We start from the raw sequence: 144,179 nt of genomic DNA, 5'->3' as shown, positions 1-144,179 counted from the left end.
AACAAAACAATATTTATTAAGAATATTCAAATGAACAGAGCAGAACAAACAAAAATATAATAGTGGTTGCATATAATGAACAACTGAAATATATAAACCGATTAAAACAGAAATATCAACAAATACATACATATAAATATGTTACAGTCAATGGCAATGTCATGAAACAATAACTGACCTGAATGCCCATTCATTTACATGAATGACCACAGTAACATGACAATGAATGACCAAATGTTCACATCATTGTCAAACACATTAAACATTTACATCTTTCAGCAGCTATATTCTTTCTAAGCAAGTATTTCCAAACAATGGCAGCAGAATCAATAGTTGTTACTGAGCAAAGGTGTTTCAATTGGTAGCTGTTACATAAGAATATGGATCTGCTGAATGATAAGTGATGTTTACAATGAAACTAGCAAATGAAATACTAAAGTGAGATGAGAAATTACATCCTGATCCATGGATCAGGATGTAATTTCCCATCTCTCACTCATGCTAGATAAATACTCAACGGCTTTCAAAATTGTTGAGTCTGCTGAATGCAGCCAATGATTGAGCATTGACCTGAATGGTAGTCAATCATTGATCATTGTTGAATATCAGTATGGTAAACTATTTTTTGTGGTTCATTTTGTTCTAAAGCATTATACAACTATGTGATCAAGGACATTTATTTAGTTATATAACACAGACATACATACATAATTTTTGCAAACCTCCTGGGTCTCAATAATTAAAAGTGAATGAATGTAAGCCTAATTAAGGGAAAAACTTTTCTACTTTTCAAATAAGATGGTATAGGCTTATGTGATAAATAAATAAAGTCTACTATTTATTAAAAAATAATAACAAAAATTAAAATAAGGTCACAGTCCTTCCAACTTATTTGGCAATTGTCAAAACATACTAAACTGCTTTTCACTCAGGCAAAGAATAGACTTGTAAGAAAAAATAGGCAAAACAGAGAAAGGGGTATCAATAAACAGTTAATTATTTTTAGGTGTTCTGTAAGATAGAATTAATAAAAGCATAAAAGGTTTTTTAAATAAAAAGCCATTTTTTTAAAATAAAATATAAAATCATCAGAAAATATCTTCATTTTATTTCTAAAGTTTATACTTATAAAAAGATGTTAAAGATGAAAAAACTAATGTTAATTAATATTAATTTATTCCTAAATGCTAATAATATGTACAAAAATAATAGATAATTTCTTACTGTATGTATTAACAAAAAAATATTTAATATATAAAATACATTTAAATTATGATTTTAAAATCTCCAGTTGATTTGATTTCCATTATAATCCAATATCTTCATTCAGATAATAGTGAATGTAATTCAGATACAACTGAATCAAATTCATATATAACATGAAATATAAAACATGTATGAAATTTTTTTAAGAAACTGTTGTGCCATTTGTGCTTTTACTAATTCTACTTCACTAACAGCTGAAAATAATAGTTGAAAGGCCAATCAATGCATCACATTGAGTACAATGGCTGCCATGATAGTTCACATCATTACCGGGCAAAGTACCAAACAGTATTGGGAAATTATTGTTTTAACATATTGCCAATGTTGCATACTAGAATGGTGATCAACATACCTGCTCTGTCTATTCACATCACACACATAACACAGTATGCAAAAATGACTGGCTATTTACATGATTTAGTACACACACATCTTTGACTGTAACATATGTATGCATATCTAATTAAACTAAATTATATATAGAAAATTGATAAAATATATATTTATCAATTTTGTATATATAGTTTATAATTTATAATATATAATTTAATCTTGTATTTACTGACACCAGTAACAAAAGTCTGTCTGTTTATTCTAATAATGGTCATTTGTGATTCTTTACATTAATCTAATACAGTATAATGAAAAAATGTGAACATTTTACTCTATTTGATTTGAAAACATGCATTTAGTTCTGCTAGTTGGTTTTGTTTTTTATATAAAACATAAAAATTAAGAATATTTCATTACATAGAACTTGAAATTACAAAAAGAAAAACTGTGCAATAGTATATATTCTGTAAAATGGTTTAAATTAATATGAAATCCAAAGCATATGTTCCATTTATCCAGTTATTAGTGCTTGCTGGAATTTAAGTTCAATGAATTAATAATGTGTTATAATAATGCAATAACTTTCATCGGTAATATTGTATCAATCATTTAGTAATACAGTTGCAAATATAAAATCATTTTTAGTTGATTTGGATATATCTTTCTAAATAATTTTATGTCTTAATATATGTATGATAAAATTTATATTTCATATGTATCATAATTATTTATTTTATTATTCTGAAAGAGTAAAGTAAGTTTTCTATTCTTTGAAAATATATTAACTAATAGTAGTTTAAAAATATTAAAAAAATTGAAAATTTAATGTTGTGTTGCACTTTAGTAACTATTTGATTTGGTTAAATTAATGTTTAATTCAAACAATATTCTAATTCAAACAATAACTATAAAATAAGGAACAAAATGAGAGCATAATTAAATATATTTATTAAAAAATATATTAAATATAAAAATATGTATATAACAATCAAAATTTATGTACAGTATATTGTCATTGCTTTCACTTTAGAGAGATGTGTAAATTCAATAGTTTCATTAATAATCATTCAATTTTGTAAACTTTTGCTAAGAAAATTTTTATTTAGGCTATATTATTAAGCTGTTTATTTGCAATTGTTACATTTATCTTTTATATTTCTAATTTGCTAAATGCTATAACTATTGAATCTTTTTCTGATAAAGTTTCATTACAAATGTCAACTAATATTTTATGCTTGAAAATCTTTGCTAAACAGACATTTTTTTCCTTATGACATAAAAATAACTTAATTACAACACATACAGTATTTGTATTTGTGGCTAATTTTGTTTGGTTTCAAAATAAAAGTGAGTGGTTCAAATAGGCTGTCAATATTTCCCTTCTCTTCACCATCAACTTTAAGAGAATCATCTGTAAAACAGTCAAATACTATATTAATTATCTAAAAATAATTGTTATTTTAAAAGTAATATTACTATTATTAATAACTGCAATATTATAATAATGCTTTTCCATATTTTTCAATTATAGATTAACTATTTACACAAAATATTAAAATGTTTTCTGAACTTTATACACCAATGCCTAAAATTCTAAACAAGCATTTTACTAAACATAAAATTCAACATTAAGTGTTTACAACACTTAAAATCCATGAATTAAAAGTACAATAAAGTATTTAATTAAAATATTATTCAATCATTTTATTCTAATTATAATTATAAAATAAGAGCATAGATATACTATATACCAGGGGTGGCCAACAAGTCGATTGCGATCGACTGGTCGATCGCCAAGCCAATTTTGGTCGATCGCTCGCGATGTCTTGACTTAATGTATTACATATTTTGTAACCGAATGCAACAGTATGCATGCAGTTATGACTCGATTCATAAGCAGTGCACCTCATACTGAAACACAGCGTATAAACGTAGTATGTATTTCACACGTCCCCCCCCCACTTAGACTATGCCTATGACAACAAGTCGATCGCGACACATTTTTAAGATAAAACGTAGATCTTATGTACACAAAAGTTGGCCACCCCTGCTATATACTATATCAAAATGAAGGAAACCATTGATTTGTGCTTTCATTTCAATAGCTTGCTAAATATAAATACTAGTATTTATTTCAGTTTTTTAAGGTTGTATTATGTAACATAGATTTTATAAATTATTTCATTTATTTTAAATTACTGATTTTCATTTTTATTAATAGCCCAAAGTAAGTTAATAAATTATTTTGAACTAAAAACAAATTCATATAATTTATTAGCTAAATATAGCTCTCCATATTTTATACATACTATTATTATTATTTCATTAATAGAATAATAAATGTTTAATACTCAAAAATACAATCATTCACCGGAAAATTGATTAAGTAAAATATAGGAAAGCTTGTTTAAAAACATTTTATAACATATCAAAATGATAGGGACATATATCTTGTTCATATGTCTCTGAACTGTAAATTATAGCATTAAAAAATGTATCTGTAATTACATTTAAATAAACGTTTTTCACAAAAATAAAGAACAACACAAACTGAAAATAGTTCTATCCACAAGAAATAACCTTATTTATGATACTTTTCCAGCAAAAATGTTAATGCACAGACAAACGTTTCTGTCCCAATTTATTTTATAACCTACAAATTAGCTTTTGTGGCCAGAAATGTTTGTCTGTGTATTAAAATTTTTGCTGGAAAAGTAAATAAGTTTATTACTTGTGGATAAAATGTTTCTATTACAAAATAAAATAAAAATTAACAATCTTAAAATATACCTGAAATTTGAATATTCCAAATCTGGTCAACATCTTTATTAAGAGAAAATGTTTCTTTGAAATTAAATTCAATAGATAATTTCAGACATCCATTTACAGGTAACCTGTATTTTTGGATTTTGTCATGTGATTTAACATTCAGATGGTCAGTAGTATCATATTCTTTAAAATTCCACTTGATACTTAACTACAAATTACAAATATTTATTTTCTTTCAATACTTTTAACATAAAATTTATTTTATTCATTAAAACATACCTGTGACATAATTTTTTTCTTTAAATCAATTATCTTAATTGAATGATTATTTGTATCAGCTACAAATAATGTCTTATCATTATCAACAAAACACAGGCCGCTGGGTTCATAAAATTCAGCTTTTTCAGATTTATCACTTTCTGTATCTGACAACTTTAATGTATAACAATTCTTCGTGATGGGAGAGATTACTTTTATCTGTAATATTATTTCATAAATTTATGTATTAAAAATACACTATTTTAAACTCAAATTTGAAATAATGTAAATTGTTTTTAATAACTGAACATAATTTTGCAGACTTTTATAACAGAAAACTTCTTACTTTATTATTATAGGTATCAGCAACATATAACAGTTCTTCAGAATCAGAATAAGTTATACCCATTGGATGTTGTAATTTAGCATCTATTCCAATTCCATCTCTGTCTCCAAATGCGAATAAATTCTAATTAACAAACAATGTTTTTTTAATAAATATCATTAAATTTTATATCTAAGATATCATATGTAATTCTATTATAAGTACCAGAAAATAGATTGAATTTCAAAACATATGATATTCTTTAATACTTTAAATACAGTGGTGTGCCGTGGCATTTGATGATAGGGAAGCTGTGTTTCTGTAAGAAGTCGACTTCCAGGGGCAATCAATTAATTGTGCGTCAGGTCCCGTTCGTATTCGTTTGTTCGATAAGCCAGTAAAAATAGTATACTTCTTTAAATGTATTTTTAATAGATTATCTGACGTACTTAATAAATAACAGAGGTAATTATATTGAACTTTCTTATTAGATTCAATAAATTCCCTATGCCCTCTAAATGCCAATTCTTGCTTTGAGAAAAAAACATATATCTAAATTAATAGATGTTATATCTATTAATCGTAATTATCTTGTTATAATTTGCAATATTTATTTTATATTGTCTACCAATGTTAAATTCTATTCTATTTTGATTTCCAAATTGCTTCAATTTTACGAAAGAATCTTCATTCGTCATAAATCTTATCGTCAAATGTCGAAATTTTTTTGTTAAGGTATTTATATTTAATTTAGGCATTGGTCTTTCTCTTTTAATAATGTTTTCTTTTTCATTATATGGTCTTGAGCCAAAACTTTTTTAAAATAAATTTTTGAATCACTAGCCATGATATAAGGGCTAAAATTAAAATTATAAAAAAAACTTACTTGGTAAAACAAAATGTGTGATGAATACACATATCTAGTACAAAAAATTCTTCAATTGTATGAACATACTTTTAAAAAAACTTATAATTAAATATAACTTTGTGAAGAAACGTACAGTTTGGTCTAATGATGTGTTCACTTGTTTATAATCGATCAGCGCAAATCGCAACCGTCAATCTCGTAACGGTCAAATCGTAACGGTCAACTCTTTGATAACAGGTGCGTGTCTGGGAATTGTAACGGAATTGTAACGGAATTGTAACGGCTGCGCTGATCGATTATAAACAAGTGAACACATCATTAGACCAAACTGTACATAAAAATAAAAATAACAAAATATTCTTTACTTTTTAAATCTTAAAACAATCCGCTTAGTGAAATAGCTCCCTACGAGTGGCTAATGAATGGAATCAGAGACGTCCTGGTAGGTGTGCGGCACGTGCATGCACGCAGGCTGCCAAATCCCGAGGGTGCTGATACCGGTCAATGTCAAATGCCTCTTTTGTCGCATCACTAGTATATCTCAAAGGACGCAACAGGGCTGTTGTAAATTTTAAATGTTTCTCACCATAGCTGTAAAAATCTAAATATGTTAAACTTAATAATCATTTGTTTTCTAACTAATTCATTTTATTACCAGGTGTACACGGAAATCAGTTCCCCACTGTACTGAGCTAGTGATTGGTTCAGTTAAGCTTTTATTTAAATAAAATTCTGGCTCTTTCAGCAAGGTTTCATTTATGTCCCATTCCCTAATCTGTTAATTATTTAACTACTTCTTAGTAGAAATAAGTCGAAACCAGTTACTTTGTACCTGAATATCTGTAGTCTTGGGAAAAAAGTGGAAAGACAAATTTTTATGACAATAGATATATAAATCGTAAATTTAAGGAAAATAAATTCTAGAGCTTTTTTTGTACCTTGTATGACTCATCCATTAAATTTGGTTGTAAATGATGCTGCCAAAGTAACAGTTAATTTTTTAACACTGTACTAGAATTGTAGACGTTTTTTCTCCATCCCCTTACAGATGGGACATACTAAATCGTAATATCACCGGTTTAACATTGAAATCCATAAGTAATATAAGATGGAAAAGCGGAATAAACGCAGAATAAATATATCAAATATTTTAATGGATTTTTTTAAACTCCTGTCAACTATACAGAACTATCATAAAAACATGCCAGTAAATTCCTATCGGTTGGGTTTAGTTATAAATCTAGTTTAGGGTGGGCAACCTTTTTTATAACACGGGCCAGAATAAATTTTACGTTTTTTCCCCGGGCCGTAGTAGTTAATTGACGCCTTCTTGTGGTTTGTAATTTTGTTTTTTAGTCTGCAAATATGAAATAAATAAATAAAAAGTTAATTACTACATTTATTTCTCTTATTGTTTTCGAAAATTACAAAGAATTGGAAAAATAACTAATTAAATCTATTAAAGATCTCACGGGCCGGATAGAAACTTTTCGTGAGCCGTAGCTGGCACGCAGGCCGGGGGTTGCCCGCCATTGATCTAGTCTGCTCATGATTCACATAATCGGGCGAGGGTGGCCGAATATCTAGCAGGCGGCTAACAGCCCACAACCGCTCCGGGATATAAAATTGGATGCTTTACGCGTGTGTTGCTTCTACCAGCTAAACCATGACGTTGGTGCTCTATAAAGCGCATGCGCCAATGCCTATATAATCTGGCTGATTGGAAACTGACCCGGTTTCGAGATTCCTTCCGCCACCGAATTATTCGAATATACAATAGCAATCTTATCGTTTTTTTCACATGTAGTATAGAAATTTGTAAAAGATACATAATGCAGTTATAATAAAATATTAATTTTAATTAATTAAAAGTACGTTAAAATATGAAAATTTATATTTTATAAAATACAAGGGAAGGTCATTGGAAGGTGGAAGCAGCACTTCCATCGCTTCCAATGACGGCACGCCACTGTTTAAATAATAAATTAGCCTATATAATTAAAATATTTTTTATAGTTAATATTTCAAAATAAATCTTTACAATATATGAGAAAATATCTGTAATAAAAAATTTTAATGACATTTATAATACCTTTATTTATTTCTGAACACATTAATTAAAGTCAAGAATTCAATAAAAGCAAAAGAATTTCAATAAACTGAAATTCTGAAATAAAGAATCTGCTTTGTTTTCCTTTATTTATTCGACTATGAGCCTAAACTATGTTTCAGATGCTAAAACAAATATCTAAAATTATCCTAAATACTTTCAATTCCAAAATTTCAGATAAATACCTTCATACAAAATTACAGAACTTGCAAACAACAAGAACTTTATATCAAACAATATTAGTATATGTCAAATGACTTCATTGAAAGTTTTGATTTTAATATAAAAGAAGGAACATATACAGTAGACTTTCCTATATTTGAACTAAGTGGGTAGAAGTGAAAAAAACTTGGATAAGGGAGTGAGATACTTTTTAAATAAGACTATAACATATATGCCTACTCTATGTATAAAACACTTATTTCTGACAATTACAATTAATTTTGAAAGTATTGTGTTAAAGTTGTTTCTTTTGTTCCTCTCAATTCACTGATGAACTAACATGCCAATTCCCCATTATTATCATGGTATCCTGTCAACAGTGGTTGATGCATTGTGCCCTTGTACAAACTTCAATGCAACCTTAATAAAAAAAAAATTAAAAAATGTACACAATGCAGTATGGAAAAATAAGATTCAGGGTAGTATACAATATCTTTTAAAACTTTTGGTTGACTTTGACCAGTCGAGATGAGGGAAAGTCTAGATATGCGAGGGTCAGATACAAAAATCTACTGTACTTACAACTGCAAATAAAAATAAAATAAGATAAATTTAATATATTTAAAATAAATATTTTTCAAAATTTTTTAATATATTGCTGCATTTTATTTTCAACTGTCAAACGCCATGGCGTAGTGGTTATCATCTTGGTCTACGAATCGGAAGGTGTCTGGTTTGAACCTGCTCAATGGTGAATTGGTTTTGCTCTTTTATGTTCACTTTCTCAAAGTTTTGAGAAAGTTCTCGTATGCTAATAAACTGTTATTTGTTGATTTCAAGAATGCCCCCTCACACTATAAAAGTGTGAGCTATCAAACTAAGAGTTAGTTCTGGTACTGCGAGCTGCAAAGATAGTATGCTCTGGGATTAATAAAGAATCCTTTCATGTTTACAAACAACTCGTTACTGTTGTTCACCTCCCATCTATGCAACAATATAACAATCTTTTTCATACAGAAACAAACTATAGTCAAGTCATCATATAAAAACTGAAAAAAAGAACAAAAGGAAGGAATAAAAAAAAACTATTTGTTTTTCTTTATATATAATACTTTACTTTTGAAAATATATTTAAAACAGACACTAAGTCAGTAAGTTCTCAAAAGACTAAAGAATAATTGGTTACATAAAACAAACAAAAAAAGGCCATGTTTTTGTTTGTTTTATGTAACTAGAGTTGGATACTTAAATAAAAAAGAACGAGATACATTTGATATTATCAAATGTTATAGTATGTGGTTTTCATATATATAAGAGAGCATAATTTTGTGGTTAAAACCATCCTTGATCATATTAAAGGAGGATATTTTCATGTATTCTACAAAACTATATGCACAATATTATATACAAGTTTTACAGTAAGTGTAAGTTTTACAATAAGTAAAAAAGCACTCTCATCTTTTTCGTCAATGAAAGTTGTACCAAATGACATCAAGCAGCAGTCCTTATGTCATCATCTGTTTTTGTTTGTATAATAAATGCTTCTTTTGTGTATAAAGAATTTTTGTGCTGGCAATTTTTCAAATGTTGAGTGTGTAATTGAGCAAATAACTTATATTAAATTCTGTTTTTGCAACAAAATTGCTCCACAGAAACATTGGAAATGTGACAAAAGCCTTTAGTGACAATAGTCTATCAAAAGCAAGTTTTATAGTGGTACAAGATGTTCAAGGAAAGCAGAGAAAATGAGCAGAAAATACATTGAAGATGAACCATGCTCTGGTAGACTGTACACTTCGACTGGTGAACAACACCTTGCTCAAGTCAGAAATTGGTGATCAAAGTGTTGTTTAATTAACAAATAGGGACATTATTAAATGTGTTCCAGTATCATTTGGATCTGATCAAGTAATTTTAAATTCAAATCTTGCATTTTATTGAACCATTCCAGATGTTTTGATCAGAGGGGTATAATATTCTTATAAAAAACACTTTGAAATTAAAAATAAAAAACTGTTTACTTTCAATTATTTTTATTAATTAATTTAAATAAATAAAATGACATACTTTAAAATTGAACTTACAACAGGATCCATATCACCTCCAACAAATCTTGTTACAGAACCATCTGTAACTGATATGCAACGAATACTTGAACTTTCACTATCTGCAACATATAAAAATTGTTTCTTTTCAACTTGTATTCTAACAAGTCCTGATGGTTGAGCAAATCCAGCTTTCATTCTGTATTTATTATTACGATTTTCTTCATTTCCACTACCAGCAAAATTAACACATGTTCCTTTCTGAAAACTATTATAATAAAATTTAATTTAAACATAAATTGTTTGTTATCTTACAAGAATAAATATTTTTACCTCTCACCATATAGCATAGCATCTTCTAAAAATATCACCCATATCTGATGAGTTCCAGCCATTGTAATAAATAATAAATCATCCACTTTTTCTAAAAAGAGAAAACAATCAAATAATAATATCTACTATGAAAAACCTGTTAAAAAAAAAATAATAATAATAATAATTTACCAATTGAAGATGCTAAACATACATCCCAGGGAGAACTAATTTCTTGCTGAATTCCAATTTTACCACCAATTTTATCATATCCTTGCTTACCTGTCCCTGCAATAGTTTTCACTTTTCTACTCTCTAAATCTATCTAATCAAATTATTCACTAAAATTCTTTAATTGTTAAACAAATGTTAAAATTAAGGAAATAAATATGCCATTAACAAAACCTAACAACTGTTTACCTCTCTTATAGCATGATTTTCAGTATCAGCAACATAAAGTAATTTTGAATTTTTACATGCAATTCCTTGTGGTGAACAAAATCTTGACTCAGAAAAATTTCCATCAATAAATCCAGATTCCAAGCCTCCTATGATAGCCTTTATTTCAAAAATAGTTTGTAATTAACATTTAAAGAGCATAAGTATATACAACACTTGAGTGGCATCCAGAAAATACAGAATGTTTACACGTAACACTTGCCATTATTCAAGGTCAATTTATTCTCTGATATGTTAGCTTAGCACATGTAGAGTTTCAATAATGGCAGGCTTATTGTTACTGCTTTGTCAAGAGTTAAAATGTGTATAAAAATCAAAACTCTCATCAAATGTGTTATTAATTTTCTAAATGCAAAGAAAGTTTGTCCTATAAGAATCCATAAGCAAATAATGGAAGTGTATGATGATCACATTATGAATGAACTAAGTGTGAGAAAATGGTCTTTAACATTTAATCAAAAAAGATAATACGCAGCCATATGCTACTGCAACCACTCGAACTCTGCTTCAAAAATTTGGCAGGGATTTTTCGACCATACACCATACAGTCCTGACTTGGCCCCCAGAGATTTTCACTTTTTCCCAAGCTGAAAGTTATTGGGTGAATTTGGAATGTTTTAAAACAGATTGTGAGATGAAAGAAATTGTCACTAACTGGCTAAAAAAACTGGTGATAGTAGTCTGATAAAGAAATCCAAAAACTAGTGTTACACTACAGCAAGTGCTTTAATTGTAATGGTGACTATGTTGAAAAGTAACTGGTCTTGTACTAATTACTTAATGAAATTTATCTATCTTAGTGAAATTTTTTCCTATCATTACTGTTTTTTCCTTTTTTATAGCCAAATGCTCTTTATTTTCTGGATGCCCCTCATATAACTATTGGGTTTGGATATTTATACTTGTATACATTAATTAAACAACAATACCTTATTTAGTCTAATAAACAGAGTCCTCTAATAATAAGCATGATGTCTATTGGAGAAAGATAGACTTATTTTAAACTGAAAAATTGCAGTCTATTCAGTATTATCACCATGGCCCCCATCCTACAGAGGGACCCCTGGACTAGGATCATTGGTGAGCCCTCCTCCCCACTCGAACCCAAGACCTTAGTGGTGTGAGGCGAGGGACCTAATCACTTGTCCCCCGTGGCTGCTTTTGGATATGATAAGGCAGCTAAATGACAAAAAATATTATTTTCATTCACAAATTAAGCACGCATTTACAAAAACATAGATTACATTTATTAGAGACAATAGAGGAATTATACCAATAAATTTTACAATGATGAACACGACATTAAAAACAAAAACAACATAGGAACCAACAAAAGAACTGAATGACAGAAATTGAAAAACAAAGCACATCAACAAGATAAAACCCAAGAAACTATCGATTAAATTATTTGTAAATTTTCTGGCTTTTGCCGAAGCAAACTGCCATAATTGTAAATAGAAAAATTCTGACAAAAGTTTTTTCAGCTTTCCTCGTGACTTGGAAAGGTAACTTTTACACTTTTATGATTGTTATATTAAGTTAATAATAGTAGCTTAGAATATTAATTAAACTATGCCAAAAATTAAATATTCCAATTAAATTGAACTCAATATTCCACAAGAAAATCCAAGCAAAGCAAAAATTATAAGCTGGACATCTTCATACCAGGCCCACATGAACCTAAGCCACCTGAGTAGGGTCTGGACAGTCACTATCATGCAGGGGCCATGATTGTTACTCTCATATTGAAATAAATTGTGAGAGGTGTTGCATTTCTCAAATAATAATAAAGAAAAAAGTTACCAGATTTATTCCATTAATAGTCACCTCAAATAATAACCAATTCTCAAAGCATAATAGTCACCCTCTAACAGTAGGCACAGTTGCAAGCTGAAAAAGTTATAGACAGCAAACTGTTTATTAGAATAAATACAGTATCTTCATTGAGAGAACATAATCAAACTACATAAAGTTTGCAATTTACATTTTAATGACCCAGAGAGAATTGAATCTTAATATCTACAATGACATTAATAAGAATAAATTATCTCAAAAATATGAAGCATTACTACATTTTAAAAACAACATTACAAATAAATTTTTTAACAAACTTATAAGTTAAAATAAATTTATATAAAGTTTGCAAATTTTCAAAATAAAGAAAAATCCTTTTACCTTTTTGAATAACAATTTCTAAATAATATTAGGAATGATTAGCTTAGAAGTAAAATTATGCTTGATGATTAAAAAAAGTGAATCAAAATTTCAATTTCAACATTAAAACAGAGATTAGAATATTTTCAGAACCCAAAATTTTCCAAAAAATTATTTTACTATTTGCATTATTGCAAATTTCTTTAAGGCATTGATAGTCATACAATTGTTTTAAGAAAAATTATTTAAGAAATGTACCAGTGTTTTGCAAAAAGGTAATGACTTTTTAGAATCTTTCACTGACTTTTTCATTATTGTTGTTTATTTATTTATTTGAAAATGTGACTACTTTAATATATCATTATTTGAATGCAGAGTGTGGAGCTATAGCCAACAATGTAAATACAAGCTGTACAAATCCAAGGGAAAATCTCTCATAAATAAATCATGCAAGTGCGGACATTTAGCTTGAGCCAGAACTTATCTGAAGTGGATAAACATTGATTGGAAGAAAATACTATGGTTGGATAAATTAACATTTATGTAAACCATGAGAATATAGGCAAGAAAGTCATTCATACTAAAGATGAAGCTAATAATCCAGCATGTTATTCAAGACAAGTCCAGAAGCCATAGTCTGTAATGATTTGGAGATACAAAGCACAGAGGAAGTTGAATATTTGCATTTCTTCTCTGGTGCTGTGAACTCTGAAGCCTATATTCTAATCCTTTAGCAACATCTATGTAAATCAAAATGTAAACTTTTCAAAAGATAAGCCTGTATTTTCCAGAATAACAACACCCATCTGTACAATGCTAGGAAAATCAAAGCCTGGATGCACCCTAAATCCTAGCCAAAGTTCTAATTATATACATGTACAACCCTGGCCAGCATCCACCTCTAATAGAAAATGTATGAGGATTTTTAAAAAGAAAAGATGACATTCTATGCAGCTTTTTGAAAAGAAAAATCATCATCATCATCATCTTCGCACACTAGAACAATTACATATGTATTTAATCAAGAAACAAGAAAAAATTCACAATGCAATTGCTGCACAAGTTTATATTTTCCTTACCTCAATGCCTTGCAACTCTTATAAAGTGAAAAGGTGATGTTATTCCAAGGTGATTATAGAATTTTAACACATTGAATGAAGTTCAAAGAAATATATTGAAAAGGCTCTACAAATTATAAATTACATATTTTAATAGTAACATATTCTCCAAAAATATCAGCTTTTGATATATTTGTATGATCACTTATCTTCATAATAAATTACTTTTTGTTTTTTACAAAAATAAACATCTATGCGTTGTACAGTATGAATTATTTTAAGATTTTATTGGTGAATGAAATTCATTGCAAGCAGAGTTGTATAAAAAAATTTGCTTATTGTAATCAAAATTTAGTTAACATTATCTTTCAGAAAATAGATATTTTTAGCTGTTTTTTAAACACTACTTGTCTGAACATAATTATGGCCTGAAATCATTATCAGTCTTAAGCAGAACTTTTAAACATTACACTACCCAACAAAAAATTTTTTAATTCCTGGCATCTTTTTGAAATAGGTTATTCCTATAAAAAAAAAAAAATTGCCTGATTTCAAAAATCATCTTTAAATTTTCATATATACACATATCTTTGTATAATACAGGGACAAATCCTGACCAAAATTTTTGGGCATACTGAAAGTTATAATAAGAATAATAGGCCTATATCTACACATGAAATATATTATAATAAAAAAGTATTAAAAATTTATGATAATAATTCAATTTTTGTGGGCCCTTGACACGGGAGCCCAGAGCTTATGCCCTAGTAGTCTCTGTGTAGATCTGCCCCTGCACACAATCCATGTATGCTGACAAGCTTTCAGTACAATCTGGCATGTTAAATGCTTCGAATGACATCATGCGTGTGCACTTGTTTGCTGTGGCAAACCTCCACACGAGCAAGTGATCAAGTTCTTGTATCACACTGACTTAAAATGGCTTGCCACTAGCTGTCAATGTAAAAGCTAACACAAATGATAAAAGAGTTTATACGTTAGAATAAATTATTATTGGCACATTCGTTCTCATATAAAAAATATATTGACAGTCAAAACTTTCTCTTAAGCATGCAGTGCATGCTAAGCAAGCCCAGAGAATTCACCCCTGGTATAATGATATACATAAAGAATAGCACATGGATATAGCTCATGTACCGTGAAAATCATTTTGACATGGTTTTGTTTCTTTACTTACACCATTTCAAACATTGGCAGATATATCAGGATAGAAAGCTGCATTTTTATGTGTAATCCAAATCATGTTTCAATCCTGCAGGATATCAAAAGTTTTGTACAAAAAGCAGCTGTTCTACAAGCTGATTTGCATTAACTCTATACTATGACATGTACACTTCTCAGCATCTTAGACATTAAAGACATGCAAATGTTTTAAAAGTGTACATAAACTTATCTTTAAAAATGTGGTTTGGATATTGATTTTCTACTAACAAAAATTGAAAAAAAACCATTTCTTTATTTAAATCATTTTATGCTGTATTAATATTTATTTGTATATAAGTTTTATAACACATGGTAAAATGAAAATAGAATAAAATTAAAACAAATTAAAACATGCACCACTTTTCTTTTCAGCCATTAACAAATCAGTGAAGACAGATTTGTACATCAGCCAACTATACCAATTATACCTAATGTTTCAAATAGAGAAATTACTGCAGTCTGTCCAAGTACAGTTGTTATAGATTCTTATTAAATTCTGGAGGTAAATTTAATTTGTATAGTGTAAATGAAAGTTTATCTTATTTAAATGTCATTTGTCAGAGGATCTAAACAAACTGTTCCAAAACCTAGAAGTATAGCTCAATTTTAGTTTAAAGCACTTTAAATAATGCATTCAGCTTAGGAATGTGAGGTATCAGTTTCAAGTTTCAACTGCTTGTTTTACTTCGCTAAGTACTTCTTGTGGCATTAATTCCTAATATTAGTCGTGTAAGAGCATCTGCATTAAATTGGTAAATGCAGATACCTGATATAATGCCTTCAATATGTAAAAACAGTGACATGATGTGACTTTTTTTTATTGAGTTTTGATATGTAGGAATCGGAATTGATAAGAAACCACTTTTAATTTTTCAGAGGTAAAAATCATATTGGGTAGTGTTGTCATTTTAATCCTTTGCTTGCAATATTATAGTTTAAAATTCTGGCATTGTGCTAGCTGTTGTTGAAATGGTTACAGACAAACAATATTGAACAAATTATATTAATTAATAATAATTATAATTAAAAAAATCTTCAATTATTTTTTAAATTTGTTTTAACATGTCCTTTTAATGTTAGAGTCAATGAAACCAGAATTTCTTCTGACGATAACCATATTTACTTGCCCTTCTTAATATTACCAGCCAGTTAATATTACTAGTTTAGGCAAGTTTCAAAGTGGGATCTACTGTATTACAAAAACAATAGTAATTTATTTTAATACATATGTAGATTTAGATTTTATTCCATAAAAAGCAAACATCAAAACTACAAATTTTAACTTTTATTTTGTCTTAAAAAATTTGTTATTTAGATTAATAAACATTTCAATTTTCCTGTTTCAATATTGAAAATAGTTATTACAAGAGCTACGGTATCTAGGAACTAAAATTCATATAACTAGTTATAAATTATAACTTATATGATTTTTACTGTGTAGATGTCCTAGTTCTAATTATTACATATTTATTTTATGATAATGCTAATTTATATTCAATTATTTATAAAAAATATAAAGCTATTGTAATTTTAATTTAATTATAACAATTATTTTTTAACTTACATTTATTGTCCCATCTCTGTTGAGAATAAGCAAACGATGATGACCGCTGTCAGCAATTATGATTTTATCATCTGTCACACACACTTTTCCAGGAAATAATAAAGAATACTTTGAAGAAACATTATATTTTAATTTGTTAAGTGGAATTTCATTGTTGGAAATCAGATTTCTTTTTAAAAAGTAATCTAACGCAATCTTGCAATAAAATATTAATTCTTCTCTACGTCCTTCACCAATTAACGAGAATAACATAGTACCATCAGGACCTAAAATATTTACAAATTAAGAATTAAAACTGATAATTGATTATGAAGATTCAATTGATGATGATAAATTTGCACAAGAATTGAAAAATAATTCATATAAAAGAGAAGCACTTTAAAAGCAGTGGAAGTAGCATGGCCAGAATATCATTATAATATGTAAAATATATCTACATAGATAAATGCAGAACAGAAAGAAAATACATCTTAAAAATACTGATGTACTGGTACATCTATATTCACAACTGTAGATAATTACAGATAATAAATATATAATTAATAGATTTGATAGATAATTTGCAAATAACATATAATGGTAAAGTTAAAGTTTGTAGGTAGACAATTGTTTTATTTCTTTTTGGGATTTAAAAGCATAAAAATTCCATAAACAATGTTTTTTATTCTCTCTAGGATTATAAAGAAATAAAGATAGCTTCTAACTTATAAAGAAACTAGCGGGTGGGCCTGGCGTCGCTTGGGCAAAAGTAACGATACTGAAGATTAAGAATATTACCTTACCCGTTTTCACAGAATGCAAGAATTAGGTCCCTTTGTTTCCAGACTAATTAGAGAATTTTTAGATGGGTCTAAAAATATGTTCGATTTCTCACAAAAATGAAAAAAACTGCACCTGTGTCTTGCACATCGCTTTCTCTTAACAATTCCATTGTTACATAACACTTCCATTGTTGACACTTCCATTGTTACTTAACACTTCCATTGTTACATAACACTTCTATTGTTGATGGAAGTGTTAAGCCTTAATCCAGTCCCTCTCCCCCGTGGGGAGGAATTTCAAAAAATCCCTTCTTAGTGTGCATTCTCGTGACGTACCCTAACTGTGTACCAAATTTCAACTTACAACTCCTAACCATTTCGGCTCTGCGCTGATTTTTATTATTATCAACTCGTCTCGATTATATATATAGATTACATTTTGTGATTATATAGAAATTAGAGAAGTCTAATGTGTTGCTTATAGGAATACAAACAATTATTTATTGTGACACTGTCATAATGCCAGGCTGCAATTTTTAATCATATTTTTAATTTATTTAATTTAAATTATATGCTCTCCACCTTAAATTAGTAGTGTCTTGCACCTGTCATGCCCGTCATGTATCTAATTCCTTTCAAGTGAAAATTTTAAACTGAAATAATGTGACTAGTATGTATTGGAAGTTCATATACAGTTTATCAGGTCCGCCCCTAAGCTTTCCATATCTGGTCTTGGCTTTCACCTATCTAACTGTTCTCAAGGTTAAGGATAATACTCCAATAAAAATTTACATTTCTTACCTACGATAATCAGTGTTGGCCAGCAATAAATTTGCAATTTATTCCATAAAATTCCTTGAGGATCATTGACAACTGGATGATGAATTTGATATCGTTGAATAGCTTCCATTACATTTTTCAAATATCTTTCATTGTCAAATTTAGCTGAATGAACTCCAACGACAACTAAACCACTAGTAATTGGAATTTCTTTTTCTAAAGCAAAAAGATCAGGAAGAATATGCATGCAATTAATGCAACAATACGTAAAAAAGTCCAAAACTATAATTTTTCCTTTTAAATCTTCTTTCACAGATAATGGTTTCTCTGTATTAATCCATTCATGATCTATTTGTAATATATAAATATAAATATTATTACAATAAATTTGTTTTTAGTATTGTAAAAAAATAAACTAAAATAAAAATAAAATTATTGTTGAAAGTATCATATTCAAACATATCACTTAAATTTTCATAATTTAAAATATTCAAAACTATTTATTTATAGACATAGATGTAAATTAAACTACAATCATTTACATCTGGATTATATAAATTTGGTTTACACTAATAATAATAAAAACTACTGGAGTTTGATTGAAGGTTATGATTTATTTAAGATCATTATAGAAACAATGTTTTTGCTCATAAAATAAATTTCCTGTAATTTGTCTATAGAAATTTAATTTTTCTATAGGTATTTATTTTTAACTAACTTATTATTCGAGTTAGCATAGATTTTATTAAAATTATGCTAGAAGTTTACGTAGAATTTTTCCTAAAGGAGTACGGACAATTTAAACTTTTCAATAACAGATTATATTTGGTTACGTGATTCATGTGTTTTGACAAGAACAAAGATTATAGATATAGTTAGCATCACATTAGCATTTGTTTCATAAAAGGAAAAACTTTTATAAGTGGATATTTTCACAATTTGTTAAATCATCAACAAACACGAGCAATTTCTTACATCCTTTTGGAAAAAATTCCTACCAAAATTCTTAGCATAATTTTTAACAGATACATCAAGACAATCAGTGTCTTAAGTAAGATCATAAATGAATTACAGAAAATTTTCCTTATAAACAGGAATATTAAAAATAAGGAAACTAGGTCTAATTTTGGGTGTGTCTGGCAACAGAACTGACATCATCAAATCTTTGGAGATAAACATCTCATGAAGGGCCGGATCGGAAGAGAAAGGCCACAAGGCTAAATTAAACCTCCATGAAACAGTCCAAAGAGAGAGATAGAAGTAGAATCCCGCAAAAGGTCACGTGTAGAGTCACGATTCTCGATCGTATAGGAGTATCGAGGAATTCCCGGTTCTTCTTATCCAGAAAAAATTATGCACGGACGGAACAAGTAACAAATTTAAGCTTGTAACTTAGTAATTACTACTTTCTACTCAATTTAAAGCAGAGTAAAAACTTACCTAATCCAAAATCAGGAATTTTCAACGAGTCGTCGCTTGTTATCTTTTCTATATAATTAAATATACTTTCCTTTTTACTTTCTACATCATTGCAATCACACAGAGCTTCTTCTAGCTCCGACTGATAACATAAAAGTTTATTTAATCCGAAACTTTCAATTTCCGAATCATCCGCCATTATATTTGACTTCCTCTGGTGTAAAAATTATATATTAATATAAATAAAAAGTAAAGTTGTTTTATATTTCTAAAAATTATATTATAAATATTTTACGATATTTTTAAAGATTTTATGCAGAAATAAGGCATATCAATTCTGTTCCGTCAATTTTTCTGTCATCTTTAATTTACTTCAACCGTACAGTACATTACACGTAGGAGTTGTTTGACGGAATAAGGCAACGCAACACGTGAAAGACCTCCCAGAAGGAAGGACTTTTTTTTGGAAAATTGGCCTCTATTATGATGTTAATACCTATTAATTAATTTCTCATATCTCGTCTTGTGTTTATTTAATCATAAATTTAGAAATTTCTAATAATTTTACTCATTGCAACTTTGCTAGATCTGCTTCTATCGCAGTGCTAGGTAGCCTTTTCAAAGCGCATTGATTCTTCTTTTTGAAAAATCATATCAAATCATTTACGTTTTTATGTATTTTATCAATTTAAAGCAAATAAATTTGTATTGTTGATGTGCCCGTAATAGATAATTTTATTGCAATTTCATAAATAATCGTAGAATTAAAATTGAAAGCCTAAATTTCTCGCTGTTTTTTTTTTTTTTTTTTTTTTTAATTATTGCTAAGTACAACATAAATTTTTGCAACAAACATGTGTTAGTTCTCATTAAATATATCAAGTGTAAATTATGAACAATTTATTATCTTAGATGTATTCGAAAAATTCACAAGAAGTCTGTTTGTGTAACAATAATATCTATTGATACCTGTATTTACAATAAGAAAAAATATATGGCGATTCACATAATTTATCACAAATTATCAGCAAATGATAATGTAATATGATATTCTGTTTATGTGAAATCCGCAGGTAATGTCAAGGTATCTAAATTAGAAACATTTTTTAAATTCACATTGGATGACTGTTAGTAAACACAAAATATATCTTTAAATATAGAAAATATTAATAACTGAATTTAAAAAGAAGAAAAATGTTTAATGCAATAATATTATCACGTTTCGTCTTCATTTTAATACTGTTTTCTTGTGGAAATTGTAACGGTAAGTAAAAAGTTCATTTTTTACCAAAGTATCTATAATAAATTGTATAAATATATCTTAATAGAATTTGTTTCACATGAAATAAATATAATGTCTAAATAAAATGTTAAAATTTTATTTTTAATTTCAAGATATTTATACATATTATTTTTTGAATAAAATCTCAAAATTTCATTTCATTTCTTTTCTGGGCATATTCAATATATATGTTTAGAATGCATATGATTGATACTTTAGGAACTTCTAAATTAGGAACTTCTAATGGCATTAAATTTATGTGATTTTCTCTTTATTGCTAAATTATTGTAATAATTTATTTTGTGTATGTAAATTAATTTGTAAATTGGTAAATTGTTAAATTGTATGTAAATTAATTTATTTATTAATTTACATACAATTTCAATTTTTGAAGTAGTTACATATTAGAATGCATTAAAAAATTTACAAAAAATCAATTTTTAACTGCTTAATAATTAACTGAAATCAATTAATAATTAACAGATAATACATTTTTTCAACTGTTTTAATCGACTTGAAATTATTTTGTATTTTTTTTATACGCGTCACATGTATATTAGCATCCCAAACATCTTTAAATAAATGAAACATTTTAGGTTTTTACATTAATCGAAATACAATGAAATTATTTTAATTTCAATGTATTTCGAGTACTTATGAAGTATTTTCAAATATTTCTACATATGAAGTATTTTCAAATATTTCTACACAAAAGCAATTTAGTATTTGAATTTTTAATTATATTTATCTGGCACTTAGTGTTTTCAAATACCATAGTATACCATGAGTATTTGTATTTGTAAAAAAAAAAATATTTCTAATCGTTTCAAGCCAGCATTAAGTAAGGAATATTTTGCTCAACTCTGTAGCCTACGACATAAAACTTTCAAGCATTGGACGAAACGAGAATATAAATTGTATTACTATGTAAAAACTACATAAAATTTGAGGCTTTCCATACTTACGGGATATAAGATGTACCCCACTTTCCAAAGGCATGTTTCGAAAAAAGCATAGTACATTTCTAATCTACTTTATTAAAAAAACAAAATATAGTAATTTTCGTATTTTCTGTGCAATTCTACATAAAAATAAATTATATATATATAGCCTGTATATTTGATGGCGTATAAAACATTTTCAGACTATTTTTTGGTTAAAAGTGTCTTATACGCCAGTAAATACGGTATATTTCGTTTATTATGCTTAATATATCATTCCAACAATAGATAATAGTATAATTTTAAAAAATTTCTAAAATAAGTTTTATTTTCGTCTATTAGATGAAGTGGGAGGAAATTCCTGTGACGAATTTGTCGATAAAGTGATAGAATCTGCAATACTGGCTTATAAGCATAAAATAGATCCACTGTATCCGAAAAATTTAACATTTGAATTTGAGAAGAAGATTTTATTTATTACCTACCGAGGAGAAGCAAAACTATCAGATACTGTCGTCTACGGCCTTTCTACAATCCATCGTGAAGGAGACTGTGAACTCTTTGCAAAAGACGGTGTTCTCAAATTTGCTGTCACTTTAGGAATGGGAGTATTAGAATTTGAATCAAAAGCTAAAATAACATTTATGAAACTTGGCCCAAAAGTTACTTTGTCCGGAGAAATTGGATTTGCATTAGTTCACTTTGAGTTTAGCTTTGATAAAAATTCCGGAAAATTGCCTTCAGTTGATAAAGTAGAAATATATGATATTAAAGGTTCGAACGTAAAGGTTAAGGGATTAGGACCACTAAATCACGCTGCAGATAGGATCGCTGCATCTGCAATAAAGTTATTTAGAGGCCGAATCAGAAGCAAAATGGAGGAGAAATTGCGTGAAATATTAGATGATGAAATTAAAAATCATAAATTTCCGACAGAAGAGTAAGACTAATGTTGAAATATAGCAATAAATTTTGTTTTTAATTTTGTCAAATTAAAATTTGTCTCTTTTATTTAAATAATATTTTTCTAGTGAACTGAAATAGAAGTTAACTTTTTTTCCCAGAATTATTTAAAATTTCACAAATATTAATAGATCTTTTCCAAATACTAACGAATAGAGAAAGTTTAATTATAACCAACAGTAATATTTGTTAATATTAAATAAATTACTCGAAACTAGTATTAACCACATCTTGATACTGATTGAATGTAATTTGAAAAAGTTGAAATTATGGTCGACTTCAAGTGTATTTGTAGTGCTCTTGAGAGAAATGGAAAGAAATAGACAAATCTGATCATCATGAAGAGAGAGAAAAGTAATATAAGAAAAACCAAAATAAAATCTATTTACATTATTTTCTATGTAATTACTATCAAGTCTATAGTTGTAGCGAAAAAAAAGTGCTGATTTAATGAAATGTAATTTTTTAAATTACAGAATATGAAAAAAAAATTATTCAAAAAATAGTAGTAGACTTACGTAAAAAATTGATTTTATAAAACAAATTATTGCAGGCTTAATTGAATTTATAATTGTAGCAAAATAATAATTTATTATTAGTTTAATAAAGGATATTGCAAAAGAAAATTCAATGTTCAGTATTCTCTGTTTTAAATTATTTAAATTTCAGAAGCTAAAGTTTAAATTCTTAGATATCAAATTAATAATTTTTAATTTACATAAGAAAAACAACTAACATTAAGTCTTCATTTGCATTTAAAAGTAGTACAATAATTGTCTTTAGAAACCTGCCCAATGATCCGCTATTTTTAAGTTAAAATAATTTAAACTAAATAAAAACAATTATGGATACATTTTTTATTTAAAGAAAAGTTCATTTTAAATGAAATAACCCGGTGTTATGCACATATAATTTCGCTTATGAATATATATACAGTATATTTTTACTAAATTATATATACGTTTATTTATTATAACAATTTAAATTGATTATACGAATTTTTCAGAGGTTCTGATTTTGATATGTACACTGTTCTTTGGGCTACTTTCGAAAATAATTTATATAATAACTTTCAGCAATTTTTGCGGCACACCGGTTAAAAATTACTGCTCTATCTTCTTCATCTTCTCGACCTTTCACAAAATCAACCAAAACTGAATAGTATCAATGCCCCTTATATACGGTGGCTTGTATATAAGGGGCATTAAAGGCTATAATCTCCATGTGAAACCGTAAACAAAGAAGAAGGGGCATTAATGCTATTAAATTTTGATGGTTAAAGGTCGCTTGGGTAGGGAGATAGAGGGCGGTCATGTGTCATATCTCCAGAGGGGTAGACTGAATAAATATTTTGCTTGTTAGCATTTATAACTTTTTATAAAACTCATCCCTACTCTCAAAATTAAGCTTTTTGTCATATTATAATAATTAATAATATTTAAAAAATTTTATAACAAAATCTCATAACGGATGACGCCAAATACAATTTTATTTATTGTCATAAACGTTATTTTTTTTAAATAAAATCTCACAACGGCCAGGAAGGTTACGCAACTCGTTGATGGATATTTATATTGTGACATCGTCAATTCCAGGCTGCAATTTTTCGTCACACTGCTCTCGATTTTAGTAGTCTTGCTCCTGTACTATACATCATACTTTTCTTGTTAACAAAAGAATCATGCCAGTCCTCTGTCTAACTCCGTTCTGGAGAAAATTTTTGAATTGAAATAATGCGACTTCAGGTTCAAACCAGAAGTTCGTTTATAGTAAATCAGGGCCTCTTGCTCTAAGCTTTCCATATCTGGTCTCGACTTTCAACTGTCTAATCCATTCTCAAAATTAAGGAAGGACAGACTCAATAGACGGACGTCAGTGAGAATTTATAGGTCTGCAATTTTTGAAAATTGCAAACCAATTATATATATATATTATTGGTTTGCAATGTATATATATATACTTTTTATATATTATAATATTATGTGTTATGATATTATACATGTATACTGTACATTAATTTTTAAATATTAATGATATATTTTTTTATGTTAAGGTGTTTATTTATAAGTCAGTCAGTTCTGATAGCCTACATATTTCTGTACTATTAATTTTAGTAGCATATATCGATAAATATGTATTTTTATTGTTTTAGTAAGTGTTCTAAACCTTATAAATTTAAAATATTAAATATCATTAAGCAGTGTATTGCAGTAAATAAATAAATTTATTTATTTATTGATACTCTTCACTGTAGATTCATACACGGTTCATGATAGATTTACATAAAGAAAGTAATAAAGCCAAATAAGTATAGAGATTTATTATATTGTAGGTAAAATGAGGCCTATAATTGTAAATTGTTTTTACATTTTGATAAGAAATGGTTGAAAATAAGAGTTTTTCTTTTCTTTTTTTTTTCTTTGTATGCAGAAAGGAAATGCTATTTCATAAAATTTTCTGGAAATTTTTTCTTTAGTTTCGATTACAGCCTACTTTGATGAACAGATTCTATCAATATCTTTTACAAAACCATTCCCAGAATATTTTCAATATTTCCGATTCATAGTTAGAGAGTGTATCCGATTAGGACTCCAAAGATTGATCGTATGGCTTCTTATCGCTTAAGTATTTTTTAAATTTTTTCAATATTGAACATTCGTTGTATAGGATTCGAAGCAGTTCCATGACGTTTCCGTTTTCCATTAACTGCCGTACAGGAAAGTTTGAGGCGTTCAATTCTGTAGATAAACCATAAGTATTTGAACAAGGAGCCAAAGATTCCAAATCGCACGAAATGTGTTCCTTCAAAAACCATATTTCTGTCACCCATTCATTTTGAGACAAATATTTCTTCTTTTGTAATTTAATTTCGCAACAAATGATGAGTCTCTTTATAACTTGAGATTTTTCCAGAATTTTTAAATCACTGAGTAAACGATTCAATCCTTCCAGATCGATAATATCGGGATGAGAAGTCGACGAATATTTTTTGAATAGATTTAAACATTGTTTTTCGAATCCGGGACTATCTTTTGCTTTTTCTTCCAATTTCGTGATCAGAGATTTGATTAAATCTTTGTCCATTTTCAGCAAGATTCTCGAATATTTTACTTAATTGCTGCGTTCTTTGTAAAGAAAAATATTATTATATCATTCTTGATTTGTTAGTATTGCTAATAATGTCAATTTATGCATAAATTATTGAATCTGTTTAATGATCAGATCTGTTCGTATGAAAAAAAATTATCATCATCAAGAAAAATCTAAATTGCTTTCGATATTTTTCTTTAGTCCACCCTTTTCTATGTTCTTTCCTTTTGCAATGTATTAAAATATAGTAAACGAAAAACTTTTCTATAAAATGAGTTTTCTTATATTCTTATAAGTTGGAAAAATACGGGAGAAAAAATATATATATATATATATATTTGATATGGCGTTCTATCGAATAGGTTTTGATAAGATAGAAGTTTTGATGGCAGTAAATCAATTTTTCCCGTGATATTCTATTAACTGTTGCAATTATTAGTTCTCAAAAAGTCGGATTTTTTACTTTTCGGGCTGTTATATATAACAGAGGGAAAGTATGGCGATCGATCAAAACACGACCCCAAGATTTTTACATTTTCGGACTCAGGACACTTTGAAACGTCGAGAAATGCAAAGAATTGGAGGTTTATTCTGTATGTACGGATGTTAGTTTAGTGTGTGTGTGTGTTTTTTTTAACTCTTTCCGTCCTGTGGTCACTATGAGGGCCTCTTTTAGCAAGCCCATTATGGGTTCGGGACGGGGCCTGACATCTCCGGACGGAGCACTCCCGAAAAATTCCTGGGAATATTTTGACCCGTTCGGATTCGAACTCGGGTCCCCTAGAGCGGTAGGCTGTCACCTTGACCATCCTCTTTTTTCCTTATAAGATTCGAACATTGAACAAAAAATAAAAGAAGGTGAACTGGTTGTCGTGGCAGCCAACAAATCGTCTAAATGTGGCAGTAAAATTTTAAGGATAATCATTGGTACAGTACATAAAATAAAATAAATACATTAATACAGTTCACAGATTAACAAATTTAACATTCTCATTTATGTAAATAACAGTACATATAGTACAATAACATAGGTAAGCGCGGATATAACTGCGATTTTCAACAAATTCTGTCAAACAGGCCATTTCCGGCACTTGCCATCTTTAATTTTTCATTTCAATACTGTAGATAGTCGATAGGTTACGTGCGATATATCGGATATGATGATTTCTGTGTTTAACTATCCTGTAATTAACACAAACGCTTATGTGAACCTACTATAATACAAAACACACGGAGTACAAACGTATTTTGCAAGCAGTGTGGCCAGGTGAATAAAACGCTTGTAGTTTTTACAAGTTACAAATTACAAGCAAAACACGTTGAATAAAATACTTTGTAACAAGTTACAATCTACAAGCTTTTTACAGCTACTAGTCAAAAACAATTTTCGTCGATGAAGTTACAATCAGTAACAAGCCAGAAGAAAAATCCATTGCATTAAACTTGTTGTAATAAGTTACCGTATATGTACGTAACCCTTGTTTACAAGAAAAAAGTATTGCAGTTTATTTGGTACTTTCGAGTATCAAATAACAAATGTATAAAGTGATCCGCGATTATTAATAATTAATTAAGGCGATTAAATTTAAAACTACACTCCTGTATCCATCATGATTTATGACTAACTTTACACTTAACACGGTGAACAGTGCAATTTTACTTATAGTTCGGTCCTTTACACTTCGGGATTCAGTGTTTCTATAGGAACAATTTTTGCAGCAAATTGGTATTTGCAAATAGCCGAATTATCTCACTTCGTCCATGTATTTAATAGCATTTTTTTCCAATATTAATCACAAGAGATTAAATCATCTTTCTTGAATCATTGCGGACCCGATTCCGATTTCACGTCACAGTGTCATGCAATCCCTCATATTCCATTTCCGTTTTGGGTTTGTTTCTTTTTAACATGATCTTGGAGAGCGAAATTGGTGAATCCTGTGGATCTAGAACTACAAGAGTGTAATTTTTCTGTCAGTGGAACTTTAAAATGAGAATAAACAGAGATGAAAGTTTCGTATTTGTTTCTGGTTTAACGAAATGTAGGAAAAGTTATCATTTTAATTATAAAGAATATTAATTAAAATAATAAAGTATTTTAATCAGTTTATCATTTCTATATTATTTTTGCAATTTTAATTTCTTATATTTTTAATTCGTCCACATATTTCTTTTGCATTTTGTAAGGTAATCAGTTTTAAACTTTAGGCCTATTTAGTGATCAAAAACAAGAAAAGGACAAACTTTACATTTTTATTTGTATTTTCTAATTGATATGAAATAAACATTTCAAAACACGACAAAAACAATGAACCTTTATGTTTTTATAATCAAGTTTATTTATTTATTTATTGTATTTATTGATAATAGTATTTTTATATTATGATTTTACTAGAATAATATAACAAATCTTTTGCATAAATCTAAACGATACAGAAAGAATTTTTTTAAATAATATATTATACATTTACTAATAGTACATAATATTTAAATATCAGTTTTATATTAGATGACACATTTAATAAACTATTTAATGACAAGTTTTAATAAATCCATACTTTTGGATATAAAGTCATTGAAACATTCTCTGAAAGTAACCTTTTAATATACATTTCTATTTCTTCAAAAGAAAATGGATAATTCATGTATTCTTTTCGTACAGATTTGGTAAGCTCTAGGTTATTTTCTGGATGTCTTATAAAAACTTTTAAATTCGTAAAGTAATATAGAGAAAAATCTTCTAGAGATGCTACATTACTGTTTCGCACTAGTTTTAGTGTCATATTTGATTTTACAGAATCACTTAATAATCTAAATGTCATATTCATCTTAGAACTTAAAACAGAACAAGTTACATTATAATTGATAGTTATTTCATTCATCGCGACTATTGATTTAATTAGCATATCAGACTTGTTATATATAATTTTTGCATTCCCGAATCTTTCAATATGCTTTATTCCAGTTGCAAGTCCATCTTTAAATAAACAAACTGAACGTATCTTGACGGGTAGTAAATTGAATGTTGTCGTTAAGTTGTAATTATTTAAATAAAAAGGTTCGCTAATAAATTTGGCTGTCTGATCTAGAACTTTACTAATGTACTTATTTGCTACATCTTGATCCTCTTCATCTTCAGTAACTAAAATTAAAATGAATTTGTTTAAATTACAAACATGAAAACTACTAAATATTATTATAGCTTACTTATAATCATATATTATAAATTATTTATAAATATCAGAAAAAATAACAATTACTTTTTATAGGAAAGTTATCACACAATTTCCTCCATAAAATATTTCTGTTAATTTAAAAGCAGGCCTAACAATTTACATTAAAGTTAGTTTACTATTTATCATATGATATATTTTAGAATTTAATACATAACTTCTAAAGTTAAAAGTTAATATAATTGAAGGATGCAGAAAAAAGTAGATAACTCATTTTATGAAAAAGTATCTTAGATATTTAATTGCAATTTAGTAATTATATTATAATATGTATTTTTCTCTATTTATACGCCAAGTTTTATTTTTAAAAAAAGAATAATAATTTTTACAAATTTATGAGAGTTAATAGAATATTTTTCTTTATCTTTTCAGTAATTGAATTTACTTAGTAAGTTTTTCCACATCTATCAATTTAGTTACACGTTTTCTCCATTTTATAATCTCACAAGTTTACAGATTATTCTTTTACGAACTTAATTTATATGTTAATTTTAATTTAGAAAAGTAGACATGTTTCGTTACTATCTAACATTACGAAGAAATACATAACAAACAAAAATTTCAAAGTAGAATATTTTCTTTTTTTTTTAATTCTTTCCGCCCTGTGGGCACTAAGAGGGCCTCTTTTAGTAGGCCCATTATGGGTTCGGCCAGGCCCACAATGGGGCGACCGGGTGGTGAGGGACGGGGCCCAACATATCCGAACGGACCACCCCCGAAAAATTCCTGGGGATTCGACCCGTTCGGATTCGATCCTGGGTCCCCCAGAGCGGTAGGCTGCCACCTTGACCGCTCGGCCATCCGGCCGTCAGTAGAATATTTTCAGAACCTGAAAGTTTATTTGCTGTTTCGAAATTCTTATTTTTCGAATTTGATCATTTCATCTAATCCAACCATCACAATCCAGTGAAAAAATAATAAAATCACAATAATTTTTTCTCTAGAAGATTCTAGTCTTTATAAATGAGATAAAGTAAAACTAGCAAAGAAAGATCCTTTCATAGTTTTACTTTATCCCATTTACAAAATGGCCGTTGCAGTAATAGACTATAATACTATCATTGCGAAGAATCCTAGACGTTTATTGGAATCATAATTTTCTTGATTAGTTTGAATCAGGTGTCATTTCCATCTTTCTTAAATGTTAGTGAAACTCGTTGTAATCGCTTATTGATAAAATATAATTTATATAATTATTATATCAATTATAATTATATATATATATATTATAATTAATATATAATTGATAAAAATGAGGAGACCATACAGCTTATATGTTATAATTCCAAACGAAAATTCTAATTCATCTCGTCGATCATCTGTCTATCATCATCATATTATTTGGTTTTATAATCTGCTCTTCCTCGCAATAATAATCAAATCCAATTTTTCAATATTAATTTAAATTGAATATTATCAGCAATCTTCTTATGTCAATTTTTACTATAATATATAAAGTAATATATTCATACTCACGTCCTTTAGATTCTCTGAAGTTAAACAGAAATAAAATTATTAATGTTAAATTTAATATCATAACGTTAAAATATTTTTACAAAATCGAGTAATTTAAATAAGTTTTCTGGTAAATTATAATTGCTTAATGTCTCTAATCAGTAGAATATTTAACCACTTTATATATCTAACTATTAAATGCTTCAGATAATAATATTTTTACTGATATATGTGTGGGTCGAGTCCACACTGTCTAATGTTATCAACTGCAAAAAAAAAAAAAAAAAAAAAAAAATTATCATTGATTACTAAAACGTTGTAAGGCACGCCGATAGTAGTGATAGTGTTGTAATTAAATAACTCTTTCGAATCTTATTTAAACAAATATATATATATATATATATATATATATATATATATAACATCATTGTATTTCTCTATGATATTTAAAAGCATTTAAATATCATAGAGAAATACATGTCCGAGAGTCGCACAGTGGAGTTACACGTTGCAAAGGAAGAGATTTCTATCGCTTATAATGATAAAAGTGCCGTAAAAAATAGCAAACTCTCCGAAAGTCGAGGACTTCTCAAATTAAAATCAAAATGTAAATTTTTATATTTATTATAACTTAAAATTATTTGATTAAAATCTTGATATCGAAAACAATTACGTTAAAGTTTCGATAAAAAATGAATATTGTTAATGAATAAATTAACATTGAAAAAATAGCATTGGAATAGTTCGGTTAACCATATAAAAAATAATTTTAACAGAAAAAACTTCAAAAAGAAACAATTGAGAAAATTCACAAAATTCTTTACAAGATGTTTAAATACAACTATATTAAATGAAGTCGAATAATAAACATTGCAGAACAATTTTCTAAACAAAATGTAACCGAATAGTTGTGCAAGTTATATTTAATTGCACCTGAATTATATAATCAGTACCAATTACATGATTCAGATATTATCTGAATTTGTATTAGATTAAAGTTTATATGAATCACTTAAATAAGATTCACTTCAGTTTTTATGATAGATTAAATTTTTATTCACCAACAAATATAAGTATGGTCACTAATTGCCCATTAGCGGACCCTGCCTACAATAGGATTGACAGTATGGCTTATAAATTAATGCTTACAAAATTACCCAAAGAAATTATATGTCTACTTAGGATTCGAACCCAAAATCTTTGAGAAAGATTAATTTTTAACGTAATAATTTAAACGAGACAAATTCCGCACAGGCTACTTTTTGATATCATTATTATTAATAATTTAAAATAGCCTATAGTAAATCCCAGCTAACTCGGACTAATAAGGGTGAAAGTTGTTCGAATTTACGAAAGTCCGAACTACATGGTGTTTTCAACGAACAGTCATTAGCAACTTACTGACTATAGTAATACAATGCATTGTAGACTTCCCGATATTGAAAACTCATTGATTATAAGTTTTTTATTGTTAAGAAATTTTAAATTACAGCAAAAACTTAGAAATATTTAAATTACTGTTTCAAAAAAATTTGTCCGAGTTAGCGAGGGTTTACTATATCAATAGCGTAATGAGGGGAAGGAAAGAACGAGTGCTTTTTGTGTAAATAGACAAGCTATTATAGCAAGCTCAAATTATAAAAAGATGATTGCCTGAACGAAACGGCTAAGGTGTTGCTAGGAATCTGTGACTTGATCCAAATCTGTCGAAACTTTACGAATTTTTGCAGACGGCAAGCTCGGATAAGTCAAGCTCTTATTTCCAACTTTTAATAGTGTTGTTACCCTATTAAAGTTCTAATCTGTCATGGGATTAAAAGAGAAAGAAAGACTATCTTAAAGCCCAAATAACGGTAAAAGGAGTGAAAACTTTACGCCTTCCTTAACCATGAGTTTTAACTCGTGTTTAAAAAAGGCATAAAAGTTTTTAGGTAGATCAGGTTAATAAAAACAATTTTATATTTGAAAAATATAATGTTAAATTTCAATTTTTGTAATGTTATAAACATACATAATATGTTTTAAATTAAATTTTTATTTTAATGGAATTATTTAATAAATCAATATTAATAATTAAGTTTTAACATTGTAAAGCTTTTTATTTATTTCTACAGATGACACTATTCTCAGCTTTACGGTTGATAAATTAATGATAATCACATCTTTTAATATAATTATCTTTCACTGTATGTTTTACTTCACAAACCATATCCTGAAGAAAATACGAATTACTCGATTTTCTTCTCATCGTAATTGTTATCGATAAAGTAAACAGTAATTTGTATTTAAAGGTATAGTAAATTTTCTAAATTGTTTTATAATAATTTAATTTGAAAATGTAAAAACTTATAACGTTTATTTTTATTATTAAAACAATTCGAATAAGCAATCTAGCACAACACGGTTTCTCTACGACTGAATTCTAAATATACATAAAATAAAATATTACATGTTTTAAACATACTGAATTAAATGTAAACTGAAATTTAAAAATTGATTAACCTTTGATACTGTATTTTAGATAAAGTTTTAACTTCATCCATTATTTAATTTCCGAAAACTTTAAACAAATATTTTGAAATAAAATATTACTTACTGCTTGCTTAATCCAGATGTCTTTCATTTAAATTAATTTGAATAAAATATTTATTTTATTTAAATTAATTTAAATGAAAGATATTAGAAACTAGATAAACTTTAATTCTGTATTTGTATTCTGAAATTCTGAAAATGAATTCCAAGAAGCATCCTTAATTTTTCTTAATATTAATGGTAAAACTGGCTTTTGATAAAATCAGTTAACATGGATAAAAAGTGAAAAAAAAAAAGGAAAACTCAAATCGAACTGTATACAGAAAAATACAGCGATGAATCGTTTAAACTTTCCCGGCAACATTTAAAATTTTGATAGCGCCATGTGTTATATTTTATTTTTAAAATTCTTTATATTTTTAATCATTATAAAATGGCAAACAGCTTGATTTTGAGGGTAGGGATGAGTTTTATAAAACATTGTAAATGCTAATAACGAGTAAAATCGTTATTAATTAAGTTATACTCTACGGGAGATATTACACAGGAGCCCCCTGTATTTCTCCATCCCGACGACCTTTAACAACCAAAATTTAATAGAAATAATTCCTCTAATACACAAACGTCCTTGCAAAATTTCAGAAATTTTCGACAAAAAACACAGGACTTATTAAGCCTCAAAGAGAGTGAACAAAATAGTGCCTCCCATACACACTATTATTCATACATATAGGGGAAAAATTGAAATTTTTTGCATTTCTCGGTGTTTCAGTCTCCTGAGTCAAAAATGTAAAATTCTTGGGGGTCGTTGTTTACCGATCGTCATACTTTTCCTCTATTATATATAACGAGTCGGGAAAGTAAAAATGAGTGATAAAATTGTGTAAAGCTTTTCTGCATGGGACTCTCAAGACTATTCAAAGAAGCATCACACTCTTTTGCAGCAGTACCAGTTATTTATTAAAAATTACTGTATATTTAATTTTTATTGACTATTGCAACAGAATAATACATTCCCGTTTCTGGAATCAATGATAGTGTGGCGATACTATTATATATTTCAGTTAGCTCTAAGCTGTTTTATATTTTATTTTCTTCCGTTGCCAATGAGGAATTCGTCACTAAATTGATTAGCTAGTATATAAGACTGAAAAAACATCTGTTATCTCGAAATCAGCTGGTGGCTGTGGGTTAAATATCGACAGATCAGGTCTATTCTATTCATTAGAAGGGCATTCTCAACTAGATATCCATCGTATCCGTGCGTTATAAAAATCCATTATTAGTATAACACGAATAATTTCTATAGTGCAACTATAATTATGCCACTTGTGATATTATTCAGAAAAATAGTGTTTACTTCTCTTAATTTAATAATGATAACACTTGAATGAACGTTTATACATATTTATTTCATTTACAATTTTCAAATTTATTATTATTAAAAAGTTTACAATTGAATGATTCTCAAAATTTTAACCAAACACACAAATATTATTCATGTTAGATATGATATAAATTAATGAATTAATCTAGCAAAATTTTGATTTAACTTTCTTTAAGCTAAGTTAGTATTTTTACAATTCATTCCACGTGTACTCTTTACTTTCAGTACACGAAATGAATTGAAGATAAAAGATTTAATATGAAAAATTGAAATTCAAGAAATCTTTTTTCCAGTAGAAACTGTTGAAATCGTTGAAATCAGCGTATATAAATTTCTAATAATTTATTCTCCTATTACGAATAGTCATACAAAACAAATATTCTTAAAATAACAATTATATTTTTTCTTCGGTGTTACAGAGCTATCTACGTTCATGCACTTTTTTACTTTCATCTCTCATAACTACTATTAAAAAAACACTTTAAAAATGCTTAATCCTTTGTATATTCTATATAGAATGAAGATGTTTTCTATATTTGCAATTATATCTCTGTTCCTTCTTTATGGTGGAAAATGCTCCGATCTACGTAAGTAGCCTAATATTTAATCGTTATTTCAACTTAGTAAATATGTTTAATTTTTGCAAAATTGCATATAATTGATTTTAAGTTTAAATAAAATTATACCGTAAAATGTATTCGAAATTTCTCTAGATTTCTGAATGCAATAAGTACTCGTGGTCGGATATTAATGTTAACTATGAAGAAAACATTTATTTTATTGAAAATTTTCACATTTTTTTAATTACGATGAAATAATGTATGTATATTTTGCAAATAAACCGTTTATATTTAAGAAAATATAAGAAGTGTCAATAATTCAAATTTTCAGTATAGAAAAGTAACAAAAGTATTATATTTTACTTTTTGTTGCAATTTCCAATTAATTTAAATTTAATATTACACTTTTATATTATTTTTAATAACTTATAAATTATTTCTAAATGAATCAATTTAATAAAAATGCTTAATTTATTAATATAATCTTTCATTTTTCTTTCTACAATTCATTTATTTTTAATTTCTCTACTACTATATTATTATAATTTTTAAAACTTGTTAATTCCATTAAAACTATTTTTAAATCTTTAGTGCAGCATCTATGTTTTTGAAACTGATACATACAACAAACGTAATTAACCGTTTGTTTTGTTTATTTAGAGAAACGAGGCATAACCGAATCCAATCAATATATTGATGGTTTAATCGAAAGTACTAAAGCAGAATTCGGCCATAAAATCGAACCTTACCTTCCTGAAGACATTTCTTATGAATTCGAACGGAAAGTGATGTTCGTTACATTTAACGGACAGTTACTATTTAAAGACATGTCAATCAGCGGAATAACATCGGTATATCGAGATGGAGATTCAAAAATGACCAAAGATAACGACGTTAAAAAAATCATATGTAATTTAGGAATGGGAGTATTAGAATTAGATTCAGACGTAAAACTTTCGTTTATGAAAATGGGTTATACTTTAAAACTACAAGGAGAAATTGGTCATGTTTCAGTTCACGTGGAATCTATTGAAGAACCCGGAAAATCACCGAAGATTGATAAAGTAGAAATTTATGATATGAAAGGAGTGGAAGCAAGATTAAGCGGCTTGGGTCCTATGAATTATATGCTAAATCAATTAATTGAAATATCTTTAAAAGTTTTTAAAGGTAAAGTTAAGGCAAAACTGGAAAACAAACTACAAGAAGTATTTGAAGATACGATTAAAAATACGACATTTCCTGAATATTAATATAGACTCTATTAAACGGAAATAAACTTATTGTTTAATTTCAAATATTTTTTGTTATTTAATAGTTAATGATATGATTCATAAAGATTATTAGAGCAATTTTTAACCCTAAACTTTGCAATGCGGGACAGCCCCGAACATCTGAAGGGCCGCACTTTTAATACTTTAAATTAGTATTGTAAACTATATATATTATCATACATCAAATGATGAAGGTTTCTTCATATAATATAAAAACAGACTATTGCACAGATTTTAAATATTTTTAATAATTTAGACATCATAAATATACATAAAGGTTAATAACACATACACTTATTAAATTAACATTTATACTGTCAACAAATAATACTTATTAAATTAAAACTTTATGTATTTGATACCCTTTTCATCATTGTTTTTCAGTTTTGAATACAAAAATTTCAAATGTAATAACATTATGTTCAACTAAGGAAATGAATACAAAATTTTTAAGTACTTTTACAGAGCTTATACTATATATGATATAAACAAAACAATTCCACATGAAACACCCTCAGCTTTCGAAAATTACGCTAATTGTAAACATTTAGGAAATCAGTTTATAAATAAATCTTTGGTTCCTTTACAGTTTTTATTCTTTTCGCTCTACAGGCGCTAAGAGGATCCTTTAATAATACCCACCATGGGTTTGGATAACGGGCAGATCCACAATGGGGACAACAGGATGGTGAGGGACGACGCCCAATATAACCGGGACAAACTTCTCACAAAATATTAGAGTTGCTGGTCAGGATTCGATCAATAACATTAGTAGGTTGACGCTCTTCTTTTATAGTTGAAATTATGAGATTTTACAAAGAATGGACTTAACTGGTCCCCTAATATATTAATGCCATAATACGTAAAATAAATTTTTTCAATAAGAACTTCTCATTTTACAATTTTTTTTTTTAATTAAAACGTCTAAAAATTTATAATCGTTAAGAACATATACTATTCATTAAAAACAAAAACAAAGTATATTTAAAGATATAAAAAAAAAACTGAATTTTCCGTGGTTTGTTTGGCTCACTAAAACTTTATCATGTTTCGTAAAAAGCCGAGACTGAACAACAAATTAAAATGGAATATTTGTGACAGTCGTATAATTACTGTGACAATAGTTACTTGACTTCAAGATATTTAAACAAATTAATACAAAAAAATCATGAATTTGAGAATTAATTTCATATATAAAAATTTTCTTTCTCTAAGAAGTATGAGATTAGTGATAGTCATTTGAATTATTTGATTATAATGAAATATTGAGCATTCAACACAACACCATGTTATTTATCAAACACTGGCTTTTTCCACCTTTATTAATTGAGACGAGATCTTATTTACGGGTAAATTCACTCGTTTCGGGCATTTTGCCCCTCTTCAGTCAACTAATAGAAAATAATATATACGGTATTCTAATTCATATAATATACACTAATAAATTGTATAGAAATTATCTTGAGACCTTGCAATCTATCAAGATCTTTCGGGCAAGATCTTGAGATCATGCCCGAAACGAGTGAATGTACTGTACCCGTAAATAAGACCTCGTCTCAACTAATAAAGGTGGAAAAAGCCAGGTGTGATAAATAACACGGTCTTGTGTTCAATGCTCAATATACAGTAAAAACACGGTTTCAAGAACATTTAAGCTATAAGTTTTCGTCATAGAAATGGCAAATTCCATCAAGGAGGAGAAAATTCACGTGTGCAGCTCAACAAATGGATACTACGTACATCGAAAGGAAGCATGGTGAGATTAGAAGTATAAAATTCTACAGACGATATGTTGTTGATATTCTGATTATGTACGACAATTCCGAAATTACAATTAACCAGATAGAAGTCCTTATAAATAATTTAAATAAACGAATTCAGTTTAAAATAGAAGAAGAGGATAGTATTAATAATAGCATTAACTATTTGGACGTTAAAATCGCAAGGAATGCAAACTGTTGAATTCGAACCTTTTAAAAAGCCTTGTACTATTAGCACGACTATTAACACGACTATTAAATACAACTCCAATATACCCTCACATATTAAATAAAACGTTTTTAAAATGGAATATGATAAAATCAAAAATAGAACCAGCAAGGTAAGTGATATGTCCAAACATATACAGGAATTAAAAAATAAATTTGTATTAAATGGATACCCAAATTACATAATTACAAAATGGGAAAAGAAAATAAATGATAAAATAAATAGTAATAATGACGAACAAAAAGAAAAACAAGGCTCAAGTATAAGATATATTAGTTTCCCATATGTTAAAGGCTTATATGAAGAGATTAATAAATTGCGAAAAGTCGACATAAAACTCGCACCTAAATATGAAAAACTGAAATTCCGGCTAAAAAACTTAAAAAAGTATACAGCAAAATAAAAAACAGGAAAAAGAAACAAAGAATGTTGTTTACGAAATTCCATGCACTTGTAATAATGCTATTATTTACATTGGAGAAACAAAACGTAAGCTAAATGTCAGATTAAAAGAACACGTCGCTGACTTAAATACATGATTACGATCGATTCACGAAATACATTCTGTATTTCGTGATCACTGCCTACTTAACAATTGTAACATAAACAAAGATGGTGCAAAAATTTTATATAAAGAAAAGAATGCTTATAATAGGAAATTTAAAGAGAGCGTAGCTATCATAATTTCCAAGAATTGCATAAATAAGAATTTAAGTATAAATATAAACGAGAACTGGTTGCGAATATTATAAATATAAAATATAAAACATTTTTAAAGAATTTTATGGAAAATTTGAAGTTTGTTTGGCTAATTTTGGCTACGGAAGAATTTTTGGATTAGTTTGGCTACGAGAAGATACGAGATTTGTTGCGTTCATTTCAAAAAGTAAGACCTAATATCGGATATGTTTAATACACCGAAATTTATAGCAGAATAAGCTTGTATGTTTATATATTTTTTAAAAATTTTATATTTTAATCAGCTGTACGTGGATTCTGTACATTTGTCACGGTAAAATTGACATCCGAACTTGTGCTGTACGCGCGCACCCTTGAGTTCAAGGAATTAACGGTACGTCTCAAGATAATTTCTATACAATTTATTAGTGTATATTGTATGAATTAGAATACCGTATATATTATTTTCTATTAGTTGACTGAAGAGGGGAAAAATGCCCTAAACGAGTGAATGTACAGTACCAGTAAATAAGACCTCGTCTCAACTAATAAAGGTGGAAAAAGCCAGGTGTTTGATAAATAACACGGTCTTGTGTTCAATGCTCAATATACAGTAAAAACACGGTTTCAAGAACATTTAAACTATAATGAAATACATTAAATTTTTCATTTGTTTTCGTATATAAATCTGATGGTGATATTATAGAGACAATATCTTGATACAGATTAATCTCAGATATTACCTAAGTAAAATGTAAAAATGTTTTTTTTTTGCATTTTACTTACGTATTTTACCATACATTGAAATCCAGTTGTCACTATTATAATTATATAACAGACGTGTAACTTCCGGCATTAAGGTAGTTTTATGCTTATTTTAACTTTATGAATTCTTTAACTATAACTTAAATTTTATAATGTTTTAACCAAATGTAAACTGTAACCAGATTGATGTAAAATTAAAAGGAGGACCGATGAGAGACATGCTGTCCGAAATGCATGCCAGTAATGAGCTAACAATTCCTCTTCACCACAATTGGGGCAGTCCAGCGATTCTGTCATGTAACGAAAAAGTAAGAATCCTCTTAAAGAACACCTGTGTAAAGTCACAATAATAAACCTCGTCTGATCGAGGAGTTCCCCTTCTGCACACTTCGAAGTGCCAAATACGACATGAAATTAAGTGGACACTTCTCGTCACCTTATTCCATGAAGCCCCTACCAACTTAGCTCCACAGCTGGTCTAACATGCGCTACCATGCCATCAACTCTACCATGATGTTGAGCCCAACCGAGCCACATATGATCGGGTGGCTCGGCCAGGCGGATTTTAGCGGTTCATTAAGGCGTTTTGAAGCGTATTTTTCTTGTATGATTGGCCCTGATATAGGAACATTCTAACTGCTAATTTTGCAGAACCATTTCTATGACCGCTTTGTCAACGAGAGCACCATTCCCACCTTGCAACTGTCAGATTTACTAATGGCTGAGTAGCTCTTTTTGTATTTTCACAATTTCTGCAGTTTGTATTTTCACAATCTTGAACACACCTACTAATGTTTTCATTCCTCATTTCTTTGGTTTGTAAGTTTGTGATATTTTTCCCCCTTTTTTGTACTCTTTTCACTGTACTTTTCTCTTCTCTTACGCTCTCGGTGGGCACTAATGGGTAAACTTACGATGAGCTTGAGAAAAACTCAAGCTCATCGTAAGTTGGCCAGGCCCACAATGGGGTAGATAGTGAGGAACGGAACTCGACATATCCGAGACGGATTACTCCCCGGAAAATTCTTGGGTTTATTCGATCGTCACCAGAGCGGTAGACTGTCACCTCAATCGCTTGGCGACTCAGCCGTCAGTTTGTGATATTCGATAATTTTCACTTTCTTTTTTAATGACATCTTGACCTATTGTAATGTCATGCCTTATCGACACTCTCAACACGGGAAAAAACACGTGTTCTATCTTCACCACACATTAAGAATAGGAAACAGTGTAAACATAGACAATCATTAGCTTGTTATCCTCATATTTAGTACTTTCTATTGCAACAAAACTTTTCTAAATAACCATTAGTCGGACAGTATGTGTATTGGTCGCCAAACGGTCTCTTCTGCGGTCAATCTAGAGTGAAATCAGTTATTAATCTAGCTTATACTAAGGTTAGTCTCTTTTTTTCCTTATGACGTGTTCGACTGATAAATGCAACTGTATCTGTCGCTATTTACAAAAATTTTAATCAGTAATAAGTAGTAGCAGATAAATAGAAGGACTATAAGGATGCACAAAACCCATTGACAGAAAAAAAATTCAAATTAATTTCTTCGAACTTCAAAACGTTATTTTTAAAAACAATTATGCTGACAAATATGGTTTATCGAACCATCCGTCAACCTGGGACTCTGGACAATACAGAATTAAATCGGGTCGATAAAGCTCCAGTAATTTTTCGAGGGATGGTCCGTCCCAGATATGTCGGATCTTGTCCTTCTCCACTCAGCTACTCGCGTCTTAATCTGAACCTGGCCAAACTCACGACAGACTTGAGTGGGACGTCTCGATACTGCCGGTATCGATACTTTTCCTCGGTATCGAATTTAATATCGTTATATTTATCACAAACAGGTAAGGTCCGGCAGAAACCGAATTTTGCAGCCGAATCAGAAACCGAAATAGAATTTTACACTATTTTCGGTTAAGTTAAACTTATAAAATATATATATATATTAATGACCAAAAATCAATAAATGTATTACTTCAAATGTTACCTATAGTTCCAAGATGGTGGCGCTTCCGGTCGCCATCTTGTTTGCTCATGTGCAAACATGTGGCGACCGTCGACAATAACCTAAACGCGCCTATATTTTAAACTAAAACATTTTTAAAACGTAAATTTGCTACTTACTTTTTTCCGTGCTTTTGGTATCATTTCCTTCTGTTGGATCGAAGACGGAAAATAAAAAAGGCATCATTCTACATGAAATCCATAGATAACTGGACGTAGTTAAGTACGAGATTGGATACATCCTCGACTTTGTCGATTCTGCTTCGCTTGTAGACGTTATTTTCTTTGCATTTGTAGTCAAATTTGTTGTTGTATTTTCCTTTTTTTCCTCGGTTTTCTTAGTTTCCTTCTTTTTCATTTTAGGACCTCCTATTTTAAATGATGTCACGTTATTCAAGGCTATAAGCATCATTAAACGTATATGATTTGACCAATCGATGCTAGCCTTTCTAGATATACCTTCCGCAATTGCCGATTTTGTTGCTGTACATTCCAGACAAAGATAGTGCCGAATGAACGACAAAAATCCACCCCAAGAAATATTGCCGATTATGCTCTTAAATATTCCCTCGTAAGCAGAATAATTGGTTCTACAATTGGTACATCTTAGAAAACAAGAATTTCTGTTACGTCGATAGTATAATTTACATGTTTTCGCACATAAAATGCATACTGATTCAATTTGTTGTATTCCTAATTTTACGGAAAATATAAAGACATTATCAATATCTGGTTCCAAACCTAATTCCAAATATTCGGATTCGATTAAATGATAAAATTTGTGGGTGGTACATGACCAAAATTCTTCGGAAATTAGGTCTAAATGACTCATTATCACAGTATAACGAAGGTGAAGATCTTTACGATAATCCGTCTCGAGTCGGTTCCTACGACTCGAGAATGTTCTTACGTTGGTTCGTAGAAAAGTACACCTCCACTCTCAATACAGTGAATATTTACAGTTTATTTACAAACAAAATATTTCAGAATATACAAGTTTAACAACATTACACACACACGGTACAACAAAGTGTGGTGTCTCACGTAACAGCTTGTCCTTCCTTCGGGGACAATTATACTCTGGGGAAACTTCGGTCGGTTTGTGGAGTTGGCTCAACTATACGGCCTGTCCAGTCTCCGCACTTACCCGTCCCTGAGATCGTTGTCAGAGGAGAACACTCTCTCTACGCTCAGCGGGCTGTCCAAGTGTCTGAGACTACCGTATTATCAGCGCCCTTCTCTCCGTTTCTCTCGCCACTCTTACTATTTAAAGAGTTCTTCGACGACAACTTACGACCAATCAGGGTTCTTCCTTTCCTCGGAAGCTTTCAAAAACGTCCGCTCTTCTCCCGACGAAACAGCTTACGGTAACGTCCGTCCCTTGTTTACATTTTTTTCTAGTCGACAAACATGTGGTAAACACATTGACGCCTACACACAAGTCCCATAAACAGAGACGCTACACCCTTTGTCTTCCCGACCGTTTACAGACACAACGCCAGGTGGGACCAATTACCAAGGTCGTGTTGCTTTTACACCTGCTCTGCCAAAAGCGGTCCTTTACAACGAACAAACTAAAATATTAAAAAGTAACAATAATTACAATAATATTTAAAAAATAATAATAAAAAAAATTATCTTACAGTAATAAATTTTTACCTAAATATGTTTTTACAATAAAAATATTATAAAAATAGCTATCACAGATTACACTACACATGCAACGACATGAATTCACAAAAGTCTAACTGTTAATTTGCATAATTCCACGATAAACATTCAACTACTACGCGATATCTAATGATTTGAATATTTACGCACGATCAGATTTTACGTAATGTTCAACAAATTTACACATTTCGTCACGTTTATTATCAGATAGCTCTGTAAGTTTGCCGAAATGGGGGGAGTTTTTATTCCCAACCGTCGGGATGGCTAAGGGCTATACGCATGTGGGTGGCGGTTTTCAGAGGCAGGAAAGACAAGTTTTTCTCAAAGAAACCGTTTATTTTCAATAATAATTGAAATTTGTAATGACGGCTGTTAATATATTAAATATTTACTTATTAAATATTTATAGACTTCTAAATATTTAACGTTTATTTTCGTTGAAAAATGCTTACATATAATAGACAAGGTCCTTAAAGGCACTGTCCAGTCCGTTTGATGTTTTCAAGGGTTTTCTTTCGTCCTGGCGATGGCGGACCCGGGGGTGACGGCGTATTGAAGTTCGGCACAGATACGTAACATAAGATAGAGACGAGCAGAAGTACGGAGCGAAGAGGGCGACGATTCCAAAAAGATCTGTTACCTAGGAAGTCCTCTTTTTTTGCAGTCAGAGTTTTTATTAGTTTTTCAGCTTAACCTGGCGCTAATTGGTCAGATATTTTTTCTGCGCTTCCTAATTGGTCTCCCACCTGTCTCCAGGTGTAAATGGAGCTTCGTATAGGTCGCGGGAAAGATCGGCAAGAGAAGGTTTATCCGACACCGTCTTTTAAACTATGATCGCGTTTAATCGTTGACTATGACACCTACGCTCATTTTGATAATTTTTTCTTTCTAGTTTCGTTTTGCTTTCTAAACTGCGTCTTAAAATTTTTAATATTTTTCTTTCTAAATTTTCTTTACCTAAAATTTTGTTTTTCCCGTTACTCTTTATGAGCGTCGACGTCAAAGTCCGGTGTCTCCGACTCGACACTTATAAAAGTTATAATCTTGGGGTTTGACTTAACAAACTTGTACATATCCCTTTTGGGGGGGGCTATTTCCGGGCCTCACAGCTCCCTCTATCAACATTTCCACAAAACGCTCCGATTCGAGATTTCCGGAAGCGCTGCCATCTTGGAACGAAAAGTAAAATTAACCCGTCAAATTTTTTAATATAAATGTTTTGCTGTATAGTGGATATTATTACGAATTTAGTCTCTGTAATCCAAAAACTATTGGTAGACCAATCTCACAGCAATAATCTCTTTTTTTAATTTGATACCAGTCAATGTGAGGAAGGTTTGCCCTCCCACCCATATAAATATAATGTTGTAATTTAAACCAACGTATATTCACTGAAGAGGGGTTGAAATAAATTAGACCAACCCGAAATGCATATGATGTAATTCTAAATAAAATCAATTTGCCAATGATATTGCTGTGAGATTGGTCTACCAATAGTTTTTGGATTACAGAGACTAAATTCGTAATAATACCGTCAAATTTCATTTCCATAATCTATACAGTATGTGCTTAGAGTTCTATAGATTACTATTTACAAATAAATATTTAGTTAAATATCGCAATAGTTTTGTTTGCTAATTAATCAACTTGGACCATCAGTGATGTTTAAAACGAACTATACTTTGCATATACTTTTTTGCACTGACATTTTCAAACGATTTCTTATCCACCCCATCCCATGTATACTGTAGTAATATCCGCAGAGCCCGTTAACAGGACTATAGATCGAGCATTTTTCAACAGATTGCATGTACTTTTTTACGCGATTTTTCTTACACGGCATTCTTTGGAACGTATCCAATGCACATAAAAGATAAGTGTAACCTTCTCAGCGGTAAAAACAACCGGAAGACAACGCGACAGACTGAAGAGCAACAGCCAGCAAGATTTTCAGTTTCGATATCCGATGCCGATACTGGTTGGTATCGATACTTTCAGACCAATACCAACACCGGTATCAATATTTTAAAACTACTCGTGATATCGGTATCGATATTTTTATAGTATCTGTATACAGGTATACCTAGAGTTACGTCGTTCTCGATTATACATCGTTTGTCAAAAAAGTATATGGAAAAATAAAAATCAAGTTTAAGTCATTTTATTCGACTTTACATCCGTCTGACACAAATATTGAAGTCGTAATATCACTAGAAAAGCATTAAAAGCACATAAATTCATATTAAAATATGTACTGTACATTTACAGTAAATGTTAATATAATCATCATAAATCCTAGAGAACGAAACATGAAAACATCTGTGTTTCTGTGTTGTCGTCTTATTTAGTGGTCTTTAAGTACTCATTATTGGCATTTTCCACAGTAGTTCGACTTACGTCGTAACTACATAAGTAAATTCGACTTACGTCGCCTCTCCTGGAACTAATTACCGACGTAAGGTGAGGTATACCTGTATCCCTAGACCTGGGCCGTCGAGAGGAAGAGAGTGGAATTTTTCTTCGGGACCGGAGTAAACTTGCCGTCCCATAGCATAGCCACCTAGTTACCTACCAGGCCTGAACCTGACGTTTCGTGATGTCACAGGAAAAGTGATATTGTAAATAACTATTTCATTTAACTACTGTAAAAACTTCGATATTTTAATAATAAAAGTTCATGTTTCGTCAAAATTATCATGAAACATAGCTTAAATAACATTAATTTAATATCGGATTTTAATAAACCGGGTGTTAATTTTTTTTAGTTTGCGAGTTTTTATATTAACATTATTATAAATCATAACTCAAGATTTTATTTTTAAATTTCAAACAATAAACTTTATTATGACAAAGATACATAAACTTTACAAATTATGTTTTTAAACAACTTTACAATTTAAAATTAAAAAAGATTCTAATTTTTTATAAGCTAAGTGCGTTTAGTTTATATCATTTAATATTTTTCATACTTTTTATTTATAAATTTCCAGTATTATTAAAAGTAAAAAGTTTACTTCTTTCCACGCACATTTCGTTTGTTATACATCATTTTCAACTTTACAATAATTATAATATTGCACCAAACAGTTATACATTTAGCTAATGTGTCTTTCTAACACTGACAATTAGTATCCCAGTCCAAACAAAATTCACATTTTTCAATATATAAATGTTTTAATGAATTTCTTTGATTTTTAATATTCAAAAACTCTTCTTTAAATTTTGTTATAGTTATGCAATTAATTTAAAATACAAAAATAAGGTTGCATATATATTGGAAATTCCTTTTCAATATATTTGCTTAACTATTAGTTTTAATTAAAATACAATTTATTGCAATAAGTTATATAAGACTCAATGAAATGATGTTTTTAATAAAATATGACTCAAAATAAAATAATATTTAGCTTATATAAGTGTTTGATAAATCTATATTGGGAAATAAAATTATATACTAGTTAACAATAAAACGGAAATCAGCTATTATGTTTGATTTTTCCACTCATCTGTATATAGAAACATTAATATAATTATACATAAAAGTAACTAATATACGAAATATAAAATTATATGTAAAGATTATGTATTAATAAGAATCAGAGGCAAATTATAAAGTTAATTTATCTGTAAGAAAATCCGTATAAGTGTTGAATGAAATGTTACAATAATTCAAATATCCGTCTTACTGTTAGCATTCTCCATTTATAAATATCCCCTTAACGTCATTATAAAATAAAAATTTACATTTATGTTTCAAACGTTTTTACATGTACAATCATTCGCGACTCAAAAAATATTATATACGTCTACATTAAACTCTATACACATTAATTCTATTTTAACGATTATTTGGTTTATTACCAAATACAATAAGCACACTTCTATTGTAACTTTCAAAACATTAAAACTTATTTATAGTTTATCCCGTTTCTTCTTAATTGGGCATTACTTGAACAGTAATATTAATTGAAATATGTATTTTGTTTAATTAAAGCATTATATACAATACAAACTCAATGCTCAAATCTTAATGCCCATAGAGAGAAAAGAGTATGGGAAAAAAAAGCATTTAATGAAATGCTAACATATATAAATATTAAGTGGAGCAGCTTCGAAAATCACTTATTTTGAAAAATTATTTTATAAATGTTCTATTATTAAGAACGAATTCATAATTTAATTAGTAAATATCAATAACAAAAATATCATGTATAAGAATTCTTCATTATTATATGAATTGGAGACTACAATATACCAAATTGTTTACAGAAATAATAAATACAACTTTAATTAATCATTAGTTTTGTCATTTTTAATCATATCTTATCATTATTTAACAAATAACAATAGATGTTAAGAAATTTTAAACATCTCATTTTCTCCGAATTTCTAAAACTGATAAACCAAGAATCACATGTTTAATTCTCATCTGCTTATACTGTATATATATATTATTTCTCACTCCGTGATTATTTAACTGAATTCTTATTTCTTAAAATTATTCTTCTGCAGTAGTAAGAAGGTAAGTTTTTAATATCGCACTGTTTTATATAGAACCGATTTATGTAGTATCTTTAAATAGCTGAAAAGAAATACAGCATTTAATTAGTGTTACACTGGTTTTATATCAGATTTCATTCACCACTGTGACTAATTCTTTACATAAGAGAAAAAATTCTTACAGTCATTCAAATGAAATTTTTGAAATCTTTTCGCGCTGTGGGGATTATGATCTTTTTTCCCCTGCTTACTGAGTTTGTACGTAACTAAAACAGACCGCAAACAACTCTTCTAAAAGACATAAATAAGGATAACAACACAAACCTTACATCTATATAATTTTTTATTAATTTCAATCGTTGTTTAATCTTAATCGTTAGACATGTATAATGGGCACTATGCGCCTGTATATGATATAATTTACTATATGATAGTAAATTAAGTATGCTGTGGTTGTGGATTAGTTTTAAATGGTAATATTGATGTTGCGGCTGTATAAATAATATGTATTGCATATATTCGATACAAATGATAAGTCCTTCTGTAGTTTTTTTTCCGTGGGCTGGATAAATACACGGTGCAATTTAGGTAAATATTTTCATTTTAACATAATCAGAAGAAAGAAATAAAACCCAGAATCGGACAATTGTGGAGTTGCCGACAGGGAGAAAAGATGTCAAGATAGACAAGGGGTGATTTAGGTCGTATTTGGTGTTATCGGCATTGAAACAGACTCTACGGTTAGGAGAAACCGTTTATTTGATACGAAAAAACTTACAAGATTTCCATAATCTTGAAAGTTCAAAGTCAGTGACGATCTATGGATCTTCCTCTCCTTTCCAAGATAGTCTCGAATGAAGAATTGTTCCTGATTCGCGAGTGACAGTTCCTTCGACATCTCGATGGCTCTGGGATGATATCGATCCGAGAAAGAAAGATGGAGACAGAAAATCACGAGACATACACACAACAATTGGTCCGACACTTGAAATTTTCGAGAGAATAAGCCGCTGCGTCTTTTAAATTCGGAAGTTTTATTATTTTCTGTTTCCGATTAACCATTCCGATTGTTGTTGTTCTTTGTTTTCGCTTTCTAAGTGATAGGTCGCTCGTTGCTAAATGTAACGAGATCTCAACTTAGATGGCGGGAGAGGTTAAAATCGGTGTTTAATTCGATCCCAACTGGAGATGGGTTGTTCTTAGGACTTACATTCTTCTATTTATACATTAGCGTCGCGTTTTTCAGACAAAATATTATTTACACTTTCTATTTTTTTTTAATTCAAAAAAATATTTTAACGTGTATTTTAGTGAAGGTTCGGACCTGTCCAGGCCTCACACAATTAATTACTGCACAAATATTGAATTCCCATTGCACAATTCGAACTTTCTAGTATGCATTTTCTGTCCAGTTGCACATTAGAATAGACATTGCAAAAATCGTTTGATCCAGTATTCACGAATCCTCGAAAAAACGGCGCTAAAATTTCCCTGAGTACTATTAATACCTTTATTGTCAGAGCATTTTTTTAAGTTGACGATACTGGATAAAACACCTCGTGGGGCGATCCTGGTACAGAGTTTAATTTTGAACGAGCTGTTTTCTCTTCTTATTTACATTTAAATTCTGTTATAAACTATTACTTTATAAACTATTTGTAAGCATTTATTATTTTAATCACTACAGTTTTAGAAAGCATGCATAATTTTAATCAAGATCTGTATCATTTAATTTTATCTGTGGTTTTAGATATTGATATGTGTAATATAACGTAACATTTATAGATATACGAGTAGGTTATTTTCCGAAAAGTTTAATAAATGTGTCAAAATAAGCGTTCATGTAGGTTAAATCATTATAAACAAGATCATGAAATGTACTCCTCTATGTCAACCATGCGATGTGTATTTTTATAGACAGATTTAAAAGGTTATCAAAAAATTACAAAATTATGTATATTCCCTTAAAAGTAATAGAGAAATAGCCAATCTTGAGAGCCAATTCTGGTGTGACGTTGATGTAGATTGTATATTTTCTTTTTGTTTACCTGTTATTATTTTATACATAAAAATACATAAAAGGTTAAAGCATTTTTATTAATATGTATGTATATATATATATATATTAATAATATTAATATATTATTGTATTATTAAATATATTAATTATATATTAATAAATAAATCGACTCCCCTCATGAAAAAAAATGAGTTTCGCACCACACGTGCGGAGTGAATTCATTTTTCTAGAGGGGGTGACGACTTATCGGAGTGTGGGACGGCAAAATTATGTCGACTTATCCACGATTATCCAGAATTATGGTGACGAGTTAAACGGCGTCGAGTAAACCTGAGATTTTTAACATTAATGCCTATGTAAGTCGGCCGGGACCACAGAAAACTGACTACTTAACCGAGGGTGTCGAGTTATCCGGGTGTCGACTTATCGCGATTCGACTGTACTTTCAGAAACATAAACGAAATTTGTTTTTTGGATTCTGTTAATAAAACAAAATGCAAAGACTGTGCGAATGAAATAGCATAATTACAAGTGCATAGTGTAACGAATTATTTTTGGGCTGCAATTTTAAAAAATTGTAGATCTATAGATTGCCATTGTCGTCCATCTGTCTGTCTTTCCTTAATCTCGAGAACGAAGTTAGATAGATAAAAATCAAGACCAGATATGAAAATCTTTGGAGCAAAAAGCCTGATAAACTGTATAAAAACTTCCGATACAAAACCGAAAGTCACGTTATTTCAAGTCAAAAATTTTCCCCTGAAAGATGTTAGATAGAAAACCAGCACGACTCTATTGTTAATTAAAGGAAAAGTATGATGTGTAGGGAGCAAACCACTACTAATTTGAGACAGAGAACATATATTTTAAATTAAATAAATTAAAAATACGATTAAAAATTGCAGCCCGGCATTGTAACGATGTCACACTAAATAATTGCTCGTTTTTAAAACTGTTTTGATGATAAATACCACCCTAAAAGCTGTCAAATTAGTTTAAAACAGTCGTAAATAGTTATAGCAAATGTACTTTTTGTGTTCACCGAGAAATTTTTAAATTGTTAGAAAGACATTTTTGAATTCTTTGATTTTTCGTAATAAATTTTTTATTAAATATTTAAAATCCGTCCTAAGAATTACACATAACAATTTAAACGAATAAGATTTAAAAGATATTTGAAATTAAGTCTCACTAAGATCACTACATTTTCCATTACATATTCATATAGCAATTCAAATATAAATTATTTATATGTAGTAATTTATTGTATAACTATGTAGTTATGTGCAATTATGTACTGTATATTTCCTTTTATTTCTAGTGACAGAAATGATACCAATTATATTCCTATTATTTGTTTGCCGAAACGTATTGTCAGGTATGTTATTCAAATTATTGAAAATTTAAAAGTAATTAATACTCTTATTTTATCTTTATCTTATAATATACTAGCAGATGAGCCAGGCATTGCTCGGGCAAAAAGTAACGATAGCGAAGATTAAGATAAGCGATCTTATTCGTTTTAACCGGTTTTTTCACCGTTCACCGTTTCTTCAAGGTAATCCTTAACTTAAGGAATACCCTGAAAAACTCGGCTTCCACTATACTATTTTAGATGCGATGTTCTGAAATTTTGCAGGAAATCAAACATATTTTTAAACTCATCTAAAAATTCTCTAATTAGTCTCGGAATAGGGAAACCTAATTCTTGCACCCGGTGAAAACGGGTAAGATAAATTATATAACTATAAAGGTTATCTAACGTAAGGGTTTATCATACCGAACAACCAATCTAACACATTTTAAAAATTCTTTATTCCTCTACTGTACACAATTTAGAGAATTTTTACATAACGCAAAATACATTTACGTTAAATACACTAATTTTTAAAAAATATTTTTTCACAATTCATTCACATTTATATAATTTATATTTATTTTTGAATGATGAAATATGAAAAACACGTATGAAAATATGAAAAACACGTACAGTACATGTAATTTTCGATAATTTAATAAGTTAAATTAAGTTTAAATAAATAAAGTTAGCAAATAAATTAAATAAAGTTAATTCATTGTCTACATCACATTTCAAGTAATTTCAATCGTTCTATTAATTTCTTCATATTGAAAGAATGCTTTTATTTTTATTTGCAAAAACGTATTTTAAAAAGTATTTATATGAATTCTTATCTCATATTTTGAAAGGTCTGTAAATATTAATTTAAAAATTTTTTTATACAAATTTACGATTCAAATAAATATACAGTAGAACCTCCATTATTCGAACCTCCATTATCCGGACCTCCATTATCCGGATTTTTGATTATCCGGATTGTTCAACATAAACAAAAATTGTACGAATTTGCTGATTTGCACTTGGCAAATTGCGACACTGTGAATGTTCGTACGTGATGGAATACATGGAACAAAATTTTGAAAAGACCATTAGTAAATTCCAGTAACAGTAGAAAGTGGTATAGGAGACATTGCGGAAGCAACTGCACAAATTTCAATATGTGCCGAATGTGACGAAGAAGATGTAACCGAGTGGTTAAATTGCGATGCGAACGATCCTGGATTCCAAATTTTGAATGATGAAAAAATAATTAAAGAAATATCTGCCTCAGATAAACAAGATCGAGAAGACGAAGAAGAAATTTGCGAAGTAAGAGATATTGGTCCTACACATTCTGAAGCTTTTCGGTGCTTAGATGTCGCCATGAAGTGGTTTGAGAGCTAAGAAGAGTGTAACTCAGGACAACTTATGTGTCTTAAAAGTATTCGCGATTTAGCAGCTTCAAAAAGAACAGCTAGCATTAAACAAAAATCGTTAATTGAATTTCTTAAAAAAAATAATTTAATATTGAAGCTATATGTAAATCTAGACAAATAAAAATTATTCATACTATATGCCAGGAGTGGGCAAGCAAGAGTTCAGTGGGAGCCAAAATGTAAGTTTTGCAAAATGCATGGGAGCCGCAGTTCTGTACTGTCGTGGCGGATAGTATGGTAAAGCGCGCGATTTTATTATATAATATAAATATAATATAAAATAAATATTTAATTTTTTTAACAAACATCTTTTCATAAAATTATAAAAATAAAATTGTAAAAACAATAATAAAAAACAGAAATTAACACTCAGCAAGAGCCGCATGTAACTCAAAAAGAGCCAAATGCGGCTCTTGGAGCCGCATTTGCCCATGTCTGCTATATGCACTGTCAATTATTATTTTTTCGATTATCCGGATTTTTCCTTATCCGGACTACCTTCATCCCCAATTAGTCCGGATAATAGAGGTTCTACTGTAATTGTAATCTTATAAAGATTCCAACATTAATTAATCTTCGAAGTTAAATGAATATTGTAGAATTACTATTCTTTCTACATTATGATCGTAGATAGTTTTCCTATACATCATACACCGTTTATATCGATGATAAATAAGAATGTTTTTTATAGATGTTGCAGTCAAAGAAGGAAATGCTTACGTAGACAATCTTCTACAATCAGCAGTGAAGAATCAAGAATTAGAAACTTTGCAACTACCCGACCATGACATTTTCTTCTTTCGTAAATTATTAGCTGCGGATGTTACGACAGAAATTTTGTTAAGAGAAGGCCAGATCTTAGGAGTGTCTAATATATCAAGAAATGTTGATGTCCAGATAGCAGAAGAAGAAAATTCAACTTTAATTATTTCTAATATAAATCTTAATAATATTGAAGTACGCTATCAAGTTAATTTTACATTTTTTAATATTAAACAGAAACCTATCAATATTACTAGTTTTATGGATAATAAAAAAGTTATTTTGAAACTTCGAATAAATAAAAAAACTAGAGAATTATCTGTTGATAATCTGTTAGTGTCGAAATTAACTGGTTTTCGAGTGAATTTCAAGGAATCTGGTAATGTATTTAGATGGGTAGCTAATGCAATGAAATCAAGGGCCGTAAATGTATTAAAAAATGATATTACTTCTTTGGTTCAACGCAAATTAAGAGAGGTTTTTGAAAAAGAAGCTGAAAGAAAACATGACATATTTTAGCAAAGTTCTTCGACATCATCTTAAATTATTTTTAAATGTCATTATTTTAAGAATTATATTAAAAATTAGGCAAAACGTTTTCAAAAGTATGTATCTAAGATTGTTGATTCAAATGTAAAATGTTTATTAAATTTTTTTCTGTGCAGTTCTTTCTTTTTATTTACTTATTAAATTATTATTAAATTAAATTTACAAGATATCACATAATTTTAAGATAATTTTTCGGAAAAATGACATGTAGTTTTAAAATGAATATTAAACTTATATTAGTTGTACACGTTATGATTTGGAGTAAAGCTGTATAAAAATGTAATGTGATTTAATAATAACAATAATTTCCTTTATAATTACCACATACTTAAAAAACATGCGACTACTTTTATACAAAGGTTTATTGCCAAAGTAGGTTTGTACACAGCTTATCTTCAGTTGGCACTATAGACAAAATCGCCGTTTAACCAGAGAATGATGTTTTATTTAAGATATTTGGGCTGCAATTTGAAAAAATTGTAGACCTATAAATTTCCACTTGTCTGTCTTTCCTTAATCTCGAGAACGGAGTTGGATGAAAGACGAAACTAGATATGGAACTCTAGGGACTAGAGGCCCCGACTAACTATATGCAAACTTCCGATGCAGACCGGAAGTCACGTTATGTCATCCAAACCTTTTCCCTTGAAAGCAGTTAATAGATGACCGGCACGACTCTATTGTTAAAGAAAAAATATGATGTACAGGGACAAACCACTAATTTCAGGTGGGGGCATATATTTTAAATTAAATAAATTAAAAATAAGATTAAAAATTCCAGCCTGGCATTGTGACAATGTCACAATAAATAATAAACTTTTTATTCATCCCCTAACGATTGTGATCGGTTATTCGAAAGTGGTCCCCCCCGTTATTTCCGATAATTGACTCTCTGTTGTAGCCTACTATAAACGTTGTTACTTCTTTCCATCATTTATTAAATAGTTTAACGTGTTTTTTTCCTTCTTTTTGGTACAAATTATCACTTATTTTTATTTTTAGTTAAATGTCTTAAGAAATGACACCGATAAATTATTCATTTATTTTTTTCTAATTAACAATATTTATAATCAATTTACACTCAATTTTTAGTTTTTGCATGTAATTTAGAGTATATTTTTAAAAAAATTACTGTTAATACCTGTACTAAGTTGTATATTTAATATTAATTAAATAAAAATTTAGAATATTTACTAGCACTTTTATTGTAACTTGGCCAGTGGTGTGGGCGTGAGAAAGCTTATTTTCGTAAAACATTTTTAAAATTATAAGACATATATTTTGCATAGGAAAGAAAATTTTAATCTGACGATAAAGGAATTTACAAAAGGGAAATAATAAAACAATTTACTTAAATTGTATACAGATAATTTTCCAGAAACGTGGTGATTGTTAGCGAAGTTATAAAGCAACAAAACTTTGTGAGAGTGGAACGTATCCAACAATTTATTATACATATTTTGGCTTATAATTAAATAATATTTACCATCAAATTATTCAACAAATGTTTCTCTATTTTCGTAGAATAATTATCATTAAATTCAAGTTACCGCTTTAGAATAATAATAGATTGCCGGTCCGGACCCCCTTCTACGTGTTCCAGCTCCGGGTCTAAAATCCCTCCCTTTCGTTGGTCCTGCTTATAAGAGTAACATAGTTTTTACAATATGTTCAAAAATTTCATACCTCGACTATTATACTAAATTAATTTGATTTTTACAAGATGAGAAAGTCCCTAAGAACGAGCCCGGAACAAGGGCCCAGCTTGTTCAGTGCTAAGGGCAGAACTGCCCAGACGGGTTTATATAATTAATACTACTATTAAAATACAATTATATTTAAATACTAAAATATATTACCAAATTTGCGAGACCCTACACATCGTATTCTTTTCGCCTTCACATAGAGCCATCATTTGTTAGTGAATTTTATCATAAAACTGCATTAAAACAATTACAAAAATGTAATTGTTTTAATGCACGTTTTTATTTTTATAAAAACATGCATTTCTCTCCGTGAATTTTAACAATCAGGTATTTCTAAAAAACTACAGTATTTTATAAATGTTGTATTCCTAAGAACGAATTTATAGTTTAATACGTGAATTATCAATAGCAAAAATATCTCTGCATAAGAATTCTTCATCATTATGTAAATCGAAGACAACAACATATTGATACAAAATAGCTTAAAGAAGCCATAAAAATAATTTTAATCATTAATTTTATCATTTTTAATTATATCTTATCATTATTTAACAACTAACAATACATATTATTACGAAATTTTAAACACATGTCATTTTCTAGGGATTTCTAAAACTGATAAACTAAGAATCACGTGTCTAATTCACATCTGCTTATATATATACCCTTTCACTTCATAATTATTTAATTAAACTCTTATTTCTTAAAATTATTCTTTCGAAAGTAGTAAGAAGGTAAGCTTTAATTATTGTATATAACACTTAAATCGATTCATATAGTATTTTTAAATAACCGAAAATAAATGCAGCATTTAATCTATATATATAATCGAGACGAGTTGATAATAATAATAATAATAATAATAATAATAATCAGCGCAGAGCCCAAACGGTTAGGAGTTGAAAGTTGAAATTTGGTACGCAGTTAGGGTATGTTAAGAGAACGCACACTAAAAAGGGATTTTTCGAAATTCCTCCCCACGGGGGAAAGGGACAGGATTAAGTCTTAACACTTCCATCAACAATTGAAGTGTTAAGTAACAATGGAAGTGTGAAGTAATAATGGAAATTTTAAGAACCCAAACGGTTAAGAGTTGAAAGTTGAAATTTGGTACATAGTTAGGTTACGTCACGAGAACGCACACTACGAAGAGATTTTTCGAAATTCCTCCCCACGGGGAGAGAGACAGGATTAATGCTTAACACTTCCATCAACAATGAAAGTGTTACGTAACAATAAAAGTGTTAAGAGAAAGCGACGTGCAAGACGCAGATGGAGGAAAAACGAACGCTGGAGAAAAAAAAAAAGAAAAAGAGTAATATGTTAGAACATATTCTATTTTCAAATTTAAACAGATTAGTTCGGTTTTTCTCGACTTTTCTTCTTTAGAACATTCGATGAAAATCGAACGATATAATGAGAACACGTCGTGAAAATCGAACAATATTACAATATTCAATTTTCAAATTCGATCTTTCTTTAGAAATACTTAGTTTGTTGATGAAATTACTCTCTTTCTTTTGTGACTATAACGTAATAATCTTAATCTTCGCTATCGTTACTTTTGTCCGAGCAACGCCGGGCTTACCTGCTAGTTAGTTATAATTTCAAATATAAATAGAATAATACAAACGATTTTAAGATTAGATCAGATAAGATAATACTCTGTACTGAACAGAATAAATCTATTTGTTTACGAAACTTTGATGGTAAATTACCCATCAATGTAGCAAGTCAATTTATATCACAGAGCGCTCATGAAAAGTTTCTGCATTCTTCGTCTATATTCGATCCCACATCCCTCAGTGCATTATGCTGATGTTTTTGCATTTTTGAAAGTCATGGAATATTTTGATATAAAAGACAGAAAAATGAAGAAAATAAGATATAAATATTCTAGAAAGGTTGAATTAAATCTTTTCAATAGTTAATGCATTTCAAATGAATATAAAACATTTAGATTAGTGGTATTCGAACTGTATTTCGCAGAAACTCCAGGTTTTCGCAATGATATTTATAAGAAATTTTCATTTTGATTTAAAATATTGAAAATTAAAAATTTGTAAACTATACCTTAATTTAAAAAGCTATATTATTTATAAAAGCGTTGAAGTCTTTTTTATTTCCTTAAACTTTATTGCTTAACGTCAAGAAAAATAATACTCCAACATGAGAATTCATTAGATGTTAACAGTTTAAATACTGCTGCTTTAGAAATTTAATATTATAAGAACTTCAAGATATTTCAAATTAAACCTCGCTAAGATTATCACATTTTCGATCATATTTTCATGTGACAATTAATTATAATTATTTATATATAGCCGTTTATTTCACGAGTTAATAAATATATTTAAGTATGTATATTTCTTTTTCTTTCTAGTTAGAGAAATGATTGAAATTATATTCCTTCTATTCGTTTGCCGAAATGTATTGGCAGGTATGTTATTCAAATTATTTAAATGAATATTATGAGCATCATATAAGATTTCTGCTCTTTCTACATAATTTTCTTATGTCAACATATATCATTCTTGTCGCTGATAAGTAAGAATTTCTTTTTTTTAGATATTACAGTCGAAGAAGGCAATGCTTACGTGGATAGTTTTATACAATCGGCATTAGAGAATGCAGAATTAGAAGTTTTGGCACTCCCTGACCACGATATTCCCATCGTTAGAAAACTCATGTTTATGAAGACAGAAATTCTGTTAAGAGAAGGCCAGATCTACGGGTTATCTCATATATCAAGATATGATGATGTCCAGATAGAAGAAGAAGGAAATTCAACTTTAATTATTTCTAACTTAGATCTCAAAGATATTGAAGTACGATATAAAGTTAAATTTATATTTCTTAATTCCGAACAGAAGCCTATCAATGTTACTGGTTTGATGAATAATAACAAGGTTATTTTGAAACTTCGCGTAATTAAAGAATCTAGGGAAGTATACGTTGATGATCTGTTTATGACAAAATTAAGTGGCTTTCGAGTAATTTTAAAAGACATTGGTAGTATATTTAAATGGTTAGCAAATGCATTTAATTCATTAGTTATAAATATATTGAAAAAAGATATTACTTCGATGGTTCAGCACAATTTAAGAGAGGCTTTTGAAAATGAAGCTGGAAGAAGAAATGACATGTTTTAACAAACTTTATCCATTTCGAGATTGATTTAAATTACAATATTTAAAAAAATGCCCTTACAAAACTATATATTATTAATAATTCGATTTTAAAACGTTTTCAAAAGTATGTATCTAAGGTTGTTGGTTGAAATGTAAATGTTTGAAGAAATCATATAATTTTGATATAATTTTCTAGAAGAAATGACATTAGTTTAAAGATAATATGTTAAATTTATGTTAATTGTATATGATATATTATGACTTGAAGTATAGAGCTGTATATAAATGTGTAATGCGATTGAATAATAATATTGATAAAGCTGCCATACTAGACAATAAATTCTTAAACAACATAAGCCTTACAGTATATTTTAAAACATATCGGTTGCACAATGACATATTTAATACGTCAAAACTTTTTAAGTCGATTTCGAAATGTCTAGCCAAAAAATATTGAAAACAATTTTAAGTAGATTATAAATAAAAAATGTATTAAAATTAAAAGACAAATTTAAACATAAAGACTGAAAATAAACATTGAAATAAAATTACAAAAATAAGTAACAAGAATAGAAAATATAAAATAAAAAGGCTGAACAAAACGTTTAATTTTCCAACAAACAAATAGACAAATGAAATGTTATAGTTTATTAAACAGGGTTCCACTGTATATTAATGAAAATTAATATACAGTGGAACCCCGTTTATCCGGATTATAAAATACAATCCCTGTCTCAGAAAGATAGACATACAGAAAGCCTGTAAATGCAAAAAATCAAAGATCTCTTAATTACATTCCTGTCTGAGTGTAACAGATATAGACTTATTTTCTATAAATCGGCATATAATGTTTATTGTTATGCATTCCAAGGAAGTGTTCTTTAAATTTACTTAATATTTTGTTGAACCTTTTCTAATCTTTTAAGATTTTCAATTTTAAAAAATTGCTACTTTCCTTTTGAAAAAAAGGCCGGGCTTTTCATGAAAGTCAACGTGTTAATTAATAAATTCATTGTAATCTTGCGAGTTATTATTCACTCAGCACTCTTGTTTCGCTGAGTTTCACTCATCTTCAAACATTTGTGAAATAAAGTAAATGCCATAAAAAATTATGTCTAAAGGAAAAAAGTGGTTGTTACATTGGAGAAGAAACTAAAATATAAAATAAAAAGTCTAAACTTTTAAAAATAATTTCTTTAAGGTTAGACATAAGATTTTACAAAATTCAATATTGAGATATAGTAAATGCTCTATGGATGAGATAGTTATATTATTTTAAAAGAATAATTTTAACATGCATTTGCATAGAATATTGATGCATATCAAAATCGTATTGTGTTTTGAACAATACATTTACTTTTTTTAAATGTATAAGTTAACGAAGATTTTTTTAAAAAATGTGAAATTTAACACAAACTCCTGTGATCAAAAAGTATCAAGAATGGTTCAATATAACGCAAAATTTGAATTTATTCATCAAGCTTTATTTCGTTCCCTTCAAAGTAACCAATCCCTTCCCACTAAAACGCACTCATGCCAAGTTTTTCCAATCCTCGAAACATTATTTAAAGTCGTTTTCGTGAAACCTTTCAGGACTCGCTGCGAGTTTTGTTTTGTGGCATCAATCGATTCAAAACTGTGACCACGAAGTGGAAATTTTAGTCGAGGAAACAGGAAAGTCACATAGAGCCAAATCTGGTGAATACAGTAGAGCGTCGAAAAGTGGAACCAATTGGGGACTGGGGTCCTTCCAGTTAATGATTTGTTCCAGTTTCCGACTTTGTACGAAAAAATACATTAACCTGTTTGATGTTCAAATTTTTCTCCGTTGCGTATCGCTTCCTGTTGAATTTTTCTCCGTTGCGTGTCGCTTCGTGTTGAATTTTCGTCGATTTTAAGCCTAACGAAAATTTTTATAATAATCATCGAGGCTATCGTATCGTTAAAAATTATTTCTGCATTTTGTACAAACAAAATAAATATATTAAAGAATATAAAAAAACATGAAAATTATACTTTAGAAGTAAATTTAGTATCAAAAACATTCGATTCAGCACGACACAGTCCGACTGAAAATCGTTCCACTTTCCGGCCATTCCACTTACCGACGTTCCACTTATCGACGCTCTACTGTACGAAGTTTGCAAAACCATATTTATTTTTTGGCCAAAACTTCACTAACAACAAGAACATTGTGAACAGGTGTATTATTGTGCAAAATCTATGAGTTTTCTCGCCACAAGTCAAGCTGTTTTCTACAAATTGCTTCACGCAAACGACGCAAAACACTCATATAACATTCTCTGTTGACAATTTGGATAGTCGGAAAGAATTCGTGATGAACAACACCAATCTAATTAAACAATCAACATAATCCTGATTTTTGACTAAATTTGACATGGGCTTTTCGGTCTCGCTTCACCTTTCGAGCTTCACCTGCTTCATTATTCAGCTTTTCGGTGTCGAAAGCGTGGATCCATGTTTCATTGTCCGTATTGATTCATTTTAAGAACGAATTGCCTCGAGAAAGCATTTCCTCGGCCACTCGAACATATTATTATTTTTGTGTCCGCCTGCCATATAGTGAGCATAATTATCTTTAAAAATATTTATGCGTGTCAAAGGTTCGACTTCGAATAACGATATTTTAAAGAATTGAAATGAACAGAAGTCGATTAAAAAAAAGGATGATCAGATGAAAAACCGAAAGGAATATTTAAAAAGATGGATGATAAACCGTAATCGTATGACACGATACGTGCCAGTTGATTCTCCCAACGTGTCACTTTGGGCACGCGTGCTATAGGTTCGCACCCCCGCTCTAGAGTAACCATACTTTTCTGTATTGTAATATACTGTCGAAACAGGAAACTAAGTTTTGGTAAAATTAATTATATTTTATCTTTCTGCTTTCAGAGAAATATGTTTTCTTGTATAATCTAAAAATTGTCGTTATTCTTTCTTTGTTGTATTCGAGTGGATTAGATTGATGGAATAAGACAACGTAGTATTTGGGCGTTCTTCCAAGGGAGATTCTATGAAAAAGTATCTCATATTTAGGTGTTAAACAAGTGCCGAAAAACCGCGCGACTCTACATGATTAGCCCACTGATCAGATTAAACCCGTGACCAAACTACCAATGTTCAGTGATTTTATCAAAATTCAGTTTAATATGGCTGGAGAACACGGCGCCCAGTTTTTAAGTGAAACGTAATTTATGAGAAAATTGTATAAGCTGTGTTTTTTCGTTTTCAATGAAAGCGCTCAACCAGGTGATTCATTCCCATCCCTGTGCATCTGCTAAGCGCTAACTAATTTTGATGTCTGCCTGTAGTTTTCATTCATATAAAAAAATTATTTCTACTTGGAAGTCTTAAGCTTAATATTTCAAGTACATGTGCTATTTTACTTATAGATTTAATTATATACAACTGATTATGAGAAGCTATTTTAAAATAATATAATGTAATTCCGACAGAAGACTATAGAGAACATGAAACTGTAAAGCTGTAAAGGTGTTATAAGGTGTGGGCTTTGTCATTTGTGAAACTATTTCATTGATTATGAACGTTTTTATAGTTATTTAAAATATCTATTTTAAATATACAATGTAATAATATTCTACTTATAAAATATATATAAGTTACACAATTTTTTTGATTTGATAACAAAATAAAATTTATTTTTAAGTAAACACGGGAAATATAATCATAGTAATACTGCTTCGTTACTTATCAGTTGGAATGAGACCTTCGATGATTTCTCGAACTTCCGGCTTCTTTAATTCTTTATTTACTTCGTTAATGAGCGCTTTTTCAATTAAATCTGTAATTTCTGGTTTAAAATGATCGAATAATCCTTTACCTATTACAGGAATTACTTTCTGAATTGTCTTAGAGAAACTACCACCATTTAATAAATTTTCAAAATCTAGCTTTAACTTTCCCCAACTTAAATAAAGTTTCAGTTGATGAAATCGGAGACCATCGTTATCTAAGATCATTTTTCCAGTTCCATCTAATTTAGCATCGGTAACATCAATTTTATATTTTCCATTTCCACGTAAAGGAAAAATTCTCATAACAGTACCGTTAAGATAGTAATTCCCATTCACCATTAAGTAAGGCAATTGCAAATGGACATTAACGTAAAGCTTATCTAAGCTGGCTTTTAATTCATGGATCTGAAATTGAGACAAGCCGGATATTATAATCTGAAAAAGAAATATAATATTTAATGATAAATTAAACAAATTCTTATAAGATATTAATTAATAATAAGAAGAATTATATTATTCATATCGATTGCGTACCTGATGAAAATCCAGTTTTATTTTCGCAGTATTTTCATTGACATTAATTTTAATGTTGTAGAGTTTTAATGGATCTAAAGAAGGCACATGAATTTCTGGAATACCTTCTTTCATTTGATATCGAAAATTATTTAAAACTTCATGCAAGTAATTTTCGAAATCGGGATCACTGGGATTACGTTTTACAATTAAAGCTGAAAAATAATTTATAAAAAGTTTCATAAAATTAATAATCGTCTTATATTAAAATTTATTACAGATTTCACCTTATAGAATTTTTATAATTAATTCTCACCTGGAGTTAAAGTGCTGAAAGCCAATTGAAAAAATAATAATAAAAGTAGCATCTAAAATATTAAAAACTCATTTATAATTTTAAACAATATTAAATATTTGAATTTGGTCCCATAAACGCTTACCTCGATTACTGTATGTTAAAACTTGACAACAGTGTGAACAGTGGTCGTGTGATAAACATATGAGCATAAGAACTGTTCCCACACATTATCTGAAATATATATCTTTTATTGCATGTGTACAGTATATTCTAGTTAAAGTGTAATTATTTATACTAGATCAAACAAACATTTTTAATATTTCGATTCTGTTTCATATATAACAGAGAGAAAGTACGGCGGTCAGTCAAAAAATGATCCCCAAGATTTTTAATTTTTGGACTCTGAGGATCTTGAAACATCGAGAAATGCAAAAAATTCGGGGAGGGATATTTTCTGTATGTATGGATGTTAGTGTGTGAGGGCACGATTTTGTTCACCCTGTTTGAAGCTTAATAACTCCAGTGCTTTTCGTCCAAAATTTTTAAAATTTTTGCAGGGAGGTTTCTTTATTAGGGCGATTGACGCTATTAAATTTTGGTGATCAAAGATCGACGGGGTGAAGAGATAAAGAGAGTCGTGTGTCGTATCTCGAGTGGGGTCAGATTTAATGACGATTTTACTCATTATTAGCATTTACAATTTTTTTTTTTTTTTTATAAAACCATTCCTACCCTTAATACCCTTAAAATTAAGATTTTACCATTTTATAATAATTAAAAATATAAAACGTTTTTAAAATAAAATATCTTAACAGATGGCGCCGCCAAATGCCGCCGGAAAAGTTAAGTAACTCGTTGCTATATTATTTTTAGATAAAACTTTATAGTTGCTTTATTCCTGGTTAAAGGTCAAGGGGATGGGAAAATAGAGTGGGTCATATGTCATATCTCGAATAGGATCGGGCTCAATGAAGATTTTTTTCGTTATTAGCATTTACAACTTTTTATACTGACAAAACTCATTTCTGTCTGCAAAATTAAGGCCTTTTTCCATTTTATAATAATTAATAACATTAAAAGTTTTTCTAATAAAATATCATAACAGCCACCACAATTCTAAATGTTGTTAATGGGAAAGTTTCACAACTTGTTGCTGAATTTTTAATGCATTGCGACTACAGTATATTAATATTCTATATTTTAAACATAACATTATTCTCCTTTCATTTGTTTTTTTATTTGTTGGAAAATTAAACTTCTTGTTCAACCTTTTTATTTTATATTTTCTATACTTGTTATCTTGCTTTTGTAATTTTTTTTCAATGCTTATTTTTAATTTTTATGTTTAACTTTTTACTTATAATTTACTTAAAATTGTCTATATATATATATATATATATATATATATATATGTATAAATGAGAATAATTTTTTTGTTTGTTTGTTCGCTATAAACTCCTAGGCCGTTTGACCAATTGCTTCAAAGCTTAGCAGTTCCGTTAACATAAATGCTAGCTTAGATAACGTCGTACATACTAGCCCAAAATATTTAGGGATTTGTATATATGAATTGATTTCTGTCTATAATGAATTTGCTGGATTTACATGTAGCGCCATCTATTAGCAAAAAAATTAAAAATAAGTGAAGTAAATATAATTCATACAAAAATAGATAGAAACAATACATAATTTAAGATATATATATTATATTCACTTAATTACTGCTACAATGGTATAACGCAAAGTAGATACCCATATCATCATTATGACAAGTAACATATAGCACACCTGCGTGAAGTACAGAGTTACACTGTGAAGATTATATAAGTATTTAACTCTCCACGTGTAACAACTTGGGTTTTTTTTTCATTTCTGAAAAACCGGTAGTTGGTCGTGGGTTCACACATCACTAACAGGCTACCCACGTGGAGTTTTCCAAGTTTTCTTCACCTAAATAGGGCCAGTTTCCATTAGAAAGTCTTTCAGAGAGGCATCCCCAGAAGATCGTTCACGTGTCGCGTTGCTGTAACCAAATAAACCAAACTAATTTTAATAATTATCTAAAAAACTCGCTATTTAGGAGTTTATGAGCCTTCTGATAATGTTCTTAAAATGGGTTTTACCAAATACATTTTGTAGTTTACTATTAATAACGCCTGGTATAACAATTACTGCGACAGGCATTTCATAAACCCAGGAATTACTTTATAAACTTTTATAAAAACATATCAATGGTTTAAACTAAATAACCGAACTTTTTATATGGTTTTCATTTTAATGTTTTTTGTTCTTATATTTTGCCCGCGCAACACCGGGCTTATCTGCTAATTTTTAATATTTTTGGTATTCTTTTTGGTTAGACTTTCCAAAATCGATTTAGAAAGTTTTAACATTTTTAATATTTCATTGTACATACAACTGATGTCTTTTGAAATATTCTGTAAATTTTCGTGTATTCTATTTTCGAGTACAGTTATTCCGACTTGCTAAACAACGAAGCTGGCTTTAACACCAAGCCGGACCCTTATAAACTGTCCGCTTGGACAGCTTCACTTAGCCGACACTAAAGTGATGACCTGGCCTTTTTGTGCTGTCTGAGCGGTAAATAGCCTAAAACCACAAATAAAAAAGCAAACTAAAGTGGTACACCGGCTTTAATTTTGTTCATTATGAATAAGGATTTCATTTCTCATCTTTGTTAGTTCATTTTTTCAAACAAAGGACGAGATCGCAATCCGAGTTGTTTATATGAAAAATCGCAATAACTGAGAAAACTTTTACTGTACAGAATACCAACTGATACTAAAAATATCCTATGCTTAATAATAATATATATACTATTTAATATGAATCATTGGGAAATTGAATAATATATATTAGATGTAGAATATTAACATTAATGCACAGGTGTTAGATAACAATTTTCACTGGAATATCACACATTATCAACATTAATTGATAAATTAAACAACTGTCAGCTCTCGCAAAAAAACAGATAAATTTAAAAATATATATATTATATTCACTAATTAATAATCTAAAATTGTTTTAATTTTTTATCACATTTTGATGATTTAGTATTTTTTACATACTGTATATCTTTATTGAAGTGCTTAAAGGTAAGTTATCATTTTTTAATTATTTATATTTTTGGTGTTTTTTTTAATTTTTTTACAAAAATATAACAGATAGTGTACAATGAAATCATCTTCGTAAGATGTATAAATTAATAAATACTTGTATATAAATATTATTGCATAAAGATTTAGATAAAGTAACTTAATTTATTTAGATAAAATAACTTAATACAATTAGTTACTTTATCTAAAACACGCATTTCTTTATGTGTTGTAATGTGAAGATCCTGTATGTATAAATAATAACAATTAGTCATGATAATTGTATTTTTAAATTTGCAAAATGTTTCTTAAATTCCAGTCCAAACCGTTGTGCTGCACAACTGAATTTTATTTGCGATGATATGACGTTACTGTTATATATTTTTTATCTCTTTCTGTTTTTATACGTTTCACAAGCAAATTATTTTACTTGAATGAAGTATGTTTTTCGCAATAAGCACCACAATGCTACTATACTACAGATTGTTACACAAAAATTGGCAATAAATTTACGTAAGGAAAATTTGCTCATAAAATGAAATCATTTTAAACAATAAAAGATTTAAGCAACTACAATAAATATAACTATAATCTTTTTAAAATGTTAATTATATTATTTTTTCTTTTAAACTTTATTACATCTAAATATTTTATTAGAATGTTGTTACAAATTGTTGTTTTCTCAATATTGTATACAGTATTTGTTAACATATTGTATTTAATTAAATGTAATAGAAATAGCAAAACTTCATACAATACAACACAATAAAGAAATACTGTACTGTTAAATTTACACCATAATCATAATTAAGTTCATACAAAAAAATATTTTAATACAAAATTTATTTAAATTATATTTAAGCAAAAACTACAAATTGTATACAGTAGAGTTTTGATTTACACAGTCATGTTTTAAGCGATTTTAAAATAATGCAATTTTATAAAATAAATCATTAAAATAAATAAATCTTATTATTTATTAAAATTGAAACATCTCTCTAAGTTTAAGCAAAATAAAATTTATGTATATATATTTTTATTTTTTAAACAAATAACTTTTAGATAAACTTTTTAAGAAAATGACTTTTATTTTACAGTAATAATATATTTAAATATTCTTTGAAAATTTATTAATAAAAGTTTTAATTTTTAAATTTATCTTTGCGAAATAAATCGCAAAATTACACATTGATATTTGTTTGCCATGTTCACGGAATTTCTTTTAACAAATTCTAATATATTGCTATGAGATAATTGAATTTCATCTGCGCAAACCAATATTTATGCACTCTTTAAGAAAAATAGATGAATAAATCATGATTGTGCTGTATTCTTAAAAAGTAACTTACATTCTGCCGAAATATAGGAAATCGTCCTTAATTCGAACTCGGATAGTACGAAATCCCGTTAGTTCGTAACTGTATTATTTATCCCGCTGTCGCGATTATTTCGTCCCTTCAAATTTCGAACTAAAGAAGATTTCCTGTATGTCAGCCTTGTAATGTAGCCTTCAATAAATATATAAAATGTAGTTTAAAATTTTAATAATAAAAAATAGCACAATTGTATATTATAAATAACTAGTAGACAAGCCCAACGTTGCCCGGGCAAAAAATAACAACAAACATTAAGATTATTAGATTATTTTGTACTTCTAATTCTTCTATTATATTATATTATAGCATTTGATTTATATAACTAAAAACGTTATCTTAAGTCAGGGTTTATCACATATAGTTTTTTCAAATGTTGCATTTCGAGAAGACTTTTATGGGAAACTGGTCCCTATTTAGGTGTTACTAACGTGAAGAAATCTCGGAAAACTCTACGTAACCAACTGGTTGGCCATGCCCGAACCCACGACCGACTATCAGTGTTCCATAGTTTTATCCACTCGGCTACTAGAGGGCACTTATTATTCTAAGAAAGTAACATTTAAAAATAAAAAACCGAGTTGTTAGATGTGGAAAATTAAATTCATATACTCGTATATTCACTATAGACTTTTTCCAGGGTAACACTTTCGATTCCACGCAAGCGAGTGCTATCGTCGCAGTAATGATATAGAGTGTCTAATTCGCGTTATATCATTATATTAATTAAGTGAATATAATATATATATTTTTAAATTATATCGATTTTAAGAATTAATTTCAGTTTATTGTTTTATTAAATCTTTTGTCAATAGATGGCGCTACGTGTACAGTACAACTAGAAAATCGAATGTAAATAAATATTAATTTATTTATAAAAATCCAATTGATATTTTGAGATGATATTTATGATATTAAGTAAGTTTGAAGTATGTTAACATAGTGCCGAGCTTCGTAGCAATTGGCCTAGTTGTATACATAGCGAACAAACAAACAAATATCTTCATTCATTTATATACAATCGAGCCCGCGTAAGTCATCACCCGGATAACTCGACACCATCGGTTAAGTAGTCAATTTTCTGTGGTCTCGGCCGACTTACATAGGCATTAATGTTAAAAAACGCCGGTTTATTCGACACCGTTTAACTCGTCACCTCTGGATAAGTCGACATACCTTTGCTGTCCCACACTCTGATAAGTCGTCACCCCTCCTGAAAAAATTAATTCACTCTGCACGTTTGGTGAGAACTCATTTTTTTCAGGAGTGGGAGTCGATTTATTTATTAATATATAATTAATATATTTAATAATACAATAATATATTAATATTATTAATATATATATATATATATATTTATACATATTAATAAAAATGCTTTAACCTTTTATGTATTTTTATGTATAAAATAATAACAGATAAACGAAAAGAAAATACACAATTTATATCAACGTCACACCAGAATCCAATTTTGCATTTTCTCATGCTAGAGGCATTAAGAATCCTTAGATGTTAATTGCCAACAATTGACAATTGCGAAGATGATGTTTTCAAAGTGTTCACGATCGTTGAAAAAGAAAGTCGAGACAGTTAAGTGCTCAAAACAAACAACACTAAACGAATTTTTCAGTTTTTCATCTACAGAGTAATTGTAAATGGAGGACACAATGTATTGTAAGCCTATACTACTGTATAACGCACTACTGTATTTTATTAATTGTAGTTTTGTGGTTTTTTTTCAACTTCGCTTTAGTCGTCACATCGGATAACTCGACACATTTCCACTTCCCCTTGGGATGTCAACTTATGCGGACTCGACTGTATATATATATTATAAGAAGATATGATTATAAATTAAATTCAAATAAATGCTTTTATTTTTTTAGAATGAATTCAAGTATCTTCGTCTTTTTACTTATTGGATGTGTTGTGGCAGGTAAGTTCCTCAACTCTATTAAATTCATTAACTTCACATTAGTAGTGAAACCAGGTCCCCTAAGCAAAATATAGTAAAGGGCCGTAGCTCTTAATGCTTGCTTAAGCCCGATGGCCGAGCAGGCAAGGTGGCAGCGTACAGCTTTGGAGGACTCGAGATCGAATCCGAAGGAGTCGAAAAATCCCCACGAATTTTTTGGAATGGTTCCTGTTCCTCACCGCCTGTATCGCCTCATTGTGAGCCTTTGAACCTATAATCGCTCTTGCTAAAAGAGGCCCTCTTAGGTGCCCACAGGGCGAAGAGTTAAAAAAAAATTCTAAGTTTGCTTGCGATCTTATCGCAAAAAAGCAAAAGAACGAAAATTTAAATAGGAAAAATATTTAAAATCGTTGAAATTTAGGAATATCGAATACTTTCGTACCCAAATTACGCTTACGCCATTCCGAATACTTTTACGCAGTAAGTACGCCTACTTGACATTAATAGTTAGATCGTATAGCGATATAGCGTATAAATGAAAATATATTATCGTATAAATAAAGCCTTTTAGCTTTTCCAACCGCCATAGTTCGAATGATATCGTCCCACACGATCTTTATGAAGACGTTGCTAAACGGCCTTCCTGTTTTATTTTTACCGTTCTGCTTTCCGCGGTGGCAAAAATTGAAAATTTTCAACTTAATTAGCATCACTTAGGATAGAATAAACATTAAAATTCGAGTCAGCGAAATTGAAAGAAACATAAATCGGTGTCAGAAGACCATGAAAAACTTCAACTTGAGAAAATTTGAGTTAAGAAATTCAAGTTGGACACGTTAAATCCTTATGCTAGTCCATTAAAACCTACCAAGTGCTTCGTTTTCTTTGTGTTAAAAAAATATTCGAGTTACAAACGTTTGAGTTAGAGAGCATTTTCTGCATATATATTTGGCGTTAAATAGTGACATTTTTATGTGATTATTATAAGTCTCTTTGTATTGCTTTAATAAACTGACTTAATTATACACTAATTTAATGATAAAGTTTAATTTTAACGGAGTATAAAATAACCTTACTTTATTAAGTTCGTGACTATGTTCAATGACGGATACAAGAGGGAGTTTATAAGGATTTAAGCCCTCCTCGTTGACAATAAAGTAAAATTTATTTGTTCAATCTTTAAAACGTTGCTTTTAAAAAAACATTTATGATAGCAAATATAGTTTATCGGACAATCCGCAATATAATCGTCTTGCACATGTTTAAAGAGACATTAATTATTCAGATACATTTAATTTTTGAGTTAGTACAGACTTTGGATACACTTCTGGATCCGCCATTGACTAAACTAAGATAGCATTTATAATTTTAAACTATAAAGTCATATTGTTTTTAGCTGGTTAATAGATGATTTACTTCTAATTAGATGTTATTGTATCTATATCTAATATTAACATTATTTATCTAAACAGATATAACAGAAGAAGATGGAAATGCGTATGTTGACAAAATGCTGAGATCCTTAAAAGATTATTCTGATTTAATATCAATGCCTATGCAAGACCGTGATATTCACCTACTTAAATTACCTTTTTCTAAAGAAATTGCCATTGAAATTCGTCTAAGAAATGGCGAATTAAAAGGTTTATACAATATTAAAAGAATAAACGATGTGGTCGTGGATGGTAATTCTGATTCTGGTACAATCAAAGCGAATTTAGATTTAGAAGCAGTTCATATAAATTATAATACTACTTTTAAAATGTTTAAAAAAGAAACGAACTTTAATTTATCCGCTATTATGGATAATGGAAATGTTATTTTGGATCTTCGAGTAAACAAAGAGAACAATATAGTATCGATTAACGAATTTATTTTGGAAAAATTATCAGGTTTAAAAGTACATATCAATGTTATCGGAAACATATTTCAATGGATCGATAATGCTGTTAAATCGGCTCTTTTAAACTCACTCACGAGTGATCTTACAGTCATTGCTACCGAAAAATTAAGATATGCTTTTGAATGTGAAATTAGTAAACGACCATTTGAAAAAGCATAAAACAATTTTATAAATAATGCAATAATGTTTACATATAAATTTCAACTAGTAAAATGTTGTATAACAATAAAAACATATCCAAGTAATAAAATAAATGTTTTAAAATAAACTACTGTATTCTTGTCTTTCTCTGTTAGAAAGCAACGATGAGAAATATTTTCATAACAGATTTAAACATTAAAATTAGTGAGATTTTCTATATAATTTTTCAGTGTGGACATATAAGTCATATAAAATTTAACTGATAGATTACGTTCAATGTAACTACGAGTGCATTTATTTTTACGATCCGAGGGTAATCAAAGGTACCGAGCGCCTCAACACGTGTAGGTAAAAATGGAAGTGCTACCCTGTGTTTGGTTTTAAGCTTGAATTTCGTTTCCAGCATGATCCGACTTGCTCGGAGCTTTCGATTTAAGAAAATATTTGCCTCCTTTCGAATTCGAAAGGTTTTGCTACAGGTCCAGGTTGAAATTATATTGTATAATTTATTAAAATATTTGATTAATTTTTTACTGTTTTATAAATTAAATAAGCGAATTTTCTGAATTTATCTGCCCCAAAGAAAACATCGTGTACGTATTCTACACCAAGGAATCAAAATATTATAGTTGTTCTTGTACGGAAATGGAGAAAAGTGATGGGCCTACTGCTCGAAACGAACGATTTAATTTTCTTTTTATAGTCAAAAAAACCCAGCGACGAGTTCCGCAACTCTCTCGGCTGTTGCGAGATTTTATTTAGAAAATAACTTTTGTGTTTTTAACTACGATATAGTAAATTGAATCGTGTGTGACGCCATCTGTTATGTGATTTTGTTATAAAAACAATTTCTGATCTTATTGATATTTTATGAAGTCCAGGAAATTTCTGAAGATATAAATTCAATAAATATATACTTTTGTACGTGGATCAATAAATAATGGCTTTTTATTTTTTTTCAAAGTCACGTATATTTATGGTTGTGGATTAATTTAATAAAACATTTTATTTTTAATTTTAATTATTCAGCAATTATATATATTCTGTAACTGTTAATTAGAAAAAATAACTGACTAAAAGGTCAAAGAAGCAATAGCATATTTGCATAGTAAGTCGTATGCTGTTTTATTTTGTCAATGTGCTGTACTGTCCGAGAATTTGTACAAAGTTTATCAGGGAATGTCATGGAATTTCAAACAAAAATTTGAGTAGGAACCCTGTATATAGAGTATCTAGATATCAGAGTAGCGACATACGAGTCATCGCCGCCATGTTCTGTCGACTGTCATCACGTTGGTCTATGGGTTTACATTAAGAAATGACGATTTTTTTAGTTTAATTAATAAGGCATTTTTAATAAAGCATGCTGTATTAAACTAAAAAAATCGTCATTTCTTAATGTAAACCCATAGACCAACGTGATGACAGTCGACAGAACATGGCGGCGATGACTCGTATGTCGCTACTCTAATATCTAGGTACTCTACCTGTATATAGTTAATCCTGCCCCTTTAATTATCTTAATGTTAATGAATACAGCAAGAATTAATAATTTATTTATTTAAAGTAATAAATTTTAAGTAAAAAACTAATTTTTTTAATAAAATTTTAACGAATTTCGGAAAAAGCATATTTTTCATCAGATATTTAATTAATGTTTAATAAACTTGAAGTCTTTGCAGACATATAATTTGAAATTTTATATGAAAATAGAAATACAGTAGGACCTGCTTAAGGTAATCAGCCTTGGAACCAAGATAAATGGTATGATTAACTTATTAGGTAGTTCTGTGGGTTAAATTTAACATCGAACTATTTGCCAAACTCATTTTTTCACAAAACTGCCGAAATCTTGACTATCAATAGTGCTGAGCAAGTAGAGCATCTTAAGACAACGGAAAAGATCCCTCGTACAAGTTTTTAGTGTTTTGACTTTAATTTTAAATGAATTACAAAAAATTATTCTATGCTTTTGAGCAAGAGAATGTGTGTGAATAAATTACATCATACTAATTTAAATGTTTAATCTATAGAGTTAGTGAAACTAAACATTTCTATTAAAAACGAGTTTCAGGAATTAATAATTATTCAGTCCAATATTAGGACATTTATCGAAATTTGAGAAAACTTGTACTGTGTCTCTTGTTTCAATACTTCATAGTTTTTTTTAACAAATATCAACTTTATCAAAGCAAGTTTTTGTAATAATCAACGTATTGACACTAAGAGTCTTTTCCATGCCCATCGTGGGTTTGGTAAACCCAACAATGGACGGCCGGGTGGTGAGAGACGGGGCGCAACATATTTCGACCAGGGCCGGATTTACATAAGGGCATTTGGGGCCGGTGCCCAGGGCCCCCACAAAACTACGTTTAAACATAATTTTCTATTACCGCAACAGCCTAGTGTGGCCTAATCATAAGGGCCACAGGCAGAGAACACCAAATACGGGAAAAACCTATGAAACATCGGAAAATTTCGAGAAAAATTTTACATAGGTATTTTTCAATTAAATTAAAATAATTACTTTAACACAATAAAATACATGTATGTTTACAATAACCTTATTTTTAAATTAAATTTACAACTTCCTGGTTGAAATATAGTTGAAAGTATAGTATTTTGTGTAAATATTCTAAGTCATCAAATTTGCCTACTCTTAAAGGGGAGCTGTATTTGTGCCCACGGGCCTCTGATTGTTAAATCCGGTCCTGACCCCTACGGACCACCCCCGGAAAAATTCCTGGAGATTTTTCGACCCGCCAGGTTCGATCCCGGGTCTTCCAGAGCGGTAGGCTGCCACCTTTACTGCTCGGCATCCGGCCTTCGATAACCGGATAGTGAGGGACGGGATTCGGCATATTTGGGACAGACACCTAGAATACCCGAAATATTCCTGGAGTTATTCGACCACCTGAATTCGATCCCGGATCCTCCAGAGTGGTAGGTCATAACTGCCTCGTCCATCTGATCTTTTACGATACTGATGCTTTTGCGTGTTTTTTTTTTTTTTTTGTGTGTCGTTTTGAGATTTTTGCTTCATCGTTTGACAGAAGTACTGTAAACCGCTTTGTATAGAAAATAACATATTAAAACGTTTAATGTTTTGCAAACAGCAAGACGCAACAAATGATAACCGGATTCTCTTTAATAGTATCAGGACAAGCTTCCATACAAACATATTTGAAATTTTTCGGTTAACTCAAGAATTTTTTTTTATTTTATTAATTTTAATATTAAAATTTCCGATAGCCTAAATATATTTTTTATTATAAATATTTATTTTTAAAATTTTACGAAAGATAATTAAGATAGTTAGTGAGGTGCAGCAATTGTGGCACTTCGATCGTGACCTTAACAAAGTGCTCATGGAACGTGCTATAGGTCTGCCCCTCCTCACTAAAAAAGAATCGCCATTGCGGTTGTTATTCGTCTTGTTTTCAAAATAAATGTAACACGAATTTCTATTCGTTTAGTTAATCATCTGTTAATTACGGTTTTCTACTGAAGCATCACTTCATTCGTGTGTAATGATTATTTGGAAATGTGACAATCTCTAGAACTGTATTTTCTAAGAAAAGTTTAAAAGTCAAAATTCGGGTAAGAAGATTATCGTATTTTCTTTCATTTGTTTCTCAAGATTCTTAAGTGAAGTCGTATTCATGCCGCGTATTGAATAATCGCATTTATTTTGGTAAGTATTACGTAGATTGTATGGAATTTTAACTTTAATATTAAATATTTGGTCAATTTTAATGATTCAATATTTGTTCAGAAATTTTCTAAAACGTGACTCACATTGGATTCTTCATCTTGTTAGTAATTTTTGTATTGGAACTGTTAAAACGCTTAATTTTTTTACTCTCATAAAAGATATAAATCATTTAAAAGAAGTTTAGTCGAATTTCCAAATAAGTAAAAGAGTATAAATTATTTAAAAACATATGGAGTAACAATTAAAAAAGTTTCTCCGAATGTTTGTTTTACTCGTGTTTTAATCAATATACAGTATTGTATATAATAATGGGTAACCTAATAATGGATGATTTATGTGATTTTTATAGGTTTTTACTCATAAAATTATTCTTAGTTCTGTTATGACACTCGAAGATTTCTTAATATTTCATTACCTTTCTTTTCATTTATTGGAAAACTATGCAATAGCTTTAGTAATGCTTTGAAAAATAAATATAATTTTTTTTTATTACATTGATTATGTTAACTTATTCTTTGTGGGTTAATAATAAAATAAAGTTTAAACATTTATTGTTAAATAGTTTACTATTTTCTTATCAAATTAATAATAATGCTTTTAACTCTAACATGAAATGAATTAAAAGGCTGAGGTATTTGATTCTAAACATATTATTTTTTAGATTATATATACACATTAAGCATGTGAGAAGATTTTGAAATTTTACAAGAATAAATGATACTTTTTCGAATCTCAATTTGAACAATATCAAATGTAATTATTTCTATTAACTGAAATATATGGAAAAATTTATATTTAAATTATTACACTTTACACATATACTATATGAAATAAATGTAATAATTTATATGCAATCTTCAAGTGCAATATTAATTAAACTAATAAAATAAATTAAATGTTACATTTTCATAGAATACTTTTTCCAACATATTCTATAAAATGTAACATTATAAATCTTGGATTATTTTTCTGATCACTACATGTTGCTCTTCTGTTATAAACAATCTCAATTCATCTATTTTTTTATCAGCCTACAATCCACTCAAAAATTTTTCGGTTAGTGTTACCTATGGTTCCAAGATGGCGGCTCGTCTGATTCCAGCAAATAGAGGAAGGGAAACAGTGGGGATGCACGTTCTAACCTAACCTAACCTATTCTAATAAATTACCATAATTATTACCAACAAAATTATTAGAATAGGTTAGGTTAGAATGTGTGTCCCCACTGTTTCCCTTCCTCTATTTGCTGGAATCAGACGAGCCGCCATCTTGGAACCATAGGTAACATTAATCAATTTTTTTTTTTTAATTTTTTTTTTTTTTTTTTTTTTTTTTTTAATAATTTAATTTTGCTATTCCAAAAATATATTATTACAATAACTCTTAAATATACTCCTTAGATCATGATCATTCCTTGATAAATATTTTCAAAGAATTCTAAGATTATCTAAACAAGAAATAATTAATTTAATTAATTACCTAATATTTATCATCATTTTTATTTACTTGCATATTACATTTTTTATTGAAAAGAAATTAATTTATAAACAAGTTAAAATTTTGTATTAAAGTAGTTTATTGGAAACTTTGGAATTATTACATGTTTTCTATATAAAATTGTTTAATTCATATTTAGATATGGATGAGTCCTGCTAATGGATAATTTCACAATATTTAAAATAACAAAAAATAAGATCAATTAAAGCCAAATGATTGTAGAATTGTATTTGGCTATTTTACTACTACTATTAATTAAATGCTAAATAATTTTACATACAAAGTATGTAACACTAGATACTGTGATTTCATCATATTTTTAAATATAATTTAACTCTTATAATTTGTTTAATTACAAAGCAATTAGTGTTGTACTGTAATAAACTGTACTATATGTATTTTTATTTTGATCAAAGATAAATTTGAATAAATAATAATACAGGGTGCACCAGAAACATCTGATGGTTTTTAAATTTTGATTCACAAGATATGGTAGTTATTTTCAAAAAACAATCATGATACACATACTTTTTTATTTTAATGGAAAATGAATATGCAAAACAACAAATAAGTTTTAAATGATTAAAATAGAGAACAGTAAAAAAAATTCTGTTTTTACCTTACAAGAAAGAAATTTAGTACAATTATTTTATAATCAGCCTTCAATTTATACTTATTTGTTAAATTAGAGCTGTTTTTATTAGCAAACAATTGGTCAATAAACCATAGGGTATATGTAAAATCAAGAAACCTAAATCAGATATTTGGCTTCATGTTGAATTCAAACTAACATCTTATAGCATTTGTTTCTGTAATATCTGTGTTCTGTTAGAAGACAGAATAAATATTTTTTTTGTACCGTAACTTAATATGTGATATGTAATCAAAATAATTTATACACTGTTGTTATCAATTTAATAATTTTTTTAAACTTCTTCAGTTGACCTTACAATTATTTATGTTATTTGTTTTAAAATATGATAAATGTGTAGAAATTATTTCATATTAAAATATTTTAATTCTTGTTTGTTTTAATGATTATTGTGTAATCTGAAATCAGTAGCAAATATTTGCATGGAATTCAAAAATTTATAATCAAAGTTTGCTATACACTTTGTAACTAATCTGTTAAATATTCCTTTTGATTATCTAGTAATCAAAACTCAGAACCATGTTTTGTTTTTAAATTACTATACATTTTGAAGATGTTTGTTTCTTATTTTCTGTTCTTTATTATTGTAGTAAAAGATAGATTATGACATTTCTGCTGAAAATAGTTCTCTTTTTAATATGTATGGCCAAGATGTGAAAGAAGCACTTTATATCAATTACTTTTCAATTGATGGTATCTTCACTATTCTATAGATAATACTGACAAATACCAAAATCAGATATTTATAAAGAATTTTTGGAAGTAATAAAATGTGAATTCTGATTTAAATTCAATATCCTATTGTATTTTACAATATATAAGATGCACTCCCATTCAGCATAGAATATTTAAGAAAAAGTATTTAATGTCTTTAAGACATTTCATGCATTTGACACTTTGTTCCAAACATTTTCTACTGTATTCTGGTTAAAAAAGTAAAATTAGAATATACTAAATGAATTTGAATTTTGCTTTAATAAAAAACAATTGTCCATCTTCAGAAATATTCTCTTCTGATATGCTGAAAAATATCAAATTTAATGTAATCTGAGATATTGTTTCTTTGAAAGAAAGCAGATCTCAAGATCCCAAGTAATCTAGTTTTAATTTTTCAGCATGTTTATTACTTATTGTTGTTTAGGCCTAACAGATGATGGAGACAAAGCAATTTTGTTTTCTGTTTGGGTAGTTCAGTTTTTCTGGGGAAGGTCAGCATAGCATGCCACCTTGCACCAGGATGGCCAGTTATCCTATCTGAGGCAGACCTGAATGCAAGTTACTGACCCTGCTCCGGATTGGACTGTCATTGGGCCAACCAACTCTCTTAAAAACAAAGGGATGAGGACCCCGGACAATTTTGGATCTCTTAACCAAGTTTTAAAACTCAGTTCTATAGTTCCCTTGGAAGGTGTTATGTGAATGATTATGTCTGGACTCGGACAACAGACATCTGATCATTGAGACTGGCAACCAGAAGTGGCAGATTTTATGGCTTGTCTGTCAGTGACCTAAGTCCTCAAGTAAAGAAACCTGTGCCTCAATAAAGACCATAAGGTGACTTCCCTACAAACCCAGGCATGGCATCAAAAAAGAGAAAAGAAAGATCATTTGGTCAAGAACAGATAGATCAATCAACTTTGTGAACTTTGTTTATATAACTATCAAAAAATATTTATAATTTCACCATATGAAGAAACTTTTTCAATAATCATATCTTTCAAAGATGAAAGATATGCTTATATTCACACCTTCCTCCTACCTTTCAGCAATTCACTGATTAAAAAGGAATGTTTTTGGCTACTTTCAATGGCTTGAATCAGGTTAAGCAGAATTCTATATCTAGCAGGATATAGAATTCAGCTTGACCTGATGCAAGTCATTGAAAGTAGCCAAAAACATTTGTTTTGTGCCTTTCCCTTAATTTTGTAATATTTATCTGTTTCATTCTTTTATTGTCACTTTATACTTTAATATAATAGTAAATAAAATGTTAGAAAATTTGTTTAATTATTTAATTAATTGTAATGTCTTAGATGATAAATTGTCATTTGTGTCCAATAAAATTTATTTTTTGTTTAGTTAATGTATATTGATAGTTGATTAACTATTCCAAGTGTGCTTGATACTTAAAAAAAAGTTTAAAAAAATAAAAAAATAAGATGGAGTAACTATGTAACATTTAACTATACAAAAGCAAAACAGAACTGAAAGTGAATTCAAAGAGAAAGTAGAGGGAGAGGTCATTGAAGTATCACTAAAGAGACTGAGAGATAGGCAAGCACTAAGAATTGATGTGATACAAGGAGATCTGCATAAATCAATGGGAGCAAAAGTCAAAAGTATTTTAAGGGGACATTTCAATAAAATTCTAGGAGGAGACAATACGTTTAACTGGGTAAGTTCTATTTTCATATCAACTATCTGCATGTAGCAAGTGCTAGCATTGTTCAGCCTTTTGAGGGGTTGGAGAATTGGTAAGGTTGAGTTGGGAGAGGGTGATAGAAACAATGGATTAGTAACTGAAATGTATATTTATTGACCTCATTATTTACAATAATGAAAAATATGAAACAAAAAAATTGCTCAGGCTAAAATTAATGTGTTTGTCCCATGGATTTAACATTAGATGTGGCAAAGTGGTAAAAGGTACAAACAATTTCACCTTTCTCAAATTTCTTCAGTGGCATCAGCCACAGAATAAAAACTTTAATTTGATACCTGTACTGTGTGTTTAACCCCGGCCATTTACTCAAACTAAGTTGGACAAACTGAAATTCTCTTTCAATATAGATATCAAAGTAACAGGGATGTGATAAACACAGAATATTAAGCTTAATAAGTCATATTTCCAAAGCTCTGATAAATATCATACATAGAAGAATAAAACAAAATATAAACATGGAGACATGCAATACACAATTTGGATTCAAAAGGAACAGTGGAAGTAGAGAACTAATAACACTTCTAGGACCAATAGGTGAAAAAATGATAGATAAAAGTTTTTATTCTTTTCAATGCTTTGTTGATTATAAAAAATCATTCAATGATGTCAACCACTAGGTGTTATTTAAAATATTAGGCAACATAAGAATAGATATATAGTTAATAAATATTTTTGGCCAAATTTATAAAACTCAAAAAACATTAGTCAGTACAGAGAAGAGGAATCTGAGTAGATTCCTTCAGGATTTCTCTTTTGTCATGTTCCTCCTCATGAGAATGAACTTGACAAAAAGAATAAGTCAGAAATATAGTCTATCACCATTAGCGTTTAACCTATACAGCAAGTGGATGATGAGAGAGGCACTTGAGGAGGTGGAAGATGGAGTAAAAATTAATGAATATCTAATTGACGAGACTATTTCTTGTCTAAAATTGCACTGCTCACAATGGCTGCACACCTTAGAGGTACATGTCAGGCATTGCAATTTGGCACAGAGTGTTTGGTGCCCAAATCATGTGCACATAAAATAAACCAGACTTGTAGGTAGTTGGGGATTGAGAACCGGGTCAAAAGAAAATACAAAATGCTGAGACTGTTTCTACAAACAGGCATGAGTGCAAGATTTATGCATGCGTTGCTTGCACTCTCTGAGACATAGTCTTGTCCCAAAAATTGCTTTGCCATTTTACTTGTTTATAAGATAAGATATAGTTTTATTGATTGACACCAAAGAAAGTCTGCAGAATATACTCAACAGAATGAATAAACTTTTACTAGAAAAATACTATATAAAAATAAGTAGTAAGAAAACAAATGTAATGAGGATTTCAAAGGAAAGAAATGCGAAGTTGATTTACAAATCACTCTGGGGTCCACAGAGTTGGAAAGAATGAAGACTTTTGAATGTTTCAGAAGCAAGATTATAGAAACTAATAAGTGCAGTGTTGAAATTAAGAATCAAATATGAAAAGCAAAATTGACTTTCAGATTTCTCACATATTAACAAATAGAAACCTAACAAATCTCAAAAACTAAAAATTCTTAAGACAGTGGTATTGAGTATTATGACCTATTGATGTGAGTATTGGTTTGTCACAAAGAAAATGGAAAACAGAAAAAACTCAGTAAAAATGTGTTGCATGAGAAAGATGGAGAGGATTAACTGGATAGAGGATCACAAATGAAGAAGTACTTAAAAGATTTAATGTAGGAAAATAATGATCTGCATTAATCAAAGAAAATTTGCATTTGCTGGACATTTGGCTAGGAGATATTCAATCCAATTAATGCAAATGGTGATAGAATAATGGAGGAAAAAGGGACAAGAGGAAGATCCAGAAAGAAATGAAGAGAACATCAAGGACTAAATGAAAACTGATCTGAGGAATGCTTACAACAGGGAATAATGGAGAAAAATGATTCATCAATCGTAACCCTCTAAGAAAAGAATGCCACAAAAGTAGAATACAATACAAGTGTTCTAGCAAAAAATATCATCATATGGATATATTTTATGAAAATTTTATATAAAAATGAGGTTTTCTTCCAAAATGCTGCTTCTATCAATATATTCTCTCTCTCAACTAGTATAGCTTTGTTTAAGTATCAATTTCCCTTGAAAAAATTTTCTTTTTTCAAAAAAATTAATTGATATAACTTCACAGTTAGTTTAACCATAGTTATTTCGTCTGTACCGCATTTCATCAGAGACAAAGACTATTTGGTTTTATTCACATTATTCTTTATTTCACTAGGGAAATTGATACTTAATCAATATATAAAACACCGCACCATTAACATCTAATACTTATAGTATAGCTTTATTTATTCATTTTATGTTATTTAATTGCCATTGGTTTATCCTAAGATATGGTGATACATAACAAAAGTATGTAGAAAACAAAATACAAAACATACAACTTTGATTATCACGATTACATTAAATTCACTTGAACAAAGTTCATAAAAGAAAAAACAATCATATATATTTAATTTATTTTGAAAAATTGCATAAAGCATTACAGATATTTAAGGACAGAGTTCTTCATTTTGTCTTTTTCTAATTTATCTTATGAGTTCTTGTCTTTTCTAATTATGATCAAATGAATAATCATTTGTTTGTATGTATTTATGAATGTATGGTTGTGCATCCATCATCCATAATCTAATTTCAACAAAATAAATAATCAAAAAATTAGTTCAAATGAAGAAAACTTCAGACATAAATGCCCAACTTCTCTCAGACAATCCGCACTATAAATAACAGTTAGCAAAGATGCCATGTTGATTAAGCAAAAACTTTATGAATCTTTTACATAACCAAAAATCTTAAAGTTATAAGAAACATTACCTATGGTTTCAAGAAATCTGTGATACAAAAAATATTGGGTTGTTCAGAAAGTAATTTCATTTTTTTACCACCAGAGAGATTAGTTGTATTTTTATCTGCCAATTTTATTCTAAATTGTATTGTCATTATATATTTTGACAGTTGAAATTTCAATGCTTATTTGTAAAAAATTTTGTTTGATTCTTTGCAATTGTTTTTCTTTCTTATTTTTTCTTGTCCCATCAAATATGGAAAATCGAAAGCAGCATTTTAGGCATATTTTGCTTTTTTATTACCGAAAAGGTAAGAATGCTGTTCAAGCAAGAAAAAAATTGTGCAACATGTGTTAACAGAACAACAATGCCAAAATTGGTTTGCAAAATTTCATTCTGGCTATTTTGATATTGAAGATGCACCATGTTCTGAAAGGCCAGTTGAAGCTGATGAATACAAAATAAAAGTATTGATTAAAGCAAACCATTGAATAACAACACTAGAAATTGCTAAGAGATTAAATTTGTTGAATTCAACCATTTATGGTCACTTGAAACGACTTGGTTTTGTTTCAAAGCCCGATATATGGGTTCCATGTGTTCTTAAAGAAAGAGATTGTTCTGTCACATTGACGACATCTGTGATTTACTTCTCAAATGTCAAGAAAATGATCCATTTTTGAAGTGAATCGTAACTGGCTATGAAAAATAGATTGTTTATAACAATGTTGAATGCAAGCAGTCACAGAGTAGAAGAGATGAGCCGGCTCAAAGCACTTTGAAAGCTGATATTCATTTAAAAAAAAAAAAAAAAGTGATGCTCTCTGTTTGGTGGGATTTTAAGGAAATTTTTTTTTCCACTTCTGCCAGACAATTCCACAACTGATTTGAAAGTGCACTGCTGTCAACTGGACAAATTGAGTGATACTATCAAACAGAAAAGGTGTAGTGTTTTACCATGATCATGCCAGACCTCACACAAGTTTGGTAACTTGTCAGAAACTATTACAGCTTAGATGGGATGTGCTAGCACACTCACCATATTTACCAGATCTGGCACCCTTAGATTATTACTTGTTCCAGTCTTTACAAAATTTTTTAAACAGTAAAACATTTACTTCAAATGAAGATGTCAAAAATCACTTGGATCAGTTTTTTGTAAGCAAAGATCAAAACTGTTATGAATGTCGAATCATGCTACTACCAGAAAGGTAGACACAGGTATTGGACCAAAATGGTCAATATACAATTCAATAAAATATTTATATATTATAAGAAAATTGTTTTTCTTTTTTCCATGAAAAAAACGAAATTACTTTCTGAACAACTCAATAGTTATAATGAAAAATTTTAATCTGAAAATATTCATATTTACTCATTATTTAAAATTATGTGTATCTTATGGGCACATAAATTACACAGTTCCAGACTAATTGCATAAAAATGGCAGATTGTTATACCTGACCTATATCATAAACATAAAACATTATGAGAAATTCTATAATTGTAAATAGTGATCAAAAAACATCATCATTCAGTACAGCTTTTATAAATATTAACAATCAAAAACATATGGATAAAAACAGAACAAAAATATCTACCAATTCAGCAAACCTGCAACTAAAACAAAAATTAATGAAATTTCATATGTAGCTATTTAAAACAATAAATAACATTAATAATAATTAAATCAAATTCAATAATTAGATATATTTTAATAACTACAAATAAGATGCTTTGTGGAAAATGGCATATCATGCAAAACTATAGAAAACAAGTTATTAACAAATTTGGATTTGTACATCATCAGTCTGTCTTTAGGAAATTTTCACGGTTCACAAACATTGAATTCTAGTTCCATGGTTTAAAATGTTTCATATTAAAGTGCTGATGAATTGAAACATAAATCCTTCTTTTTTCAAAAACTTCTTAATATAGGATAAGTCATTTTTCCACCAAGCCTCTCAAATATACTCACAAATTTTTTTTATTGTAAAGCAAAAGGAATAATTAATAAATATTTCCAGAAAAATTAATCTTTGATCATATTGATTTTTTAACATTTTGTAGTTCTTTGGGTGGATAACAATAAATTTAATAAAAATATAAGTAGATGTGTTGGTAAGTAAATATAACACTTACTTTGCTACAAGTGATAGCAATTATCAACTGATAAAAATATTAGATAAATACAGTCAATAAATAAACATCAAAATCACACACAAAAAGTGTACATTGAAAGATGCTCAGTAAACTGTTTCCTGTTTTTTATAGTGGTTTGGTGAATTCATTTGATATTCCTAATTTTGATATTTGAAAACTGGTAAGTTCATTATTCACTGGTCTTCAGATTACATGCTAGGACATGCATTTTTATTGTCAATGTTCAAAAAAATAAATTTAGTTGGCAGCAAGTTTAGTTTTGTATTTTATTATCACTCACTCTAGCTTCCAAAATCAAAGTTAGTGAATGGTAAACAATAATAATGCAGTCTTGCTGATTTACTTTATTTATAAATTTTATTTCATATGTTATAGTTTTCAAAATAAATAAATGCATTTTTTTAAATAGTAAATTTAAAATAATAAATATACTTTGTTTTTACTAATCCCTGATTGAAAAGATGGCAAGGACTCTGGCACAACTTTCCTGGCTCTCAAACAAGAAGGAAGTTTGAAAATTTTTAATTATACTACAATATAAAATTTGCTTATAATAACAATGAAAACTTAAAAGGAATAATTTTGTTGAATTATGAGAAACTTCTCTATTATTCAAAAAAGCTTATTTCATTTTATAAATGTAAAAACATAGAGCATTCACAAAGATAAAACCTTTTGTTGTTGCCTTTTCCTTTGTTCGTTGCACACCATTGAAAATTACAGAGACTGAATGGTGTGCAACGACGAAAGGAAAAGGCAACGACAAAGGTTTTACCTTTGTGAATGCTCTGTATTTTTACATTTATAAAATATTAAATAATGTTGGCCACGATTTTATTTTGCTATTTTTTTAAAAAAAGGATATTTCAGTTTACAGATGGATTATTACATATTTTAGGGAAAAACATAGCACTGTTCAAAGTTAAAATTGTGTGTTGCCATCTGTTATGAAGTTTTTATTTAAGAATATTTTTATATTATTAATTATTATAAAAGTCAAATCCTTATTTTTGATGGTAGGGTGTGTTTTTAAAATATTGTAATTGCCAATAATGGTTAAAATTTTCATCAAGTCTGAATCCAATCAAGATAATATGGCCTCTACTCTCTATCTCTCCTTTCCTTTGACTTATAATCTCCAAAACATAATAGCATTACTGTCCCAAATATAGAAATAATCCTGTCGAGTTTTAAAATTTGAGCCATGGGGTCCTGTGATATAAAGCAAAATACAGGCCAATACATTCATATACATACATACAGAGCTTTTTCCCCCCCCATTTCTTTTTTGATGCTTTTAGAATTAGAACCTTAAAAATGAGAAAGGCAAAAAAACAAATAATAAAAATTTGGTCAATTACAAATACTTTCTCTGTTGGAAAAATTTGGAATGATATAACACTGGGTTCTCCAATCTTCAGTTCTTGAAGCATAATTATCTGGCCTGCATAGCATGTTTTCACCAACATGTTTTATCATCAATGTTTAAACTAGTCCAAAGCATAAAAACTTTTGAGAAGTGAACTAGAATATATCTAGCTACAAATAATAAATATAAAACCTATTAAAAAAGGAGTTTCTTAAATTTTTAGAAATCTCTGCCGGAAGAGAAATTTAAGTTTTAAGAAGTTTTCATGGAAGATTTTTTTCTATTTTTACATATCTTTCTACATATCTTTGCAAACAACTGTTTTCACAAATGAAATATATAAAATCAAAATATCTCCAATTTTGGTGACATTCTTTTGAAAAGTTGCAAATTTTACATTTGTCTATTTTCATTCAGAAATAGAAAAGAAAAACTTAATCTTTGGCTGTTTTTTACATACCTGACCTTCAGATTTATCTTTTATAATTCACATAGATAGCCCTTCTCAGAAAAAGGTTGGAGACCCCTGATATAACATACGACAGACCAATAGAAAAAATAGAATTTGATCTACTGTGTGTTTTGGATTGAGAATCATTGATACATGTAGTGCTTTATCTATTAAAAATTTTGGTTAATGTGAGCCTAGGTATACAAGATGGCGGCGCTTCCGGTCACCATCTTGTTTGCACACGCAAATATGCTAACAAGATGGCGACCGTCGACAGTAACATAAACGCGCCTATATTTAATCTTTTTTAAAACTAAAACATTTTTAAAACGTAAATTTGCTACTTACTTTTTCCCCTGCTTTTGGTTACTTTTCCTACTCTTGGACCAGAAACGAAAAATAAAAAAGTCATCATACTACCTATAAATTCAATCGATGCATGGACGAAGTGAATTACGAGATTCTATACATCAGTGGTTCGAACAAAATTTGCATGTATTGTACATAAATTTTACTCCTCTTAAGAACTGCAGTCTTACGATTCACATCTCAACTTTTCATCTACGATAGGCAGCGTCTCCATAGAGGTTGGCACCTGCGATCCACTGCCACCTAGCCCTCCATGTGTCGTTCACGTTGTCTTTCGTGTCGGAAATCACTATTACATATACTTGGTTATGACAAATTTAACACGTTTAACACACATTTGCACACTTTTAAACACATTTACACACTATAAATGCAAATTTGAACCACATATAAACCCTTTACAAAATTTTTACCTCACTTACACAATGTTAACACACCTTTAATACACTTTTATGACATTTAACATGCATTAAACACATTAATGACACGTTTATCATGTTAATTACCATTGACAAACTTTCCTCCTCGATAACTTTAGACTTCGAGTAAATTGTACAAACTTTGAAAAAAACACAGACACTTTTAAAAAATTAACAACGTACAGTACATAATCCGTCTACATCGTAACCAAAATTCGAAATTCACATTATTCCTCATGTTTCCCGAACGGAATTTTTTGATGGATATTTGCATACGAAGGCATCATTACTATCAGCGCCATCTACATTTCTTTTCTAAAAACACTTGCCATTGAGGTTACCAGAAGCGCCGCCATTTTGTATACCTAGGCTCACATTAACCAAAATTTTAATTCTAGAACAATTATAAACTCAAATATTTGCTTTTTTCTTTTCCAGCTGTTATGTAGACATAACAAGGGAAAGTATTGGAATCATGTCAAATTCAACCCTCCAAGCTTTTGCAAATTACAATGTTTTGGGGATCTCAAAAGACTCATGAACCTAAAGTAAAAAAGGGGGGGTAAAAAATTGTGTTAGTGTCTATTTTGTTTAATATCTCCAGATGGGAGGAGATTAAGAAATGAAATTTAGCATGCTATGAATATGGTGATATGGAAAAGGAAAACCCAGGTATCCCTCATTGGTATGACTTTGTGGTGGGGGAGAAAGGTTGAGTGAAGGTGAAAGCAAAATTGATAGTGGGATAGGATAGTGGAAGATTTAGTGAGTTTATGTGAGCATGCAGCAAGTGTCCATTTATTGGTAAAACGACAGTTACAGGATGTTACATTGGGTGCAGATGTTTTTCCATTAAAAATATAAAGCTTATATACATTGCATGAAAGGTCGTTTTCATTACAAGGTTATTTCTAAGTAATTACCAGTAGTTAACATACATTAGTAGTATTATATCAAAGTAAGTTTCACTGAAGTTATGACACTTGACAGTTAGTACTGTACATAGTTCTTTATAACTACAGAAAAGACATGTAACATGAGAATTACAGTAATAATACAGTAACATGGTACATTAATACTTATAGCAAATTAACTACATGCTAAATGTATAGTACAATTTAGATAGAGTTAGATAGCCTAATAAATAGGATTTAACAATTTGGTTATATGTTGGTGCTGTGTGTTTGTAAGTGCTGATGAGGGGTCCTTGTACCTGAAATGCATCCTTACCTAAATTTGAAAGTGATTATTAAAGACTAACTTTTTTGTAAAAGATCTAGTCTTTTTTTCTGTCGGTCTTAATGTGATAAGCCTTCCAAATTAATAAATCTTATTTATTAGGCTATCTAACTCTATCTAAATTAAAGTTGTGGGCTAAAACTACACAATAATAATAAACAACGCTTTTAGTGTTGTTTATTATTATTGCATAGTACAAGATGAAGATGAAGCATACAAGTAGTCCATCAGTAGACTGCAGGATGGTAACTTTGATGCTGCTTAAATCTGTAATTACGTTTGATTACAATGGTATATAGCTATGATTATATGGATAGTATATGGCACCACATCCTGGAAATAACAACTGGCTGTAAGTCAGAGCCCACAGTCAGTTAAGCCGCACTGAGGAGCAGACAGTATATAGCAGATGAGCGTAAATGTACTGTTGCTATGCCATTCAATACCTACTTTGAGTGGAGAAAGTACTGTACATGGTAGTGATGAATCGTGCTGCCTCCAATGTACATTTCTTGTCTTTAAACTTTGGTGATAGTATTCGAGCCTTTGTTAGTATTATGCTGATTGTATACTTCAATTGGTTGGGTTGAACCTCCTGAGTTTATGGTAAAATTGTTCAGTTCTTTGTATGTACTGGGATTGTCCACAAAGTACCTATAGTCACAAGGCCAGTTGTGTTCTTTGTACAGTATATGTCCAAAGGTTGCTTCTTGCCTCGTCTTGGTTGGTGCAGTCAAAGAGAATGTGGAGGATGTCTTGAACAAAGTATTATCACATGGGCATGAGGTATCATTGTTTAGATGGAACCTTTGTAGATAGTCTTTCAAGGTTGCCATGTCTGGTGAGTAGTTGCATAAAATAAAAATTTGGAATGAAATGCTTCCACAGAAGACATTCCTTAATGTTAGGGATAAATTTATGTTACTCTACTAGTGACACTACTGTCCCATTTGCCTTGCCACTGGGTAAGGGTCAGCTCCCTGATACTTTGGAGAAGGAAATTCTGCAATACAAGGGGGTGAGGGAAGAGCTAGCAGCTGCCTTAGCAAGCATATCAGCCACATTGTTACCTTCCACCCCTTGAATGATTCTGGATCCATTTAAAGATGATGATATGCTTTTGGCTATTCTTTGCAAGTAGAACTTGGATCTAAAGTATATTTATACCCCTATTTTTGAGGTTCAGCAGGGAGAAGAGAGCTGTTAGATGGTGATGCTTTTATGTTTTGGAAACCAGTCCTCAAAAGTGTAATTCACAGCTTCCAGTATTGAAAAAACTTCAGCATGCTTCACAGAGCAATGCTTGCTCGCCCAATGATATTGATAACAGTAAAGGCTATAGCAACATCGTCACCGTGCTTGGAACCATCCAAGTAATACTGAAGTCACAGGCTGAGGGAGGAAAATCTTGTAGATTGCATAAAGTAAGATGATACTGCTTGTCGACGGTAGTGTTGAATTCCTTTCTAAGTTTTTTGTAATGAAATTGCATAACATGATGCCACATGCAGTTTTATTTATTATGATTAATAATATAAATGTTATTTTTAAAATAAAATCTCATAACAGCCAGGAAAGTTGCACAACTTGTTGCTAGATTTTTTTCATTTCTCAGATACTTTACTCATAAATTTCTGCAATTTTGGCATGTTAAAAAGATTCTCTCTTCCGAAAGATGTCACGAGTCTGTTGAAGGACTGTAGAAACTATGCCAGGAACTCTGCTGCAGAATGATAATGACCTGAGAGAAGCACAACAACCAACTGATAGTGGCAGAACAGTATACGAAACATCTACAGAGCTTATAAAACATCCAGAATTAACTGACAACTCTTTGTATATAGATAAATCGTGACTAGACAGCTTCTAACATCAATTACAACAGTTTCAACAACTAAAAATTATATAGATACAGTATACCTTATCAAATATTTAATAGCCAGTATTGAGCTATATTTGAGTACATATCAACAAAACCAAAACATCTATGCTGTTATATTCTAATTGAATCAGTCTTGTTATTGATTTACTTAGTTTCAATGAAAGAAAAAAAAAATACCTTCATTAAATTTTTGGTAGACAATACTAATTCAAGTCATTGGAATTTCTGGGCAAATAGGTCATTTGAAATCTTTGTGAATTAAGAGTAATTAACTTTTCATGCATTTAAACACTTAGTTTTATTCAGTTTAAGTCATCGTTCTGATTTCAATAAAATAATGTAAAATGTATTCAAACCAACTGAGGATTTGACAGAGATGGGTGAAAAAGGAATCATATTGATGCCAGTCTCAACTACTTTCCTAATTTTGAATAAAAAGCATAGAATAAGTGTTTTTTTAATATTATAAAACAGCAATTATAATTAAAAGCATAATAAGTGAAAAACAACTACACAAATAATAGCAGCAAGACAGTCTTTATTCTTCCCATATTGCATTTTCCCATCTAAAACAAATTTGAACTCTTCCACTACTGGGAAGAAGAATGAAACATTCCCCACTATTAAAAGCTAGCCTGAAAGGTAAAAACAATTTCATATCTAGGTGCATAGCAAGAAGAAAATTTCGGAGTTTAAGAGGATTTGAGACTGTAAGACAGTTTGAATAAATGGCCGAGGTTAAAAATACAATTCGAGTTTTATATTAAAGCTCTTATGTGTAAATGATGCTGTTGAAGAAAGATTTGAGAAAGGTGCATTGGTTCATGTGTGGTGGAGTAGTGATGACACAATGTTAAGACTACAGGAAGGCAAGTGAAAAACAATTTTAGGTATTTGAACAATTTATTGATTACCACTATTGTGAATTCCTGGTTTGTTTGCTAATTATGTTTTAATTAAGACATTTTGCATTATTTTTTCAAATAAATTAGTTTTGTCGATATTGACCATAGTTCCATCTACCAATTTTTAGCACCAGTTTCTGTTTTTATTTTGCTTTTACTTCATGTTGAGACCAAAATATGATTCTAACCGCCCAGTTCATTACTTGATACCAATTGATGGCTTTTTTGACAAATCTACCAAATAAAAGAAAAATAAAGATGAATATATTAATGTTGGTAGGTTACAAGATTTATAACAGCAATGAGATTGCCATGAGATGGATTGACTTTGGTTGTCCTTATGGATAATAAATTGCTACCCTGGAACCCAGGTGTAAAAATGAAAGAAGCCATTGAGAGAGAGAGAGGACTGGTGAGAAAAGCCTCATGGTACCAGAGATCAGATAGATGTGAAACACCTGCAAACAGCCTGGAAAACTTGCTGTACTGTGTATAATGTCAAATTTTAAGCAAGTTAACATTGCTTAAAATTGAAATTGATTGAACTATTGTGCTACTTAGTATATACATTAAAATGTTCTGACACTGCCAAAACTGAAACTAACACTGCAAAGAAGTGCTATAGAGACTCAATACTGACTGCCTAGAGTAAATATAACCAAATCAATACTGACAATAAGTACTTTATTCACATTTTCTGAAATGTTGCTTCAATTGATTTAATTTTTGATTTTACTTTTAAATCTAGTTTTAGTTTCAGGTTTGATGTAAAGGCAGAGTTTTAATTATTTTATTATTTTTAGTTTTAATTAACTGGCTACCTAGTAAAACTTAATTATAAAATAAAGGAATAAAAGTAACCTGGAATAAATGAATGAAACTAATCAAAATAACAAAAATTAGAGCTTTACAACTAAGATCTTAAGTAAAATAAATACATTATCTGGTTATAATTTTTTAAGTAATAATTGTCAGGAATATGTAAAATGTCATACAGGCAGTCCTCGACTTATGAACTTTCGAAGTTAAGAACAAAGCTGACAGATGGCGGGTTAACATGAGCATGAGTAGAGTACCTGGATATCAGAGTAGTGACACGAGTCATCGCCGCCATGTTCTGTCAATCGACTGTCATTGCGTGGTCTATAGGTTTACATTAAGAAATGACAATTTTTTTTTTAGTTTAATAAAGCATTTTTACGAATAAAATGCTTTATTAAACTAAAAAAATCGTAATCACGATGACAGCCGACAGAACATGGCGGCGATGACTTGCGTGTTGCTATTCTGATATCTAGGTACTCTAAGCGTGAGAGGTAGGTGAGAGGCTCTTAGTTGAGTTTGGACTGTAATGTGTCAATCGTGTGTAGTGTCATTTGTTTACTATTAAAGTGCAGTTGGTTATTTTTTATGTACAGTCAAGTTTATTTTTGAAGTTTTACATTAAAAACATTTACAGTACATACATATGTACATTTGTAGTTGTTTTAAATGAGTAATTTTAATAAATAATGTACATGTAATTGATTTGAATTTATACTTCCATTTAACAATCTTAATTCAACATTATTCAAGTAGCCTAAATATTACATAATTGTAAAAACAACGTTGTATTTGAGTTTTTGTGCCAAACGTCGTCTTTTTGAGTTACGAACTTTTCGACTTGCGAACGACTGCTAGGAACGGATTAAGTTCGTAAATAGAGGACTTACTGTATTAGTAAACAAGGATGAATAGAACTAATCAAATTTATTGTGTATACTTCAGGAAAATTATTTGTTTTTGGTTACTTTTAAGTTTTTTGTTTTATAATTAAATTTTATTTAGATTAATTTTAAATAGTATTTTAATATTTAAATGTGTGTGTGTTAATTTGAATTTTAACTCTTATTTAGTTCTATAGCATTTAACATTTCATTGTAGGAATTTCTATAAATGAAGCTGTAAAAATGAATTTGTATAAAAAAAACTATTTTTCAGCTAGTGAAATGTTTTATTATACTGTACGTAAAAATGATTTTACATATAATGAAACATTTCACTAGCTAAAAAGACAATAAATTTCAATTTTTACAATACAGTACCAAGAATTTTGTAACTTTATAAAAAATAGTTTTTAAAAAATTCTTTCAGCTTTTCATTTCCTCTTTTATTATTGTCTTCTGTATGCTTTGATATATCAGTTGTAAAGAAATGTAAATTTTAATGAAGAATTTTTAAGATTTGCAAAATAGATTTTGCAGTTCTTCACTATTTGATATCACCTCTGCTAAATTCATTTGTTTTTTATTTAAGCTTATAAAAAAAAGTCGTTTTTTTTAAATAAGGTATGTCCCTAGTGTTTTGTATGTACCTTTACAATTTTGTATGTACCTTTACAAAATTGCTGACCTGGATGGCAGGTCAGGTTTGTTCGAACAGAAGTTCCTGACGCATGCGCAATGTCATTTTACAATGCGAAGAATAACGTGCATGCTGGTTCTAAATCAGTTACAGTTAGGGACTAGGGGTTGCGTAGGAGTAACGTATGTAACCTAAATTAAGAAAGATAGAACAGATAATTTAGCCCCACAGAAGATGTGTACGGACGTACAAGCAAAAAAAAAAATAATAATAAAATAAAAGGAAAAAAAATGTCGAGAGGCAGGTTGTGAGTCACATGTCCCCGTAAACAGAGTAACATGGTGGAATGCAGATGAGTTTCAGTGAGTGTGAGGTCTTTCGCTGTTCAAATGGTGTAAATTTATAAAAATATTTGCAAGAACTTTGTTTCATCGTAATTTCACAATTTCTACGAAATTCCCAGACAAAATTAATAGTTCACCCAGACAGTGAGTCAATTCCTGGACTGTCCGGGTGAAAACCGGACGGGTAGTAACACTATATGTCCCATAAGTATAAAGGCACTAATAGATTTCCACATAAAATTGTTCACACTGTTAACTTTGCAAAACGCATACTTGTTTGAACTTTCACAAATGCAAATGTAAAAAATTAATAATCATTCATAAGGAACAATTTTAAATAATTACAATTAATTTGACTGTCCCAAAAGTATAAAGGCATATAACAAAATTAACTGAAACAATTAATGACGTGTTAATAAATTATATTTAACCGTAACTTAATATCCAGTGAAACCACTTTGGTTAAAACAACTTTGTAAATATGGTCTAGCATTGATTATATAAGTTTTTGGAGGATAGATGTACTTCTTTCTTTCCGGTGATAAATTATGGCTTGTTTTAGTTCATCCACGCTATTATATTGATGTCCATTTGCATACATAGCTGTAGCCAGAATCCCCAAAGATTTTACATTTGATTAAGATCAGAAGATAGAGTTGGCCAATCAATAATAGGCACCACATACATTAGCTAAAAGCCATTCATACATACAGTTTGCTGTGTGAATGGGAACATCATCCTGTTGAAAGAACCATCAATTCACAGCAATACGTTCTGCAAAATGCAAGAAATTGTTTGCCAACATGTCTTGATAATCATGTGCATTTGTATGCCCTTGTAATAAAGTGGAGTCTTTCCATCTGACTAAAACTACCCCACATCATAACTGAGCCACCATCTTATTGTTTAGAATAGAGTCCTTCCTCCTTTCTCAAATCATGCCACTATGGCTCCACTATCTGGATCATCAAGGTTGAATTTTTTCTCATCATTCCAGATAATTGTTTCCATTTGTCCATCCAGCTTATTTTTTCTTTGGCTCATAAATGTTTCTCCTTGTGACTAGGCTTTGGTGATGAACAGGTTTTCTTGACTTATAAATGAGAAGCCAACATGTCTAAACAACTCTTCCAGTGATTGATTTGCTAACATTACACTCAGACATTGCTGCTAACTTCTGAAATAATGTTTTCTTGCTGATAATCTGGTGAACAGTGGCATGTTTTGCCCTGTTTATAAGCTTTGAAGGACATTCTGTTGATTTCTTTTGACCATGTTGATTTCCAAGTTTTATAAAATTGTTGATTACAGTGGATGACAGATTTAATCTTTTAGCAATTACTCTTGCAGAGTAATTTTCATTTCTAAGAGCCGCTGCAAACTAGCGCTTTGCAAGAGCAAAATGCTAGCAAACATGGCCTAGCACAATCGATGACGTCAAAGGCTCCACCCCTCTCTTCTTGCTCACATAGTTTTTCCTTTGCTAGAGCAGTGATACGAGAGTACTCTCGCTGTTCACAGAATTCAACAACGAGAGCATTACGCTAGCAAGAGAGAGCAAGGGAAAATGGTTGACTACATAAACATGCCACATGTCGAAAAAGAAATAATGTAATTTACGTACATTGATAAAATTCTATGATTAATACATTCAGTATTGAAAAGAAAATGGTATATACGTTGTATATTAAAATAGTAAATATTTATTTATAAATAGGCTTAAGCCTAGTTAGGCTTAACTAATAGGCATATTTTTCCCATGCTGTTTCGAAGTTTGAAATGAAAACTGACTGATTACAAGTATAGGTTATAATAAAATCTTTGTTCTATAGCCAATCCACATCTGTGGAATCCACGTCATGTGGACTACATTACGCAAACAAATGTGTAGTTTGCGGCTGCTTCGTGTCTGAGTAGCTTACCTAGCAAAAATGGGCCATAGCATCATGGGAAAAAAGGCAGGGCTTGGGAGCGCGACCAAGCGTACGCTAGCTCTTGCTTCCTGTAAGAGCAAGAATTTCATCTTTAAGCACATTAGGGTCTTGGTCCATTGTTAAATTAGTGAATCTAGCCAACTACAGTCATTTCTAGTAGTTTCTGTTGGGCTAATGTTGACCTCTGGTATCTTCATATCAACAACCTTCCTTTATATTTTGGGGACAGTCAACTTTAATTGTTTAAAATTATTTTCTGTCTTAATACATTATTATTATTATTTTTAACTGTTTTCAAAGGTCTAAATAAACTAAAAATAAATACGATATGTGAATGGTTTGTTATTCATAGGACACACCTTAGTTAACTGATATATTCTGTATCCTGCAGTTTGCATCCTGTAAGAATGATAAAGAAAATTAAAAACTTTGTTTAGTATTTCAATGTTATAATTAAAAGTATTTGAAATATGAATTCATAAAAAAAATATTTATATACATACTTTTAAAAATTAAATTGAAATTTATTATGATAAATTAATATTTATGAAACTGCTTTATATGAGTTTATACAATTTGAAATAGAAATAAAAAAACAAAAAGAACAAGCCATACTTAAGAGTTCTTTTTGAGTATATTGAAATTTTCTTTTAGTGAAGTTTTCTCTTTTGGAAAATTAATTGAAAATACATGAGATGATATAAAAAAATGTTTAATTTTCTGATTTCTGAATTAGCAAAGACTAAGGTTTGAATAGATTAAGAAGACATTTTTTAAAATTATTATTTTGGTCTTTTCTAACAATTATTTGAATAAAAATTTTTTGTTTCAAATTAATCTGTAAATCAATATTTAATGGTAAATAAAAATACCTGTTGGTCTATTCAAACCAGATATACTAGATACTATAACTTAAAATTAATACCAAGGAATTTGTTGGTATTAATTTTAAATACTTTATAGACTTCTAGTAGTATTGCAGTCTAACAATAAAGTGTCTAATTATAAAGTTTGCCTTATATTCTTAAATTATATGCAGTGGTATATAATGGTCTATCAAAATATTGCTTGAAACAAATGTTATCAATGTTATTTTAAAAAATCTAGACATATTGAAGTAAATTTTTTAAATTATTTAAAGTTAGTTTTAATAATATCCAAGATATATGTGTAATAATAATGATTTATACTGGTAAATGATAAAAATACTTATGTATCAAAAAGTAATATCATTAAACTTGGTGCCTTCTTTGTAAATAAAGTCACTGATTGTTAATAAATGTGACTTCCTGAAACAGGAAGTGATTTCTTTATTTAATTTAATTGACTCTTAAAAAAATATAATTTTATGATATTCAAATTTTATTGGTTGCATTTACATTTAAAATCGTGATTTATTAGATATTTCTTATAACTTGTGTTTGATATTTGTTATATAAAATATATAACAAATGCCACTTTATATTATTATATTTAACAAAGTATTTATAAAATAAAATAATTTTTAAACATAATTATAATTGACTTTTTTAATTTTTTTTTTTTTTTTTTGCAGTTTATGAAATTATATTAGAATGCAATGAAAATTAAGAATGTCAATTGCACCAATATTTTTCTTGCAAAATATATTTTTTATATCAACATTTATTTTTATTGATGCTAGCAAACGACCATTAGGTGAGTCATTTGTTTAATTTTTTTTATATAAAAAAAACTCTACTTTAATAATGAATAATTTTATTAGCTGCTCCAGTATTTAGAGATAATGTCACAACTGATATAGAAACAACAAAAGGAGAAAGACTGAAGTTGCGATGTCCTGTTTATGGTAATCCACGACCAACTTTACTTTGGTATCATGATGATCAATTGATTCCCAGTAACAGTTTACATGTCAAAATGAATGGTTATGTTTTAACCATTAAAAATGTTGAGTCTTTAGATAATGGCATTTATGCATGTAAAGTTACAAATAATTTAGGAACAGTTTGGCGAAATTTTTCTATTTATATTAAAGGTAAGTTAACAATGAACATTTAACTACAGTAAAATATGTGAAAGCCAGAATTGCATGAGACTCTATAAACACTCTATCTTAGATTGGCTGGAACAAGAAAGTGGCCATTGCTTCAAAACATGAATGTACTTTTTTACCAATTTTTAACCTAGACACAGTATTTACTACTACATTGAAATGATTCAAAATTAAAAGGAAAAGAATGCAGAAAATAATATATATATTCAGTCAAATTAGAGTATTTAATGTATCTCAAAAGATAATTCAGAAAAACAAAAAAGTTCAAAGAAACAATTTTGTATTTTAAATACTCGCAAACAAAAATCTGTTATTGAAATTGTAGTGTAAGTAATTTCTGAGAGATGATATTGGAGTCATTAAATGTTTTCAGTGTTATATGGTTTGAAAGATAGTAAAATTATTGAAAACTATTAGCTAATATCAGTTTAAATGTAAAAATACAAATTGTTTTTCAAAGTCTAATGGTTTGTATTTATCTTTTTCACTTTTAATACTTTACAATGTAGAATGTTGAAGAATTCAGTGAATATTATCATCATTGATGCAGTAGTTTAAATGTTACTAATACAAAGTTTCCAAGATGCTACTAAACTGTAATTAATTATGTTATTAGCGAGTTGAAGCCGAAGTTTTAAACGTGAAAAAGTGTATGTCAGACATTCAGTGCCAGTTTGCTGTAAGCCTAGAAGTTTGACGATGACAATTGGAATGTCGAGCATGATTCCACTGACTTTCCAAACACCATTGTCAAACTTCTAGGCTCACAGGAAAGCAGATCTGAATGTCTGACATACGTTTTCACGTTTAAAACTTTGGCCTCAACCTCACTATTATTTGAGAAGTATTCAACATACACTGTCATCTCTCATCTGCATTTGACTATCTTGTCATCTACACCCTGTAGGAAGTGTTGTGAACGAAAATGACAACTTGCAACAAAGGAGTTACACGATATATGTTCAAACCTTTGCAATTTCAGTATTTTTTTTTATTTCTTGTGTAACAAAATTATTTTATTGTTTTACTGTATCATTAGCATTATTATTGCTATTATTATTCCTCACAGTTAAAGCTTATAAAAGAAGAAATTAAAAATTTTGACATCATTTCCTTTTTAGTGAAAATGAAGTCTCTTGATATTATAAGTTACACTTACGTGTTGTGGCATTATGAACGTTAACTATTTTGGATGAGTTCACAAACACTTTCGATAGCATACATCTACCATCTTCAGGTGAAATTTGAATATAATCATTTTCAATTTTTAGCTTTTGAACAGCTTGTTGATTCAAATGAAGAGGCCAGATGAAACACCAATTTAATTTTCAAAATTAAATTGGTGTTAACGTTTGTAATGCCACAACTAGGGATTGCAATCCAGCAGTGTTTTCAATCCAGCTGGATTTTTGCTGGACCAACAACATTCCAGCTGGACCCAGTGCAGATGTATTTTTGGTGCAATAAAGTGTTATCTATCTATCTATCCAGCAATTTATGGTATTTTTTAAAGAAATAAAACATTTTTTTAAAATACGTAAGAAACTTTTATTATTTAGACTGGTCACTATAAATCAGTAAAACTTCTTACACATTTAGGTAGTAAACTTAACTTTGGTTCGGTTTAACACTTGAGATAGAGATAATTAACTTTATAATTATAATCTAACTAAACATTTAATGTAATCTTTAAGTTAAATACTAGCAAAGGTAATACTACTAATTAATTTATACTAATATATTATAATAATGTAAGGATGGATAATCAGTGGCTAAGTGACTATCAGTCTTACCAGTTTTCTTATGTAGGCTCTACATATCAGTCTGTAGTTATTTATAAGTAATTTAATTATTAGTGTTAGTATGTAGTTATTGTAAAGTAGTGAGTAAGTAATTAGTAGTAGTCAGTTATTATCATCACAATCATGAATCACATACATTCATATCATCATATATCTAAGATATTGATACTCATTAATTTAATTAACTATTTAACTAACTAGGTAGTCTCAGTTTCTCACTAATTTTTACAATAAAATTGCCTGTCGTAGCCCACTAACCACTTATAGAATTAAAGTTAAAAACTCATACTTAATAGAATTAGAGTAGAAGTTATAAAATATTAGTCTTGTCTTGAATAAAGTATTTTAAAGGATTAAATAAAATTAAATCAATCATTTCTGTTATTTTTTTGACTTTTCTGGAAGTAGGATCTCAAGAAACAAATGGTATTGTTGGTGTTGTCTCCCAACCTACTTCTTGATGAATTGCATATATATCCTGCTGCGGAGAAGGTCCTTTCTGCCTCTACGCTAGTTGATTTTGGGGTCATCAAACAATCCTAAGTCGTTCCGTCACGTGATTCATTGACGTCACAACCGACTGTAAATTAGAATTATGCACCAGGACTAGGAGAGGAGTTACTTATTTTATTTAGCGCGAAGACACTTTATTTAGCGAGAGCAGAAAGTCAAATGGCAATTAGATCAGCAAAGGTAAAAGGGCAGGTGGTGCAGTATAGAGAGGGGGTGTAGCACGTCCCACACTGAACGGCAACGTCACTTTCGCTGCTGAGCGATAGCGCACATAGCAAAGCGGCAACCTCGACAATGTAGACTTTTGCACCATTATTTAGAAAGTTAATTGAGTATTTGTGGATCCAGCAGGCTGAAGAGTGTGCTGGATCCAGCTGGATTGCTGGATGAGGAATCCAGCAATTGCAATCCCTAGCCACAACACGTAAGTGTAACTTATAATATTAACAAAAGTCAGCGTGAAGTGATTATTATATTTGTTATGAAGTCTCTTGATTTAACTCTTTATATTGTTAAATAATTTCTCTAAGAACACGCCCTCAGTAGTAACTTAAAATAATTTTTAATTAAAAAAATTTTTTTAAATAAGTAATTGGAAGTAAATATTGTCCTAAAATGTTCATTAAATTAATGGCTCAATGCTTGACAGACTTTGAAATTATCAATAAATTTCAATTATAAATTAAATTTTAAATTTGATTCCAGTATCAACAGTCAAATAATTTGTAACTGATTTTGGATTTCAATTCATTTAAATTTCTTGCTGTGGTTTTTAAGAAAAAATCAATTGAGTAACAATGATTTTAAGAACAATATAAATAAACATCACTAATCGATGACATCAACGATCGCCTTAAAAATCGGGCTATATAGCCTGATTTTTAAGGCAATCATTGGTATTTCATTAAATAAACAATATCTACTTTCCAATGAAGTTCTGTTTCATTTTATAATGTTGTAAGTGTATTTATATTTTTATATACCATATTGACCTGAATATAAGGGATAAAAATCCATGAAAAACATTGATTAATTAATCATGAATTAATAAAATTTGTAGAATTTTTTTATCTTAGAAACAGACTAGTAAAGTGAGGTTCTCATTTGCAGAAAATTACAGTAGAAAAGGAAAGGAGAATAAGAAAACAGAAAATTTCTATTTCCGTAGTAAGAAACATCTCGGAAAATAGAGTTGAAAAATCTTAAAGGTTTCTGATTCTGAATATGGAAACAAAGTCGATAACCAATGAAAAATGAGTTTTGTGAAATCTCATTTTACAAAACCAGTAACATAAAGAAGTCTTTATTCCACTATTGATAAAATTTTATTGAATAATTCTGGTGTCATTTTCATAAAATCAAAAAATTAGAATTAACTTTAACTATTATTATTTTCAATATACTTACTCCAAGTAGAAATTCCTATTGTGAAAATGCAACTCATTAGAGTGCAACTGTAAACTAATATTTTCTGAAATTGAAATAATGATCTAATCTAAAATTTTCATTACGTAGTTTTAATTAATTTTTTTTCTTAATCTTTCACAGTTCACAGATTTACTTTCTTCATGCTATCTATGACAGACCATGTAGAATGACTGTATGTTTGCAGGTATAACTATGAAACTGATGGATCAGATTCCAAAAGTAGCTGATTTGAATTTTCTATCATGTTTTTGAGTTTTACATGTTCTACATATACTTTTATGCACAATAAAATGATGAAATTTTGCTCCTAAAAATGCATAAAAATAAAACCGTCATCTTTTTAGTTCTTTTTTTAAAGAAAATTTGTATCTCAACTTTTCAAGTATAATCATAATACTGAAATAAGTGCAGTTTTTTGGCTTTCACATATTTTTATATTCTTACAGATTATACTATATTTAGAATTATTTTCTATGTTTTATGTGAAATTGCTCTGATATTGGAAAATTATGGAGCAATATAATGATGTTTTTAATTGTATTTTTTATTTTTATGTGAAAGTATTTAATTTACATTCATGTCAACTATTATTTTAGCTTATCAGTTACATATAATACTTTTTTCTAATAAAAATTCATTTTAAACCTTAAAATATAAAAATGTTATATACTTCCTTGCTTTTTCTTCCTACACAATACAATATATAGTACTCCCCGTATATTCAATATTTATTTAGCTTTTAAGTCTAGTTCTATATTATTTTGAATAATGGCAAATATTTTTTAATAGTTCATAAATACTGTATATCAAAGAAATAATAATTAATATTTTTTATAAACTGTTCATTTTATGAGGGGTGCTTTGCATAATTATTAATTAGAAATTTAAGCATATGTTCATTATATGTTGTACATATATCTTGTGCATATATAATATATCTACAGTTGATAGTTATGACATTAGTGGAATCATATTCAGATGTATCTCAGAATCTTTATATTAATATTTTTACAAAATGAACAGTTTTCTTTGAATAATTTGTGCATAATAAAAATTTTATATGGACCATGATAAGTAAAAAAAAAATAATTATGAAAAACTTATATTTATTATTGATAAATAACAGTCATAATATATGTAAGTAGTCATTCAGAGGACAAAACATCTTTTAATTTATTAAAAGATGTTTTGTATCTGGATCAATGACATGATGAGTTGGAATATATTATCTTTGCAAAGCATATTTATTTTTTTAGGATATTAAATTTAAACATCTATAAAAGACATAATATTGATGATTTAGTAGTAAAAGTGACTGACAATAAATATAATTATTTTTAAAACTTTTTAATTAATATTTTGTTTATTAGAACCCTTAATGCAAGATCAACCAATAACGGAGGAAAATATTATAGTTAAAAATAGCAACAGTTCTGGAAATGAATCAGGTAATTAATATTTGTTTATTTATATTACATTTTGGATATAATAATAATTTTCTTGCACTGTCACTAAGACTGTTTTTGAAATCAAAAAAACAGTGATTCTCAATCTATTTTTTGTCATCTTATAACATTGATCATTTTTGTGTATTTCTTGCTCCTTAGTTTTCATCTGTTTTGTAATTACTAAGTTTATTTACATATAATTATGTATATAAATTAACATGGTCATTATAAAAACAAATGAAACAAACAACCCAAACAAATTGATTTATTCATTTCTCCAAATTAATTAGAAACTCCAAATCACATATACAATAATTGAGAAAATTCAGAAAAAGTTATAAAAATTCATTCTCTTAAAAATAAACTATAGTTGTTGATAATCAGGACCATTGAGAGGGAGGGTGGCTGGGAATTTTTTCCTAAAATAACCTAAAATAAATGTTATTTTTACTAACAAAAAAAACACTTTAATATTGCTTCTTATTAATAAAGAAATGTTTTATGTATTTCATTTGTTTGAAAAAAAATAACTAAAGAGGTTTGAAAACAGGCAGCAGGGCCCACAGCCTTGAGTGATCATTATTTCATTTAAAACAGAATTTTGTGTTTAAAAAAAGTGTAATAAATCCATATGGCATTTGATGGGCTATTGGGAAACAATTATGTTAATGAAGTTCAATTGTTTTAAAATAATTTTTTGATAAATTTCATTTTTAAAAATAAAATTAAGTTTTCTTAAGAATATTTTCATATAAGTTTAACATTAGATATGATTTTTAGATTCACAGTAAGAATACTTAATTTACACAAATTAAAAACAATATAATGTAAAATACTAAATATAGTATTTATTTATTATATATATATATAATTTCATGTAACTCCAAATCTGTAAATGTAGTATGTGTAATGTGTAAATCTGAGTATGTGAATCTGTAAATATTTGAAGATTTACCATTATTCTCTCTCTCTAAATACAAATACAATAAAAAATTTTCAATTAAGTATGCTTACCAAATGAGGTTTTAAGATTAAAAAAAAATATATATATATATATATATATATATATATATATATAAATTTGAAATACTATATTTATTTACTTTGACCAATATTAGAAAATATAATTTATTAATTAAATTTATAAACATATTAATATTTTGATTTTAGCTCCTTATTTTGTTCATCAAAGAATGATTCAGCTAATAGTGAAACCTGCTGCAAGTTCTGTTACCTTGAAATGTCAAGCTGCTGGAAATCCTCCACCTAAGCTAGTATGGGTAAAAAATAATAGACCTGTGACTAGAAAGTTAAACAATAAGGTGAATATGTTGCCAAATTTTTAAAATTTTTCATATTTATTACAAATTTTAATTAAAGAATAATGTGTAATTTTTAGGTAACATATAAGAAATGGTCAATGCAAATGGATAATTTAATGTCATCTGATGCTGGAAATTATACCTGCATTGTTTCAAATGCTTTAGGAAGTATTAACTTCACATATACATTAGAAGTTCAAGGTAATATATTAAATATAAATTTGAATTATTTTGATGAGATTTTATATAATATGGCAATTAAAATTAAATTTAATAATTATTAAAGTAATGTTTTTGATTCATCAATTGCAATAATATATGCTGCACTGTTGGTAATATCCAGATACATTTTGTGGATAGTGAATGAGGTACTACATAATGAACTTGTCATAAACCTTCCTATAAATAGACTCATAGAACTGTGATCAAGGCCATACCTTGAATAGGAATTGAAAATGATTTGATTAAGAGAGTTAGAATACTAGTGCATATTGATGATAGAGTTCCATATAACCAGTTAGTCCATATTTGGCATTTCAGCAACCTGATTCTCATTGATATAAGTGATTTTATTAAGTCACAGGATACGTATGCAACTCTCAATGGCTAATAAAGACTTGCTTGTAAAGGTTCAATGCACCTCATTTAACCTGATGCTGCTTCCACTGCTGACCCTCTTTGGCATCATTGTACCTCATAAAGCCTATTGCTTTCTTCCTCAGCTTACCAAGCCATCTCGTACATATAGTTTTGTGTGCGTTGTTTTATTGTGATTGCACTTTGTACAGTTTGTTTAGAAGATAACCTGCTGTTAAATACTGTAATAAAATATATGGAAAAATAGATTTAAAGCTGTAATATTTTCAATATTTATAAAGATGTTTTCCTCAAGAGCACATTGTAGAATGACAGATACATTACAGATTAAATCCATGTGTATCAAATGAAGTTTTAAAATTAAATCAACCAGAAAGGAAAATGTAATAAAAACACTTTAAAATTTGCTATATTTATATAGTTAAAAGTGCTAAAACAAACTTTACATATTAAATCATTTAAGGCCAGCCAAAAATCAGGTGGAAGCATGGTATGGTTGTTAACTGTGTAATCAGTAAGATTTCCCATATGAAAACTTTCTGAGTCAGGCAGACTGCTAAGTAAAGCAACATCCAAATGTGGGATAAAACCATCTTTCAAAATGTATTTTGTTAGCATTATTGATAATGATGTGTTGTTCACTGATTTCTTTTTTAATCTTCTTTATAGAAACACCAATATAGTAAAGGATATAGTTATGAGTAGGAGACAAGTGGGGATTGCTGAATGTTCCAGAATGTGATGATGTGTCCTGTGCATGATTACTAATCTCTTTAAAATAGGTAATAGGGGCAATTAGTAGTAGTACCTTTATATTTTTTAAACAGTGTGACAAGTTTTAAAGAAATTGTGCGATGTCGGGGATAGACATAGAATAGTATGTTTAGTGTAAGCAAAGAAGGAAATTGCAGGCTTTACACTAAACATACTATACAGGAACTATAATATCTAACTCTTGTAACAGTTTTGAAAACAATGTCAAGAGGTATGCTCTGTAAATTAAAGTACTTATAGCCATATTCTTGTATTTTAGCAGTGGTAAAGTCACACAGGTGATGATAGATAAGGCATTAAACTTGGGTATATGTCATATGCCAAGCTACTGACTCTACAAAAAATAGGTAAATCTAAAAAGATGATTTTATGTAGTTTTAGTTTCAGCTGTAAATTTGATGGAAAGATAAATACTATTGAGCTTACAAACAAAAGAATTACTTATCACAAGTTTCTATGCTATGAGTATGTCATCTTCATAACTGAGGTATAGTGCTGAGTATATTGTGGTGATGGAAACAAGGAATATCAATGAGGTCAATTGCTCCTCTAACCCATATAATGATATGCAGGAGAAATTTTTATTTAAAAGTATAATTTTAATAATTATGGTAAGTTTGAATGTAGGTACTGATGAAAACAAAGAGACATCATCAACTTTGTGGAAAGCATCATTGGCCATAGATAGATAGATTTTAAGTCTAGCTATTATTTTTCTTTTGGTGGAAGTGCATATTAAATGATGATCTTCTATAATGTTCTAAAAGCCGTATTTCAAGAGTTTTTTTCTTCTTGATAAACTATGTTTTTGTTGAAGTGACATATGACTATTGTATTCTACTTCCCTGTATGTATTTGTTTTTGTACATTGTACAGTACATTTATATATTTTGATTTTATATTTCATTCATTGTTTTTCTACATACTTTTATTTATTGTGTGCTGTATACAATCCTTTATACTAATGCTATCAGTACCTTGGAAAACTGGGAGTGCACTCTTACTTTTCTGTAAGTAAAATGAATGAATGAATGATGTGATATGCAAAAATAAACTGAAAGGACTGGATCTGTCAAGAAATGATCCAGTAAACACTGAAGCTAACAGAACATTACAAGAGATTTCTTCAAAGGATTGTAGAACTCTGCAATTCTGCATTGGTGTTTTTTTTAAATAAGATTAATAATGATTTAATTGCATTGCATTTTTATTTTACTTTAATGTATTTGTTGGAATTGGAATACCAGCATTTCTCAAATAAATAAAAATCATTAGTTTTCTTAAATATTAATATAATTTCCATAAGCATGGTCTTTAGTCACTCAACCTATGTAGAGATTTTGGGACTAATGTGTGCACTTGTAAAATGCACAAAATTCTGTGTGATCTGGGTTACTATGGATGTGCAGCTGTCTTTAACAGTTTAACAGAAACAACATAATGGTTTGGCTTAAATCCATTAGTCATTTTGAACAAAGGTTAATGATAAAGTATACCTAGATGTCCTGGACAATTATGCAATACAAATGTAGTAACTGTTTGGGAAAGATCTTTATTTATCACCAGTACCACATATCAAGTTGTTACAGATTGATTTTGAGAACATATGCATTGAAAATTAGGCTGACTAGTCTGGAATCCTGACCTGTAGGGAATGTCTGGGACAAATTGAATTATGTATGTGTGCATGAAAAGATTACTCTAAGAACTAAGTTTAACTATCCATTGCTTTGAAAGTTGAATGGTGAAACATACTAAGAATATTTTCCAAAAACTTAGGGGAACATGCCACAAAGACAATCAGAGACAGACTTCTTTAATATTACATATAAATTCATATATTTAAATATATATAGAACATAATTACTTTTCAGATCTCATTGAAAAATATTTTTTTTTTCATTATGAAAAGTTATTTAAATGCATTGAAGTTTTTAACATTTATTTTAATTTTTACATATTTTTAAGTTACTTTTAAACATATTAGTTGTTGATTATGTTTATTTTGAATAATTATATTCATTCAAATGACTTTTAAATTACAGAAATTGTTCCACATAAACCCATTTTTAAAGAAAATTATCCATCCAATAAAACTGCTTATTTGGGTGAAACAGTTAAATTTCAATGTCTTTTTATAAGTGGATTTCATCCATTTGTGGTGTGGGTAAAGCGTTACAGTATTAATGGCACCTGGGATGATGATGGAATGCCTTATGTGAAAATATTACGGGTAAAATTTTTATATTTTATTGAAGTTATGTAATAATTTTGATTTGAGTAAATTTATTATAGCAAAGTGAAACATCATTATTGAATAAAAATTGCATATTGATAATACTAAAATCAATTGGCTAAAATCAAATATTGCTTATTGGTTATGACTAAACATTTAATAATTCAATACATGCACTTTTTAAAAATATGAAATCAAAAAAATTAAATTTTGCAATAAAAGATTAAATAATTGTTTTATTATATTTTTGCTTTCTGGAAATAAATGGTAAGTGAGATAAATAAATTTTGAATCCAAAAATAATGTAAAATTTTATGTATTTGTTAAAATTTCAGAATAATACTGTGCCCAATCCTAATGTGTTAATAATTGAAAATGTTACATATGATGATGCAGGATGGTATACTTGCATAGCTACTAATACTGTAGGAAGTAGTTACCGGAATGTTTGGTTGGAAGTTCTTTCTCGTAAGTCTTACATTTTTCAGTTAAAATTATTTAAACGTGCTATTTTTTACAAGTAAAATGTTAAATGATTCTGTAAATGTTTTATGCTAGATATCTAAGAATCTTAATTTTTCCAGACAACAAATTTGTATTAAATAATTATGAAAACTTATCTTGATATGCAAGGCTCATTTTCACACCAAAAAAAAAAAACATGAAATTGATATGAACACTTCAAACAAAAACTAGTTATTAATTAGGATTAATAGATTTTATCTTCAGACATATTTTTTGGATAATATAAACATTTGAAATATTGTTATAAACTGAAATAACTGCTTAGTTTAGAAAGCCAACATGCAAGCATTTTTGATCAAGTATTTGGACTGTGTTTTGCTTATAAAAGTTCAGTCAACAGATTAGAATAGAATATATACAGTATAATAGAACTTTTAATATTAGAATAAAATGTTTAAATTATAATTAAGTTGGATAAATCTGAATAACTGGCTGTACTCAGCAAGGTATTTGCTGAAAAAATTATTGTTAAATAAGAAATAAATAGAAGAAATGAAAAAACAAATAAATTTATTTACATAAAATTTATTATTGTAACTTATAAAATTTCTTGGTATATGACATTTTTTTCATATAAATACCTTCAAAGTTAAGTGTTCATTTCTGCATGCAAATTAATTTGACAGTATTTAATTAAACATGGTGTTTTGTTTTTTCTTACCTACCTGTAAGAGTTCTTCATTTATGTACCATTTTATTCAAAACAAATATCATTCCTCCTGACCAAAATTTAATTTACGATAATCTTTCTGTTAATAACATAAAAAATAAAAAATAATTGGAAATTAATGAAAGAATGTCATCTTGAAGTTATTTTCAGAAGTGTTTTCACACTGGACAGGGATATGTTCAATAATGGCAGGGATAAATGTAGAATGGCAGTGAGGAGTGCCACTAGGACAAGAACAAAATTATAAATATTTTCGCTTCTAATTATTCTAAATAAAATTAATAAAATAGATGTAATAGGGCTAATCTAAATTAAATAAGCTTTAAAATGATATGTAAAACATAAATGTAATTTGCACACAAATATCTTAATGAATTAGAAATAGATTTTGCCTTAGCATATTCTGTATGGATAGATAGATTATAATTAAATTTTTAAATATAGTTTTTAAAATTTATCAGTTTAACTTTTTTATTTCATTATAATTGTTTTTGGATATTTTAATTTCTATTATATATATTTTGATATACATATGCATGCACACTATTATATTATTAATGGTAGTTAAATATTAGTGAAATAGTATCAGGTAACTAAATAAATAATGTTTTTGAAATGTGAATAAAAATGCTTGTATTTTTTGTTTAAACTAATTTTATTCATCAAAATATTTACCTTCACATTCAATTACACTTTCTCAACAGGAGGGTAGTTAGAAAATATCATTTTACTTTCCTGGCTGTTATGTATATATAACAAGGAAAAGTATTGCAATTTTGTCAAATTTGACCCTCTGAGTTTTACAAATCTCCATGTTTTGAGATACCCTGAACCCAAAAAGGCAAAACAAATTCTGTGGATATGTCTGTGTTTGCATCTGTTTTGTTTAATAACTCAGGATGGGTGAAAAAAATTAAGTAACAAAATTTGGCACAGTAACTTGTATATAAGAGACATTGATACTATTGTGGGTTCACCGGAAGGTTGGACAGAGTCGAACCTCCTTTTTCTCAGTCAACAGGTCTGTAAAACCTGCCCACTGTCAAGGATGGCTGTCCAGTCTGGAACTAATTGCTTGTCAGGTCGAGTGGAGGAGGAGAGTGACCTCGTTGATAAGACAGAGGCGAGATTCGAATAAATGACACCAGTTAAAGTAACAAACAGAATTTATTACGAGACAATAAAGAACAGTTACACAGGATAACATGGACAGAGATAGTACATACTAAATTAGGAATTTATGAACCCGAGAGAGAGTTTACAAATAAGTGGTCGTCATACCTCAACAAGGATTGGTGTCAGAGGACGGAGTCAATTCGGAATCCAGTCGGCGGCGTAGAGGCTTCGAGTCTGAATAGAGGCGGGAGTTAGGAACGACCCCTCTGTTCTTGCTCCCCTCCTTTTTATTTCGTCCCTTCGTTAATTTTCTTGCCAATTAGCAAATTTTGTCTTTAGTTCCGTTCTGACTCAGTTTCGAGGAGAGGGGAAATAGTCATTCCCCTAAGACGGGTCGGCGTTTGGTTTGGAATTTGGTTGTTGATGTCGAAATAAAGACTAATAATAATTTAAATGTATATTTTGCTGGTAGATTCGGATTTTCACATCACTGCAGGCTTTCCAAAATCGTACTTGTCCTAAAAGGGCAAGTTCAATTTTTTTTTTTTTTTTTATTTATTTATTTTTTTTTTAGAGAGAGATTTTCTCTCTTTAAGTACTTGCGTAAAATGGTGGGGATTATATAAAACGAAGTTATTTAAATATTGTAGTGTTAGAATTCTGGGTATCCTGCGATACAAGAAGTTATTTATTAGTTTTTAGTACGAGGCTAACATAAGATTTCCGGGGTTCAGAAGTCTTCTTGGTGACTGGTGAAGGGTGAGGTCAACGGTGCAGTTTGAAGTGAGTTATGTGTGTCTGTAGGTTAACCGTTCTTTGTTCTTTGGTGCGTGTTGTCCTGTTCGATGATCGGTTATATCGGAATTAAGGAGGTATGTGGTTGTTTCTTACTAGGAGATTATCCTCAGGTGAGTGAATAACAGTTTCTTCCTTGTATCTTAATAAATCTCGGAGTTGGGGAATGGAGAGTCAAAGTAGCCGAAGACTTGTAGATTTTCGGGTGAGGTTTCTTCGGTCGGCCAGGGCTGGTCCTGTTCTTATAGGTACAAAAGTAATATTAAATTAGAGTATAGAGATTAAAGTTTTGTCCCTCGGGTACGTTGGAGGTATGCATGGTTTTACAGTTTATTTACCGTACTCTCTCTCGGGACTATTATTAATCATTAAGATAATTAAGTAAAATAATAAAAAATAAAAAGGATTAAAGTATTAGTATTAAGCAATAACCTATTTCCGCTAATTGGAAACGTATAATATAGTAATAAAATAAGGGTTAGTATAAAATTTGCGATCTTGTATAAGTTTATGAATGTATAAAAGTTGTGAAAGTTAACTCCAGAAAATAGTTAAAGATGGCGGTTAATAAGTTTGAACAATGGAAGCTTGGGTGGGCCAGGGCTTGGTTTCTTCACAGGAAGTTGGTTCGGCCGTTCTCGGAAGTGGCTTGGGTTCTTCTATCCCGTCGAGGGGGATGGTTTCCGCTTTAATTTCTGCAACGGGCCGTTGGTTTGTTACTCTAGATCTTCGTCGTCGTAGATAATAACAAAAGATGAAAGGGGGTGCAAATTAACAATATGGTTGTCCCAAGACAACTAAGGAGAATTGTCATTAACGGCAAGTGGGATGTTGGTGGAGGTTTTGTTGATATTCGTAACAAATGGTCGAGATCGTACTGGACGTGTTTCAGTGAGTGATCTGCTAGCTGGATGTCTGTATTTCCAGATATCTTTAGTAGGTCAGACTCGTGTGAGAGTACAAGATGTTTTTGTAGTACTTGTATCTCCGTTTGATTGATAATTTGCTCGATAGGTGGAACGATCAATTGTTGTTCCATGGTTAGGTGTATTGTAGATTGTCTTTGGAAATGTGGTGTGAGGATGATTCCGGGCAAATAGCCAGTACATGCCTTTGGGAGTTTAACTACTCCAGTACCATTTAATTTTTGAATAGTCGATAAAAAGGGTGACTTTAGAGACTGTGTCGGGCATTTGATCGTAAGGATAAGTGGTTGCAGAGTGGAATAAATCCATATGCCTTGTCGATTTATTTTCTTAAAGATTGGCGTGTATTTAACGACGATTTGTCGGGTGCAAAGGTCTTTAATCTGTTCTTCGTTTTTGCTAAATAGTGAATACTAGCAACTTTGTTGAGGGGCTCGTTATATAGGTACGTCTAAGGAGCATGTAGCGAAACGAGCTGTTTGACAAGTGATGAGGTCATGACGTTGTAGAAGCATGTAGGCCTGTCGGTCCATCGATAAAGCGATGACCGGATAGGTAGTTTGGACCTGTATAAAGGTCTGTATCGTAGGGATATAGGTGGGAAATTGGAAGATCTCATACATGTCAAAGTACCCACTGAGCGTAATCAAAGGAATTTTGGCAAAAACTCAGTCTGCCCGGTAGGGCCACGGCGATGGTGGTAATCCACTGATAGTATTTAAACAACGTGTCTTCAAGGATGGGTTCGATCATTGCATAACCCTGTGGAAGTTGGGTTTGGATATCACAGAGCGTGCGGTACATAATTTCTCGAGGGATAACATAAGTGTTTATTCTTCCTTGCTCTAATATGTCAATCACCTCGCGTAATTCAAGTAGTTGGAAATGGAGTTCTTGAACAGAAGATTCAATGGTTCATAAGATAATTTCGTACGCGAGGTTAATCTGGTAGACATTTATTAGCTCCCCAAAGTTTTCTATTTGCTTGTATATGATGTAGATCTGATGTCGGTTGTTTTTACTGATGTTGAGCGTATCATTAAGTAGGGTAGTTTGTGATTGGAGGAGGTGTATTATGCCGTCATTTTGTTGTTTAAGGGTTCCAGTCTCGGTGTTAAGAGCTTCCACTTCTTCCGATATAGCAGTTCCAAAGAGGAATTTAAGAGCTTTTCCCCCAAAGTCGATTAAACCTCGTTTCTTATTTCTCGTGGTATTGAGAGTGACGAGTGAGAGGAGTTCGCGATAGTTCCTTTGATAATTACGGAAAGAGGCTTTGATTAGTTCGAAGCCCTTTGTAGGGAGTCTCCGTTCGGTAGGGGCTGTGCCTTTGGAGAGGTTAAGGTTTTGTCGTTCGATTAACGCTTCCAAATAATCGAGTGATTCGGAGACGAATTGTATTTGTTGATTGAGATGTTCAAACGTAAAATCATTAACTAAAGTCCAATGACTGGAGGTCATGAGGAAATTTCCTTGGTGCAAGAAAATTACTCCTTTCGTGAAGGTTATTGGTTCTGCGGCCGTTTCCAATATAGTGCAGCATAGGTAAAGGATGCTGATTTGTAGATAGATCATGATGATCTCGGTTAGCTACCTAGGTAAGACAGAACTTTAGGTGAGAGAAACAAGAAATAACTCCAGATTCGTGATTAATCGCATACTCACGTTTTCCTTGCCCGCAGGTTTACTCGTAAGATATGTTTTATTCGCGGTCACATGCTATGAGTTCGAAAAGAATGGAAGATATACAAGTTGGAAGAGGTAAGGGTAATATTTATTTGCATTTTTCTATATAAGGATATAGATATCCCAGTACACAAGGTGCATTGAAGAAGTTGCATACAGTTTTCCTCATCTAGGAGGGTGGCCGGCGTCGGGGTTTACGGTTGGAGGCCCTCCTGGAACGATCCGATTGATCCCCCGCTGAGGGGAAAAGAGGAGCCCGGGCGGTGTGAACCAGGATCAGTCAGTTGCGGTATAGGTCGGTCAGTTGCGTATAATATGCCTTGACTTGCTCGATCTCTTCCCGATAAGCGTCCTCCAGCTCCGGAGGACATTTATGTCCCACTGGGAGGACGAGGGTGGCTGGGGTCGCCCCTCGTCGACGTCATGTTTGTTGTAATCCAGCGCCCCTTGTAAGGTGGTAGCATTAACTTCTGCCAGTTGGGAAGGGGATGGAGTAGGTGGTGTGGGGATCAGAGCATCCCACCAGTCATTATCAGCGGCCATGTCTGGAAGGACCAGGAAAGGATTAGTATTACTAATTCGAGTCGGCGGGGATGACTGAAATCATGAATTTAACATTATTAAAGGTGTTGAAAGAATAGACGGTCTTGGCAGCCAGTTCCAAAGGAGGGTACAATGCATAGTATGGACCACAGACTTTCGTGGGATGCTCATATAGAGCAAGTTACAAGCCGTACTGGCATGATCTTTCAGGCGTTTGCCCAGGTGGCCAGGAGAGATCGGGGCCTCTCCTCTGCGGCCCTTTCAACTATTTACGACAGTATTTTTAATCCTATCATCAAATACGGGTGCGGCACTTGGGGCTGGGCAGCCTCTAAGGTTCACCCGAAGAGAGAATTGGTGTCCGCGCAGCGACGTGCTCTGATGCTGCTTACGAAGGCCTATCGGACTACTAATAACTACAGCATACAAGTTATTGCACGCAAAATGCCCATCAACATTGACATCACATGAAAACGTAAGATGCAGCAAGCAAAAATGGGCGAAGATATCCAAATTGGCAGTACCATCTTCAAAACAAAGGACCTGGAAAAAGACCACCCCTACTGTGACACCATCTACAGCTATGCAAACACTTCTTGCAACCCTGACCACCAGAGGGCAGCTAGAATCATAATTTATACCGATGGCTCTGGCATTGAAGGTGGAATAGGCTGTGCCTTCGTGGCATGTGATGATAATCAAGAAATCCACCATCAAAAACACAGGCTGCACAATAACTGCAACGTTTTCCAGGCCGAGCTCCTGGCAATCTGCAAGGCCCTGGACTGGGCAGATAACACCTACAACAACTTAGAAATCGGTATCGTCACAGACTCACTCTCGGCCCTCAATCTTATCTATTCTGACAAGCTACATCCACTAGCTGTGAACATAAGGAACAAAATAGACACCTCCCCTAATCATATTCAGATCAGCTGGGTGCGCTCTCACCAGGGAACGAGGGGAAACGAGCAGGCAGATGCCCTTGCAAAAGAAGCAGCCTTAGACAACACCATCACTATTGATTATAACAGGATCAGCAAGGGCACCCTGAAAAGACTCCTTTGGGAGGAGGCCATCAATAATTGGCAGTTACGCTGGAATGAATATAACAATCATATCACTTATCGGTTTATACCCGACATCAATCAATTCCTAAAAATCGACTGGTACACCCCTAATCACTTCACATCGCAATTCTTGAGCAACCATGGAAAGTTTGCGAGTTATCTTGCCCAATTCACAGACCGCACCAACGAGAACTGCCCAATCTGTATGATCAAGGATGACGCAAGCCACTATTTTTACGATTGTCCAATAACCAGCAGTGAAAGGAACGAACTTTGTCTTCTCTTGAGCGAGATAAACATTACTTGGCCATGTGGCCTACACGATATTTGGAAGAACCAGGAAATTTATCATATTTTCAAAAACATAGCAAAGAAAACTGTGTAATGACCAACTGCAAACTTCTCCTGGGAGAAGCTTGCAGGGAGAAGCTAATTGACTTACCTCACGGGCTTTTGGGTACGGGCCAATTGTTCTTCCCCTCCCTTCAATATCTCTGAAGGGGTTTTGATTAACCCTGAGCCTCTCCTTTTCAGGCTGGGATAAGTCTCCCACTTCGGGCATAAGCACTGCCCCCCTGTTCTCTTGTGTACGTCCTCTCTGGGCATCAAGCTGACGCGCGGATACTGTACTTTCATTTTTCTGTGATTTCCCACTCTGTTGCATCTGTACTCGTCCATGTTCAGTACTATTTCAATTGTAAACTATTGTAATTGTATGTTTTCTCCCTGGTTGTGCCTCTGGCAGGTACAGGGAATTGTAAATTATTTTACAGTCAATAAACATGAATGATTGAATGCATAGTTGTTACGAGGGCCGAATTGCGGAATATTGGACAAACTCCATTGTAAGCACTGTGGTCCCTTTTTGAAGGTGATAAGGTAAGTGAAAGCTGCAGAGGAGAGAGTGAGGAGGTAGACTTTTATCGTAACATTGGAATTCTCCAAACGATTTTGGATGATTAGAAGGAGGAATTTTTGTTCGAAGCATGATAGGATACTGGCCCAAATATGAGGGCCTGGCCCCTCGGCACACAATCCTAGGAAGAGCAACATGGATCTATTAAGAACCCGGATCTCTGGATGGCCCCCCTGGAAGTGCGTGATCACCTTATCGATGGGTCCCTCCCACGGGCAGTCCACCTCGTGTAGAGGGCATGGGATCGGCTTAAAGGGACAATGCTCCTGATGAGCTGCTTGAGCCGATTCGATTAGCTGTTCCTCGCATCCATAAGGATGATGGATACATGGCAATCGTAGGGAGGTGGCAATCTGTTCGACCGTGAGATTCCGAATATGTCCTAGAGTCTCGCGGCACATATGGCATTCCATGATGCGGGGTCGACATCGGAAACAAACGAGTTGTCCATTTGAGCACTGATAAACAGGAGCTCCCACGAGCTCGTAGCAGATTGGGCAACTGAGCAAGGAGGCAAGGATCCGTTCCTGTTCTCTCGTAGCCATCAGTCTGAAAAGGAGGAGGAGATTAGATAAGGAAGGATAAAGGTGTAGAGATGGGTAAGAGACAAATATAATCGTAGTATCGTAGTACCCTTGTTGTTTCTGCCGGAAGGCCGTTTATTACAAGGTTACTATTTCTCTAGCTTGCATCGCTAGTTTTGGGCGAGGTAGGCCGACTTGTAGCGGAGGAGACAAGTCTGGTCCTCATAGGAGGGCATGGGTTTGAACCCCTCTCCTGACACCAATTTGTGGGTTCACCGGGAGGTCGGATGGAGTCGGACCTCCTTTTTCTCGGTCAACAGGTCGGTAAAACCTGCCCACTGTCAAGGATGGCTGTCCAGTCTGGAACTAATTGCTTGTCAGGTCGAGTGGAGGAGGAGAGTGACCTCGTTGATAAGACAGAGGCGAGATTCGAATAAATGACACCAGTTAAAGTAACAAACAGAATTTATTACGAGACAATAAAGAACAGTTACACAGGATAACATGGACAGAGATAGTACATACTAAATTAGGAATTTATGAACCCGAGAGAGAGTTTACAAATAAGTGGTCATCATACCTCAACAAGGATTGGTGTCAGAGGACGGAGTCAATTCGGAATCCAGTCGGCAGCGTAGAGGCTTCGAGTCTGAATAGAGGCGGGAGTTACGAACGACCCCTCTGTTCTTGCTCCCCTCCTTTTTATTTCGTCCCCTCGTTAATTTTCTTGCCAATTAGCGAATTTTGTCTTTAGTTCCGTTCTGACTCAGTTTCGAGTTTCGAGGAGAGGGGAAATAGTCATTCCCCTAAGACGGGTCGGCTTTTGGTTTGGAATTTGGTTGTTGATGTCAAAATAAAGACTAATAAAAATTTAAATTTATATTTTGCCGGTAGATTCGGATTTTCATACTATTAAATTTTGGTTGTGAAAAGTCAAGGGGTTGGAGAGAGAAAGTGTGGTAATGTGTCATACCATGCTTAGGGAAGATTTTACTTCTTAGCATTTACTTAATTTTGAGGGTAGAGATGAGTTTTATTTTATAAAATGCATCTCTACCCTCAAAATTAAATCTTTATATATTTTTAATTATATAATTATTTAATAGAAAAAGTTTTTATAACAAAATCTCATAACAGATGGTACCACATACAATTTTATTTATTTATTTTGAATAATAATACAAAAGTTATTTTTAAAATAAAGGTCTCATAACAGCTTGGAAAGTTATGCAACTCATTGCTAGATTTTTTTAATAAATGATTTGAATGACTTCCAAAAAAATCTGTTTATTGCAAGTACTTGAACATTGGTGAAACTTGCAACAAATTTGTACAAGGAGCAGCTACAAAGAATGCATGACAAATTAATGCTAAAACAGCCATCTATGGTAAATCATGAAGGTGTTTTTGTTTTCACAAGATAATGCTCACTCCCACATTTCAGCAATTACAAGAAATAAAATAGTGCAATTAGGATGGGAACTTTTACTTCATCCTTCCTATTCTGCTGACTTATCTCTGTCCGATTACTATATTTTTTTTTATCTTCAGATAATCATATGTTGAAAACAATTTACAAATACACAGCTATAAAAGAGAAAGTAACTCAAGCTAAAAATGCTAAAAATGGTATTTCAGATTTCCCTTCTGTTGGGAAAGTGTAATTGAATATGAATATTTTGATAAATAAAATTATTTTAAACAAAAAAAATAAAACTATTTTTCCATATTTCAAAAATGACATTATTTATTTTGTTACCTGATATTATACATATGATTATGCATGTGTATGTATGGTTATATTTTACTTATAACTCATTGTTTATTTTGTTGTTAATATAGCTGAAAATGAAAAGGATAATGCACATTACAATGGTTTATCTGGAAATATTAGTAACACATCAATATGGATTATTGTATCAGTTGCAATTTCAATTTTCATTAGTGCTGTGGGTATCTACGCAACATATCAATGTCGTTTGGTTCAACAGAAAAAGAAGATCAGTTTAATTCCTTCTCACATGACTATAAAAAAGAAAATAATTTTGGAACATCAAGTAAGATTTATTAAAATTATATGATGTGGAAAATTGATTGTAATCCTTATACTGTTCCATTTTATTTAACTACTAAATCTCTTAATTTTATTAATGATTTTAAATTACACAATTCAAAGTAATATTATTAAGTTAATAGTAATAAAATTACATTTGTGTTATAATAACTGAATTGAGTAATATTTCTATATGTTTTATATAATAAATATGTTTAGTTATATATATACACAACATTTAAAAAACTTCTAGAAACAACTGTCATCATATAGATTTAAACAGATTGATTTTAGACAATTCTTGAAATGACTTTAAAGAAATGTAAATAAATTATTCAATATAAAATTAACTGTGAAATAAAGAAAATCATATTATAAATATTAAAATAACTAGGAAAAAATATGTTATTCATAAATATTAAAATAAACTTTTTCAGGATACAGATTGTTCACTAGCACCTATTGTAAAAATAGATATTCCACGTGATTCTCTATCAGAATTTATCACAATTTCAGAATATGAAGTTCCTTTAGATCCAAATTGGGAATTTCCAAGGAAAAGGTTAGTATAATATTTAAACAATTAATCAAATGAATATAAACTTTTCATGTATAACAATTTCATTTTTAAATTGAATTTAATACTAAACTATTCCATTAATAAAATTAAAAGATTCTATTCAAATGATGAGATCTTTTAATAAGTTTTTGTTCTAAAAAACTTTCCATCATCAAAACTGTTCTGTTTATTCTTCCTTATCTTTTAGCTATATTTGATATGTCTTTGAGTATTATACACTTCACAATAAATTTTCACTCATTCATGAAAATTTATTTTGATGGATAATATCATCCTTATTTTTGTATCTGTTACTCTGGAGACCAAGATGAATATAGACAAAAGGATTAGAAACCACTTGATCTTAATAATTTTCTGTACTCATTTTGCACATATATGTAAGAAATCTTGAATTTATCTTGCAAATACTGTCTGTGAAGTATTCTGTATTCTATTTTTTTTAAAACACAGATTAAACATTTATATTTATACTTTAGAAGCCTACACTTTTTAAAAATTATTCTATAATTATATATATAACAGCTGATTCATTTTGATAGATTTTGCTGCAATACCAGATGAAAATGGATATAATGTCATAACATTATATATATTGATTTTCAAACAAAAATCTTTTTTAAAAATAATTTAAAGAATGAATAAATATTTAGCTAAACAAAAAATTATAATACAAATAATAATTTATCTTTCAAAATTGTAACTTTCAAATACATTTCATGTATAAACATAATTAAATTATGTTAGGCTTTTTCTAGCTGACACATGCACAGTGTTTTGTGTACTTGATTCATATGAACTTGCTAAATAAAGTCAATTGTTAATATATTTTTATCAGTTTGCAAAAAAATTTAATACACAAATTATTTCTCAGCTAAACTGTTTATAGCATAAGTGATTTGAAGAATTAACATATTTTCCATATTATAACAATATAAAATTACCAGTGTAAGTGAAATTGAATCTAAAACAAAATGCAAAGAAATTTGGAAAAATTCTCAATATTCACCAAAATAGAATGAAATACTTTTATTTTGTTGTTTTTTTTTTTTTTGTACAAAGTTCTAGAAAATACCAAATAAGTGAGTTTTCAAGTTTCTTTTAAACTAATTTTACTAAAATATTTAAGAGAAATAGATTTTTTTTTCATTAATTTTAAATGAATATAAATTTAACTGATAAAAACTACAGTTAAATCCAGAAAATGAAGAAGAAGAGTATTGGTTTTTATGAAAATTCGGACATAAAATTTCATCAACTTTTCTTTGTAACTACTCTGAAAAATAAAAAATGCATTTATTTAATATTAAGATAGGATTTTTCTAGAAATAGCTAAATTGTAAATTTGTTTTATATCTTGAAAATATTAACTAAACAATATATGAAACTCTGAGAAAAAATGATAAAATGTGTAAATAATAGTTTTAATCATTTTATTCTCATTGGTGTCTATTGCATTGTATTTTGTGTTTGATATAAACAAGATCGTTTTTATTCACTAATTATCAATTTATAAACAAATAATGTTAATAAATAATCTATTATTAATAATTAAACTTGTCACTAGGTACTGTACATTATATGAAATTCTAATAAAAGATAGCAGTGAAACTAGATATCAAAAAAATTTTAACAAAAATTTATTAAATTCTTTTACAAAAATTATTCTTTAAGTATCAGGAGTTTTACAATACTCTGTAGTTTGAGAAACTTAATCCTAATTTTTTTTCCTTTTAGAAGAGACTTTTTTTATATAATTGAAAGTTTGATGATTGAAAATTTATTTCTATAATAATTTACTGAAGTTTTAAAAATAAATCTATATTAATTTTAGTACATATTTAATAAAAAACATGATAATTCAATAAAAATTATTAAATATTTTAATGTTTTATATTTATTTTATGATTCATCTCTTGTAAATTTGAATAATTAAAATATTAAATTCATAAATGTTTTATATATTTAAAGTTTTAACATCATTAAAGATGAGGAAATTATATATCAAAATATGATGTTGTTTTTTTTTTTTTTTCAATCAATCACCTTTATTTATATTAGGCTTTTGCCTGTTACAAGAAGGTAGGATGGTGTGGTAGATAACATCACATGATCTCTTAAGCACTACAATTACAGTCTATACAATTTTATAATTCATTAATAATATTAACTCAATTACAGAATCAATATATTAAATTGATTAACGATAAAAAATTTTTGAGCATAATTATATAGATTATATATAGTAGTCTTTTTAGCTTTATGAAAAAAAGAATACATAAAGTCTTCACTATTTTTTAAAAACAAAATCTCAATATTATATCTTTTCCACAACTCTTGAGTTCTATTACAAGAACAGGTGCAAAACAGATGAAGTTTAGACATAGCAACCTTACAACTTATACAAAAAAGTTTAGAGAATTGATAGATAGTTTTATTAATCAGAATAATTTCTCTATTTAATCTTAATTGAATGAAAAACTTTTTAACATTGAAGAATAAATCAGAACCAGTATAGTTATTGATGTCTGGATAATTCAAAACAATATTATAACAATTAGAGTTCTTATGAGTTTTAACCTCGTGTATATCTTGCGCCAAGGATATTTCAAAAGCATTCTTAATCAGTTGTGTATTATATATTTCATTTGAGTCTGTATTATATATAAATGGAGTTATTGAGAACCCAAACATATTAAATACAGTAGACACTTGATAAACCCAATTTGGTTTAGACTTATTATTAAGCAACTTATTATATAATAACTCCAACAATAAAAAAGGCAATGATCCATTGTCTCTCAATCGACTTAAAAATTTAACATATCTTCTCACGAAAAAAGGTCCCAATTTGAATCTTTTTAATTCAAGGCGCAACACCGCTCCAGAAATATTAAAGTCCAACGAAAAAACTTTTCGTATAAACTTATTTTGAATAATTTCCAGTTTATTAAAGTACAAGGGACTCCAAATAAGTGCAGCGTATCCACATGAATTTAAAACAATGGAAGAGAATAATCTAAATTGACCTTTTATATTACGAATTTTTAATTTAACAAATAGTTTAACTAAACTGTTGATCAATGTAGAAGCTTTAGTTTTTACTCTCTTAAATTGTTTTCCGAAGGACATGGTATATGTGAACGTGACACCCAGAAATTTCATCTCTGGGACGATTAAAAGCCTTTCATGACAAAGAAAAAAAGACATATATTTTTTTTTGGTAAATTAGTACCATTTCAAAAGATCATTACACAAGGTTTACTTGGGTTAATTTTTAACTCAGAGTCTTCACAGTGTTTTTCCAACGTTTTAATTTTTCGTCGAAGTGCAGCTGCAGTCGGCGCTAATACAACAATATCATCTGCATATGATATGGAATGAACTATCTGATCTGAAAAACAAAAACCGTCATTGCCATTTGTAAAACATGTATTTAGATCATGTAGATAAAAATTAAATAGATAGGGAGACCATGGGTCTCCTTGTAGCAATCCTCGGTTTATTTTTATACTTGGCGATATGGTATTATTTTGTTTTATATTGATATCATAATGCCCAAACAACAAACCAACTGCATTAATCAGATTAACATCTGCTTGACATTTATACATTTTATTTTGTAGTTTAAATATTGGAACAGAATCATATGCCTTTTCTAAATCCAAAAAAAGGGCGAATACTTTATGTCGCTTTCTTAGTAGTTGTAGTTGTATTATTGCCGTAAGTACAAACAATGTTATAAGAGTACCCCCATCTTTGTTAAAGGCATATTGAGTATTGTTTTTATATCCATTTATATCTATCCATTCATTAAATTTTGACGATAACATAGATGTATATAGTTTCCGTAAACCGGGCAATAAAGCAATCGGTCTATAGTTAGCTGGTTGACTTTTATCTCCCTTTTTAAAAATCATATATAAGATTACTTTATTCCAGTTATTAGGTATTGAAGACTGACCATACAAATCATTAAATATTCTGGTCAAATATTCGATCATTGGCTTAGAAAAATTCTTTATTATTGAATTTGTTATATTATCGTAACCTAGGGCTGTTTTTTCTTTCAGTTTATTAATATGAGAACATAAAACTTCCGTATTAAACATATCTCCATTTGATTGACTGTTTTCTCCATCTAGAAGGATCGTGTGTCTTCCATTATAAATTGAATAACCATGCGAAAAATCACTAAAATACTTTTGCCAAACATCGTAAGAGATAAATGAGTTATTAGTACGCTTGGTATTTATACGAAATTTATTTATAGTCTTCCAAAACAGTTTAGAATCCTTTTGTTCAATTAGTAGTTCACTGACTGAAGAACAGTATTTAATCTTTTTGGCCTTAACTATGTTTCTATAAATTCTTTTGTTAAGCAAATATTGTTTTAAATCATGATACGAATTAGACCTTCGAAACTTCTGTAAGCTTCTTTGTTTCTTGATTTTATAGTAATAGCATTTTTTATCATACCAAGATTGTTTAAACCTATTAATTACGTTATTTTTATTATTTTTAAAAAGGAAGGATTGTAGTGAATCCATTAGCTTATTATAGTTGCTACATGGATCATTGGTCATTTCGTGTAGTATTAATTCATCGGAAATAAATAATACTTCTTTCTGGAATTTATGAAAATTAAACTTGGCTCTCACTTGTTTCACAAGATTAGAAGGAATATGAGGTTCTTTGATTAAGCCAATGGTTTCCTTACTCCCTTTTAACACTAAGTTCACCGGAAAATGGTCTGATAAATCCAACTCAAGAATTTCCATAAACAGGCATTGATCCATCATAACTTGAGAGCCTATAATATAGTCAATAGTGGATTTTCCACTATGTGAAATAAAAGTGAATTCAGCCGGATAGTCTCCTATAATTCTACCATTCAGTATAACTAAATCATTTTCCTGAGAAAAGTTTAATAGTGTAGAAGCCTCTTCAGAAATAAACTTATCTTTCGATAGTCTTTTATTATATATACAGTCACTATTACCTTTGTACTTCAAATCCATAGACTCTCCTATACGAATATTAAAGTCACCACCAACAATCCAAAAATTTATAACATTGATCCATGGGTTGATAAGATCTTGTAATTCTTTAAAGCATATTATTTTGTCTATAGACGGAGAAATGTAAACCAGAATTAGTCCAATTCGTGTTTCTCCCCAAACTATTTGTAATGACTGATCAATATCTATTATCAGAAGAATAAAGGACTTGGTAGTATAGTTTGAATGAATCACACCAAATGATTTTCTCACCATCAACAGAAGACCACCAGAAGAGCGTCCGATTCTGCTGGACCTCACAGCCTTGCCAATCACTATTGTGTATTCTTCAACAAACTCTTTCTTATCTTCTTCACTTAACTCTTCTATCCAGGTCTCTGTAAACCCGATGACAGATAATTGCTTTATATATTTTTTAACATCAGGATTTTTAAATTTCTCACGTATTCCCTGTATATTCCAAAAACCAAATTGAACTTTAAAAGTATCCTCAGTACATGCTTCAATATTGGAGCAATAGTTGTTAGCAGTGTCAGTCACGAACTGAGTATTAGTAGTTTTATTAACTTTATAATTTACGTTCTCCATATTCGTACTAATATAGGCTAGAGTCATTCCTGAAGTAGTCGCCTTCGAACTAAGGGGAACAAATGACTCTATCCTAAAAAATCATCCAATTGAATAACTGAATCATTATTAATATCGTATGTGAAGATTTTTTTCTCGTGGATGTAATAATCATCTCTGACAATAATTTTAATTCCTTTTGTTTTTTCTTGTTGGATTATAGGCATTAATTTCCTCCTTCTCAATCTGGATCTTCTACATATATCTGTGGTGAATATTACGTTCTTGTATCTCTCATTATTAAACTTAACTCTCGATTTCCAAAATTTACTTAAAATAAGATTTCTATTATATTCACCATCTACTGATATTTTAATCATTGGGTTAGTACCTTTATCTCTTAACTGTGCAGTTGAAACACTAATTAAATTTTCTATTTCTAAAACATTTTTAATAAAGAGTTCTATTTCATTTATATAATCAGTATTCAAAAAGGGAAAATTTATAATAATAATGTTATTCTTTGTTTTTTCATTAACCAATTTATCCAGTTTAAATTCCAACATACCTTTTAGCTGACTATTATGTTTCACTAATACATCCAATTTTTTCATTTCCTGGGATAGCATCTGCAACTCCTTTTGATATCTCTTATTTTCTTCTTTCATACATTGTAATTCATTTTTAATGTCGTGAATATCACGATTTAGCTGCGAAAAACTGGACCGCATCATTTCGTATATTGATTTTAAGGAATATTGCGAGTGAGATTCTACCTGGGGTTCCTTAAGCGATGATGGTTCAAAATATTCTGAAATTTTTGAAGATTTCAATGGTCCTGAGTTATATCCAACAGATTCTTCTTCTAAGTGTAATAATTCTCCACATAATGTTTCTTCTTCTGAGCATTCGGAATTAAAACCCTTAACGTTCTCTTTACGAGGACGGCCTCGTCCTCTCTTTTGCATATCTAAATGGGCATTTTCCTGAGGTGAACGGGACAAAGGATCTGGATTAGGTTCTATTCCGGCCATTAACAACAGACAGATAATCAATTTTAACACTAAAATACAATCAGTTTTTTCCATTTAGATACTGTATCCTCTCTACAACTTTAAAATATGTATTCAAATATGATGATTTAAAAAATTTACATTGACAACAATTGACACTAACTCTATTTATTTTAAAAAAATTATTACAGTTTAAAATTGCACAAAATAGTTAAAGAATTTAAAATATTTTTAGATTAGTACTTGGAAAGCTATTAGGTCAAGGAGCATTTGGACAAGTGATGTTGGCAGATGCTTATGGATTAAATGACAAAGAAGGGATTACTGTTGTGGCAGTTAAAATGCTGAAAGGTTATTAATTCAATTACTAAATTATAATTTTTAAAATTTTTATTAATGTAATTTTTTGATTTATGAATAGATGGACATACTGATAGAGATGTAGCTGATTTGGTGTCTGAAATGGAAGTTATGAAGACAATTGGAAAACATGTGAATATTATTAATTTACTTGGTTGTTGCACTCAAGATGGTAATTCATTTATTAATTTGAAATAAAATTGATTATCCAAAATTAATTTAAGGTATTACATAAATAAATTTGGGATTGTTAGTTTTTTATTAATATTAATGTTGTAATTTTTTAAATTAAAATATATAATCAATATTACATTTCAAAAGACAAAAATTATATGCAATTAAAGGCACTCAAGTGTTAATTCATAGAATAAAACCTCAACAAACTTTTGTATGTTGTTTTATACTTTTGAAACAATTTGCAATAGAAATGAAGATAATATAAATTGTAAATAATGTTTTTACTGATTTATTTATAATACATTATAAATACAAATTTATAATTATATATTTAAAATTTTTAAGTGTAATAACTTAAAATTTTCAATGTTTTTTTGTAATGTTGTTGTTTTGGTATAAGGAAAAGCAATCAGTATAATGCAGGCAGGACATATATAGAATCATGAATATTCCTTCTAGCATGTTTTTCAGTTTGATTTCAGATGTCATGAAATATGTTCTATAGACAAGTTCATTGCCATCCATAGTAATAGACATCATATAAACTCATAATAGCATCATATGCATGATGCATTGTTTCAAAGTTGGCTATAATTCTCTTTATCAAAAAGAGACTAATATGCACAAAAACTTATAGTATTCCATTACTAATATCCATTTAAATTGGAACTAACATTGTGGCAAAATCAGAGGATAGGAATTCTTTTTGTCATATGAATTGGCTGTCACATTATTAATTTATATTACCAACAAAGCATTTCTCTCCAATCATTCATTATTATTATAACACAGTTGATAACCTGCTCACTGTTTAATTAATCTTTGTACTGTTGCAAAAAAAGTTCTTATTTCAAAATTCTCAATTGCAACCAACTGATTAAGTGAATTGAATTGATTCAGCCTTTGACATAATTGTTAGCTTGTTTTGTTTTGGAGAAATTCAAGAATTTATTATTGCTCTAGCATCAGAGGAATAATAAATTCAGTGATAATAGTTTAAAGAGAGATTTTGTACAGTATTTAATTTTTACATTTTCAAAATTGTATCCTGATTGCTCAGTTCCATATCTGAGTTACTGAAACTCAATATATGATTTCTTAGAAAAGATCAGTCATAATAAAATAAAACTTATGAACAATTATTTTGTTGTGACATTGTCGCAATGCCAGGCTGCAATTTTTAATCATATTTTTAATTTATTTAATTTAAAATATATGTTCTCTATCTCAAATTAGTACTCTCTTGCTCTGTACATCATATTTTTCCTGCTACCAATATAGTCATGCTGATCATCTATCTAACTCCTTTCAGAGGAAAATTTTTTATTTGAAATAACATGACTTCCAGTGCAAACTGGAATTTCATATATAATTAATTGGGCCTCCTGTCCTTAAGCTTTTCATAGCTGGTCTCAACTTTTATCTATTTAACTCCATTCTTGAGATTAAGGAAGGACGGACAGACAGACAGTGAAAATTTTTAGGTCTACAATTTGAAAAATTGTAGCCCAATAAACTTTTTTTGTATGTTCTATATTTTAGTGAAACAAATGGAATGGCTAACCAGTTCTTTTTAAGTAAATCCTACAGAACATTTAAGATGTAAGAAAATATAGAGCAGTCAACAAAAACTCCTTCCAGAATTTTCCAAAAACTAGAGATTGTATTTCTTGAATAGCGGATACCATTGCTAATTACTAACTAACATTGTAACCAGTACAGTTGGTAGTGACATGTTTTCAATAAGAAATTATTGTTCTGTATCTAATATATCTTTTAAATTTAGGTAGTATAAAAAGAAAACTGTTTAAATTTTGCTTTAGCTATTTGCATATTTTTAAATAAATTGGATATATTTTTTCTAAGAAAAAATATATCCAATTTATTTAAAAATGTATGTGGATGGATGAAGCAAAATTTAGGTTTATCCTTTAACTTTTGATGAGAAGTATTTAGAATTTAAAAATAATATAATTTGCATTTTCATAAATATTCACTTTATAAATGTAAAATATATTTGAAATTATTTATTTTATTTTGGATAATCAATAATCTGTTTATTAAAATAATTAAAAAGATCTTTAAAAGAACTTTTTTTAAATATATATTTAGGTCCTTTGTATGTCATAGTTGAATATGCTCCTAATGGAAATCTAAGAGATTTCTTAAGAAACAACAGACCAAATTCTGGTTATGAAAGAGCTATAGGTGATACTGGCATTACACAGTTTGTGACATATAAATGCCTTGTATCATATGCATTTCAAGTAGCTCGTGGAATGGAATATTTATCATCAAAAAAGGTAAATATTTTTTATTTTTTGTTTCTATTTAAAGCTACAAACCTTGTATAAAATAAAATTTTCTTTTAAGTGTATTCATAGAGATCTAGCTGCACGCAATGTTCTTGTAACAGAAAATTATGTTATGAAAATTGCAGATTTTGGTTTTGCACGTGATGTTCAAAATATTGATTATTATAAAAAAACAACTGGAGTAAGTATTATTATTATTTCAAGAAATAAATTTTATGAACAAAATTAATTAATTTACATTTTTAGGGGAGATTACCAGTGAAATGGATGGCTCCAGAAGCATTGTTTGATCGCATTTATACAACTAAGAGTGATGTGTTAGTGAATTTTCTGTTTAATTAAAATAATTTCTATAATTATTTCATGCATATATTCATAAATATTCATTTTACTGCAGATGGTCATATGGTGTTCTGTTGTGGGAAATAATGACTTTGGGTGGAACTCCTTATCCATCTGTTCCTGTTGAAAATTTGTTCAAGCTTTTAAAGGAAGGTCACAGAATGTATAAACCTGCACACTGTTCTTTGGAAATGTAAGATTGTTAACTTACTTGTTTTTCTAGATAAATGTTAGTTTCAAATATTTCAACAATCAAAATGATTAAAGCATAATCAAAATTAACTAGCTTTTAAAATTCTTTAAATATAAAACATTGATTAGTGAAAACTAATATATTGATATCACTTATAGAAAGGCTGAGATTTAAACATATTGTCATGTTTATATTCTGTAATCAAATTTGTTCTAAAAAAGTTCAAATCTAATAAATAAAATAAAGAACTTGTTTATTTGTTTCACCATTCTATCTGTGTTGTGAGGCCTTTGCAGAAGCATTGTTTGAATTGGCATTATTGTCAAGTTTCATCATTATTTCTCTGTGTTTCAGGAAATTTTTTTTTTTTTATGAACCTATTCCATTGGATTTCATAGAATAATTTGCAAAAGCTCAAAAATTTCTTTCAAATGGCCATAAAAGTTCATTTTAGCAAATGAATCATTTTATTTTATTACTTTGATGTAATGTCTAATGATGCATGAATATTTTTAAGTACGTAAATAAAATCTTAATATTATTCTCCTCTACTTTAAATATTCTTTAAAATATAATTATTGTTTCGCAAATAAATATAGTATTTTAAATTGTTTTGTTGTCAGTTATTTTACCAAGAATTACTTTCTTTGTAATTTGAGAGAAATATTTTAACAATGAATATTTCTGTATTAATAAAATATGACAGGACAAGTATATACAAAAATATGTAAATAAAACAAAAAAATATATTTTATTAAGAGAAGATCAAAGGAAAAGCAATATTTCTGCAACAGAAGCAATTATTCAATGTATATAGTTACTAATTACCATATGTACTAGACCAATGTTTAACAAAATCACATTGTTTTTGAACCTGTTTGATGTTTTCTTAAGCTAATCTGAGCATCACTGGGTATACTAGGTAGATAACTACAACTGAGTTTATTTGCATTAGTTGAAATTTCTAATAAGCAATGACAAATGTACATATTTTATTTGTACATCAATTTTACTGTAAAATGTAATTATTACTTTTTATTTTTAGTTATTTAATTATGCGTCAGTGTTGGGATAATTCTCCCCAAAAACGTCCAACATTTACAGAATTAGTTGAGGATTTAGATCGTATTTTGACTCTGAGTTCTGATCAGGTTTGTAATTTAAAGTTTTTTAAATATTATTTTTATGTTTAATGTATTCAATTTAAATTTATTTTATAGGAATATTTGGATTTAAATATACCAATTTTGGATACGCCAACATCATCTATATCTTCCAATGAAGATGTATTTGAAAATGAAGAAACTAAAATGAATGCATAACTTTCTAAAACAGGTTTTTTTTGTAGAGAGTATTATGCAATTTCTTTTAACTAGTCATTGTCAATAGAGATTATACCAAAGAAATGGCATTTGATTTCTCCTACATATCTTCCTAATTGTCGACCAAAGTACTATAAAAACGAGTGTCTCAAGTTGAAATTTTTAATTTTGTATATTATTTGTATATATTTTAAAATTATAATTCTTTTGTCTAAAGAACAATCTGTATTTTAATGGTACATATCTTTCTTTGTTATTATGTAATTGCTTTTCTATTTATTTTTTAATGTGCAAAGTTTGCTAATCACACAAAGTGCCAAATTTCTTGTAGTTCACAGGAAATTACATTTTTTTATATCAAAAATAATACAAGGAATTTTATGAAGCAAAATTTAACATGAGGTACAAATTTAACATTTTGTTAAAATCAGTATTATAATGTATTTTACATTCTACATATTCTTTTACAACTATTTAAATTATTTAAAGATTAATAAATATGTAAAGTTTTCTTAAACAGCAAGTATATAGTTCCAGAAATCTCATATTTAATGTTTATATAAATATACATCATTTAATCAAATTTGTGTTATCATAATTATATGATTTTAATATTTGTAAGCATAATTATGCTAACTTTTTACCATTTATACTCAAGAATATTACCAAAAGTCAAGGTTAGTTATATTTTAGTACAGAATATATTAAACTTAAGATATTTTATAGTATTCAAGGAAAAAAAATTTTTGTTTTAACTAAATTATTACATTTTTTACTTAAATGTTTATTTTTACAATATAATTTTAAATATCTAACAAATAAGGTGAATGAGTTTTATTAAAATGTTATACTGTATTTGCCAATAACTAAAAAAAATTAGACTAGAGATTCTAATACAGCTAATTGCTGTTACAGATTGGCCTCTTACATATTGTACTTTTGATGTTGCATTAAAAGTTTTATATTGATAAATTTATTTGTTGTTGAAATTTGTTTAGTGCATATCAGGATAAATGTAAATACTGTACATTTTTAATTAATTCATATTTGTTTTTAACAAATGTGATATACAATCTGGTCTTATTCGGATCTGAAGTTGTGCAGTTTATATTTCATCCCAGTTTGGGGGTTTTCCCTTTGTACAGTAAAATATGTAGATTAAAATTTAAAAAGATATTTTATTGTGCATGGTTTGATACATTCTCATGCAGAATATTTGCCGACGAAAAGATTTACATGGTAATAAGCAGCACATTCAGACTTTTGCATTGTAATGTGTAAACAGTGAGTGTTTAGAGTTAAATTTTGCATGTGGTGGTCTGTGCCAAGTTTTAATTTGACCCAGTGGAGAAAAAGAATCACCAAAGACTAGCAATTTCTTTGGAAATGAAAATTGCAATTTTAGATTGCTTAGTATAAGGAGAAGGGTCTAAGGCGATTGGTAGAAATTTTAATTTGAGCAAATCTATTATAAGAGCAATTAGAGTGAAGTCGAAATAAGAAAATCTGTCATTTCTGGTACAAAACTAAGTGCAAAAATTACAATCGTATTTAGGAGTTGTTTTATTAGAAAAAACTGAATGAGTGGTTTTGGATTGAAGAACTAACTCAAAAGAAAGACGACCAAGCGGTCAATGTTGCAGCCTACCGCTCTGGGGATCCATGGTCGAAAATTCCCCAGGAATTTTTCAGGGGGTGATCCACCTGATATATCAGGTTCTGTCCCTCACCACGTCCGTCCCATTGTGGGCCTGGCCAAACCTATAATGGGTGTGCTAAAAGGAGACCACCTTATTGCCCACGGGGTGGAAATATAGAACTTTCTTTAAACTTTTCTTTAACTTTAAGTGGCTATTTAAGTAAAAAGCTTTTCTATTTTATGAATATATGAAATAATCAGAGCCATCAACTTCACAGGCTGGTATAGAATTTTCGGCTAGCAAGGGATGACTATCCGGGTACATGAAATTGGGAGAGAAGGTTTTGACGCCTTTAGCCATGACGATTTAGACGAATTGCTTGTGGATGGTGTCTTAAGTGACAATGAAATTATTGGTATAACTAGATATTGTCGAAAATCCAGAAAACAGAAGTGATGTCCAACTGCAGAATTAATTCGAGAAGGTCTTCAACTTTGCAATAAATGGAAAATCATTTTCTTATTAATGACCCAAATTGAGCTGCAATTTGACAGAATATCAGACCAGACCTATAAATTTCTACTGCCATCCGTCTGTCTTTCCTTGATCTTGAGAATGACGTTAGATAGATGAAAGACGAGACCACATACGGAAACCTTAGGGGCAGGAGGCCCGATATATGAACTTCTTATGCAAACTGTATGTCACGTTATTTCAACTCAAATTTTCCCCTTGAAAGCAGTTAGATGATGGGCACGACTCTATTGTTAAAGGAAAGGTATGATGTACTGTACAAAGGCAAAATACTATTAATTTGAGGTGGAGAGCGTGTATTTTAAATTAAATAAATTAAAAATTGTAGCTCTGCATTGTGACAATGTCACAGTAAATAATTTCTCGTTACTGTTTACATTATCATAAAAGAAAGCCACACAACGAGAATAAAGTTCTTGAAATTCCTTCGCCTTTACCGTGCAGATTGATGCGGAGATTCTTCTAGTAATGAAAGTGATTTGGTACCAGTTCGCAAACGGTGTAGACCAGGGGTTGCCAACAAGTCGATCGCTCGCGATGTCTTGACTTAATGTGTTATATTTGTAACCGAACGCGACAGTATGCATGCAGTTATGACTCGACTCATAAGCTGTGCACCTCGTACTGGAACACAGTGTACAAACATAGTATGTATTTCCCACCTCCCCCTCCCTACTTAGACTATGCCTATGACAAGTCGATTGCGTCACATTTTAAAAATAAAAGAAGTAGATCTTATGTACACGAAAGTTGGCCACCCCTGGTGTAGATCATTATCAGATAGCGATAATAATTCCAATAAAAAAATGTTAAAAAAAAATTATTTTTTTTGAATAAAACCAAATGAACAAAGTTCGAAAACGAATTTTTTAAAGTATTCATATCAATTTCTTTCAGATTCTCGAAAGAATTTCTTAAGGATTCCTACTTCTTAAATTTCCATAAACTTTTTTTATGCTGTTTTAGTTGAAGTTTAACTCATTTCTTCGGTTTTATGCGGTTTTAGAAAATTACAAAACGTATGTCTAGTTTTTCAACGAGAGTTAAGTCTTTTTTATGTGATTTTCTGGACCTTTCTACCGCATAGAGAGATCCAACTGCATCTAGTTTTCTGAATCAAATAGCATTGCTCATTATATGACATCATCTGCTATCTACTGCTGTTATTTAATTGTTCAAAAGTAATACCGCAAATTTTTGAAATTTTCATTCTTTTGGAAAAATTAGTTTTAGGTATTAGATACTTTGTTTCATTTTATAAATTCATATTTTTCAAAAGTTTTTGAAGATATCAAATTATTCAATATACTTTTAAATGAAACGTGAAAGTTATTCTGTTTTCATATTAATTTTATTGCAAAAATTCATATTGGTAAAGTTTAATACTTGGTTGATATGCCAAGTTTTACCTGAATATCTATTGAAGAAGTTAGATCAAGGAGAAACTAATCATGCAAAAAGCAGGACTGAACCAATGGGAGAACCAATATTTCATTTATTTACTACAGGTGTATCATTACTGTGATTTTATTATGTAATATTTTTGCATAACGAAGTGATTCTAATGAATAACTCTAATCATTTCCATGCCTATTTGAGACATCTGCATGCCAAGTTTCGCAGCGATACAAACTCCTTGGTACGCTAATCTTTATGGTAATGAGTGCATTACACAATACGCATATAATTGAATTAAAATGTACTGTAAATATTGGAGTCGAATAACCGTTTAAAAATTTAATTTGAAATTAGAAACTATAAAAGGCACCAGAATTAAAAGAGGAAACTTTGCAAAAGTACTTTTTGTATTAAATCATTAAACACTTTTTAAAAATTATCATTACACATTTACAATCGAAACTATTCAATTTCTATATTTTATATATCAAATTAGCTTTTTCTATAAGTCATTTACTCTTCCGCCATTATCGGGGATGAGTGTTTGTCATTTCCTATGGCACAGGAAATGAATAATTTCAGTTTTGTCGAATACAGTACAGTAGGTGTTAGCTGTTTTATTTCATTTCCAACATTAATTCTATAATAATGTTACTTGTCGAAATTTTATCATTTAAATTACAGGTTGAGGTCAAGATGATAATTTTAAATTAAAAGACATAATTAAAATTTCTGTAAAAATAACACATTTACGGAATTGTTTTAATTGCATACGAATATAAATATGCTGTAATATTCAATATATCGTTGGTATATAATTAAAAAATGTTATATGCATTTATATACCTAACAAAGATCTTTACTTATATATTAATTAAATATGATAAATTATCATAATTTTTTTTATAATTTATTTTTTAATTTGTTGATTTGATTTTAAATAAAGTTAAGCATTTATTTATATTCATATATAAATAAATTTATATATGAATTTTTAATAATTTATGCTTTATAAATGTATAAATAAATTTATAAAGCATAAATTTATATTCATATATAAATTTATTTAGAACATACGTTTAGATACGTACAATTTATATTATATTATATACTGTTTACTACAAATTTATCCTTACCTTAGTAATTAGACTGCGAGAAATAGTATGATTCTAAACGCAGCTGTATCTGATATGAATTCACTAACACAATCTATGAAATCGGACTAAAGGAAGTGAATTTTGTCGTTTTTTCCTCCTTTTAAAACAACGGAAATGCTTATATCCAATTTCAGAATGGGAAAGAATTAATTTGAAGTGAAACTCGTTTTTTAGAAAAAATATTAATCAATAAATGTAAACGAATAAATAAAATATAGCAGCAAACATTTATAATAAATATGATTTTTAGTTATAAAATAGGAAAATTAATTTTTTTTAATGATACCTATAAGTGGAAATGTATATACTCTGGGTAAAGTTATTGATATTTTACACGTTCCCACTACCACTGCCATAACCCATTTACTGATTGTATTGTTTTATTATATGAAATATGCTACCATAATCTCTTGCTTAGATGATCTCAGTATGTTCGGAACTTCTTCCAATTTTCGAAAGTAATTAAAACAATTTTTATATATATGTACAAGAGGCATTAATATTTAATAAGTCGCAGAATAAAATAATTGATAATCGGGTATAATTATTAATTCACACACTGCACACAACTGATAATGACGATATGAATCGGATGGACCCGATCCAAGATTATATTGTGAGGCTGGGACCTCACGCGATGATGGTCTGTCTTACATTAATATTAATAAAACGAGAGCTGTCCAAAGGAGGAACTGGGAAGTTCCCCCGGGCTCGGGGAAAGGGGCCCGAAATGGTTCCTGCCCCTGTAAAATTAAAGATTTTATTATATAAACGACTAAAGGGGCCCATTCTACCTCGTGCCACTTACAAGCTCTATAAGAAGAAAATTCTGTCAAATTTCGGATGTACAGTACATTATTCAGGGCCAAGGCTGGCGCTAGAGTTTGTGCCGCTCGGGACAAGACGCATTTGACGCCACTTATCTCCGTACGTACATAAAAGGAAAAAAATTTTCCCGCTTCTACTAGGTATATAAATTTTTGAATGCTTTAAATAAAATTTAAATTTAAAATAGTTTAATGTCACATTACTACGATAGTTTCACTGTTCGTCAGAGAAAACTCACGAAAATTTGCCGCTCTGCGCATGTCGAGTTTGCCCGCGCGGTACCCCTGTTCATAACAGAACTAATGAAAACATGATAATTACAGCTTAATTAAAGATGTATCTTAGTTATTGCTGTTTTTTGGGTCACAAAAACGTAATTATCAGACTAAATTGCGCTAGGCACCAGTAAAAATAAATAAATACGGTAAAGTTTTAATAAAAGAGAGTGGTGTTATTGATGATATTTGTTCAATTTCGAATACAACACATCTCGAAATAAAATGACATCAATTGCAAATATAGCCCTATTTTTATTTAAATAATCAATGTGCAGCTATGACATATTAAAAGTATTTACTTCATTTTGATCTTACGTATATTTTCCCCCATTGAGTAACAATAGTAAGGCTAATCGTGTAAATTTTATGAATGAACACACAAATATCTAAAACTTTCGAAGATTTAAAATTAGAATTTTGTAATTTTAATTATACCTTATATATCAAACTTTTAAGAATACAATTTTATATTTAATTTGAAGGCCAACTTGAATTTAGTTTCCGTTCTTTGCAATGGAATAATTTAAGATTTTCAAAAATTAAAACTGCAACTTCTTGATTGCTTGTTTACGACTATATTTTCAGTCGAACAATTACATAAAAGATCCTTTAGCATCTTGAAAGGACATGTCAATGCAGATGCGCAAATTTTAATAAAATCAAGAATTTCATTGAATATAATCATAAAAAGACAAATGAACGAAGTAATTATTGTTTTTATGCATAGCCAAATATTAAGGGAAATGGCTTTAAAAATTAAAATTATAGTTTTGAGAATCATTAATGGGATAGATAGGATCCATCGACATACGTTATAAAGAAAAGTAAATAAATTTTTGTAGAGAGATGATGCAAATCCTTCATCTTGTTTACACACATTATCTGCTCTCAATGATGTCGGTACTCTCTTCTGAGCGATGGTGTAACTTTTTTCATTATCTTCATCTGGACACGACCAAAATCCCATTGCATATATGTGCTCTTTATCTTCTGAAGGATAAAATAAGTGTAAAATTAAAATAATAAAAAGGAGGAAATTAAAATACTTACTTTGATTAACTGTATTATATTTTTCATTTAAAAGTTTGGAGCTTCCAATCTTAAACGATGGAAAATAAGATCTTGCATTTACGAAACACGAAATAAACAAGATTATTTTAAAGATTTGCATATTTATTAATAGAATATAATGTTTATTTACTCGATGATTAGGTCCAGATTATTGTTGAAAATTTAATTATTGCGTAGAAACAATTGGCAGTGGCGGATTTAGAAATATGGCGCCTGTAGGCCCACAATATGCAAACGTCCCCCAAACTAATAGTGCGACTTTTGCATTAAATGATTCTATTTTAGGCTATAGTTTTAATTATGAAGTAATTGTATTGGTACAGATTTTTAAATAGTGAAATGTTAAAAGCACTGTTATTGAAAACCCATCATTAGTACTATATTCTGTTCGTGCAAAATATCAGTTTAGTAGTAGTAAAATATGAATACCCCTATATATGTCTTATTTTGTCCTTACGTAAGCTTTTAATTTGCATTAATCCTTTCTACATAAAATTATTTTCTCATTATTTTATTATTATTTTGAATTCTTAAGTTCCTATTAGGCCCGCATTTTTATGAGCGGAAAGACAGCTTAATAATCATAGTTTTATTGATATTGATCATGAAACTGAAATTCTAATTATTAGTATATTTTATAGCACTCCAAGCATTTACTTTGAAGACTTACAAGCAAAAATCTTACTGTAAAAGTTTCTATCCCCACAAAAATGATTTTAATTCTGTAAGGGTGCAACTATGATAATTATCTTGATGATAAAATGGTGCCACAAAACCGCATAAATTTAAAGTAAATCGCGGTGTCTCACTGTGGACCAGTCTCATCTACATTCCGTAAGCAGAAAAAGAGACAAATTACTTATGCTCATCGCTTGACTTCACGATTCGTTAAAAAAATCGTCCATCTTGGTTTTTATGCCGCTTTTCTGCCTATTGAATACAACAAACGCTTGATATTAGCAATGTCATTTGTCAACCAGTGGCCAAGTGGATAAAACAACTGAACACTGGTAGTTGGTCGTGAGTTAGCGCCTCGCCAACGTGGAGTTTTCCGGTTTTCTTCACGTCAATAACGCCTAAATATGGACCAGTTTCCCATAAAAGACCTACTGAGAGACTCTCTCTTTGACAGATCGCCCGTGTGTCGCATTTCCTTAATCGAATAAATAAAAAGCAATGTCATGTACTGTACAACCCGTTCGTTTATGTTGAAACTCGTCAGGAAAGTCTTTACGACTTGGAAAGATTCGATGGCCTCATTACATTGACGTGGACCCAAGTGTAGTCAGGGCCGAATTTAGACTTGATAAGGCCCTAAGCGATTTGAGATATGGGGCCCTTTATAAGTCTAGATACTATATGTCAGTGCCAAATATGATTTTCGGATACTTAGAGGGTTAAACTGAAATACAGTTAAGAAGTATATAGATAGTGAAATAATAAATCTTTAACTTAAAATTGGGTGAAGAGTATGGGACGTTCCGGACGTGCGGCATTGGGACAAATAATGCTGCAGTATATTTAAGTATATATGACAATTGCTCACTCGGACAATTTTTTGGGGGGCTTGTGTAGCTTATACGTAAATCTTGCACTGAGTGTAGTGTTGACAATGTTCACTAGATAGCAGGCTGGTACGATTGAGGAGCTGACTCTCTTCGTACAATTCTTCTATTGTACATATCGCAGGTACTGTATAGAAAGTGCATCATCGAACTCTACAAATTCCCGAAACACACGAATATTAACTAACGTTAAAAAACACGAAGTTTACAATACAGATAGAAAACGTCCGTTATTCCGAGTTACGGAGTCGCTAAGAGGTAAAATTAAATTGATTTGGAGACCTGGAAAAATTCCGTTGTTCAGCGATCAGTTAAACGAGATTTTACCGTGTTTAGTTCGTACCGTAGCTAAACTATACGATTGAGCAACTATGATGTGAACTGCGAGTTTAAGTCCACGTTCACTTCCAACTAAACAGTCGGACAACTGTTTTGGCGTTCGCTATAATAGCGTGTTGGGACGTCTTCACAATGAGATAAGAAGCAAATTTATAGTATTCAATATATTCTGCAGGGATGGAAGTACAGTAGAGAACCGAAAATCGGAATCAATTGGGGACTGGGGTTGTTCAGATTAGGGATTTGTTTCGATTACGGTCTATGTACGAAAAAATATATTAACCTGTCCGATGTTCAAACTTTTCTCCGTTGCGTGTCGCTTCGTGTTGAATTTTCGTCGATTTTAAGCCTAACGAAAATTTTTATAATAATAATCAAGGCTATCGTATCGTTAAAAATTATTTCTGCATTTTGTACAAACAAAATAAATATATTGAAGAATATAAAAAACATGAAAATTATACTTTAGAAGTAAATTTAGTATCAAAAACGTTCGATTCGGCACGACACAGTCCGACTGAAAATCGTGCCGATTACCGGCGATTCCGATTACCAGGGTGCCGATTTACGACTCTCTACTGTACCACCTCCACGTGGGTGGTATTTTGGTATGTTATTGAAGGCCCTATCAACTGCAAAGGTCTTCGAAGTAATTTAAAAATTAGTGGGATTGACACCGTAATTCTTGAATTTGTAAATTTGTCTTTTTTTATCAAACGTTAAGCAGTAGGGGATACACCCAGAATGTTCTGCCTCGTTTTCTTCTTCGAATCTCAAGAGCGTACAAACAAGCATAATTCTGCTTAAATTGGTAGACCTATATTTGAGTCTAGACTCCACGTATAAACAAAATTGAGACCACGTAGTAGAAGCATACTACTACTGCTTTAAAAACAGTGGGTTCGATTTCACTGTTTAACAATTTAGACGGGCTTCGATTTTTTTGATTGAAAAATATAGCCGATAGTGCGCTATAGTATAAACGAAAACAACACCTATTCTCATAAAGCTCTACCCTATTTATGTGAATATAACACCGTAAGTCATAATTTACGCAGCAAAGTTCTTAAAACTATAAATAATAGCGAGGTTGAGGCCGAACTTTTAAACGCGAAAACGTATACGTCGGACGTTTAGCGCCGCTTTCTTATAAGCCTAGAAATTTGACAATGGCGTTTGGAATGTCGAGCATGATTCCACTGACTATCCAAACACCATTGTCAAACTTCTACGCTTATAGGAAAGCGGCGCTGAACGTCCGACGTACACGTTTTCGCGTTTAAAACTGCGGCCTCAACCTCGCTAATGAATTTAAAACTTCACAAAAAATTTCTACCACTATATTTGCACTTGGGTATTATCATCCTATTTTAATACTTATTTATTAACTATTTAATTAATAATAAGTTTTAGTTTATCTTTAATTATTTTTAATACTACTAAAGAAAGATAAAAAGTTACTTTGCTATACAACTGGACAAAGATTTAAAACATTTTTTATTTTAATTTGAGATTAAGTAATGCAGGGATATTTACATTGAGAATAGGATAACTCATAATTCCACTTCACAATGACTAAAATTAGTGCTTTTATATAAATGTAAATATGATTTACCTTCATAGAAATACTCAAAATATAAATGGATAATCTCATTATAAAATTCTGAACATTTATACAATAATAATAAAATATAACTTAATACAAACACTGATATTTATACAATCTGCCAATATTAAATTGTTCATCAGTGTTTAAGATATCTCATTATTAACGAACTTTTAACTTTTATTATATATTTTAAAATCTATTATTATTATGGTTATATTACTTATAGTCAAGAATGGATTAAAACATTTTCAAAGGCATTGGCCAAAATAATTTGAAACTGAATTATCTAAAAATTTTAACTTTATGAAAATACTTATCATAAAATGCATTTTTTTTGTATAACAAATCAAATTTGATTTTATATTAATATTAAAAATTAATATGAATTCATTCTACACTCTGTAAAGTATTTTAATGAGTATCTTAATAGCTTCTTACATATAAAAATTAAATCCTAAGCGAATGACATCAACTATATAACCTTTTATTAAATATATTCCTGTTTAGAATTATTAATTTTGAAATCAAATAACATCACTGAGTTTGTAAATTGAATTTTCATTATATGTATACATTTATAAATTCATTAATTTCATTTTTCTTCTTAATATTAAGAAAAAATGAATTTGAATGAATTCTTTGTTTACAATTTCTTAACATTTCAATGAAATAATATCTAGAAATAATTGGAAACATATTCAATTTTTAGAGTAATTGTTTTTATTATGAGCAAAAATAACTTCATGTTTTTAGATAGCACTATTATAAAAACTAGTATCTTTGAAAATTTTCTGAAACAATATGATATTTAAAAAGGTTTACTTTAACTGTTTAAAAACCTATATGAGAATTATTATTATATCAATTTAAATTAATATGCCTCAATGTCCTTAATTTATTATATTATTATTTCCGTCTACTAGTATGTATTTTCTATTAGCAGGACTTATTATACTGGCTTTAAGGATACTGCAACAGATCTGTGAAACTGTCACAGTATCCTTAAAACCAGTCTAATAAGTCCTGCTAATAGAAAATACATACTAGTAGACAGAAATAATATATTATTATATCATTTCAGTCGGTGGAAAGAAAACAACTTAGCGGATTAATAAAAAAATACACACAAAATGAATTGTATCATATTTAAAACATTCAACATTTAAGGATATTTTCTAAAAATTTCTTTTACTAAAAAAATAAATTTAATATATTTTCATTAAATGTAGAGTTATAAAACAAAGTCAAGTTTTATATGAAAAAATTTCAATATATTTAATAAACAAGAGAATAGCAGATTTATTTTGTTATTCACTTGTTTATTATAAATAACAAATCAAAATCAAAAATTAAATGAAAAATCTTAGAAATTCCTAATACAACCTTCTAAATCATTTGTTATTGATATTTTTAACTGTAAAATGAATTTAAAGAAAATATTAAAATAGTCATTTCAGACTATATACTTTTGCAAATAAATAACAGTCAGGCATTTCATATTAATTTTTTAAAATTAATGTGAAATGCTAAATACATTATTGTAAATATTGTAATATTGATTACAGAATTTTTTATAATTATAAATATGCAGGATCATTTAGAAATTTAGATCCGTAAATGTAACATTATAGATAAGAATAGACATGACAAAAATTTTCCAAGACGAGATTAATTGAAGTTTTTTCAATAAAAAATAAATTACCAAATTAATGCATTAAATACATGATGTAGCAAACAATGCATAAATGAACTTTAGTGATGTTATTTAATTTTAAAATTCACAATATACAAATGATCATGATCTTAATACACAAAATTTCATTATATATTAAGACCTGAGATTAAGATATATTCATTATATATCTAAACCTGAGCTTAAAATAAAGATAATTTGAGCTAGATACTTAAACCTAAATTATCACAAAATTAAGAACATAATTATTTAAAGTAGGAACAATTTTTTTCAATGTTTACAAATTTCCAGTTTGCATAAATATCAGTGCAACGTAACAGATTTTAATTCTCTCTACAGTGAGTGTACAAAATTTTTTCACATGATATAAACAACTTCCTATTGAAAACAAAATTATGATTAATAATAGCAACAATAGATACTTATTCAGTGGTGAGTTTAGGACATTGACAATCTAGGCTTTTGCCT

At 29.5% G+C, this 144,179-nt stretch overlaps 8 protein-coding genes and 1 long non-coding RNA gene across 9 annotated transcripts; 6 read left to right on the top strand and 3 right to left on the bottom strand.

Annotated features, from left to right (window-relative positions):
• Positions 1–2,524: 2,524 nt before the first annotated feature.
• LOC136977813 (NHL repeat-containing protein 2) lies at positions 2,525–20,065 on the bottom strand. The gene is made up of 11 exons (XM_067273390.1): positions 19,886–20,065; positions 18,467–18,793; positions 16,905–17,170; positions 10,869–11,006; positions 10,641–10,773; positions 10,470–10,560; positions 10,176–10,404; positions 4,973–5,095; positions 4,648–4,845; positions 4,390–4,576; positions 2,525–3,010 (listed from the first exon to the last, which is right to left on the bottom strand). The coding sequence occupies exons 1-11, from the start codon at positions 20,061–20,063 to the stop codon at positions 2,886–2,888; spliced, it is 1,995 nt and encodes a 664-aa protein (XP_067129491.1). The 5' UTR covers positions 20,064–20,065; the 3' UTR covers positions 2,525–2,885.
• Positions 20,066–20,930: 865 nt separating this feature from the next.
• LOC136977759 (mite allergen Lep d 7-like) lies at positions 20,931–23,085 on the top strand. Its single transcript, XM_067273307.1, has 2 exons — positions 20,931–21,128; positions 22,430–23,085. The coding sequence occupies exons 1-2, from the start codon at positions 21,059–21,061 to the stop codon at positions 23,029–23,031; spliced, it is 672 nt and encodes a 223-aa protein (XP_067129408.1). The 5' UTR covers positions 20,931–21,058; the 3' UTR covers positions 23,032–23,085.
• A 9,898-nt stretch (positions 23,086–32,983) lies between these two features.
• On the top strand, positions 32,984–36,605 carry LOC136977715 (mite allergen Lep d 7-like). The gene is made up of 3 exons (XM_067273264.1): positions 32,984–33,119; positions 35,264–35,334; positions 35,968–36,605. The coding sequence occupies exons 2-3, from the start codon at positions 35,265–35,267 to the stop codon at positions 36,558–36,560; spliced, it is 663 nt and encodes a 220-aa protein (XP_067129365.1). The 5' UTR covers positions 32,984–33,119; position 35,264; the 3' UTR covers positions 36,561–36,605.
• Positions 36,606–48,121: 11,516 nt separating this feature from the next.
• Positions 48,122–54,310, top strand: LOC136977758 (uncharacterized). Its single transcript, XM_067273306.1, has 3 exons — positions 48,122–48,226; positions 51,546–51,602; positions 53,691–54,310. The coding sequence occupies exons 2-3, from the start codon at positions 51,554–51,556 to the stop codon at positions 54,278–54,280; spliced, it is 639 nt and encodes a 212-aa protein (XP_067129407.1). The 5' UTR covers positions 48,122–48,226; positions 51,546–51,553; the 3' UTR covers positions 54,281–54,310.
• Positions 54,311–56,663: 2,353 nt separating this feature from the next.
• LOC136977717 (uncharacterized) lies at positions 56,664–59,458 on the top strand. The gene is made up of 3 exons (XM_067273266.1): positions 56,664–56,750; positions 58,400–58,456; positions 58,585–59,458. The coding sequence occupies exons 2-3, from the start codon at positions 58,408–58,410 to the stop codon at positions 59,166–59,168; spliced, it is 633 nt and encodes a 210-aa protein (XP_067129367.1). The 5' UTR covers positions 56,664–56,750; positions 58,400–58,407; the 3' UTR covers positions 59,169–59,458.
• Positions 59,459–62,799: 3,341 nt separating this feature from the next.
• On the bottom strand, positions 62,800–64,005 carry LOC136977756 (uncharacterized). Its single transcript, XM_067273305.1, has 4 exons — positions 63,880–64,005; positions 63,756–63,807; positions 63,461–63,654; positions 62,800–63,361 (listed from the first exon to the last, which is right to left on the bottom strand). The coding sequence occupies exons 2-4, from the start codon at positions 63,805–63,807 to the stop codon at positions 62,876–62,878; spliced, it is 732 nt and encodes a 243-aa protein (XP_067129406.1). The 5' UTR covers positions 63,880–64,005; the 3' UTR covers positions 62,800–62,875.
• Positions 64,006–67,344: 3,339 nt separating this feature from the next.
• LOC136977716 (uncharacterized) lies at positions 67,345–72,306 on the top strand. Its single transcript, XM_067273265.1, has 3 exons — positions 67,345–67,369; positions 70,116–70,165; positions 71,617–72,306. Exons 2-3 carry the CDS (start codon positions 70,117–70,119, stop codon positions 72,204–72,206), a joined length of 639 nt encoding a protein of 212 aa, XP_067129366.1. The 5' UTR covers positions 67,345–67,369; position 70,116; the 3' UTR covers positions 72,207–72,306.
• A 3,211-nt stretch (positions 72,307–75,517) lies between these two features.
• On the top strand, positions 75,518–132,571 carry LOC136977812 (fibroblast growth factor receptor 2-like). The gene is made up of 18 exons (XM_067273389.1): positions 75,518–75,882; positions 98,292–98,413; positions 98,481–98,753; positions 103,885–103,962; positions 105,133–105,284; positions 105,362–105,485; positions 108,701–108,888; positions 109,227–109,359; positions 119,502–119,716; positions 120,150–120,274; positions 127,126–127,241; positions 127,312–127,422; positions 129,540–129,730; positions 129,801–129,923; positions 129,989–130,059; positions 130,140–130,277; positions 131,323–131,428; positions 131,498–132,571. Exons 2-18 carry the CDS (start codon positions 98,329–98,331, stop codon positions 131,597–131,599), a joined length of 2,331 nt encoding a protein of 776 aa, XP_067129490.1. The 5' UTR covers positions 75,518–75,882; positions 98,292–98,328; the 3' UTR covers positions 131,600–132,571.
• Positions 132,572–137,941: 5,370 nt separating this feature from the next.
• On the bottom strand, positions 137,942–138,687 carry LOC136977755 (uncharacterized). Its single transcript, XR_010881130.1, has 2 exons — positions 138,485–138,687; positions 137,942–138,424 (listed from the first exon to the last, which is right to left on the bottom strand). It is a non-coding gene; the product is annotated as an uncharacterized lncRNA (long non-coding RNA).
• Positions 138,688–144,179: the final 5,492 nt, after the last annotated feature.

The sequence above is a fragment of the Centruroides vittatus genome, unplaced genomic scaffold (genome assembly GCF_030686945.1).
Source record: "Centruroides vittatus isolate TY-2023 unplaced genomic scaffold, ASM3068694v2 contig_474, whole genome shotgun sequence".
Taxonomy (NCBI): domain Eukaryota; kingdom Metazoa; phylum Arthropoda; class Arachnida; order Scorpiones; family Buthidae; genus Centruroides; species Centruroides vittatus.
Note: the sequence above shows the minus strand (reverse complement) of the source record. Positions and strands in the feature narration are given on the sequence as shown.

What these genes read in the sequence shown, in the direction of transcription:
- LOC136977759 (XM_067273307.1), top strand. Translation starts at nt 21,059, where the DNA reads ATGTTTAATGCAATAATATTATCACGTTTCGTCTTCATTTTAATACTG. An exon ending in TTCTTGTGGAAATTGTAACG is followed by an intron (nt 21,129 to 22,429) that starts GTAAGTAAAAAG and finishes TTCGTCTATTAG; the next exon opens with ATGAAGTGGGAGGAAATTCC.
- LOC136977716 (XM_067273265.1), top strand. Translation starts at nt 70,117, where the DNA reads ATGAATTCAAGTATCTTCGTCTTTTTACTTATTGGATGTGTTGTGGCA. An exon ending in TATTGGATGTGTTGTGGCAG is followed by an intron (nt 70,166 to 71,616) that starts GTAAGTTCCTCA and finishes TTATCTAAACAG; the next exon opens with ATATAACAGAAGAAGATGGA.
- LOC136977717 (XM_067273266.1), top strand. Translation starts at nt 58,408, where the DNA reads ATGATTGAAATTATATTCCTTCTATTCGTTTGCCGAAATGTATTGGCA. An exon ending in TTGCCGAAATGTATTGGCAG is followed by an intron (nt 58,457 to 58,584) that starts GTATGTTATTCA and finishes TCTTTTTTTTAG; the next exon opens with ATATTACAGTCGAAGAAGGC.
- LOC136977813 (XM_067273390.1), bottom strand. Translation starts at nt 20,063, where the DNA reads ATGGCGGATGATTCGGAAATTGAAAGTTTCGGATTAAATAAACTTTTA. An exon ending in GAGGTGATATGGATCCTGTT is followed by an intron (nt 5,096 to 10,175) that starts GTAAGTTCAATT and finishes TTTGTTAATTAG; the next exon opens with AATTTATTCGCATTTGGAGA. An exon ending in TTGGAATATTCAAATTTCAG is followed by an intron (nt 3,011 to 4,389) that starts GTATATTTTAAG and finishes ACTGTTTTACAG; the next exon opens with ATGATTCTCTTAAAGTTGAT.
- LOC136977758 (XM_067273306.1), top strand. Translation starts at nt 51,554, where the DNA reads ATGATACCAATTATATTCCTATTATTTGTTTGCCGAAACGTATTGTCA. An exon ending in TTGCCGAAACGTATTGTCAG is followed by an intron (nt 51,603 to 53,690) that starts GTATGTTATTCA and finishes TGTTTTTTATAG; the next exon opens with ATGTTGCAGTCAAAGAAGGA.
- LOC136977812 (XM_067273389.1), top strand. Translation starts at nt 98,329, where the DNA reads ATGTCAATTGCACCAATATTTTTCTTGCAAAATATATTTTTTATATCA. An exon ending in ATATACATTAGAAGTTCAAG is followed by an intron (nt 105,486 to 108,700) that starts GTAATATATTAA and finishes TTTAAATTACAG; the next exon opens with AAATTGTTCCACATAAACCC. An exon ending in TGGGAATTTCCAAGGAAAAG is followed by an intron (nt 120,275 to 127,125) that starts GTTAGTATAATA and finishes AAATATTTTTAG; the next exon opens with ATTAGTACTTGGAAAGCTAT.
- LOC136977715 (XM_067273264.1), top strand. Translation starts at nt 35,265, where the DNA reads ATGAAGATGTTTTCTATATTTGCAATTATATCTCTGTTCCTTCTTTAT. An exon ending in TGGAAAATGCTCCGATCTAC is followed by an intron (nt 35,335 to 35,967) that starts GTAAGTAGCCTA and finishes TTGTTTATTTAG; the next exon opens with AGAAACGAGGCATAACCGAA.
- LOC136977756 (XM_067273305.1), bottom strand. Translation starts at nt 63,807, where the DNA reads ATGCTACTTTTATTATTATTTTTTCAATTGGCTTTCAGCACTTTAACT. An exon ending in TTTCAGCACTTTAACTCCAG is followed by an intron (nt 63,655 to 63,755) that starts GTGAGAATTAAT and finishes ATTATTTTTCAG; the next exon opens with CTTTAATTGTAAAACGTAAT. An exon ending in TAAAACTGGATTTTCATCAG is followed by an intron (nt 63,362 to 63,460) that starts GTACGCAATCGA and finishes TTTCTTTTTCAG; the next exon opens with ATTATAATATCCGGCTTGTC.